We start from the raw sequence: 144,179 nt of genomic DNA, 5'->3' as shown, positions 1-144,179 counted from the left end.
TCTGTTTGTTAGCAATTGTGATTAACTACCCTAGGCCAGCTGATAGTAAAGACACATCCCCACGTAGGGACACAGTATCCCTGCTGGTTTTGGAAATCTGTTATGAAAATGAGACCTGATTTTTTCTGATTCACACCTTCAATGCAGAAAGACTGTAGAAAACAGGAAAAAGAAGCAAGTTTGTTTACTACCACAAATTTTAAGGGCAAATTGAGAATGTTTATTTTCTAAACACATTCCACTGTAATCTTGGAACGATGGCTTTTTTCCTTTACAAATAGCAGCCTCAGTATCCTTTGCCTCACAAGTGTTTGATCTCAGCACAGTTGATGTTTAGCCATGGTAACACTGCGGATCTTTTTTTCACGCCTGTTGCTTTTCTGCCCCCCCCCCCCCAAGACTGATTGATTTGGAAACTCTCCAAGCTCTCTCAGCAGTGGTATCAAATTCACTCTGTTCTCTCCACACCTGACCCATTCTGGATTTCTTTAAGTGCTAAAACTAGCAAGGGCCAAGCCGTGGGGAAGGAAAGTCAGGAATGTCACTGCATGCTATCCCTGTGCAGCAAAGGTAGCTAATGGGGAGTGGTGTTTAGATGGATCTTTAACAGACTCTGTTAAAAAGGAAATTACCAGTCAGGTTTCTTTTTGTATCAGATTATGTTTGAGAAAGAAAAAAAGACTTGTAGGCATTTCTAGAGCACATGTACCTACTTAGAAACTACACTTACACACAACAAACACTCTGTGGTTGTGTGCATTGATTTATACCCCTTCACTCATGCAGTGATAAAAACAACCCTTCCCCATATTCTTTAAAACTTTCAAGCACGCAGTGCACTTCAGTGTGATATCTCATGTAATAATCAAACCAATCCCCGCGCTAATAGCTACACACATCTGTGCGTCTGCTCCTCGCATACCTGACCTCTGGGAAATGAGCCCTGGGCTGGAGCAGGAGGTACTCAGGCTGAGCATACAATGAGTTTAAATGGAATAAGCTAATTTGTCACTGTTTTGTTATGATTGAATATATGTGTTTAGAATGAAATTTAATTTAAATCCAATTTGTAACATCTCTGTGGGTGGGACAAAGGAAAAAAACCCAGAGGATGTATTAGCTGGATACTGTACTGTGAATGTAATGGGACTTCTGAGTTTAATGTTCAATTAAAAAGCCCTGCATGTTCTTATTACTGTTTACAGGGGTGGGTTTGGAGGAGATTTATGTTACAAAAAAAAAACTACTCAACCCTTTTTTGTCACTGACTCATGTGCAGTCTTTACCCGGAGCAGTTAAGCCATCTGTTACTCTAGAAGGTAAATTCGGTCTCTGAGGTTTCAGGAGATAAAAAGAGCATTTTTATCTATACAGTTGCTTGAGTGTCATGTGTGGTGGGTTTTTTTTCCTTCAGAAAATGAAGATGAATTAGTATCAGTGACAGTTGTGGTCTGATGTGAACCAGAGGAACAAACCTGCTGGAGCTGGCGGGGCTGCCGTGACCAAACCCAGCCCCTCCGGGTCGTGGTGAACATGGCAGGAAAAGCAGCTTTCTCCCTCTGTGTGCTGTGGTTTGTTGCTGGACGCCAGGCTGCTGGGGTCCGACCTTCTAGTTAGGGTTTCTGCTGGTAGGAGGCACAATTGCTCTGTGGGCTCTTTTCTGTAATAACAGTTCTTGGAGAGGTACATAAATATGTACCTATAATAGGCCGTGCAAAGATGGATGTATTTATTATAGACCCTTCAACTACATACAAATAATTACTTTGCTGCTTAAGCAATATGTTCTTTCATTTGCATGTTATTTAACTAATATTAAGTAAGGACTTATTACAAGCTCTCAAAACAGATACATGCCTTATTGGGTAATTAATACTAATCTTGCAAACACGTTAACAACACAGAGACAGTAACAGCTACCTTAGGAGCTGTTACAGTCCATCTTGTAAATCCTTTCTTAGCGCATGGATTAGTTCACACTTCTGTGGAGATGCAAGAAGCTATGGCGTTGATTCCACTGCCAAGCCCAGGGCAGAGTGTGCAGGGATCCTATCCCCTCCAGGATTTGGATTTTTCTAAATACAGCTCTGACAGTATATTGGAGGAGTGAGAGACACAAAAACCTGCAACTTGGATCTACTTCAGGGCCCTCCATAGCATTTAGTTGGAAACCAAGCCTTCAAATTTCACTTCAAAAAGTGAATAAAACAAAATAAATCAGAAGTCCTTTTAAAAACTTAATTTACTAAAGAAAACAAGAAATGTTGAATGTTGTTCAAGAAGGTTTTTTTTTTTTTTTTTTTGAAGAATAAATAAATAAAAATCTCTAATCCCACATCCATGGTGTTTTCATGAAGATGAAAATGTGCTTACAGATTGTAACCTCCAGAAATGGCTTCCATAACAGCAATGCTATCCGAAACAACTGTAAACATGATTTTAGGTTTTTTAATAACTTCTAGGGTTGAGATAATCTCATATACGTTTACTAAATGGCTCTTAAAATTACTTTTATACCTAGATACCAGGACCTAACTTCTTTATCTTCCTTCTGAATACTTTCCAGTTCCATCCCCAAGAACTAGGACAGCCATCCTCTGAGTAGGAATGAGCAATGTCTCCTACCAGCATTGCCTACACTGGAGCCAGCACACCTCACCGACCACGTGGAGCTGCCCACTGCATATGCCTGTATTAAATTCCAAAGAAATCATGAGGAATTTTGGGTGCCAAGAGGACTGTTTGGGGTACAGACCCTATTGACAGTTGTAAGTCCCAGTGAATAAAAACTGTAATCAAAAAGTAAAGGTAGACTAGAAGAATATTTCAATGAATTGAAATTAAATAGACTTTTAAATGATCTCAAAGGTAACCTAGGTCCACGTTCAAAGATGTAGATGTCCAAGCAATATCAAACTCAGAACCACCATCTGAGATCTAGAAACACAAGGACAGCTGAAGTACTATGAAGATATTTTCAGTCCCACTTGATTGGAAACTCGGCTTACCAAATACTTGCTGGGACAAGAAATAGAATCATACATTGATTGACTATATACAGCATCTTCTAACGTAGTCTGCCTAGAAAATTAACAGTCCTTCAGTTTTCATACTCCATACTCTTTCTTCGCACTGTCAAATTAGCGTTTGTAGTGTTTGTCTTTTTGTTAAAAGGAGATGTGCTATGGATAGTCCAGCTTTCATTATATTGGCACCCAATGATGCAGGGATGGATTTCAGTTCATCATGGAAGAGTTACTGTAATTGTCTCAGAGATTCATTAGCTGTCAGTCCTCTCCTCTGTCTGACATGTCAAAACCCAGAGACAGGCTGCTAATTTCTTGTTTAAAGCAGTTTCAGTCTCTAGTGTTTGAAAAGATACACAAGCACCTTCCTTTCGTGCTAATACACCTGGCAAGAGCCAAGCACTCTCACCTCCCACAGAAGTCTGACATCAATAGGTGTGGGTGCTCAGGGCTCTCAAGTGACCCCGTTAACAACAGAGAGCACAATGCTTCAGCTACGCTGGGGTTCTGGGGTCTTGGTGTCCATCTCTCTGACTCTGCCACCTATATCCTATACCTCGAGCACATTGCTTACTTCCTTGAGGCACAGTCCTGCTGTGCAGTGTGTAGGGACAAAGTCGTCAGGTCATGCGCTGAATCTCCAGGACATGCAACACAGTTTTTCCTCTCCTGAAACTTGTTTTTCTCAAATAGATTGGAGGCACCTTCAAAACTATGTTATTTCAGGCCTTGGCGGGTCCAGAGCAGACCTCGGGGTGACTCTGTGAAGGCTGTGTGGTTTTGCCTATGCAGCTGCTTTTGGCAGCAACATGATAAGCAGCAGCCTGTGGCATCGTCACACCCTCCTACGCTGGGGATGACTAGAATGTGCAGTTGTCTTCCGTGTTTCCTAAACTAGTAAAGGATTTCATAACCCTCGGATCCTGCACAGATAGCAGACAAGCATAGGGATCTCTCACAGTGCTAAAGGGAGGAAATCCCGAGAAATGCTACGTCTGCAACTTGACCAGAGTTGCAAGTGAACCTCAGTTCTCAGGATCGCATTAGCTCTTTCATTAAAATATGATTTATGCAGCCATTTTTCATCTGAAGTGGAGTTCTGATTTTTTTGTGTGGATGGCACTGGCCAAAAATACTGCCTGAGCATGCAGATGTTTATCTAGTCTTGACTATGATTGCTTTTTGCGATTTTGGATCTGTTATTTTTAGCTCTCCCTTTCTACAGCAGGACTTTTTGGCATCTATGTTGAACAGGAGCAGGGTCCTGATTTAGCACAGCTCCATGACACTGACACTGTATAACTGAAGGAAGGAAATAGCTCCCTTGGTATGTACTTTCCCCGTAAGCAGCACGGTGATGTTATTGTGATTCATTGAGGAGTAGAAGCTGTAAGAAGTTGCAAAGTACTGTAGCTTTCCAACAGAGGACAAAGGTACAGAGGCTCCAAGGGAAACAGGCAACCTTTTTAATTCTCGTAATGCTTACTCTTCTTTGCTTCCAAGATGAGCAAAGCAGTAAATAACAAGCAAAGGATGTTGATTTGTATGCACAGCAATTGTTGGAATAAAAATCAGTTCAGACCCCAGTGACTCTTGCCAGCCCTTGTTATGGCTGTAGAGATGTGAATGCAGAGAAAGTAAATAATACTTGCAATCCAACTTCAGATTCAGGCTACCCATCAGATTGAAAATCCAGACAGACATTCTCCTTTCCAGAAGGCACTCTGGAGGGTGGGAAGTTTCCACAGGAGGGGTGAGGAAGCAGGGGAGCAAGACCTGCTCATGGGGGGAGCCATACCCACAGCCTCGAGATGCTGCTGGCATCCTGTTTGTTCCAAGGTAACAAAAAGTTATTGCAGAGCACAACAAAATGAGAACCATGTGTCAGGGCATAGATACCAGTCTGTCCATTAATAAAACAATAAATGAAATTAATAATTTATCAGTGGATGTTTTTACTTTTTGAGGTTTTGTTGTTGTTTTTTTTACAACACTGGTAGAAGGTTATTTCCACTCGATCTGAACTGGAGAGAAATTACTTCTACCGCAGATAAAACATATTCAGGCGAGTGGTACACTTTCCCCACAAAGCTAACTGCAATCCCAATTAACACTTCTCAAAACTGAATTTATTTTTTTCCCCTTACTTCCTAATGAGGTTTTTTCCTCCCTGCTGTCTTGATACAAAGCTTTATGCCGTATGAGTGTGTTCATATGGTGCTTGAGTGCGTTATCTGACCTTGATTGGTGTTTTGGGAGCCAGTTAAATAGATTACATAGAGGTTACCTTGACAACTGTCTTTGCTGATTTAGCAATGCAGTTCATTCTTGGGCACAAGACTCTCAGCAACTGTGGAATTCCACTGACTTCATATTAATCATTAACACAATGTTCTGGGGAGGCTCTGTCGAGCTAGCAATAAGGACCATATTGAAATTATTTTTTTTACTGGGTAAATGTTATAGACCAGGATATGTTTACAGTATGAAATGTTGTTCACAGTCATAAAATGAAAATATATGTTCCTGTTTATTTTTTCTCTCTCTTCTAGTTTCAACAATAATATTGGAATAATAAATCTCCTATCATGTCTGATGGGAAAAGATGGTCTTTTAAATGAAACTCTTTCCTTAATGCTGGTCTTACACTGTACGTTCTTTCAGTTCTGTGCTGTAACCTCGCAGGCATGACAGATAGTTAAATTCAGTGTGCAAAAGCTTAGGAGCTCAAAATGTGATCTCTATTAACTTCAGGGAATTGCTTCTGATTTACATTAGCAATTCATATCGATCAGAATCTGGCCCTCCTCAAAATGTGTTTGAAGCAGAAGACACTAGTTTGCTTTTCCAAATCTGTTGTTTAAAATGTTAAACTTGTTTACAATGGACTTGAACATTAAAGACATTATATAGACAGGGTTTTGGGCTTTGTCTTTAAGATAAGGCTTTTTACTTCTAAGTGTCAAGCTCGACCAGAATTTTGTAGGAAAATGTCAGGATTCTGGAGCTGCACTTCGCAAGAGGATGGAAAACCTTGTGGAAATTAGAAGTTTGTATGAATTAAATATGAAAATGAATAATGTAGTCAGACAGAGGCCACCATGTTATTTCTTCCGATAGGAAACTCTGTGCATCTTCTGAGTTCTTGTGTGTGCTCCCTATTTTCCATCTGATGTGCAAGTCCAGCTGCTTTGAGGGTTGAAAATGTCCACGTGTCATACAAAATGCCATGTGTTAGGTCAACCAAGAACATGGCTGGGTTTATTTCACGTGGGGATGACGACTATAAGGAGTTTGTGAGGTAAATATTTTTGGTAACACTGTTGTATAATGAAATACCAAACTTTTTGTTTAAATGCAGTCATTAAGCTTAAGAGTCAGTTCATTACCAACAGGACAATCCCAGAGAAAACTCAGGAAGAGAGAATTATTCACGGTGTCTTCAAGTCCTGTTCTTGAAATTAGCATTTGCCCATTATGAGAAATATTTTCTTTTGACTGAAATTATACTGAAGATTAATTTCCCCCAGATTCATTCTTTTTACAGATCTTTCAGTGTCACAGCTGGATGCTGGGCCAGCACCATGGGCAGGAGCTGTGTCTGCTGCCCACATTGCTGTGCTGGGCATGGCTTTGGGTGACCGTGCAGCTTGTGATCACTGCAGTGACTGAGGACAGTTCTTAGGGGCTTTCTGATTATAAACAGCTGGAGCAACTCTTTCTAGCAGTGTCTGCGAATGGGCACAGGCAGGGTGTTCTCACAAGCTGTCTTGGGAGGGAGGGAATTTTCACTCATTTCAAAACAGAGGACTCCTCTTTCCTACATTAAGAGGCATCTCTGTCTAACCCAACTTCAGCTTTCTTGGAGGCACAGAGCCACTATCATTCTGTAAATGGCTCAGTGAGACATTTGTTGTATTCCTGATGCAGTGTCCCTACTGCCTTGGCACGCTGATAACATTCAAGACCAACACAGAATACATCAGTGGAAGAATCAATTGAAATTGTTGTGTGGCTGAGCTACTGTACCTTGGTACCAGCCTTCTTTGTGCACACCAGCAGCGCTGTTCTGCATGCCAAACTTAGGATTTCAGAGCACAGAAATATCCAGGTCTGCGGCTGGAGCCTAATTTTGGATAAGCACCAAAGTATCTCTAAGGCAGTATAGTTGCATTTATTTTTTGCTGGTACAAGCAATATCAGCCTGAGTCTGACGTAGGTTGGTGGGGTTTGCAGGAAGATTTTCAGAATACTCATATTCTTCCCTGCAATTGCAAGTGGAATTGCTTAAGAATTGCTTAAGGAAAGTAGCAAAACTGTTACTAGAGATTTTAATCCACCACTTTAAAATGTTGCCAGTATGTGCTCTAGGGTGTTTCACAATTGGCAGAGCTGATTTATTTTGGAGGCCTATTACCTTGCAAGAATTCAGAAGTAACACACTTGGGGCCTCTGATCTTAAGTTGCAGAGTACTCTTGATGGAGATTTCCTTGGCACGGTTTCTCTTTTTCACTTCTAATATCTGGGTTTGAATACTGAGCACATGGGTGCCCAGATGCCAGCCACCAGACTGTGCAGTGTTGCAATACTGTTTCTCCTGGAGAAGGACAAGGATGAGCCAAAGCATAAACTGGAGAGGGTGTTTTGTTAATTGCAACTAAGACAAAACACAGGTTTTATCTAAGGAACATAGAAGCTCTTAGTGTCTCATTTCCAAATTCTGTAGAAATAGTGGTTCCAACTGCCTCTGACTCCTTTGAACACCAAGGGCTCAACAAAAGTCTTTTTAGAACAAGATGTTTTAGCACTATGTCTTTTTTGAACCCATGTGCTAATTTCTGCAAGCTGTGACCTCGTGTAATCATCAAGATCAAACCCTTCATTCTCATCTGTCGTTGTTCTACAGAAAAGTAACTCCTCACCATTCTGGCTCTGCAGGAAAAGCAGGGAGATGTCTTGAGGAGTCATAAGGACATATCTCCTGCACTTGCTTATATGTGAATACTGTGTGTAGACATGATAGCCCCATTTATTGATAATTACCACATTTCTTATAAAAATAAGAAAAAAGGCTTTTTTTTGAATATCAGATTTCCACTGGTATCAATTGTAATAAAATGCCAAGGTACCTGTGCCTATCAAAGCACAACATCAGCTCAAGGCAAACACTGGTAGTAACATCTGGGCTACATCAATCTTTTAGCCACTTAACAATCTTGGAAGTTTCAAAGGGTACAAGAAAACTTTTCCAAGATCTCTGGATGCTGTTTGAAGTCTAGAGACCACCTCCAGAGATTAATGGATGCTTATTGCTTTCACATTTCTGCCAAGGAACATAAAAAAGCAGAAACTTTTGCAGGCTTGCGTATCATAAGAAGCACTCATTGATAATTTGGATAGGAAGAAATTTTAACTAAACATTATAGCAGCATGGTTAAATTACGAAGAACTGAGCAGTGCAGAAGGTTCTCACATACAAGTGGTCAAAATACCAATACTGAAGTTATGCAAAGAGTTAAATAAGTCATTCTCCAGGTTGATGAAGCAAGTGGCTCTGGAACCTATTAATTCTTTTCCAGCCAATCCTCCTGTGGTATAGGGGCATGGTTCCTAATGGGCTTTGGATGGCAACAAAAGGCATGTTTAGATGTGGCTGCTGAAGGCTGTGCTAAGTTATGTTTGGGGACTGTCAAGCAATTAGCTTGGGATCAGGGGATTTCAGAAGTCACCTCTGCACCTTTCATTTTAAGCTGTGTCGTGCATTTTTCATCATATTCCAGCCCATACAGGAGCAGGTAACTGCAGCACTACTTTTCCCTATGCACCAATGAATAGAAACCATCTTGTATCTTTTAGAGATTTGTTCTTTTGAAATAATTCCATAATTTAGGATTGGTACAGTATTTGTCTTGGAGGAGACACGCAGCAAGCTTTCACTGTTATATATATACTTTCCTAAAGATCTTTGATGTAAAAAGATAATTCACTGTAAGATTAAAGTTGTCAACAGACTGTGCAGGGAGATGAGTGATCCAGTTCCTTCACACTGAAGTGAGATATACATGTGCCTGATTCCTTACATGTCACCTGGAAGAATTCCCCTGAGTATTACCAAGTCATACAATTAACACTGCTGAATTCCCCCCAGGAGTCTGCACTTCTATCTTCTAATTATTCAAAGGCCACCATTTCAAACCCACTCTGGCCTCAGTGTTGACAAACAAGAATAGGAAACAAAAAAACTTGGATATGAGTCTGTATGGCAAAGGTTTTGCTGAAGTGAAAATAGAGCTTAGAATAAAGAATGATTTTTCTGTCTTCTCACTGTTTTGTTTTGTTTTTAATTTTTTTTCTTTTTTACTTGAGGGCTGTGGATAAAGTAGAAAGAATTGTCCTCTTAGGTCAAGGTTGAAGACTTTTGTAGTGCAGAACAACAAAGCTTGACTGTGATCATCTACAGAGCACCTGCCCTGAGGATAAACAAACAGATCACTTTTTAGTGCTTTCAAGTATGCTGTGTTGACTTTTATGAACAAAATATTCTTTTGAACCTTTTAGAAAAGAAAAAAAAAGGAAATCTTAAGAAAAAAACAGAATTATATTTTATTTCCTGTGATAGATTTTCTGTTTAACAGAAACTGCAGCAGGCATATCAAATCGGTCAGAATCAAGCATGTCATTAACCATATGGCTGGATACGAGACAAAGCTGCTTTCCCAGTTTCTTCCCACCTCCCTCTTGTACTTTATTTTGCCTTCTATGTGATTTTGGGCCTGCCCTGCAATTTGCTCACCACAGGAAATACACCTGAGATTAGGCCTTCACCATCATTTCCCCCCTTAAGGACTCCAGGTTTTAGCACAACCATTATCTCTCTGCTGTCATTTTCTGTCCAGAGTATTCCTGTTACTGCCTAAAATTCATTCACTGATCCTTTGGCACTGACAACTTTTACAAACTGTATCTGTAGTATGGCTTTATTTTTTCTGAGTTGACTAAAAACGTCAGCTATCTGATTCTCTCATAGTTGATTTCCTTGTCACAGGGTGATATTCTGAAAGCTTTGCTAATCACTACTACTCTGTAATATCCTCTCCATGTACTCAAGAACTTCTCAGCAGTTCCTGTTCTTTGCAGCCTAGATGATCCCATTTTTATCTTCTGCTCTTCTATCACTTTCTCTGAGCTATAGATACCTTCCTACCAAGCACACAACACACATCTCACAAGCCGCATGCTGACCATCCCACTCACATGCATGCAGGTCTTTGGACCCCACTTTTCGGTTCAGTCTGTTGTTGAAAGATTGTGTTGGTGAGACTCCAGAAGTCCGACATGATCTGTGCTTTGTGCATGGCATGATCTCCAGCCTCAGTGAAAATGTTTGTGGGAATTGTCCTTCAAGGAAAGAGTTTTTAGTCTGAACTTCGGTCTCTTTGCACAAACACTGAGCAAGTGCCCTTCTGGTAATAATTTTATTTCAGATGATGTTCTGATAGCTATCAAAATTCAGAGGAACTGAGAGGAGAGAATGCATTGTCAAACTGTGCAGGAGATAATTAACTGAGTTCATATAATGTTAAGCACATACACTAAATCATGCATTGTTGACATACAGGCAAAAAGAAAGGGAATGTAAATCTCACAGGTTCCCATCAGGCTGTACAGCAACAACTGAGTCCAACAAGTGTATCCTGTGGGTTCTTACCAGCGATAGCCAGGTTCTGTCTTCGTACCCCTGGAAATCCCTTGCAAAACGACCATTACTTTTCACTGCCGCACAGATTGTATCACATGATTATTTCAAGACTTATTTTAGAATTCTCATTGAAACATCTATATGCAAAGAAAATGTGTGTTTATGATTCTCCTCTGGGTTCTGTTTTCTCTAGATTCAAAGCCCCATTTCCCACTTCATGATGAATCCAAGTCTTTAGTTCAGCTTTGCTTCTGTTAGCACCACGGAGAAATCTCAGACAAGACAGATGCCTGCAGCCAAAAGAAGCCTTAAATTGAACATCTAAAAATAGAAACCTACTGAATTTATAAATATTTTTGCAAATCAACCTTTTATAACTACCCTCCTTTTGTAGCTGTGTTAGTTAGCATTGAAATCCAAGTATATTTCAGCAAAAGAGAAAGCTGACCAAGCAGCCCAAGAAATTCTGCAGAGTTCTACAAATCGAAGGAGGCCCAGGGAAGGAAATCACTGCATGCCAATTTCTTCCTACTGATTTCTATTGTCTCTACTTATCATACATTGCATTAGCAATTCGTTGCGGAGCACTGTATCTTCCCCTCAATTCTTACCTAGCTAATAGCCTGATTATATTTTATGACTTTGTATTCTCATTCAACATAATTTACTCTTGAGTTAGAAAATATGACTGTCCCCAGAGAAACATCCAGTCCTTTGTTCTCTTTGTGCAGAAATTAGTTTAAAGAAGGATCAACTAGATGTGTAGAAAGCATCTATTAGATCTGCTAGGATCTCTTCCTATTCAGAATTGATTTCTGTTGCTGGAGGATATTCTTGATATTTATGTGGAATGAAATATCTCCTTAACAAAGAGATAGTTGGTTCCATTCAGTACTTTCATAAACCTCAGACAGTGTTAACACAATACATATTCAAAACATGCTAACTCTTTTTTACCACTGTGTAGTCATTCTGGACATGGGTTGGGCTCCTTTTTTGTCAGAGTAGTTATGTTTACCTGAAATCTGTTTTGTATCTTTCTCTGTGCAATTGTTTCCCAAATTTCCTGATTAAATATGATTACAAAAAGGAAGAAGTGGAGGAAGAGTTGCAAAATTCCCCTGAAATAATTTCCTTCAGCTCTTCTTCCAAAGATGTGCTCATCTCTCCCTTTCTTATACCTCAGGTTTGGAGACCGCCGTGTAACTTCTTCCGAAGTGCAGGGTGCCCTTCTCTACTTCCTGATGCCAGTGTGTGGACGTCACTGTGAAGGCCATGACCATGTCCCAGTGGATGATTTCCATTTATATCTGATGACAGAGAAAGTCTGGGGAGTTCTCTCTTGCATATCAGCTAAACCATTTCTTCTGGTTTCACATCACTACAAAAGTATTCTGGCACAGACAGACGGTGACTCTTTTAAGCAGAAAGTTGCTCCCTGCATAGTAGTTCTGCTCCCATGGGAGGTCTTCACTGTTGAATCTGTCTCCTAAGGTTAGTGTGCGCTGCCATAGAGATCTGCTAGGGAGCCCAAATTAGCAGTCATCTTGACAAGGATGACATTTTCCTTATCACTATCATTGTCTGAGAGATATAGGACAAGGAGGAGCTGTTTTAAACTAAAGGAGGGGAGATTTACATTAGATGTTAGCAAAACAACTTTTACTCAGGGAGTGGCGAGGTTCTGGCTAAGGCTGCCTAGGGAGTTGCGGATGCCCCCATCTCTGGAGGCACCCTAGGCTGAGCTGGATGGAATCCTGGGCAGCCCGACCTGGTGGGTGACAACCCTTGCCTATGGCACAGGGCTGAAACTAGATGATCTTTGAAGTCCCTTCCAACCTGAGACATTCTGTGATTCTATGACTCTATGGAAGTTCTGCGTCAAAAATCTACTCTATGGCCTGTATCAGTGCTAAGACTTCTCTAATTACATGAGCCATCCAGCAAAGCATTTCTTTTGCTGCTAGAACTTGTGGCAGCCCAGAAAATTTCCTTTCTAAGCTACTTCGTCAAAATGCTGCCTTTGTACTTCTTTGTAGGCTACTACGGTGTTTTGTTCGGTTTTTTTTTTTGTTGTTTGTTTGGTTGGGTTTTTTTGTTTGTTTTGTTATGTTTTTTGGGGGGACCAGGTGAATACTTTCTATTGGCCCGCTCTGAATTTCAATGGCAATGTAACTTTGGTCATAGGAAAGATGAGAGGAGGAAGGCAAGAGGCATCGTTCCTGTACTTAAATCCTAGTGAGGGCAGACAAAAAGCCCTAGCAGATCTCAGTGGACATTTAAGTAGCTCAGATAAACAGATCAACCGTTGCCAGGGAGTATGGGCACTGACAGTATGTAACTCCATATTGTAGTACATTAAAATCATCACGGACAAGACATATTAGGTATTTTCTTATGTTTTTGTTTTCCTTTGGAAACGTAGAACCAGATGCACAGCTGGTTCAGATTAATGCCGGTGCACCTATCTATAGCAGCTGACAACCTAGTCAGTGAACCTAGCAGTTCACCAAGTGCTATTTATTAATATTTTATTTTATTTAAACATTGCCATAGAAATGACATTGATACACAGGTCAATTCAATCCTGCTGACATAGCCTCAAGGATTTTTTGTTTATTTTTTGTTGTGGGTTTTTTTCTGTCTCCCTGGAGCATCTCGTTTACAGCTCTATTTTTTGTTAATGTTTATTTAATAAGATCAGCACATTGGCAGTCTCATAAGCTTGTTACTTTATGTATCTCTCAATTTCTTTAGCTTTATTAATCATCATGGTACTTCAAGTTGCTAGCATGAAAAATGCACTGTAAGAATAAATAATCATTATTATCAAAGTGCTTTCATAAAAATGATCTGTAGGATTAGATCCCTATTAGAGTAGCATTATTAGTCATTGTTTATTATTATTATTACATATTAATTAGCAGCGCCAAGATAGTGCAGCTTAACATTCACTTTCAGAATTATCTTTACCAAAGTCAGTTAAACATGAAGGTTTCAAATTTCAATACATTTGGTAGGTCAGGACAAGGGAGTGGGATTACAGTTAACATTATTTATTCAGCTCAGTACTTGCAAAGAGCTGACAGTGTACTCAGTGCTGTGCACAGCAAAAACTTGCTGTCTGAAACTCATGCTTTAAGATAAGGAAATAGTTGCATTAGAGCGGGTCTTCATTCCTTAATTCTGGAATCCAGGAGGTCCATGATGTTTACGGCTCTGCTGCTTCCTGTGTTGATTAAATTTTGTGTTTTGTCATTTGTTTAATCTTTCCCTGACTGTACTGATGTGCATAAACTATGTTACATTAATTAACCTTCATAAAGCATTTTGTGTTACAGCTGCCATATAAGAATGAAGCTCCAAGAAGAAAATCTAGAAGATTCCTATCTGGGAAGAAGCTCTACTTTACATGGGTTGCCACATTATATGGCGGTGTGTGTTGCCTGTTTGGTTAGTGTAACTGTGAGGTGGGATGATGGGCAGATTATGTACAGCACACTCCTCTTTTCTATCTGCTGTGATATTACTGCTCCTTTCCTTCGATGCTACAACCCAGTCAAGTTTCGAGAGACATAGGGATGAGAAAAGACAGACAAATAAAATATTGTGATGGCAGGTTGTGAGATGGAGCTGTTACATAAAGTCTTCCAAGTTCTTTTTGTTGTTTTTTTTTACCTTAATACGCAAGCAAGTGTTCAGCCTTGGGAAGACACATTGTGTTTGTAAATTTTAATTTTCAAGGTCCTGGATAGAGAAAGTCAAATAAACAATATTCTTTGTAACCTCAGCCTCTGAATGAAGTTATTTAATATCCCCAGTAGATAGGCATTAGTACTTCACTAGAATGCCTGAACAAACCATTGCCCCATTATTGCCTTCTCTACCCCAGTCTAATTTTTGCTCACCACCTTTCCTGTTTATGCCACACCTCAAATTTAGTGTCCCAAGATTTTAGGAACCAGGAGCTCAAGATACAGAAATCTGACGTAGGAATGGGCTCTGCATGCACAGCATGATGCAGGCTGGGTGCTTAAAAAAGAGAGTCCCAGCAGCCAGCACACTGAAAGGGAAAATTTTGAGCAAGCCAGGAGGAGATGCTCTGGAGAAGGACAAGTTTCCTTCGAGTGCATAGATGTCCCCTGGGATTCTGAACTTGCTGTTGAAAGTAGTAGCCAAAATAAGTCCAACCCTTCTTACCAGAACAGCGAGGGTGAGATCATTTCTTTCTTTCTGGCAATTGGTCATCTTCTGGGAAATGGGAAGTTCCCATCTGGATCTGGCACATTGAGTTAAAGTCAGGTCTGTCATATCTTACAAAGGCCTCTGCCCACTGGGCTTTTTGAGGGCAGCAGGCTTTCTTGCGTCTTTCAGTGACACTGCTCCAATTTGCAAAATACTGGCAGTTCCAAGAATCTGGAACCAATGGCACAAAGGTGCCATCCGTGACACAAGCATGTAGCTGCTGTTTTTGAGAACTCCCTTGCTGAATCTTTCTTTCTTGAGAACAGCCTGGCTCTCATAAAGAGACAGCAGGAATCTGGGCTGGGGTTTGAATCCATGTGAGTCAGAACAGGGTTTAAATGCAGTCACCCATATCACAGGCACATACTGTAGCTCCTTCTACATAGGTCCAGGTATGTACTGTAAAGGTATCCACCAAGCTGATCCCCATTGGTCACAGAATCACAGAACCACAGGATCTGGAAGGGACATCTGGAGATCCCCAGTCCTACCCCCTACTAAAGCAGGTTCCCTACTGCAGGTTGCAGAGAAAAACTTGCAGGCAGATCTGAATATCTCCAGTAAAGGAAACTCCCCTACACTTCTGGACAGCCTGTGCCAGGGCTCTGTCACCTTCACAGGAAACAAGTTCTTTCTCATGTTTGTATGGAACTCCCCATGTTCCAGTTTGTGCCCATTGTCCCTTGTCCTGTCACTGGGCACCACTGGAAAGAGCTCGGCCCCTTCTGCTTGACTCCCACCCATTAGGTATTTATAGGTGTCTGCAATGTCACTTCTCAATCTTCTCCAGGCTGAACAGTGTCAGGTCTCTCAGCCTCTCCCCTTAAGAGAGATGCTCCAGGCCCACACCATCACTGTGACCCCATCGCTGGGCCCTCTCCAGCAGTTCTCTGCCTGCCTTGAACTGAGGAGCCCAGAACTAGACACAGTGCTCCAGATGTAGCTTCCCCAGGGAAGAGCAGAGGGGGGGACCACTACCCACAGCTGCTGGCCATCCTCTTTGTAATGCACGCTGGGTCCCATTGGCTTCCTTGGCCGCCAGGGCACAGTAAAAAACATTAGGGACATAATGACTCTTCCTCTAAAAGCACCAGACCCTTCCTGAGCTTGGTGGCCTTTCAGAGTATGCAAGGCATGCAACAGCCTTAAATGGGTGCCAGCAGAGTGATAGATTGGCATCTGATGTTAGTTAGATAAAAACTCTGCACTTAAGTGATAGAGTAGCAAAGCGATTTTTGTAAATCTCTGGAATTAATAACTACAGCTATTTGAGAAGAGAAACAGTATCATTCATACTGAAAAATATTCTCTTCCCTCCCACAGGGGAAGCCTGTGTAGGTGTGGAGCTGTAGTCTGGGAAATTAAAAAATGCAAATTAAAAAATGCAAATGTAAAAGAGAGGCATTGCTCGCTGCAGTGCTCTAAGGGTTTTCTTGAATAGCAGCAAATTAAAGAAATGCTATGTAATCAAAGTTTATATCAAGCCTATGAAAGAAAATCACCATTATCTCTAAATATAGTGATAGTACTCTCTACTCTTGATCTTTTACATTGTGTACACATTACCAGTAAATTACAAAGATACTGTATTAGATTTTCAATACGTTCTTGAAGCAAATGCACGTTACCTTTTATATACATCATTTTATTCTGTTGTACTAAAATATTATAATTAGGACAAAGGGTAGTTAGGCTCTTTTTCTTTCAAGCCAGCTCATTCAAATTTCTTCGTTCTGTTTCCCTTTTCCTCCCAGTACCAATGAGGGCTTCCCAACCACAGCTGCTCAACACTGATGTTACTGTGGTTCAATCACAAGCTGCATTGATCATGTGTGAGTTCAGATGGTAGATGCATTCAGCCTTTCACATCTTCTCTCAGTGTATCCCTGCATAACGCTATGGGGGGGCTTGTCTCAGCTTTTCATCAAAAGATTTGTGGTCCATCAATGACATTTTACACGCAGTGCAAACATGGGCCATTGAAAGGAAATAACTGCGTGTGCATATGTGCTCTGTTCAGCATTTCAAGATAAGCACAATGCATTTTGAAAAGAAATGTGTGTAAGGTATATGGTACGGTACTGTAGTATCCCTATCCATAGGAAATGAACATAGAATAGAATAATATGCTAAAAATGTCTTCCGAATTATATGTGAGTAATCAGAAACAGAAACTGATGTTCCTTACGATCTTCATCCCATTGTGCTAAACAGTCTTTCCAGATAGAAAGTAGGAGCACCCTGGGCAATGCCCACATGGCTTAGCAGCTCAGGGAGCAGGCAAAGTGGCTGAGAAAAAGGAAGATCAGCTGAATGGTACATCCTAGCAACACTCAGGTAATCTGTGGGTCTCCAAGGCAATATGTAACCGGGTTAGAGAGAGATGAGTTCGCTGACAACTAAAATGGAAAATAAACTATGACGGAAACTCATTCATTTGATTGGTAATTACAAGAAGCCTTACTTCCTCCAGCAGAACCCAGGATCTGTTGGGCACAGCTAAGAGCAGAGATACAGCCATAAACCACATAGCTGGGAATTTCACAAAAGGTAAGCTCATGCCATTGAAGTCTCAGTTCCCCTACTGGAAGGGAACTTGTATGGCTGTATGCTGTGATGATTTTGTGAGTTCCACTAATTTTTCTGATCCTCGGTCATTTCTCTGCCAGAAAATGTGGTGGGGATGAGATTTGTACATGACTGTCTCTGACTTCCTTCAGAGATTAGCTTCCTCAAATGCCTCAGTGGGAGCTTGTGACCACAGCGAGATGCAGTCTGGAGGTAGAGCAGAAGTAGAAAAAGCAGATGTGTGTAAAAGCTATACAGCCCCTTCACAAATGCCTGTGACTGCTGAATCCAGTTTCTTTCAGCTGAAGATGTGTCTGCAGGCTGTGCACTACAAGAAAATAAGAAGCAGGTTTGTGGATTTGGAGCACTGAGCAAATGAAGACTTCAGCAGAATCTCTAGGTACCTGAAGAAAGTAGGCCAAGGTAGATAGCCAATGAATAAAATATTTTTTAGACCCTGATTTTAATTAAAGTAAAACATAACTACCCCATTGTGACACCAGTAGAGTTACAATTCTTTCTTCATTTATTTAATCAGTCCAAGTAGATAAATCAGCAAACAGTGCTTACAAAGTCTCCTACATTAAGAGATGAAACCCAGATAGTCTTAACCAAATATAAAGTTAATAAAACCAGAATTAATAAGTTTCCCCAAAAACCTCTATGTATAAAAAATACTAAAGGGTTTTGAAAGTAGCTCTTAACAATAATTGTAATGAGTATATATTTCTAATCTAATAACATAATATAGGATAGGATTCTTACTCATTAGTCAGTGGATATTCAAATGAAATCCAGCTCAGATTGAGATATCCTGCAGTGGATAAAAGTTGATGTTTCCAGCAGCTGTTATCACCATGTTGTGGTGAGATGAGAAAAGATTCCTCCAGGGCATCAAGTCGAGCTACATCTTACATTTCAGGGTATGTTCCTTCCTCTTAGGTTGTCTGGCAGTGGGACAAATACAGAACTGCATTTGGGGTGCAAAATACTCACTGCTAGGACAATGAAAGTCACTTATTCTGTGACCTTTACTACCTCGGAGTGGCAGAGAGATTAACCTCTCCAGTTCCAAGTCAAATACTGCAAGCAACAGAGGGTCATCATCACTGTTTTATGTAACTCACATATTTATCTCACCACACTTTTCTAACTGGCCTAGCTTTGCTTCCTGAACAGTGTGCTGTTAGGAAGGAACTTAAGATTAAGTTTCCATGATCAACATTCCAAGTACCTCATGGTACAACACCTGAAACGCAGGTCTGCCTCTCCTGTGACAATGTAATACTAAACTGAGTTGGCTGCTAGGATTTAAAGATCATCAGTGTCTCTCTGGGTTGCCCATTTAACAGGCTTGAAAATCTCCCAAATTGTCTGCCTTCAGCTGCTTAGAAGATTCCATTGCTCTTCAATGCAAACACCATCATACATGCTGCCACAGCACTAGAAGTGCTCAAAGGGTCTTTGTCCAGTTCACCCAACATTATCAGAGCACTTGAGAAGGGGCATTTGTGTTCTATTCCTGATTTAATATACTTTTAATGTAACTGGCATTGGGAAAAGATGTATTTTTTAAGGTCTTAAAAAAATCAAATATATCTTTTCTACCAGATACTCCCAGTCTCTTGCTCCAAACTGCTGGAGTCAATATGGGCTGCTTTGTATTCTATAAAGCTGATAAAAGAAAAGTTACTGATATCATTTTCATCTTGACAGGGCAACCTAGGCAAAACTAGGTGCTAGTCTAGTCATTTTCAGACCACCTAAATCCTACCTTCCTGCCCTGACGTCACTGGAATTACCCATCTGTTTCCTGTATTTTAGTGCCCTGTTGATTTGAGGACCACCTGGCTCATGTTTCTTACTAAAAGTGATGTGCTCAAGCACATATCAGACGTTGAAGAAAGCTTGGAGCACTTATTTGGTGTTAAGACTGAAGGACTTGTACCTCTAAAGCTGTTAATCTTGTAACTTCCAAGCACAGAAATCAATAATGTTTCGCAAAGTCAAATTGTTCACAAAGGAACTGTGGGTAGTGTCAGTGCAGATGAAAACATATTTACTGGATAATACAGAGAAATGTGTGTATTTATTTGACACAGGATAGCGTGTCTCAAAAATGTGACGAACATCACTAGCAAGAAATAAACAAGGAAATGCTATGAAAGTGGCCAAGGAAAGGGGAAGATGTATCTAAACCCAGAAGATGCAGGACCATAAGAATAATGAAATAATCAAATGCAAATAGTGGCTAGAGCTGGACTACTGTCCGTAACCTTTTCCTTCAAATGTGGATTGAAATCTTTCCAAATATCAATTAATCTCTAATCTACCATGCATTTCTTAGTTGCTTCCTGTGCATTATTAATGGACTGGTCACCCTGAGATGAAGGTAGGAAGTAAAAGCAATTAAATTCCTCTCCCACCCCTGCAGATACAATTGACCTAGAGGATTCAGCTACAAGTAAAAATTAAAAATTTCCAAGAAAGAATAAACATGCCCTTCTTGCTCGAGTCAGACTGTATTGTTTTAGAGCCAGCATGGGAGAGCAACAGCGAGCTCCTATTATATAAAACATCAGATTCTAAGATCCAGGACTGATCAAGGAAAAGAGCAGGTGCCCACTCTCTGCTGATTTTTCCTGGTATTCTGTAGCTGAATGAATACTTTGAGCCAGAACTCCAGACACTGATTCTTTTTTCAGTGTAGAAAAGAAAACCCCATCTGTCTCCTGAGAGGTATTGATCCCATTTGAATTTGAAGAAACAATTTTAACCTCATGTTTTTGTGCAGGCTGATGGCCACAGAATTCAGTGAGTGTATAATGCGGTTACCACCGGCCTGAGTGGGATACAGTCATCCCAGGCTGCAATTATCATACAGACCCATCAGTGAGCATAACAAGGAGAGCTCTGTGCCTGCTGTTTACACTTTAACAAGATTCATGTTTGTTTCCACGATCCTGTAATGCCGAGGTGAAATTCTGTCCCTTTTGACCTGATCAGCATCATTTGTGATAACACATTACGATAAAACTGGCATCTATTCAAGTGATCCCAATTATCCCTCCGCTAAGGAAATGTCTCCCACTCAGGAAGAGTCTTAAGAAAAGCAAAAGCTTAGAGAAGATTATGTTACCAAACTCAGGGTGTATGAAGAACTACCTGGTAGGAGAAGAAGGGAAGCACAGACAGGGCCTCGGTAATGCAGGGAAGAATGGGGAAAGGAGAATAATGTTGTTTTACTGATGAAGATGGTCTGTTCTGAGGGTCCCTGAGGCCCTTGGTTATACTCGTCCTGTATGGGATGGGAAGGGTTTTCTCAGTGTTTCTTCTCTCACTATTCCTTCTTTGGTCTTTGAGGGCCAGAAAGTCCTTAGAAAGATACCAGCCTGCTCGTAGGGAGAAGAAGGGGGTGACAGCAGGGACAGAGTCCGTCTGAAACAGAACTGGTGGCACTGCAGAGAACCAGAGCATAGTTTTGTCGGTGACAATAAAGGTTTTAACAATATCAGTATATGCTTCCCTGAATCTGTGCTGGTCTCAAGTGAGTCTGCCACATGCAGTCCTTGCCCTTCTTTGGCTGGGTTTAGAAATGAGCACCCAGCAGCTTTGCACAGTGGTGAATATTGTGCAGGAGCCCAAGGTCTGCATGGAAAGGAATGGCTCAAATATGATTGCTGTGGTATTTAAGAGAGACAGGCCTAGAAATTTAAAGGCTAAGATGACCAAGGCCTTGGGGTGGTCTCCCACATAGAAACTGTCACAGGGAGTAGGGGAGCAAGATCTAAAACAAAAGTTCGGGGGAGGAGAGCTGTGGAGGAGCTGGGTGAAGGAGTGGAGACAATTGCATCATGTAAGGCTTCATTGAGCTACTGGCCACCCACTCTGTCACATTTATGTCTCTCTTAACAGTTCGTACATACTGGAAAATTAAATTTTGAGTGACCAACTTCAGCATATCTTTTCCATTTTCTCGTTTTATATACATGCAGGTATTCTGAATACTTTGTGATATTAAGGGCAAGCTTTCATTAACAAATTAGTTTCCGCTTAAAGACATCAATTACTCAGCCTCATTTTGTGGTTCTTCATCAGCATATTCGGAAAGCTCTTTGGGGATACCCAGTGGACATTGCGATCAGCGAGGCAGCCTGGGCTCTCCTTCACATGGAATCCTGATGCAGGCGGGAGAGCTCCAGGAACAGACATGAGAGCTGACTCGTGGCTCAGCCAGCGAGCTGGGCCCGCACTGGAGCACAGCTTAGTATGACTGGAATGGGAAACAGGAGGTGTTTGTTTTGCATTGTAATTAAGAATGGCATTGGAAACGTGGAGTGCAGAAAGCTGGGCTAATAGCTAAGGATGAAGTAACCGTCAAACCACAGGCAGGATGCAAATTGGCATTGTCATAAAAGGCTCAAACAAAATGATATCAAGTACCAAAAAACTATGCTTACATGGCAACAAGACTAAAGTAAGAATGAAGAAAAGCCACAGAACATGAGCCTGGGTTGTTTCTGTGCCTTTTAATGAGACCATTGTGCCTGTTCTTTACAACAACATAAATTAAGGAGACATCATCAACTTTAACTTTCCATATGTTTGTCAGACTGAGTTTCTAAAGAAATTTTTTTTGGTTTACTTATTTTAAAAGAATGAAAAAGACAGAGATTATATTCTAGTCATTTGTCCAAATTCCTTTAATTCCTTTTTATGGTTTTTTTTTTTTTTTAACAAATCAAAGCTGTTTAATGTTCAAGAATCCTTTTTATGAGTATAAAGTACTGTATTTTACTCTTCGATAATTTAAAACTGATTTTATTAATCTTAGCAAAAACGTCCTCGCAGACAGATTGAACTCTTATGCTGTAACTCAAAGCCCAGCTAATTATGGCTCAGCTATAAACTTATAAACTCCTGAAAAACAAGGTTTGTAAAAGAAGTACTAACACAGTCTTAACTATGGCCATGTGAATGGAGCCACTGTAATATTGTTTGGAAATAGTGTTCTAAAAAGGAATCTCTTATGAAAAGAGATGCCAGCTGTTCACTTTGGAAACATTTATTTCATTGGCTCATGACAAAATTGGCTGTGGAAGATATTATTCTGAAACAGCAACTTCTTAATTTCATTATAACCTGAAATCACCAAGGAAGACATGACAGCTCCCAGGAGCTGTGAGAAAGAATTGTCATTGTTCCTTTTGCTTATTTTGCTTCCAAAGTAATATACAAATTTCTTTAGAACAGTTCAGGCTGGACAAGCCCTCAGAAAGTGCTCTGGTGCCTCCCACTCAAAGCAGGAGATAAGACATGATATGCCATTTTTATTACATTTTTGGAACAAAGAGCTTCTTTTTATTAAGAAAAAAGAGAGAGAGAGAAAGAAAGAGAGAGGGAGTGAGAAAGACAAAGAAAGAGGCTTCAGAAAGCTTGCTTTTTAAATACAGCTTTTGCTTTTTCTGATAGTTTACCAGGCAAGAGCGACTTGGGCTACAGGGCAGAATTCTGCAAGCATGGCAAGAACCACCTGCCTACCCTGCCATGCTGTACAGTCCAGGATCACACCCAAATACATGTTTTTAACTGCATGAAGCCAAAGACTAAAAAGATAAATGAAGGTGGAAAAGGTGTGTGTTGTGCTGATTGCCTTGAAGAGTCTCAGTTCTGAGTCAGAACTGTTGCCAAGTGCAGAAATGAAGTCCTGAATCTGAGTGCCGGAGGGGAATGTGCCACAGCTGAAAATGCTGCTCGCTGGAGCACTGGATCACTAGATATTTTTACCTTATGGGAGTAGAAATCTGCCCTCAAAAATAAGATCTGGCTTGAGTGCCCTGTGTGCCAAATGCAGCTTTTTCACCTCACAACATCCCCCTGCCCCAGTATTAACAACGAGGCATGGAGTGGTATAACTCTGCATGCGTCTAGATGCACCTGGCTAGGATGATCTGAAGCTGTATCTGATACATTATCTTATACTCCATATACCCTATATCCTGTACAGATCGCATTTTAATAGTGCAGTGTTCGTGGTTATGCAGAGGAAGAAAGTACTTCTGCTTACCTGGGTTGTTTTACTCTAACATACAGTGCAGTGCTAAGACATGGATGACTGCTTGCTCATTCCTTGATGCTGCATCTCTTTGTCCTTGAGTAGTGCAGGATGAACTTCCTGTACTGGCCAGTGCTGCTATTATTGACTACAATCTCTATCCTTTGCCATGTCATTGAACTTCCATCACCATTGGCTTCATTAGCAATTATTGTTTTGGTTAAAAAAAAAAACCTTACATCACATATTATGGGATGATCTGAGGCCATTATGGAACTGAGTGTTCCCATAAGGATAATCCAGCCACAATATATCAAAGCACTGAGAAAATATCCTTTGTCTCAGGTCATGTAACCAATGTGGCTGTTAAATGTTTTAAAAGCAGTTATATAACTGGCATTTAAAATGTTTTATTGAAAACCCTTAATGCTACTGTAACTAAAGTGACCTTTAACAGAGTAAAACACGTTGCACCTTAAAATGGGGTTTGATTAAAAATATCAAATGTCATAACGTGCTCATGGCTGTACGTGCACCACGCTGTCATACCTACCACAGAAACATACGCACTAGCTTTGACTTTTGAATGTTATTTTCAGCCTAAACCTACAGTCAGGTTACTTTACTAGGAACAATTGTTACCAACTTTTAAACATTCCACGACAGCGTTTGATGTATGAACACTTCATTATTGGCATTTTCTTGAACAGGTGATATTTTCAGAGCAGATATTCACAGAGAGCACCTGATCTAAGGAGACTTGGTTGATCAGGGGATTCTCATTGGCTTCTCTTCCCAGGCCATGATTATACCTTCCCAAGAAATAAAAAAAACCAAACACATAACTTGCTACACAGCTAGAGAGTTGCAGGGAAGCAGAGAGGTGTTCTTACATGCTAACATGGCAAGATGACCATGGAACTTCTCTGAAAAAGATTGCTCTCACTAGAAGCAATTTAGAAAGTTCCACAGAGCAAATGTATATGTAAAAATATGTTAAATGTCCCAATACAGGTTACATAGCACTGATTTGTGAAATTCTTAAACAAAAATACCTGAATAGAAAATCTTTGAACTTAGGATAGCAAAGAAAAAGGAAGAGGAAGAGGAGGAGGGAGAGAAGAGGAGGAAAAGGGAAAGGGAAAGAAGAAAAAGAAAAAGAAAAAGAAAAAGAAAAAGAAAAAGAAAAAGAAAAAGAAAAAGAAAAAGAAAAAGAAAAAGAAAAAGAAAAAGAAAAAGAAAAAGAAAAAGAAAAAGAAAAAGAAAAAGAAAAAAAAGAAGAAAAAGAAAAAGAAAAAAGAAAGAAAAAATGCCCTGAACTACAATTGCACTGAAAGAGAATGTAAAAAGGTACTGAAGAATCAGTCTCTGTGATGATCTGACCTACTGAGAAAGCAGAATCTCTCTCTCACGTTCAGTCTCTGAAGAGAAGTAGGTGGGGAAAAAGTTCCAACGTGCAAGAACAAAAATCTCTTCATCATTCTGCTTATTTACCCATATGTGTGTACCCCGGTGATTCTAAATGGGTTATAATGCTCATTATTTTACAGTTAGGAAGTTGAGTCAGATAGGAATAAAGTGGGGTGTCCAAGATCACCAAGAGAGTCTGAGACAGCAGCAGAAGATGAATAGAGTCCTGAGCAAATGTTCAGATTTTCAAACACTCTCCCTAGCCCAAATTCCACCCCCAGTGCATGTGAAAATAGCTCACCCATATTGAACAAGCAGGACAGACAAGATATCTGTTGGGTACTAAATTGCCTGGAGCAGGATTTGGGATCCCAGGGGTAAATTTGTTATCAGAGAAAATGTTAATTTGTTGATAAAGTGAATATATTCATAAATGAACTGAACATACAGTTTTGAAAAATCCATCCAGAAACACAGGAAGAAAGGTGTCTTACTGCAGGTGTCAAGAAACAGTGGATAGCTAATAAAGCTTCATGCTAAAGAAATGGGTTTGATAACCTCACTGTTTCTATTTATGCTTTCAGAATACTTGCTGAACTCACCTCTATCCACCACAAACTTACAAGATACAGCCACAAGCTTGTAAATACCCTGCGTGTTTGCTAGTTGAAATTCAATTGATTAATTTAGCAACAGCTGCAGCAAAAAAAAAGAAAGATCTTGCAGAAAGGGAAAGGTCTTGAAGTTGACTGTGCGCTGTTGTTCTGGAAAGAGGCTGCAGATCTCTACTACTGGGAGAACAACGGGGCAAGAGAGGGATCTTGCAATGGAAGTGGTCCAGAGCACTGAAGGAACCTGATAGAGGAAAGATGGAGAATATGAAGTAAGAAACCGTGGCAAAACAAGTATTGTACTGGAAGCTGTTTGATAAGGGAGATGATGCTTTGTGTATGTCACTGTTCATGTGAGGGCTGGCATCTGGCTGTGACTACCCCCAGAGGTTGGCTGGTTGAGAGCAATCTGTTGGTGGTGCTACTGAAAAGCTGGTATGCTCTGATAGGGGCTGATCTTTGGAGCTACAAGGGGCCTTATGAAACACTTGCAGATTGCAGGACGTTAAGAGTTCTACTAAACACACAATCGTGGTGCTACTGAGATCAGAGAAGGCTCAAGAGAGGGGTGACGGCTCTGGAAGCCACGACCAGCCTGGTGCTGTGAAGAGGAAAGTTTTGGGAAGATGAAAATAAGTCTGACAACTCTGATTGTGAGGATAATACTGAACAGTCAGAACTGATCAGCATTTGTCCTCAGACAAACCAGGGTTTGTCTGAAAAATAGTTTGATTTTCCTGAAGTGAGAACAATGGGATCACAGATCCAAAAAAATGTTTTTTAGAGGGAAATATTGTAGTCTGACCAAAAGGAAAATGTGGATGGACAAAACACATGCTTGGAACTGATGTCTGTGAGCAGGAAGACATAGGGAGAACTGGAGAAATGGAACAAGTGGAAGAAAAAATATCCTGAATAAAGAGCTGCTGGATAAAATAGCAGGCATAAAGATGGTGGCCTCTATATGCTGCTGAGGCACTGAGCCACAATGGATGTATCAGTCAGCTGGTAGTGCATTACTTGTTGCAGTGCCTTTTTGATCACAAATGGTAGTGACAACAAAACAGGAGCAAAAGAGATCTAAGAAAAGTCACCATGGAGCTGGGGAACCAGTAGACTTCCCATGAAACTTATTCTAAAAGAAAAACATGAAATCACCCAGGGAACGGTAAATCCTTGTAACTGTTTGTACACTGAACTTCACTCTCTGATGTGCAGTTCAATCCCCCTCCACTACAGGGCCCTGGGGTGGAGCTGGCAATTAATCTACAATTGCCTGGGAGGGAGCAGGTCACAGCTGAAGGGGCTCTGTGGATTATAAATTTAGCAAGCAAAATGGGAAGTCAGAGCCCTGGTAATAAAGGAAGTGCCAATAGTTAAAGCTATAATCATCAGGACTCTAGGGCAGATAATCAACACCTATATGGCAATTTTCAATTCGATAAATAAAGCTAACCGAGTTGCCTAACAACGCCATTGAGCTGCAGTTTCAACTGGCAGCATTATGTAACTGTGACAACCAGGCGGAGCGGAAAAAAAGTGAAAGAGAAATACATATATATTTCCAGTCTTAGTTACGGAAGTAGTCAGGGAATGGGGCTCCGTATTTGAAAGCTGCAGAGAAAGCAAACTACAGTCCATTTCAGGTATTCCTCATCAACACCCTCGGGAACCGCACACACACGCAGTAAATGAGGATTAGAAAAAGGCACTCCCTTTCCCGCCTGTGAATGTGGCACCACAACTGTATTCTCTCCATCCTTGAGCTAATGCAGTCCAAGTACATTTAAAGAACCTGGAGGCATGGCTAGCCTAGGCTCCAGTCACCAGTGTGGAATTTTGCTCTGCAACGTTTACATGCTCAAATTTACCATAGCAACATCCACATCACATTTAATACACAGAGACATCCCTCCTCTTGCCTGTTTAAAGAGCCCCTGTTAAGTGGTTTTGCTGTATTTTAGATGCCAAGATGTCGGTAAGATTGATGGAAGGGTGCACAATCAAACCTGCAAGGAGAGCCTAGCATCTAGCTCATTATGTAAAAGAATTAGCAAGGCAGTTCTTTTGACATGACAGTCCATTATGGCAGCTGTCAATCATACCTTAGCATATGCTTTTTTTGTCTGCTTTGGTGATTTTTTTCTTTAAGAAAAAAGGTTGTTTCATTCCTGTTTGTCATTAAGGCAGAGTGTAAAGCTTTGTGTGCACGCATGGTAGCTGTTGCAGATCTAGATGGGTTGTGCTCTCCCTACAGTAATCACTGGGTGAACAAATTATTGTGCATACATGTGTAATTCTGACTAGGGCAGCTCTTTGTCCCAACTATACACGCACAGGAGCTTGAATCTGCTATTTCTTCTCATCCACCTAATGCATTTGGTCCTTTTGTATGAGGTAGCGATGTTTTGATGCGGACAGTCTAGGTTTGCTCCCTGTGGAAATCCCACCCAGAAGGATAGTTATATGTATTTGTTCCCTCTTCTGGAGGGGAAAGAAGTATCTTATGCTGTATTATCCTATAGTGGCAGTAATATCAAAATGATACTTGTACCTCTGCCACTCTTTAGTAAAAGGACTTCCATGTACTGAACAGAGTTGAACGAACAAGGACTGGAAAATGACTTGATGTCTTATTGTCAGATAAGTGGGGAAATAAAGGCACAGTGGAACTGGAAGGACAGAGTGCATCTGAAAAATAAAGAAGCTCCTTTGCAAATCCATGCCCTGACTGGTGGGCTCATTTGAGAGATGGTAACCGCACAAGTAGACGACACAGTGTAGCTGAGACTAGGCACACAGTTTTCTAAATGCATTTTCAGTTCAACACACAGATAAGCTTTAAAGAGAAGTTTCATCACTGCACATCCATCTTTCTGCTGATTTGTTGGGCTTTTTGTTTGTTTCTTTCCTTCAGTATCTCTCTTCTCACCATGCTCAATGAGATTCTTTGAGGTAATGTAAAAAAAAAAAAATTAAAAACAACTACTGCTAAAAAGCTATACCAGTGGGAAGGAGGTAGCTCATCTATCCTATGGAACAGATATAGGAGAAGGCTCCTTGGGAAGAGCAGGTTTCAACACAGTGGATTGTTTGGTTATTGCTCTTATTAGCATTAGTAGAAAGTGGGGTGGCACTTGAAGCTGGAAGATTTTGGTAAGAAGTAAATGAAAGTAAATGTTTTCTGAGAAGTTCTTTAAAATGTTCTCCAGTTTCTTTCCTCTTAGTTTATCTCCAAAGGTTTTGACGTGTTACTATTTAAATAATCCACTATCACCTCCAGTCCCAGCCAGGAATGGAGCCTCCTTATATGTGCACTACATAAATACCAGATATATGACAGTCTCTGCCCCAGTGATCATGCAGATTAAGGTTTCTGTCCTGGAAATTGCTGACTGAGGTGAATACTCTTTCTCAATATGTTGGCAGGGATTTTAAGAGGGTCTTCCAAAGCCAAGGCTCAAGACACCTTCCAGAGCAAGTTTTGGGACAAAAGGCATCACAACCATTGTCCTTGGTCCTATGCTTGTGGGTTGAACACTGTTGGCTTTGTTAGTATGGCTCAGATGTGCAGTACTGTGCAGGTGTTTGCTTCTGACCTTACTAACATTATTTTCCATTAAGGATAAATAAATGATATCCTGAAATATCGAACATGAGCCTATTCACCTTATCCTTGCTTACTGCAGGTTAGATTTTCCCCCTCTGCGCTATCATGTAATGGTTCCTTAAATAAATAATTATTCTTTCTGGGGGAAAAGAAGATACATAAAAACTGTGAAACAACTTCAAGGACACTTCCTTCTACACTTTCATCCTAAGCCAGCCATGTGTTGACTCCTCTCCTGATCTGATCTGCAATGAAATCAGTGGGAAATATTCTATTAAATTCATATAGCTTCAAATCAGATGCTACCACTGAAAATCATAATATAAGCAGCCTGGTCTTTGTGATATCTTCCATAATGGCACAGTGTGGTCCCAGTCCTGTAGTCATATTCTGGGAAAGTCCCTGTTCATTTCAATGAGAGCTCGCTTTAACTGAAGATTACACAATCAGGTAATGGGAAACACTGAGCATACACTGCCCCCCCTATTAGATTCCATAGTCAGACTACTTCTGGAAGGTTTCTATAAAGTGATTTTCTATGGCAGTCCGTGCTTGCAGCAGCACGTGCTCAGCTGGACCCTCAATTCTTCACTTAACAAACCAGCTTGACACTGCAGGTGCAAAATTCTGAAATGTTTTAATTAACTAGCTTGTGCATCATTTTATTTCTATCACCCTACACGTTTCAGAAATCTCGAACTGCTTCATTTTGTCACTGCCATCAAACAAAACTCAAACATGTCCAACAGGCTTCTGCAAGAGGACAGGCACTGAATTTATATTGGAAAGTTTCTGTTGGGTCACTGTAAGCAATTGGTTCATGCAGCTCTTTATAGCTGGGGGATTTGTCTGGCAGCTTCTCACAAGCTGTATAGCTCTAGAAATTATGGAACAGATCTTATAGTTCTGTCTTGGACAACACTCCTATTGATCTCAGTACTTTTAGTTCTGGGCTCATCTTGAATTCTAGAGAATTTAAAAAAAAAAGAAAGAGATTAATGGGAAGAGCAAAAAGCCCACCTGGGGGATTTAAAACTCATCATTTTTCAGGTTATACAAGAACTTGCATTTCAATGGGCTGACATTGCACAGAGGCAATCAGAGCTCTCTCAGTTGTACAGTGAAATAATTACTGAAATGCTCTGACCATACTGGCAGAGCTCAGTTCGATGGGTCAGCGTTGCGTACCTACTACCAAACAAACACTCAGCACAGCAATTTCTGATGCAGAGAGTGAGACACATGCTGCTGCATCCTAGCTCCAGCCCTTCCTTTCCCCAGCAGCAGCTGGAGGAAGGGGGCAGCCATCTGACTGTGAGCAAGCAGCTTCCTCTCAGAGGGCTCCACACTGACTGGTGTTAAGCAGGGGCGAGCTATCAGATTGGAAAAGACTGGTTTATTTGTATGCATTAACCTCAGAATTACTTGTGTGCAGGGTTTGATACCAGGCTTCAGAATAATGGGAAAGGTAGGATGTACATCAGAGAAAGACGTCTATGTATAGTGGAAGACTTTTTCCCCTCTTTTCAATCCAGCCAAAATGGCAATAATATAGCCTTGGTGAAAAGGTAGAAGATAAAGGTCTCCTGTAATAACTTGTCTCCACAATATAAAGTATCATGACCTTTCTAAGGGGATGAAAGTGTAACAGTTTCACCAGTACGGCAGCAAAGCCACAGTGTGCATCTGTGGAATCCAGGATCTGAACATGACTTAGCCTGTAAGGAATGAGTCTTAGATTTCTTACACGTGGTCAGAAATAGTAGTTACTGAGAAATCTTTAATAACTGGCAAAAAACTGCAGAGGGAAAAAGAAGTGTGTCTCTTCCTATAGCATGGGGCTACAAAACAGTTGTCTCCAAAGAATTATGAGTATTATTCTGCAGTCTTAATCTGTTGGTATTTTCCTTTACATTAAGCCCAATAAGCTCAATGAAGTGTTTTGTGCTCCGTTGTGTCTCTTCATAGTTTCTGAACAGAATCCAATTTAAATAGTTAAAATCCATTTATGGGTAATGTTCCTCACAAACACTGCACACTGGGACTATTTGTCTTTCTGAACCTGTGCGAGTGCTCCTTGCATTAGCAGTTTAATCAGATTTGTTAATGAATAATGTTTCACTTGCAAAGTAGAACTTATGTGCATTAAGCTCCTGATTGTGGAGGTGCTACAAGAGCAGGAAGAAAGGCAGTGTGCCCTGAAGAACCACAGCCCGGCTCCCTCTGCCCCTTGCTCCTCCATGCAATACCCACCAGCTGGGCACCAGCTTCAGATGGGTCCACGGCTCGTCTGTTTTCCCCAGTCCTCCGTGGGGCTGAGGGCAGCAGGGGTGAAAAGGATTTTAATTTTTTTATTTTTTCCTTTTGGCAGTGGGCAGAGTACAGGCATGTCAACTCCTGCACACAACAACTTAACCCTGCAGGAGCAGTTCCTATATTTCTGATTGCCAGGATGTTTTCCCTCTGGTGGCTTTGGGGTTAACTTTCACTTTTTAGCTTAATATTGTAAGAAATAAACAAAAAACTGGAAGTTTGGGATAGGTCTTCGGTCAAGCAGGCTTAGCCTGATACTTCTTCAGGTCTAGTTGTTATTTTCATCTTGAAGGTTCATTTCTGTATTTTCTTGAGTGGACTCGTTTCACTAGTGAGAACATACACGGGCTGGCAACCCTGTTCTACTAACTTGGCAGATCTTTTGCTGAAGTACCAGCTAAGTTTTATGCCCTGACTAATGATAACACACAGTACTGCATAGGAAATTAAACATTTAACTGTAACGTACAACAAAGGGACTGAGGTAGGAAGTGAGTTGTGGGTTTTTTTCTATCTGAAATATTGAAAACCCCATTTCTCATTTTCTTATCACATTTCTTGCTTTGGGTGACTTTGAAATGATTATTTAAGACACTGATTTGAACTATGTCATAGAACATTGCATATCACTGGAAGTATGTATGAACTTAACTCCTATCACTTGATTCCTGGATTGGTAGTGGCGTTTGCTGGGTACTTTCCTTGCTGTTTTTTTTAAATGCAAACCAGAAAAATCTAGCATGTTTTTGACCGCTTCAAAGTTAGACACTTTTTTGGGAATTTATCAAGCAACAGGAAATAATATCCTGAATCCAGATGTTAATGATCAATTCCTGCCTCATTTTGGTTGGCAAAGCACTTCTGTCATTATTTTAACAACCTCTGTCACCCTCCACAGTGATCTTCAATGCAGGGAAGGCTAGCACAGCCTCACACTGGGTTACCTGAAGGTGCCTTCTTTATGCCTTTCCTTTTTCATACTGGAGCTTGTAACTCTTGTCAAGCAGCTGGAAATCAGACTGCAGAGAAGCAGGAGACCGGGCTGGGCAGGCTGCATCTGCACAGTGCCCTGCTGTAGTGCCCAGCAGCGTGAGGGGCTACAGTTTCCCCAGGAAGGGGCAGCCACCGCCCATTGGAAGCACCTGTGGCTGCCTCTGTTCCTCCATCCACCACGGTGGCACCTCAGATGGCTCAGCTGTGTTGAAGCAGAGAGCCAGGGCATACCGGGGCCCTCCCTGTAGCCACGTCCCCAGCAGGGGAGGCACTGAGTGGTGGCTGCTGCCTCAGCGTGACCACAAAGCCTCTGCACACCAGCTCCTCATCCTGCCCTGCTGCTGGCAGCAGCCCAGGTGGAGGCGGTGCTGGCAGCCGGGCCCCCTGGCAGCAGCACAAGGTGCTTATTCAGGCTGCCGCTGCTTGAAGTGTTCCCCTCCACCTGCATTAGTAGCCTGCTTGCTCCTGCCCTTTCCCAGCTGATACTGGGCACTGCCCTGCTCGAGTGGTGCTAATTCAGGAGCTGGGTGCTGGCATGCTAACTTGAGTCTCTGAAACAAGCCTGTCTGGTAATTTTGGTTGTTTTGGTTTTGTTTTGTTTTGTTTTGTTTTGTTTTGTTTTTTTTCCCCCTCTTAAAAATAGTAAAAACTCAGGCTTTGTGCTTTCCTGCATTCCCCTCGCAGGTCTGGATCAGCACAGGCAGTGGCTCAGCAGTAACGCGGCCGTGTCCCCGCAGCCCACCCAGCTGGCTGCTGTCCCCACGCAGAGGAGGTGAGGAGTGCTTGCTTGTGCAGGAGGGCTCTGGCCGCAGTGGGTGCCTGGGCTGACTCGATAACAATGTGCACAGTGAGCAGGCCGGGGCAGCGGGCCAGCCCTGCCAGGGTCAAACACACAGTGCAGACGTCACTGCTACTTACTGCTCTTCTGCTATAGCCTTCAGTTCCTTCCTGGTTTGTTGTTTTTTTTTACTCTGTGGTGAATGCAAGCTGAATGCTCCATTTCATCCCTAGCAGGACAGGGCACACCCAGTGAGGAGCAGAAAGTTCATCCTGGCTCCAGCCAAACTCACAGTCTTCACGGGGTTACTGTCAACACTGGCTGGTGTAGCTCGTTTGAGCAGGGAAAAATGACAAGCAAAACTTAGAGAAGGGGCAGAGCCAAATCTGTCTGCTCTGTCCAGAGCGGAGCTAGTTAAAACTGCTGTTTGTTGGGTTGCATCCGCTCCTTCATTCCTTTTTTCCTAGTGGAAAGGCACAAAGAAAACAGATGGTGATGGCAAACCTGATCTTGCACCACTCTGGCACTGCATTTCAGCTGTTAGGTGCTGGGGGAAGGATAGAAATCATTGAAATTAATGTGTATGTGACTATGACTCCTTTGCACACATGGGAGGAACACTCCAGTAGAAGCTAACCTGAGATTTCTGTGCAAGTTTATCTGGCTGCTTTTCCTAATTGCTGAAAGGCTTTTATTTAGCCCCCTCCACAGTGTCAAATTCTTTCTGTCTCCTCCCATCCGAATGCACTATATGCTTTCAAGGCTGCAGAGCACTCCCTGCCCCAAGAAACACCACAGCTTGCCCTTCAGGTGATCCCTTTGGGTTATTCCTCTCCAGCCCCTGGCAGAGATTAATATTTCAGAATGTTGCTAAACCAATACCATTTTTCTGCAAGCTCCCCTCAACAATCCAGCAGGCTTGGAGAAACAGTTGCTCCACCTCTGGATCAAGATAACTTCTGACATCATGTAATGCTTTATAAATACTTCAGGCAGGTTTTTCAGGAGAGAAGGCACACTACCCACTATTAAGTCCACAAGCAGTCAGCTCTGCCTGAGTTTACTCAGGCATTTAGAAACTTCTGAAGTTTTACTTCAGAACTCAGATTTTACCTTTTTAATATATGCAGGACATTCGTAGCAGTTCAGTATGATTATTAGCACAGTTGCATCCACACCAAAATTTCATTAATTCATTTCTTAATTATGTGAGTGCAACTAGATACCCCAACACCATCCCTAACACTCCTGGTATCCTTGTGGGCACAGTCTTGAATCTTTTCTGGACATGGACATACAGCAAGCTGTGGTGCCAAGGTATAAAGTGCATATGAAGAGCAGAGCAGCTCATCAGCATAACTGGTACTACAGCCAAGAGAATGTACAGATCATGTTTCTATGTGGACTGAACTGTGTTGTGTATACACGAGGGAGAAGAGTCCCAAGTCTGTGAGAATACTGTTAAATAAATAAAGTCATATTTACTTCTTTGACTCAAGAAAAAGAAGTGACTAAAATACTGAGGGAGATCAAAGGGGCAACGAAATAAATAAAACAGTAATAATCGGTGAGTCCAGCTTCCCTCCTCCTAAGTGGTCGAATGGGGCAAAGCAAAACAAGTTCTTGAGCTCTATGGTAATCACAATTGAAATAACAAGCTTTGGAGCATGAGAGAGGGAAGGCTATTCTTAGCCATATCCTGGCGAGCTGGCTAGAGAGGGTGCTGCAGCCGAAGCAGCGGTGAGTGGAGTGCTCAGTGCTGGACTTGTTTGAAAGCAAAGCTGGTTCTTTTGTTGAGAAAGCATGGAAACATCTGAGGAGAAGCCAACTGTTTTAAAATACATTAGGAAATGGGCAAATTAGGTCTGACTGAATAGTGATAACTGAAATAATGAATGTAAGACAGAAGCTGCATCAGGGAATTCTCAGACACCTTTCATCATGACAGAACCAAGGGACGTGCAACATATGGAAAGAGATATTTCTTTCAAGATAAGGAAAGATCCTTCTCATTTGGGCAAATTGTTCCCAGTCAGAGGAGCAGGAAGCTCAGCTGCAGAGCTGGTTCTTGCTTGCACAAGACTGAGGAAAGTTGCTCAGACCTCATACTCACAAGTATTTTTTTCAACTTACGTGTAATGAGTGAAAGAAAATATTATTGAGACCTTACCAGTACTCAAGAAAGGACAATTAAATGCTCAGAAACAGGTCATGAGCTTATCTACTGTGATATTAACTAGGATAAAAACCTTAAGAGATTTAAATGCTTATGATTCACATCATATATAAGTACTGACTGATGAGACTGAAGGAACTATTTCCCTTTAGGGCAGGCTTTTCCATAATTAACCATTACAGGCACATTTCTTCTGGTCCAGGATATCAGAGTATGGAGAGAGCTGAGTGATCCAGAATGCATCTTCCTGCAAGGTGACGCCTGTGGCTGGCAATCCCTGCTCTCAGATGCGCCTATTGCTAACACAGAGACCAATTTTGTTTTTCATCACACAGTATGCTTTGTTTTCTTTCATTTATTTCTTTATCCCCATTAAAACTTCTTCCCACATGACCTAGTTGGAAAACTTCCAGTCATTGGGAAGATTGATCTGATGTTACCTGAAATTAGCCAGTAATGTACACAAACACTCCTTGCTTGTATACACGTGTGCTGTTATACTGAAGGACATGCTGTGATGCAGAATATTACTTCAAGAGGGACTCCCATTTAAACTGAAAACAAACAAACAAACAAACAAAAAAGCAAAACAAACAAACAAAAAAAAACCCTGTTTCTGATGTACTGAGAAATTCCTTAGTATAGCCTCTGGCCTGCTTTGGGCAAGGCCTTGCTTTAACTAGTCGGTGACACTTGGAGTAGCTCTGTGCATTCTGACACAGGGAAACCAACATCCACAGCAGTAACATGATTTATAACAAATCTCCTATACCATAAGGCATTAAAAGTTAAAATCAACTCCCTTTTCTGTTGACAGATCTTTATGAGCCTCCCACTGGAAATCCTGAAGTCTGCAGTTAAAACGGAAATGTTGAAGAAGTGTACTTTTGTCAGTAACTTCCTTGACTAGGGGCTAAAAGTGAGTACAGTGTGCAACCATGATGCAATAAAAGAGGCTTCAGGAAAGAAAAGAGCATGAGATGTGTATGTTATAGATGTAAATATCACTGGCAGAGCTGTGCTGCAGAATAAATTGAAAAGCTTATAATGGGTTTCTGTCAAGAGGTTGCATAATAGTTAGAAAGGCAATACACGGTTCAAATTCACAGTTCAAGTCTAGAAATGGCAGCAGATGAAAAAGTATTGATTCATATTAGTGACAGCAGAAAAATAAAGGAAATAATTGTGCTACTTCAGCTAGTTTCTGCTAAAAGAACAGCACTCCTATTATGGGTGCTCCTTGCTACTTGGTGTCAGAGTGACAATTGTAGAGATGCCTGTGTATCAACAACTGATCTGTAACTTCGAGCTCTGAAGGCCAGATAAGTTAATTTTAATACCTATCAATGCTGAGTACAGTGAATCTGCATTCAGCTAGAGCAACTGAAAGCAGAACCATGTTTTAATGGGAATCAAAACAAGCAAACAAACAAACAAAATATTTTTACCGGATTCTCAATGTGGAGAAGGAAAAGATGTCAAAGATGTACCAGTCATCCCTATACCCTGACCAGTCTGTACTGACTAAACCTTGTTGACTTAAACAATCACGAGATCACTTCAGTTTACACTGCTGGGATGAATTTTTCATGAAATGTAGAGTCACTGAAGCAAGCATCCCAAAAACCCCTTCATTCCCTGTAAAAATCCTTAATGAGATTGGAAAGGCACAGAAATCACTGCCACTCAGCTTTATCCTGTCACTGGGTTTTCTTCTGGCCATTTAGAGCAAAATATTTGTTCCTTTGTGTCCCTTGTGCAGGATCTGGCTTTTTAATTTAGGTTTTGTAAGACCCCTCTTTGAGGACTGTGTCTGGAAGAGTTCCCAACAGGTCCTTGTCCACCAGTCACCCAATGCTGTTCACTTTTGCCCAGACAGCCAGGTTCCTCCCTGTGAAGTCAGAAGGGATGATGGGGGGCTGATGGATCTCCCCTTGAGGCTAGCAAGGCGGAAGAAGAAGAGATCAGATGTGGGAATGTTCCCTACATCTCTAGAGCCAATGGCGTGGGCATGGGATACCATCTACGCCAAGAAGCTGCTGGCATAGTGGACCTCTGCTCTCTGGGCTCCTCTTCTTTCATGTCTCACCTATCTTTCCTGAGTAGAAACATCAAGCTGAAGCAGCTAGGTTCCAGTTTAGCTGCATCTCCTGTGTGGTGTTGTGCTGGCTCAGGGAATCTGAGCAGAATTCATCTTGAATACAGCGTCTCCTGCAATTGTAGCTGTCTGGATAGGAGTTCCTGAACACAAAGCCTTATGCAACTTAGCCCTGGACCAGTAAAGGTTTTGTAAATTAGGATTAGGACTTTAAATCTGATTCAGAAATGACTCTGGAGCCAGCTAAGGCTGTAAATCCTGTTACACAGGCCACATATTTTCATCAGACTTTTTGGCACTCTCACCAGTAAGATGTTAACTTCTCCCAATGGATTTATGCTACCATTAAGGTAGCTTTCTGGAAGAAGTAGCTACGTGCCCCACTGGCAGAGCCAGCTCTGAAGGCCTTGCTTGTATTGCTTTGGGAAGATTTGGTGTGCCTGGTACCGGGAGCACTGCCGACAGGCACACAGCTGACGTAGCCCATGACTCCTTCCACTTGTCCATCTGCCCCTGTAAGAGACAATGTGAAACAACAGAAATGACTGGGCTTTCTGGAGGAACCTAGCCTTCTTTGTAAAGGAGCACTAATACTGGCTGCTGCAAGAGCAGATGGGATTTGTAGGACCCCCCAAGCTCCATCTGTTCACAATAGACTTGATGAGCCCAAGATCCAGGGCACAGCTGAATGCAATGGCTAGCCCAGCTCTGTCAGTTGGAGGTGCAGCACAAATGGGTCAGAGTAGCAGGATTAGAAAGCAGAAGGTAAAAGCTTCTTTCTGGAAGATGACATAAAATACTTTTTACTGCTGCTGAAATATACATGTGGTAACAGCAAAAGTCTAGCAAAGCCTCAATCTGACTGGCTGTTCCTGAACAGCCTCCTTTTACCTTCTAAGTTACCTACAGCTGTGGTATGCTGAACAAATCAGCTTGCTGACAGCAGCCTGCAACCTTTTACTTAGTGGGTGGAGCTGGCACAGCAGCATTTGTAACCTCAGAAGCTTGAATAACCCAGTTTCTAAAATCATCGTACTCACCAGCCTGTGCAAAGAACGTATAATTAGAGCAGCTTCGGCTATTCCTATTGAAGCCGCTTTTGCAGCTTCTTGTTAGTTCTGATAACAGGAATGTTGCTGTTTCTGCACTAATTGCTCTAACAATCTTCGGAGGGTTCAGCCCTGCAGTTTGTACGTACAGTTCCTGCTGAGCACACTGCTCTTACAAGTAAAGGACTACCAGCACAGGCAAGAGCAGGGAGCAGTGCTGGCTGATAATCTGTAAGGGGTTTTTTTATTATTAATATTATTAAAACCTAGAAAAGACATTATCACTTGTTACTGATATGCTTTGTGACTGTAATCTGTCCAGGTAAATGACTTTGGTTCCATGAGGATCTCCACAGCTCACCTCTGTCTGTCTCTGTGAGCTCAGCTGTGACCTTCAGGAGCAAGCAGTTGTTCTGTACTGGGGGAGGGAGGAGTGCCCTTGGGTAAAAAAATGATGAGTGCATCTACGATGTCATCCCTTTGCTGATTAACTCACTGTTTCATAAGGGGAGAAGATGCTAAAGCTTCCTTCATGCTGTACTACTCAGACATGTTTATGTTTCCCTGGGATGGGAGCGCTTATGCCTTGGTTAGCTGTATATAATACCCCTGGTATTTTCACCTTTGGAGCAGCATGGCATGGCTTGCCTCTCCATGGCTTAAGACCCTATAACTGCTCAGCCTTGGCTGAGACCATGCTTGTAAGCATGTCTCTTTGCTGAGCTGCGCTGTTGTCATTGTAATCTCATACTACAGCTGTGCATGCATTGAAGACAAATCAACCACACATCCCAAAACACCCTAAGAGATCATCAGAGCTTTCCACACAAAAGGCAAAGCTTCCTCCCTAGAGCTCCAGCTGATGTTGGTGGGGTCAGGTCAATGCATTAGCAAGGCAGGATCTTGCCATGCGACACAGGTTAGAGTGGAGTACTAGAAATACTTCAACAAAAACTTTATCAGTCGCTCTCTCTGAGGAATTTGTCTGATATGTTGCAATCATCTGGATATTTCAACAGTTTCAATAGACTTGCATCAAAATCATTTTGCCATCATCTTGACATAGTAATGCAGTCTCCAGTGATTGCAGTGACATTATTTTGCCATCATCTTGATATCATCTGTTACAGCATTGTGGTCCCCATGCTCTGGCATTGCTGAGTGCTTTGCCTCATTATATTATTTTCATAAGCTTGCCCTGGAATTAGTGCAAAGGAGCTGTGGTTTTCATAACCAGTTACATGAACAGGAAGAGTTCCCTGAAATCAGAAAAGATATTTCAAGTACACTGATCAGTTATTTTAAGAAGACTCCAGATTTTTAACATTTTTTTCTTTAAATGACCAAAATGTTTAATTTACACAAAACTGCCAGAAAAATGTTCACTTAGGAGGTAAATGATGTTTTACTCAGAATTTGGCAAGAATGCTGCAAACTGGTTCCAAGTTATGCTTTTGTTCATCTTTCCATCACTGAAAGCAACCACAACTTGCTTAATCCTTCTGAGGTGTGCGCTGAAAGAAACACTGGCTCACAAAAGTAAGAATATTGTGGCTATTTCAGACTGCAAGAAGCAATGATGCCTACATACATTTGTGGCCGACCTTATTATGAATAAGCCTAATCCTCAGACTGCATCATTTTAAGTCTTAATCACATTCACAAGCGTATCACAGATACTTTCAAAGGCACAGATCATTTCAGAGGTGGATACTCTTGTTAAATTGATCGGTACAGGGAAAAGCTTGAGTTTGGGCTTAGCGTGGCCAAATTTAGCTAGACCCACACTCAATTCATCCTTTCTTTGTGGTTAAGACAAACATAAGTACAGACAAGAGCCAGATGTAAAGATTCGCACTGACTTCAGTGGCTTTAGAATGGCTTCAGTAGACTTAGATAAGGCATAGAGCTTCTACTTGTTAATACTTGTAGAAACAGGTTAAGTCCAGTCAGTGCACAACAGCAAGCCTCTGTCAATCCCTCAGGTATTGGAGTTTGAAACTGAAATATGGAAAGCACTGTGCTGTGTTTCAGCTCTCTGCAAACAGTTGGAAAAGCAACGATGCTGACATCACTGGTTGACATGGGACCTGATGGTGAACAGCAGTTCACATTTTGTGACCTTTCTGTAAATTGCTGGAGGGTCTCTGCTTCTTAAAACCTTGGTTCCACTGGTCTCTTTCTCACCTTTTTAAGTTAATCACATTTTCTAAAGAAAATAGCAGTTAAAAAAAAAGGTATTCGATGAAGCTATTAATCCATTTTTCATGCCTTCATGGGAGGTCAACATGTAGTTGGAGAAGAAAAGAGTGTATTTCTCAATCAGGGGTAAAAATGGCTGTTATATATATATGTGTGTGTGTGTGTGTGTGTGTGTGTATGTGTTTATTTAATTATTTATTTATTTGCAGTGGATGCTACCCTATTCAAAAGCATGCACATAGCAGGAGTTTTAAAGTTTCAGCTTTTAAAGTACGTTGTCTCACACTCCAGCACTGATCCTTGCAGTATTGTCTCTCGGTTGGCTGCCCTTTCAATTCTCTTTAGTTTCAGCTTCCTTCGAAAGCTGTATAGAAAAAGATGCAGGAGAATAACGCAGGGCATTATTCTAGGCTTTCAGCACTGGTAGACTCCACTATAGCAGACATTCAAAAATGACTGAACTATGGCTTCCCTCAGAATCTGTTCTAACACAACACCACCAACAAAACTCGCAGACTCAGTTAACGTGTAATTGTGACAAGTCTTGGGATGATAGGGAATCTCTTTTTGTTCAAAACCAGAATTATCTCCCAGTTCTGTAAGCTATATTGAATATCCATTAGTCCAAAAATGAGACCGAAATCAGGCCATTCATACACAGACATCTGCTGAGCTTGCAGATGAATAAAACTTTGTGTTTCTGTCCTACACTCAGTGGGTTGGCAAACAAATAATTATTTTCTGTTTCTGTTTTGCTCATACAGAGCGAACAGATCTGGGTGCAAATACACGCAGCAGTAAATCTCCCATTGTCTCTAACCGGAGCTGTGTCTGGGTCCATCTATATGCAAGTTGTTAAGTCTGGTGAGAAAAAAAGAGCTGCCCAGTAACCCTGATAGTATGCCAACAGCCATAACTGCGGGCTATTTTATGGTGCGTGCTGAAGAACTGCTTGTGCTAGGGAAAAAGTTCCTGACAGAAGCGGCCGCCGTCCCCAGGATGAGGAACCAGGCACGTCCTTTAGCAGTTTCTCTGTCAGTGGAAGGAGCAGCTTATCTTCCTAAAGCAGCCAAGGGAAGTCTGAGCTGCTATCAGGGGAACGGGCGGGCAGCTGCGACTGCAAGCCGAGTGGGAGGAGAGAGAATGGGACTTTTCTGTAGGGAGTGGGAAGGGAGTCGGGTAAAATGAAAATAGGGTCAGTGTCAAAATGAGAGTGTTTAATTAAGAAGCGCAGCAGTGGAGTGAGCAGGGACAGGAAAACAGCTGGGGCTGTTCAGCCTAGAGAAAGGAAAGCTCCCAGGTGACCTGATAGTGGCCTTTCAGTATCTAAAGGGGAGCTGCAGGAAAGATGGGGACAGACTCTTTAGCAGGGTCTGTGACGACAGAACAAGGGAAAATTGTTTCAACCTTAAAGGTTTTGGCTGGGTATAAGGAAAATGTCTTTTACAGTGAGGGTGGTGAGGCAATGGAACAAGTTGCCCAGAGATGTGGTGGATGCCCCATCCCTGGAGGGCTCCGAGGCAAGGCTGGAGCAGACCCTGGGCAACCTGATGGAGCTGTGGTGTCCATGTGCATTGCAGGAGAGTTGGACTGGATGGCCCTAAGGATTCTCTGAAAAGCGGGACACAGAAAATCACAGCAGAGGAGCACTGGGGAGAAAGTGACCAAGTCAAAAAACTCCAGGCTCTCCTAATTCTGTGGGGGTTTTTTTGTTTGTTTGTTTGTTTTGTTTTTTGTTTGTTTATAATGAGAAACATTAACTCTGGGAAAGAGCCCATGCAGCACTGCTGCAGCCATATGGGCAGGAGCTGTGGGAGGAATGTCCCTGGAGGGTTCATCTGGCCCTTGGCAGAGGTGTGGGGACCCTGGTGGCAAGGACATGGCTCTGGAAGGCACAGAGAGCCTCTGCCCAAGGAACACTTCTTAGACTGTAAAACAGGTGAATAGTTCTTAGTTCTTGGCAGAGGTAGGGCCCCTTTTCCCCAGAGGCAGGGAAAGGCTTTTGTGAGCCCACGTGCTGAAGCTGGTGAAATGAGGTGGGTGAGGAACAGCTCAGCGTGAAGGGGAAGGGGCCCTTGCTCTGGGGCCCAGGGGTTGAAGCGCACTGCAAAACATTTAGAATGCTTCTGCAAGGCTCTGTGTGCATCTCCCATTTTACAACAATGAATGTAGTTGCACTTAATTTATGGTAAGATTCTCAGAGCTGGCAGATCACCAGCGTTGTTTCTTCTCTCCTTGGATTAACCCAGCCAGCGCACTCTGCATTTCCCTGAGCTGCTTCTGCCAGTGTTGTTTTGAATCCTGCAGCTCCAGCTAAGTCAATCAATCACCACAATCAGTGCTGGCACTGAGACACAAAATAGCATGAAAAAAAATACAAAAAAAAAAAAAAACGAGAAAACAAAACGCTGCTCTGTAACACAGCAAAGGGCTGGGTGGCACTGTGAAATCAAGAGCAGACACATCCTGCCAGTGGCTGCATCAGCTGGTGGTTCCCTGCTGTGTGTGTGTGTGCGTGCACATGTGCTGTGGCTTTTTCTTTACTGCTTCAAGTTGGAGAAACTTGGCCTGGTAAACTAGAAAAATAGTCATCTGAAACAACAAAAATTTTAATGCATTCTCTGAGCCTCTTAATTCCAGTCCAGGCTCGAGCAGAATAGGGGAAGGATTTGTGATTAAATAGATGAGTTTGATGTATTTGTAATACATATTTTATCAATGTGCAGCTCAGTGTTATTGAGTGACAAACTTTGTGCACCTCCTTTACAGCAGCCACCCTAGGAACTGTACCTGTGTTTGTGCAAGATAGGAGTGCAAGAAGATTTGCATGGGTTTCTTCTTCATTTACCAGCAAACAAACTACGCCTTCTGATCTCCCCAGATTTTATTAATGTTGCATCAGTGTCAGCTGCACTGCATAAATTCAGATGCATTAACCTCATTTATTGGCAGCCATGGTTCTCTGCTGCACTGCAGCTAAAGTGGACAGAGACAGAGTAAGGGGAGTAAGTCTGGGACTGCAGCATGTGATGGGAACGTCAGTATCTTTGAGATGGTGGATGTGGTGATCAAGATTCTAGGAGCAATTTTTAAGGGAAGGTGCAAGAACTGTCATTCAGTGTGTTCTTGAACACTCCTCTTTGGGCACAGACTCCCTGTGGACCATGTGGATGTTCCAAGCAGGGCAAGAGGCACAGTGGGTAGGATGAGGACTGTGTGAGCCTGTAACCTGGGCTTCAGACTTTCTGGTACTAATGACAGCACTGGGTTCTTTCTGCATCCCTCTGAAACGAATGCTTAGCCAGCACATGGAGCACAGGCTTACCCTTCTTTTGGCATCAGCCTTGTGGAGCTGAGCTTTGCATTGAGCACAGCCACTCGCCACCTGTAGAAGCCCCTCTGGGTTGAGTGTGCTGCTCAGTGCATCAGCAACAGCAGGTAAACCTGTGGGCAGCTGTGCTGCAAGTTAGCAGGACAGAAGGTGGCCAGCTCGAGGCCCCAGCTCAGTAAAGCACTGAAATATATGCACAGGAACATGAATACATGCAGGAAGGATTGCAGCTCAGCTCCAGGTGAAGCCCCTGCTTAGCATGCTGCTGGAATTGCAGCACGTTGCTCTGTGCCATGCTGGCAGCCAGACAGACTTTCAGAGAGGGGTAGAAGAGGGAGAAGTCCTACCGAAGTGACTTGGGTTTTGAGGAGTCACCCATGTCCACCAGCAACTCTAAAGCCTGATTTTGGATAGGTGTACTTGTGGCATGCTCTTGGAAACCTGCACAGAGGTAGGCTCTGCTGCTTCCCCAGGCAATCTGTTCCCATGCTTAACTAGCCATATTACTACCAAGTGTTTCCTAATGTTTAACCCAAACTTCCTGTGCTGCTGTTTAACCCAGTATTTCTTACCCTATCCACGGTGAATAATGAAAACTATTTGTTTGTTTATTACTTTCCTCTTTATGTGCACATGCATTACCCATGCCTTTTCTGCTGAGTGAGAAACTTCTTCCAAGTCTTCCCCAAGCTCATGTTTCTGGGGGTCTGGCTGTCCTCTGCTAGTCCTTTTCTGCTCAGTCCAGGTCTCCTTTCATTTTTCTTTTTCTTTTTAAGCTCTAATGTGTTGCCCCAAACTGAACACACGGCTCCAGCTGTCATAATTGCATTGTGCTCTGAGCAAACATCCTCAGAATAGCCCCCTGTCTCCCGTGCAGCCTTTCTCAGTTTTGCTGTAGCAGAAAGCAACTCAGTGTTGTAGCAAACAAGGCTGTAGTAGAAGCACTTCACAAAAGCAAATCCAGGGCTTACGCCTGCAGAAACGCACTTCACGACATCCGTCCGGTCTGACAGAGAATTTCATAGGCTGAGGAAGGCCACACTCTTCCTAGTTTGCATATGACCGTGCTCACGAGGAGGACAGTACTGGAAAGCTTTAATAAAGTTGTGATTTATCTACTGTTCCTCCCCCCCTCCCCGTTCCCACTGAAGGAAATTAAATTGGTTTAACAAATCTGTGTTTTTGACAAAGCCATGCTAGCTGTTACTCATCTCCTTGTTATTTCCTGAGTGGTTACAAATAATTTGATTGTTTCCGTATTTTTCCAAAAACTGACCTTCACTCACTGTGCTTTAATTCCCCATTACAGTCTTTTCCCTCACTTTAAGGAGAGGCACTATGTGCCACTTTCCTGTTTTCTGGATATTCAACCATGTTCCACAAGCTCTCCAAGCTTGCTTCAAACAGTCTGTAGGATACTCTAGGATGAATTGTATCTGACCGAGGCAATTTGAAAGATCTAATTTATCTAAGTACTATTTAATCTGTTCTTTCCCTGTTTTCACTTGTGTTTCTACCCCCTTTGCCTCTTGTGCTGTTTCCTGCCTGATCTCATTTGACCTTTTTAGTAAAGATTACAGCAAAAAAGCATTAAGCACTCAGCCTTTTCAGCATCACCTGTCAATAACTTTCCCTATCTGCTGAATAGCAGGCCAACGCTTTTTCCTCACCTTGCTCCTGCTATGAAGTATGGTGGCAGGATGAAGTACGGTCCCATTATCCTTCCTGCACCTTGCTAGATGCAGTCCCTACACACTTGACCTCCCTGGTTTGAGCCCTGCATTCTCTCTGCTTTCCTCCTCTTCCTCAGTAATCTGACCTAGGCTCAGCTTTCCACATGTTCCTGGTGTTTGAGGTCTGCAAGGAGTTTGTGATTGAGCTGAGGTGGTTTCTTACAACACTTGTAATGATTTTGCTGCTTTGGGATAATTTGCACTTATGCTTGTAATAGAACTATTTTAAGGAACTGCCAGCTGCTCCAAACTTGTTCCCCATGAGATATTACTTACCAGCATTTATTTAAGCTGGCTTTCTTCAAGTTTGTTGTCTGCATTTTGCCTTCTGGGAGTCGTGAGTTTTCTCATTCCATTATGGCTATTGCCCAAATTGCTTTCCGTTCTCACATTTCCAAGCTTCTATCTTAAAATCTAGAACAAGGATTCTCCAGCCTGCTCCTCTGTCATCAGAGAGATAGCATCCTGTGATACTCTGTGTCCTGGCTGCTATCTCCATTCTCTCATGTCCGTGTCCTTCCACTGTCTTCAAGTCCTGTGTGTTGCATGGATGATTCATCTTGGGTCCTCCATGAGAAGCAGCTCTGTCCATCTGTTCTTTGTGTCTCTGCTCGAGACACCCCCACCCCCACCATGACAGCACCTGTCTTCCTGCCCTCTGTTATTACCAGGGAGGGATTTTCAGTTGGTTCATTTCTTCCCTCATTTCTCAGTGAGGAGTGAAGCTGTTTTACCCCATTTTTCCTGAACCAAGTATGCTACCTATATTAGTATTCTAGTCATTTGAGTTATCCCAACGAGTCTCTCATGCCAATTAATTCATCATTTTGATCACATAGCGGAGCTTCCAAGTCCTCCTATTTATTCCCCATATTTCTTGCACAAGTTCTTGCGATTGCTTTTTGTGGCTGTGCCCAGCGTGTGCCAGGAGTACCTCTGTGAAGTCAGTGGGTCATGTTTTGCTGCCGTTCACATGACAGTCAATCCAACACAATTCTACAGATTGGCGTGGGGTCGTTTCAGATTTACTTGCATGAGGGAGAAGGAAGAATTTGGCCCACACAAATGAATTGTAAGTGAAACAGGTCTCATCCAGGAGGATTAAGCATGTCTGTCTAATTGCTAGATGTGTTATACTGTATGTGATCAGTGTAATGGTCATAAAATGGTTGCCACACCCAGAATATTTCATCACCGAGCTTTCTGAATCCTGTAATTATCCTTCCCTTGTTACTGTGCTCCCATTAATAAGATGTAGGGATTTACATAACTTGAAGAAATAGGGAAAAAAATAGAAGTGAGAAATCTAGCTGAGGTGTGCATGAAAGCAGAACGCACCAAGTAGTCTGTGCTACAGCAAAGCAGCAGAACGTGGGGTAGAAAAAGTCAGCGTTTGAGGTTTTATTACTTTTTGCTTTGTGATGACTGGCTTCGAGCCCACACATTTCTTGAATACACAATAGGGAGTTGGGCAAGACTGCAGAAATAAATTTTATTAACACACAATCACTGCAGCACCAGACAGAATAATCTCCTTTAGTCTCCTCTAGCTGGCAGAGTCCTCTTTGTACCAGGTCAAGTCAATTAGCAGTATAATGTACGACAGGTTTTATTTAAAAAGGGTTTAATTAAAGTTTTGTTACAAAGCTCATACAAACTAACAATCTGTCTTTTAGGGATATGTATTATCTAGAAATTGATTTTAACTTAAATACTAATTTATAGACTGTCCCCTTTAATAAGTATAATTCCTTGGAAGATATTAAGGTCCTCCTGCCCCAAATAAATTCGGGTCCTGATTCAGCAAAACACATAATTACTAAGGACTTCAATGAAGCCACTCATGCACTAAAAGCTAAAGGTGTGCTCGAGCACTTTGATGAACTGGGGCCTTGCTGCATAGCGACTGCATGCATTGTTTGGTTCAGTCACGTCTTTACTGAGAAAGATGTTTTGAAGACATCACTAATTCTTTTAAACGTCTTGTACAGGCCATTAAAGATGGAACATACCCTTCTGCAAGATCTAGATGACTTTTCAATAGTTCTGGCATATTCTTATTTCCTGATTTCTTATTCCTTAATACAATGATTTGTATGTTACCTGTGTATTTATTTACCCCTCAAAACAGGGACACCACGAGTTCTCGTGTTTTCCTGCAATAGAAAGCCGAGGCTTGTTCCTCAGCAGATCTAGCTAAGTGCAGCTGCATTAATTGACACCCAGCCACATCCATTTATGCCAACTGAGGATTACACCCGAAAACTTTATTTAAATAGATTTTCTTACAGAAAACTAGCTTTGTTATTCTGCTGATGGCTGAGGGGCATACCGGGTTGGGCATGCCTGGGTTAGCCACCACGATGGCTGGAGACACCAAGAAGTTTTACGATGCACATCTTCTCTTCACAGCCCATTTGTGAACATTCCTTTTTTGTTGTAATGCTTACTGCCAAAGCAAAGCTCCCTCATTTTTTATTTTTACTTTTTAAATCTTTGAGGCATGTGGAACAGAGGCTAGAATTGGCTTTGATTAATCTTCAGTCTGGTTCTACTCTGTTCTTCCCTGTGGTATAAATCCAGACTGCAGCTGGTAGGGGGCTGTAGGCTTAAAGAAGTCTCAGCACCAAAACATTTGGAGTAGCAAGCTTGTCTTGCCCTCTTTCTTTGTCTCAATATCTGGAAAACCAAAATATAATTCAAATATCTTTTTTTTTTTACTTTATGCTGAGATGAGGCAGACAAGGAAGGTGTGCATTTGAAATTTGCATAAGAAGGGACAGGCAGAGGGAAGGGGAGAGGAGTGAATTCAGAAAACCTAAAGAGAAGCATCTACTGAGCAAAGAGATTCTGTGGGACAAGCCCTGCACTGTCACGGGTGTTAGTGAGGCCTGTGACACTGCAAGCTGCTCAGGCTACTTCACCAAGATGGCCTTGTTTCAGCAGAGCTGTTGGGTGGGGATGCCTGGCCCTAGGAAACATCACAGGCTGCCTCCCAGCTAGAAGAACAGGCTTGCTTCTGTAAAACTGAACCGGGCTTGGTGGTTATGTGTGCAACAGAGGAGCATATGAAAGAGAATGGTCTGCAAAAATCATGGGCGGTCCAAAAGATTCACAAACCCAACTCTTTCTTGCAGGTTAAATGTGTGGTAGCCATGCTTTATTTAAGAAAAATGGAAAGTGCCCATGGTTTGTTGCACAAGCCCTGGCACTGAACAAGCACCCAGCTCTGCAGTGTGCAGCTAGAGCTCCCAGCTGAGGTCACCAGGCCAAGAGATGTCTGGCCCCTGCAATTAACGCCACCCAGTGAAAATATTTGTGCTTCTTGTTGGTCAGTCAGCAAGCGTGTCTGTGGACATTTTATTCTTTGTTTGCTTTTTAACTTGCCATTTCACAAGTGCAAGTCTGTGTCACCCTGTTGTTCACGGATTGAGGGAGTCTCAAGTATTTAAAGACTCAAGTCCTACGTTCCTGGCTCTGTGTGAGCATACACATGTGTGGGTCTGGAGCAGTGGGACAGGTGTGTAAGAACCTTGTGCATGTGAGCACTGATGACCACTGGTTTGAATATGGGTGGAATTTTGGTGGTCATTTGAGGCCAGGAGCTGCACTCAGCATCCCTGTGGGTCCTCTCTGACTTAGGATATTCCATGGGTCCATGGCCCCCGAGGCTGTGGTGTGGCAGTGATGGAAGCCCTGCGCTGGGGCTGGGCTGTGGTGCGAGCCTCTGCCTGGGGCTGATGATGCTGGGTGTGTGGGCACACTGATCACTCTTAGGGCGCTATGGTATGCCCAAAGACACTTGCGGGTTTAAAACTCCCATGTTTTCAAAAGAACGATTGGGTCTGGAGCCAAATAGATCAGCATTGTGAGAGTTCAAGCCCTGTAAAGCAGAACAAACCAGGTTTCCATGCACAGGATCCTGAAGCATTAGTCCACTTTCATCCACCCTTTCCTTCCCTCCCCTCCAGAAACAGTCTCACCCAAATTTACTGTAATGGAAAATAGGAGCCAGAACACGCTTGGACTCCTCTAACAATCCAGATAAAACCAACAGAGCTTCTCACCAATTCTGCTTCACCTGATCTAACTGCCCACGTGGGGTAAAACACAAACAGCACCAATGTTAAAAGGAAAAACACAGCAGAAGAAACAGTTGCAACGAGAACTGAAATATCTGCATTTGAATTTAGCTAGCATCCACTATCCTTTTAACATTTACAGTGATCTTCCTCTGGAAAAAAAAAAAAAATTAAGGTCAACACACAAACTTCCTCTGCTTCCTGGAATTCTTACATATTTTCACTATGATAACATGATTTGTGTGTGTGCAAATGTGAGGGGAGAGGCGGCCGGGAGCTGGCGGAGAGCCCCCTCCCCCCGGTCCTGGGAGAATGCCTGAAGCATGAGCTCAGCTGCTGGGCTCGGTGCATGGTGCCGTGCACTTCCACAAGCAAATCCACAGTGACACGAAGAAAGGAAGATCTGGGGCCCTTGCCTCTGGAGCACTCGGTGTCTGCCAGGCAGCTCCTAAATAAAGGGCTGTTTATTTGTTGAACTGCCAAATTGTAACCCTTGGAGGGGGGTTGCAAAAAGGAGGGAGGTCCTGGGGTTTTCTTTGGTACGTGCACAAAAATGTGTTTTCTTCTGTTTGTTTTCTCTGAGAGAAGCCCAGGTCTCCGGGTTTCTGTTTCTTCCTCCTCCTCCTTCATCTATAAATGCCCTTGAAAAAAAGGTGGCCAACAATTAGCCATTAGTTAAGTCCTTTACAGGTTTAAAACAAGTAGTTGTTGGAAGCGTAGGAAGAGGCTCTTGGCACAAAGCACGTCTGCATGACATGGTGCGCTTCCGAGAAACAGAATTTAAATGATTTGCATATGGCCACCTAAATATTTAATGGTTTTGCAGTTTAGGAAAACAGGCTGAGAGCTGTGCTGTGCAGCAGTCCATGATCCTGTCCGGCTCTGCTGGCGATGCTGAGCCCGACCCAATGTTCTGAGGGCCTGAGCCCGGCATTTCAGCCCCACTGAGCCTGTGGCCACTGTCTGCCATGTGAACTGCATGCAGCTGAGGCTGTGTGTGACTTCCTGGAGCCACCCAGGTTTCATGAGCACCAACCTGGTGCTGCTGTTCCCTCACAAAAAGCCCCATGCTGGGGAGGTCCCCCACCCCACCCCCGGCCATAGCCAGGTCTTTGCACACTCCCAAACTCGGCTTAAGCATTTTGCCAGCGTGCAGGGCTGAGTGCACATTTACAGGAAACAGAACTGTGAGATACTTTCAAACATGCAGATGCACGGAGTGCTTCTGGATGGCTGCAGGCAGGTGCAGGGCTTGCAATCTGGAGGTGTGTCCGCTTATACAGCATGGGACTGAGCGCTCTGACGGGGCTGCTCTTGAACCACAGTAAAATATTAACCAAGCTGAGAAGCTAAATAAAAAAGCAGCAGCTCTTCCCAGTGGAATTGTAGCATTCTCTCCTCTTCACATTCTTTTGAGCTCATTCATTCCTTCGAGCTGCAATAACAAGCCAGCTATTTGTATATGGTGAGGCTTGTAATGGAGAAGAGAAGGAAATTCCCTTGGAAGCAAAATCCTGCCTTGCTGTACTTTTTGCAACACTCACTGTGCTCCTTCTCCAGCCACAGATGGGCTTCTTCCCAAAGCCATGGCAGAGCCCAGCTCTTCGGCCCCGTCCTCTGCTCAGGTCTCCCAAACAATAGCATTTTCAGAGCCCTCACTCCCAGTGCTCTGCCAGCCAAGTGCTGCCTCCAGGGCCGGGGCCCAGGAGGGTGGTAGCCCTGGGATTTCTTAATATCACGTGCAGTCAGGTTTTTCTGGTCCAGCATTGGTCACCCCAAATTCCTGTTGACACCAATGGGAGCTGCAGGTGCTCAAAAACCTCTCACTTCATCATTCAGCTGCAGCCCTGTCTGGACAGGAAGACAGTAACCTTTAAAGAGCAACACATCACAACCATTAAGCGACTAATATTTCATGCATTTGTATCACAGTTGGCTCCAAAGCCAACCCTGGCAAGTGTCTGGGGGTTTCTCTGGAGAGTCATTTTGTCTATTTATACTGCTGATCTGTTTAAGGTGTTTAAGGGCTGTTTCCCTGATCCTTCTTCATTAGAGGTAATTGAAATAGTTTAGAAGCCCGATTGCTGTTTGGCTGAGTCTTCCCACCAACAGGCTGCTGATTGAAGAACTGCTCGCAAGATATGGGGCACAGAAAGAGAAGTTTATTATGATTTTCTAGCACTCAGAACATCTTTGCAGAGGCTTGCAGTCTACTGACCACACTTATAAACAGCGGTGGATTGAGACCTTGCCTAAATGCAGAAAGCCTGCTGTGGCCCATGCTACCCTTCTTTGCTACAGTTTCACAGACTTGGCCACCAGTGTCCTTCGCACAGGACACATTTTTGTGGAAGAAATTCCCTCCTCTGTGTGGCCTCAGGAGCCAACCCTCCCTGCAGGCTCTGAGCAGCTCCACGGCCTTGCTGCACCAAGAAGTTTCCCTTCACCAGCACAACAAGATGGAGCTTACTGTCTGCCTGGGGCAGGCCTGCAGTTCAGCCATGCCCATTAGGAGAGATGCCTCCCAAACGTGTATTCCTGGTTCCCAGAGTGACTCCGGGATGCTAACCACGCCTCTCTTTAGACTGGCAAAAAGCTACAAGGCAATGTGGTCACTGGGTGTCACATACCATCAGGATGAGCATAATGTGAATTGCTAACTAAATGGTCAGGGACACTTGAACTCTCATCTCAGGAAAATCTCTCTCCTTTTTTTTTTCTCCTCAACACTAAAAACGCATGGGTAAATTGCCATTTGGCTCTCCTTGCTTTGCTGGGATGTAATTTGCTTTGCTTCCCTTGTATATACTGTGCCCAAAGTCACAGGTTCCTGTTTCCCCGCCCTGCAGGCTGTGTGGGCAGTCCTGCTGTAGGGCAGTGGATGAGCTGGCCCGGCTGTATGGGCAGAATCGAGAAGGCTGTCAACCAAGGATCAATTATTTTAACACTGAAGATGCTCTGAAGATTTTACAGAAAGAAATGTGATAATTGGAAATTGTACCCACTGTGTTTGTACAACAGCAGAGCTGGCATCATCTCTGTATCACAGATGAGCCCCAACAGAGAAAACTGCTCTTACCTCCGTGCTGCTAGGTTTCATTGTTATTGATTTCAATTCAGCTGTCTTGAAAATACTCTCCCATAGCCCCTGTAGAAACTGTGATAAATGTTCATTCTAGTGCCTTACAAAAAGCCTCCAAAATTCCTGGCAAATTTCGAGCGTGATTGCTTACATCCTAGGACTGGCTCCCCAGAAGCCTCAGTCTCGTTGTGCCACATTATTGCTTATTGTAATAAGCATTCAGAGGGCTGTGTGCCTACAGGAGCAGTATGGCTGCTGCACACAGGAAAGGGAGTACCATCATCTGGCTAGCACACTAGGGTTAGTGCATCCTGTGCTACAGGCATTTCAAATCCACCCAACTCAACTTAGTGGCAGCCCTTTTTTATGTCATAGTTAAAGCTATTCTTCCCTCTCTAATAACGGAAGAATGCCACCCGCTTCTGAAGTGATTCCTAAGAACTGATCAAAGAATATCTGTTCAACTAAGAGAAGAATGAAGCCCTACATATATGTTAATACGTCCCCACTGACACAGTGTGGCTTTTTGTTGTTCTCCTCTGTCTGGAACGTGAGCAATTTATAGTCCGCTGCTGCAGTTAATTAGTGGATCTGATCCTTCAATTGAAGCAGGAGGAGCTCATGATTTCAAATCCTGAATTTCCAGAATAAAAAAGGCTTCAACAAAAGCTCAGGATATGGAAAATTACATTTAAATGCCAACATTGGATAGAGAGAGAAAATAAGGGAGTGATGTGCAGGAGATGCATGTCTGTTGGTTCAGATTCACAGAGCAAAGGTAAACTGCCTTCAACACAGATATGTGGGAAGAACTTGGCCTCATGTAGCTCCCTCTTTGGTTCTAGCCAAGATAAAAATACATCAGGATTACCAGGATCAAGAAAATAGCATATGGTGCTACCACAGAATGTAATACGTTTTAGAAAAGCATTATTTTTCTCTTTTTGTGCAGTTCCTCATTAAACTAGATGCCATTCATTCTCTGCCTGGATTTTTCCCACATTTTTTCCCATGAAAAGAGAGGACACGCTTGAATTAATTGAATTGCCGCATGTTTTGTTCAAACAGCTGTGGCAGAAGTAACTTTCAGTAGCCAGGTGAAGTTGCCCCTTCCCCACAGCAGTGAATGCTGCTGTCAGCCCCTGGCACTAATTCGGGACCACACCAAGTGCCGTGGCCATGGGGAGCTGTGGTGCTTCCCATCCTCTCTCACTCCCTCCTTTCCTTTTCTTGCAGGAGCGAGATAATCTCTGTAACCTGGGAAAAGCAAATCGTTTTCAAATACTTTAAGGAAGAGCTAGTGAGCTCAGAAGGAGTGTGAAGGTTCATTCCTAAGCCCGCTGGAAACTGCTGCTGGGTGCGCAGGCTCAGAGCCGTACCTCTCACCATCCTGACCTGCAAGGTTTGGCACAGCATGCAAGGGCTGCACCGCTTCCCACTGTTCCCATCTTAATCCATGTGGCCTGTGCAAAAATACCATCCTGTTGATTCTGTCATTTCTACCAGTGCTGTTGGCCCTGAAGGTTCTGTAGTTTAGTAAATAGGTAATTCATTTTGACATGGGAGTGATAAGAGAAAAGTGATGGTAAAGCCGAGATTTCTGATTTGAAGAAAAACGCGCAAACAAAAACATGCTGTGAACACTGAGATGGGCTTACGCCAGAAGCAGCACACAGCACAAGTGTCAGTGCCTTTCACCAAATCCCACTGAACTTCCAGAAGCAGCCAATGACAGCCATCAAGGCACCACACGTGGGCTCTCCATCAGTGTCCATCAGTGGACAGGGAGCACGGGATGGCTGCACAGGGCAGCGTGGCACAGCCAGGCAGCAGGCTAGGCAGAGCCATCCCCAACCCAGAGAGCTTCCTTGGGGATCAGAGCTGGGTTTAGACATGCACAACTGAAGGCCTGGGAGAAAGGCTGAGGGGGAAATGCCATGCAGGTGCAGCCAGGAGTGATGGATGGGCAGGGGGACAGCAGGCCTCAGCTGAGAGGGCAATTGTGCCCAGACTCCCAGTGCAGAAAGAGAAGAGCACAGATATTCCAAGTGCTGGCAATTCAGCTGTCACTCTTGGCTATAATATAGGGCAAGTTACTGCCCCCACCAGCCTTTCACCGTCGTACGCTGTATAACATGCCTGTGACGGACCTGCACATCAACAGAGTTAAGGTCCAACTTGCTTCCTCGTGTACAAGAGAAGTCTCAGAAGTCTGAGGCTGAAAGTACCTCACAATTTAAATCTCGAGAGCCTTTTTCTAAAGAATGCATTTTCTCAGGAAAATGCTTATGCATTTTCAAAACAAAATGTAAAATTCTGGATGGGTGCCATAGCTGTGTGAGCTGTGCTGAGATGGTATTGGGCATAGAACCCTAACTTAAAAGCTGATCTGTGTTCCTGCACCGAAGGGGAGGAGAGCTTTATTTTTTTGGCTCAAGAAACCTGACACCAGTTAAGACAACACACTTCTTACACAAGGCTGCAGCCGCTAGCAATGGATGCATATTCATATGACAGGATATGCTCGGTAGCCCTGGGAAACCAAGATTTTAAATCAATAATTTCTAGTAAATCACAAACTGACATTGACAACATCCTAGCCTGGCTGAGTATCTGTGTCATTACAGACACTCTTCTTTAATAAACAGAACATAGGATGTTATATGCATGGGTTTTGCATTTTCTTGGCAACAGCATAAAAGTACAATTTCTGTGCTTGATCCAAGGGATCTCTGACAAAAGGAAAGGGGTAACATTTGCTTCCGTGGGTTTTATGGTTTTAAATCTCAGGGCCAATTCTGCCATCAGGTAGTTCATAAATATTCATGTAGATTGTTTTGAGTTGAAGAATATCTAACTTTGCCATGTATCTGGCATGGAAAGAATAGATGACAGTCATGAAACAGAGAATACTTAAAAATGTAGCACCAGCTCTAGTGAAGAGAGGACCTTTCTGGGAATGAGAAGTAAAATTAAGGAAGAAAGGTGAGCATTTATTTCCTGAGGGAAGGAAAAATTTGTGATCCTCTCTTCTAAAACAATGAATATAGAATAATTGTTGCAGATTTACATATTTAAAGTAATTGGAGTCTTGCATCAAGTATGGACCAGAATCTCCCTTTCTGTTCACTTTATTAGGAGCAGAGTCAGATCTGCATGTCCCTGATCACTGCACACGTGTGTGAGCCGTGTGATCTAGCAGCGAGGCAACAGTGAATCTAGAATTATTCCTACACCCTTTTTACATTACTGCATCTTTTCGGTGATGCCTTACTTTCAGATGGGTGCTGGAGTCAAACAGACGTGCCCCACAGCACAGGCCCATCGCTAACATGGAGATCTGTGAAATGCCACCTGCCCACATTTGCTTGGCAGACCAACACCACCAGGCAGGCACTGTGGGATGTGTGCACAGGTCAGAGCCTGGGAAGTGCCACCAATTAGAAAAAGTTTTCAATCTACTGTTGCTGTCATATTATTTTCACTTGTATCAGCCTCTATGTCTTTAATGGAAGAATTATCTGAGATTTAGATTGAGATGACAGCGAGTCCTGTGCAAAGAATATTTTGGCCTTGAAGAATGCACACGGGGTATCTGACATTCATCTAGTGCTGCTTGCCAGCCTCCGTCCTGGTGGTGATCTGCACTCGGAGAGCTTTGTGTCTTTGTATGGCTTGGCAGCAAGCAGAGATGCAAGGAGTCAGAACTCTGCAGAGCTAAACCTGCAGGCCAGAGTTCACTCCAGTGAAAACAAAAAGCATGGGTGACATCAGCAGACTTGTGTTTAGCCAAGAAGATCATGGGTAGTGGTCTCGAGTTTGAGCTGTCAGTAGGGCTGTGGGATTTTGCCTCGTGAAAGCAAGTCCCAGCAGTGCCGATGTGCAGACATATCTGTGTGCTTACCTAAGCACTCAGGTAATCCCTTCCATTTCCGAGAGTCATACACAACGTTAAGCATGTGCTTAAGTGTATTTTTGAGCTATGCAAATAATTGATTTCTGTATTTAAAATATAAGTCCAAAGCAGATTTTGGTGGAACAAGCATTTGGCAAGCCAGCAGACATTCACAGCCTGGCTTCAACCTATACTTCAGCAGGAGCTGATACCTGATGCTACGCAACTTTTTACAAAAGCACAGGGAAATTACCAACGATGTTTTCAACTCTTAAGTGCTATGCACAGAGATTCTGGTTAGAGCTCTGTCTATTTTCCAAGCAGGAGACAAATTCAGCACTCACTTTGATTTATATAACTTCCTAAACTAGTTCACTGATGTTAGCATGTCAGTCCATCCTTCGGTGATTTCACCCATATGCTTTTCCATGGGCATTCATGTAAAAAAATGACCTACCAAAGGAAAAGTTGCCTTCATCAGCTGCAGTCTTCTTTCATGTCCAAATCAGTGGATGGTTGCAGTGTAACTGCAGTCAGCTGCTCTCAAATGAAAGATTTTTCCTTGAAGCTTCTTATTCCTCTAAAAGTAATGTTTCTTAGAATCCTATTTGTTCTGAAACACCCATCTGTGGTAACGATCTCCCCAGTTTCATAGAATCATCAAATGGTTTGGTTTGGAGGGGACCTTTAACATCACCTGCTTCCAACCTGCTGCTGTAGGCAGGGACTCCTCCCACTGGAGCAGGTTGCCCACAGCCCCATCCAGCCTGGTCCTGAGTGCTTTCAGAGAGGGGGCATCCACAGCCCCTCCGGGCAGATTCAGTAAGTGCCTTTTGAAAATCATATCCAGCAGAAAATTACTCTTTTAGGTATACCTTTCATCTGATGCAGAATGAGAGTTCTTGTGTTCTCGTTTGTGTGGTACAGACTTAGGATTGTGCCAGCTTGTATTCTTCATTCCTTGAAAGCAAACACAGTTGGCTGTGTGTATTTTTTCTTCCTTATCACCCCACTTATGTTCAGCCTAATAATTATCTTTGCTCTGGGATGGAGCAGATCTAATCTGTACATAGAATCATAGAACCTTGGAATCCCCTGAGTTGGCACAGCATCACTGAGTCCAACTCCTGACTCCACACAGCACCACCCCAACTCTCTCCTTTGAATTTAGCTGTGTATTTGTCTTGCAGTTCATGCAACTTCACTCCCCAGGAGCTTTACTTTGAGTTTTAGCTCCCAGTAAACATACACTCAAAGTGTATTTCAGACAAAGCCATTGATTTTACTCCATTTCAGGTCAAAAACATGCAAGTAGCAAGCATTACATGATTTCCATCCATCTACTTTTAGATCACTGAGAAATTCATGAATCCTTGAGTGGATCTGTGGCCAACCCTTTGCACTGCTCAGCTGCTGTTCCCTTTGGTGTACAAGAGGAGAGTGGGGCAGCCCCTGCCTGCTGGAACTGCATCTCATGGTCTGCCAATTAACAGCTCTCGTTAGGTAGGTTAAAAGACCATTTGTCCAAAAACTGTGGAGTACTGGACAAGGATTGGTCCCATGTGCATGCTTCAGAAAACACCATTCAGCACACTCCTCCCATCAGAGTTTGTCTCCAGGTGTATTTCACAGCTCTCAGGCTCTGGCTTTTGAGTGAGGCATCTCAGCTGGGAAAGAAACGACCCTACTTCTATGAAATGAACAAAGCGAACGATGCGCTTCCATGAGTATTAAAGCAGCAGGCTGAGGAGAGGCCCCATGTCAATTCCATTCCCACGCAAGTGTTCAGGGACTCAAATCACCTCCCACCGTCCCAGGGAGGGCACAGCCACCGTCTGACAAGCAGATCCCCTGGACAACTGAAGTAAGACAGCGACATGGTGCATGAGGCACAGGACAGATTCCTGCAGCTGTGTGACCCCGCTCGTGTCGCTTCCTTCTGGGGAAGCCCTTGGGCCCAGCTTTATGAGGTGAACCATACAAATTACAGTCCTTACGACTTCTGCTGCATGTCAGGAACTTCAGGTGACTGGGAAGAGTCATGAGTGACGTGGTTTTCCAAAGCTTCCAGACAGATGATGAGTGTGGGGACAGGCGTTGCACAGAAGCACGGCACGGACCTGCCACGCATCCGTCCTCTGCACGCAGTGTGCTCGGTGAGCCCAGCCTACCCTGCCTGTGAACAGGGGAATCCTGGCATCCAAGCCTTCCGTACATGAGCTAGAGGTGTGAGCAAAGGTGCAAGCAGATGTATCCCTGCTGCTGAACTGATATTGCTGATCTTTGTTAGCTCAGGGTTGTTACGAAACATGCACGGGTGGGCTTGGTCTATAAGCCAAGTGCAAGTTGAAGATCAGAGTTGTACAGAAATCTTTCAGGAAAGTGTTCTGTCTCCAACATTATGCATTTAGGCATAGTCATCGTGTTTTATTAAAACAAGTTCTTAACTTTGTAGAGCATAATTTGCTGCTATAGTTGGTACAAATCTCCATTTCATTAGCTGGGGTGCGACATCTCCCACCTCTCACCCGCTGCCACTGAACCAGGACAGGGCTTCCAGCACCTCCAGGACAGGGGGGCCGGAGGGGCAGATTTAGGAGGATAATGAAATAATGCCAGTATATGCCATTATTTGGGGACCCAGCTGCCCTCACTGCCCGCAGTTTGCTCTTCCCAGAGAGGTGCAGGTGGGCTCCCAGCTTACAGCTGGTGGTCTGTCAGAGCCAACAGATCAAAGCTGCAGTGGGGACGGGTGTGATTGCAGGCAGAGAGGTGCATGGTTTTATGGCAGCGCTGAGTTCGGATTCGTATCTGTCTTCAGAAATATGCACACAGCACAAAGCGGGGAAATGAAACAACTCTGCTGCTTCCTTCTTGCTAACCTGGGTTCACCTGTGTGCGAGCTGAGCTTAACCCTTCTGTGACTGTTCAGAGTGCAGAATATTGCATAGCCGTGGCATGAAGACAGGAGATGACACTTCTGCTCTTTGTGCCCATGGCATGTTTTTCAGTGATTTGTACGCTTTAATTTTTTATTTATTTGTTTATTTTTTTGGGGGGGGAGGAGAAATTCAATCCACGGCAGTGTTTTCTGGAGCTAGCCCACTTCTGCACGTGATGAAATTGACGCTTTGCAAAGTAGGTTCTGAAGATGCTCAGCGTCATTTTGCGCGTTAAAATGCTGTCCACGGGCTGCCGGATTTTTGCCTTTACGTACAGGAAGAAGAAATTTCCTGGGCTCTTTGAGGTTTCCAGCTCCTGAAGAGAGGAAAGCGCTGCTTCCCCTTTAAGCCCGGAGCGGTGTGTGTGTGAGAGTGTGTGTGAGTGCGCGTGTGTCTCCTCCTCTTTGAGTGACACAGCACTTAGATATGCCTATCAGTAACTTAAACCCCACAAACTCCACCTTCTAAGTGAGGAAGCTGTGGGTTGATGGAAATGTAGCGAGCAGATTGAGACAGACAGTGAATCATTAGCAAACTGCATCGCCAGGATGAACTTGTCTGGAACCTAAAAGGAGAAAACAGTATCCGAGTCCTCCGCGGTGCCGGGCTTTGCTAAATACAGCCAAAGTGGATCTAAAAGCTGGTTGATCCCCACTCCAAGATGCTGCTGGTTTCCCAGCGGGTAGAAGCACCACGTATGGAGCCGCATATTCCGGTAAGCAGCGTCTGAAATCGATACCGCCGGGGAAGTCGGAGTTGCGCTGAAGGAGCCGGGCAGCCCGCGGGCCGAGCCGGGCAGGGAAAGTTTTCGGGGACGCTTCGGGGCAGTTCCCGGCGGCGGAGCGGAGCCCGAGAACTTGGCCGAGGGTACCGCCGCGCTCCGCGGGAGCTGCCGGGCCCGGGGCCGGGACGTGCCGGCGGGTGGGGGGCCGGGGGGGCCGTGTCACCGCCCGCGGGCCGGGGCATTGCTGGGGCCGCATCGCGGCAGCGCTGCGTTGAACGCCGGCGGCTCGCCTTCACGGCCGGCCGGGGGGATTCTCATTTAAAGTCAGAGCGGACAGGGGAGGGTAAAGCCGTCACCGCGCGGGGACTCCTCCGGGAAGGTGTCACGCGAAGGGAGAAGCGCCCGATGCTGGGCTGCGTTTTTGTTGTATTCGTTGTGTTTTTTTTCTTTAAAGAACTCCCGGTATTTGCGTTAGCGGCGGCGTGCCCGGTTCTCTTCGGAGCCCGCAGCGCGTTACACCGGCGGGACTCGGAACAAAAGGCGCAGCGGAGCCCCGCAGCCTCGGGGCTCTCCCGAACGGAGCGCGGCCGCGGGGACAGCCCCAGGCGCGGGACGCGGCGCGTGCTGCTTTCCGTGGGACCGTTCGCGTGGGGAGACCCAACCGCGTGCGGCTGCCCCGCAGCTCCGGCTGCGGCGGGTTCTCATCCCGCGGCCGGGAGCTCCCGCAGGGCGCCCGAGGCGCTGCCCGGCCCGGCCCGGCGGCCGCGACCGCCCTCCGCCCGCCGGCACGGAGCCGGCTGCCGCTCCGCCCCTCGGCGACTCGGGCCTCGGCTCGGCGGGGCCGGGGCACGGCGGCTTTGTTCGGCCGCTGCCGGCAGGGGCTGTCACGGGGTGACGCGCCGGGGCCCCGCGCGGAGCGGCCGTTCGGCGGAGGGCAGCGCTTCGCGTTCCTCGCAGGCTTCCCCCGCCGCCTCCCCGGAACAAAGCACGCCGAGGCCGCTTTTGTTTCCCGGGGGCCGGCGGCGGAGCCCCGCCGTGGGCAGGGAGCGGCGGCGGGGGCGCCGCGGAGCCGCCCGCTCGGTGCTGCCCCGGCGGCCGCGTGATGGCCGCGCCGCGCCCCGTCGGAAGGCGGCGGAGCCCCGGGCGGAGCGCCACGAGGCGGTCCCGAGGGGGCGTGGGGGGGAGGAGGGGGCGGGAATGACCTCCGCTGGCCCTCCCCTGCCCGCCCCGTGCAGCTCCGTTCAGACCCACGAGCGGCCGTCCCTGGGCTCTCCTCCGCTGGGGCGTAGCACCCCCCGTTATGTAACGCGAGTGTTCCCCCGCTCGGCCCTGTAATCCCCGGTAATGCCGAACGGCCGGGGGCTGCCCCTCCCGGTGCGTCCCTTCCCCTCCTCCCCCATCCCACGGGGCGAGCTGCCGGGGAAATAAAGCCGCCGACGTGAGGCTACGCCATATGGTGCCTCCGGTGGGGGTGCAGCCGGGACGGCCTTGGACCTGCCGCCCCCCAGTCCCGCCCCGCTCGCCCCCCCCCGCTCCCCGGCCCCCCATCCGCGTTACCGGGTGCTGCCGGCGGGCGGGAGCAGCGCGAGGAAGTTGCACGCTGACGCCCAAAAAAGCAACGATCTGCTCCTGGCACTGACCATTTTCAGTTCTCGCTCGCTGCCATATGTTTGGAGAGGGGGAAGAAAAGGGAAAAAAAAAAAGCAATTTGGGAAAGATGCTCTCAGCTTGGAGGGAGGAGGTGGGCTGGGGGAGTGCGTTACGAGGAAATTCCATGTTAGGAAAGCATTAGCGAGGGGTGACTTCTAATGTTTTCCTGCCACTGACGTTGACAGTGACACACATGTGTGGGCTGAAATTGGAACGTCACTGAGTTTTTAAACTGAACCAGGAAATAGTCTGTTGCTCAGGGATAGAAAACAAATAGTGTGCATTGTAAGGCAGGTAACAGGCACTCCGCTGCTCCTCTCCAGTGGGTGAAAAGCTGCTTAGTGCGTAGAACCGAGCAGCCCCGATGGAACTTAGCTGCTACTTTTTAGAGATGGCCTTTTTATTTTATTTTATTTTTTTTGAATCGAGGTTTCCTGCCTCTATTTTTAATCCTTTTAACTTAAACTTCACAATCGGAAAAGCAAATATTGACAGGGCTCCGCTTGTAGTCCCTTGTAACTGTGTGGTTTGAACCTGCAAAGACTCCTGGATTTTTTTAAAGCTAGAGTAGTTGTTAAAGGATTTGGGGGGAGATTAGTAGTTACAGGAGGCAGTTGTATGTATTGACTCTCCTGTGTGGCCTCCTTCTCCACAGGTGGAAGTGCTTTGTGAATACGGTGTACCAGTGAACTGAATGTTAATTTTCACACCAGTCTCATTACCATCATTATAACGTGGTATCTTGAGAGGTTTTAAATGGGATTAGGGAGCTGTTGTGCCAGGTGCCTTCAGAACGGATGCGAGATTGACTATGAGGGCTCCCAACCCAGTTGCCAGCCAGCACCGCTGCCCCACTGTGCTGAGCAGAGCAACCCAAGGCTGGGGATAGCAGCAAGGGGGGGTCCCCCAGCCATCCTGCAGGTGGAATGCACTGCAGCTCACTGGTTCCTGGTCATTTTAATCGGTACATGTGCTATTGTGCTTGCTGCTTCCATGAAAGTCACCTTAAAATAACTTTTATGAGCATGTGGCCGTGGGAAGGTGAAGTAAATCTTGCAAAACCCGTAACAAACGGACTTGCCCAAAGTGGGGGTGGAAGAGTAGAAGGTTGTCAGAGCTCTTAACTAGGAGGGAAGGCAGGATCCCCAGCTTTCATTGTTCCCTTGTGCTGGCTGTTTCTGAGTTGTCAGCGTTTTTCAGCGTTTAGGAGAAGGTGATTATAAGTTACGATTCACTGATAATTGGTGTGGTCTCCAAATAAAGATAGCTAAATCAGTTTAAACGATGCTGGCGCCTCTCCAAGGAGCCCTCTTTGTATCTAACACATTTGCCATTCACTTCTTTAAGGAACAATTAATATTGTACACTGCTGTTTTTTCCTCTATGGGGAGAGCACTAGTGTAAGTCACTATGAAAGCTTTCTACCCAGTGTTCCAGTTTGATTTGCTATTAAAAGAAAAAAAAGTATTTCAAAGCAAAGGAAGCTGAAGACACACCAAGGCTTCGCGTTGAACTGTTTTATATCAATATTGATTTTTTAAGGGAGTTTATGTTATAAAGAGGGAGCTTTTATCCCCCTGAGCTCTTTGGCAATTATCTTCCTGCCATAAATGTTGATACGCACATAATGGATGTAACTAAAAAATCTCCTTATCCCAGCAGAAAAGGCTGACTGTTTGTTGGAGCAGAGAGAATGCTGAGAGTGTGAATAGACAAACCCATATGTCGCTGGTGAGAGAGATAAATGATGGACGAACGGGAGTTGGTTACTATGGATCAGCACAATAAACCAATTCCCATCATACACCTCTCTTAATAATATACCAGTTTCAGTGCCATTGACGGGTAACCTAGGTAGCACCAGTCAACTGTAAGTTTTTCAACTGTTCTTTTATACAGCTCAAAGCAGGGTTGGGACTGCTCTGATTCTTTTTCAGATGCGTGTGATACTTCCGTACTCATAATGAGTCGTGTTTTCTTCCATTCGTAAAAGGGGTTGGCTCAGAAAGGTAATTGCTTAAAAATATGTAAATAAAGTGTTTAGGTATTTCATAGCGTCGTCACCAGTGTTGTTTCTGGTTGTATGGGACTTTGGAAGATATGGGAATGTTGTTTTGCTTTAAGTGAAAATAGCAAAAGCATTTTTATTAAGAAGATGAACACACCTGCGGGATAGGCAGTGATCAGTAAGGTGGTTTTGACTTCCCGTGACCCACTTCAGGGCTGCCAGCAGCTCAGGGGAAACTTTGCAGAGCACTCTGTGCCGCCATCGCGGCCTCCTTCCCGCGATCTTTATTATTATTGCCAGCACTTGGCACAGAATTGACGTCTTTGTCAGTTAAAGGTTTCACTTTATGCCCTCCTCTTCTGCTGTCTTTCATTGCAGTTTGCTGTGGCCTGGGCTGCTGGCTCTGTTCTACGTGAAAATACATCTCATTGACAGCGTAAGCGGGGCCCTGTGGCTCCATCACCTCCCTGGCACCAGTTGTGCTACATGGAGTGATGCAATCAGAGAGGGGATAAGTAGCAAATGCAAATGTGCTATGAAGAGTCTTAATTCCTCTTGGGAAGCCTCCTCACTGATAGTAATTTTCTTGTTTTAAATGGAAGAAAATGTGTTGCTAAGTGGTTACTTGCCTTCAAGAGGCAAATACTCATTTTGTGCACGTTTTTACGTGCCGCGTCCCAGAAGCTGCTGGTGGAGGTTGGCTTGGTGCACAGCTTGGATGCTCCAGGAGGTGCAGGGTGCAGTGCTGCTTCTGCCGGGGACCAGCCCAGCACAGTAGAACGTACCATTGGGTGACACTCAGATTTGATCCTGGCATTAAGAACTTAAGCATCGGGCCCTCAAATAGGGAAGTGGGGTTGTTTTGTGCCCCCCACCCTGCTCAGTCTTGCCTATTGAAGGGAATGAGTTAGAAATGGAGCAGGTGAGAGAAGGTGCCAATGCAAGCTGCATTTATAGCGGATCCATGCAATGCCAGGGCCTGCCCTGGTAGCTAGTGGTGTGCCCAGGCAAGGGATGTGGGGTGTGGGCCCATTCCTCCCAGTGCTGCTGCTGCAGGGCCACGGGGCATTCGTGTGTGCTGACCTGATACAGGACCACCACTCCAGCAGGCTGTGAGGTGCCAGGCTGGCTGGAATTGCTCCTTCCGGGTAGGTGGCTCTGCTGGGGAGGGGGAAACCATAATTCATCAGTGTGCCCTGTCCAAGGGCAGGCGTTGCTTTGTGACTTGTTGAAATTCACTTCACTTTCCCCTGAAAGGGACTTGGCAGTGTTATTGATAAAGAAGTGTTACATAAGCACCCCATCAGGCATGTCCTAATTCGTTAATAATTGATGATCTGGGTAGTACAGAAATACCAGCATTGTTAATGCACTCCCACACTGATCTGCAATCTCAGCCAGCCCCACGTTTTGCTTTTCTAAGTGTTTTCTTTATCTTCTTTTGGTGTTTTCTTTTTTTTTTCGGCAGAATTTCCCTGCTGCTGTGGTCATGGTCCCAGCTCAGGCTGGGGCTCAGCCCATTGCAGCCATAGTATGGATTACCTCTGCAGGTTAGCTAAGTTACTGTTTTACCCCACGGCAGCACAGGAGGACTGTCCCCTCGCAGAGGTGCACTGCGTGCCTGCAGGACGGGCTCCCTGGGTGCCCCATTCCCACAACAGGACTCCTCGGTTCTCTCTCCTGAGAGCAGGCTGCTCTCATGTGGGCTTGGAAGCTGGCTGCTCCGATCCTGCCATGGCACAGAGGTTGGAAAAACAGTTACTTCTGTCAGTGCACTCAAACAGAAATACTTAGAGGGTATCGTCAAAGGGAGTGGGCTGCCTCTTTGTCTTGCATAGTTATGCTTTTGCAATTCTGTGGAAGTTCCTTTTTTCTCTAGAATTAAACACCAAGCCGGTTTGGGACTTACAGCTACCCAGGTTGTACCTGGTACTGTTTTCAGAATAACACAGCACAAATACTCTGTTGTGGGCAGTGAAACCCATTGCCTGCATCAAAATCGGAAGAAGCAAGGTAACTTTCCAGCGGTGTTGTGCAATGTAACACCATTGTTCACTTTTATTAACATCCAGAGTGGATTATGCAGCAGTTAGGAGCCTGTTCTGCTGCACAAAAGCCTGTCTTCAACATCAAGTGGTTGATCCTGATCAGGCAGTACGCAGCCCCAGCTGCTCGAAGCCTTCATCACTTCATCACGCTCGCTGCAAGATTTGCGTGTTGGCCTTGGCTACTCGAAGGCTTGCTCTGAATTGCAGTGTTCCCCTTGTGCTCAGGGTGTGCTTGCCAACCTCTCCTGTGCTTTGTGCAGAACGGGGGAAGACTGGCAAGCTTTCTGTCTTCTGCAGAGAGCACAGCTCTGCTAAGCTGCCTGTCTGTCAGGGATTAATTTAACCTCTAATTACTACATTTTCTTCACAGTTTGCTGCACATGAGCATGTTATAACAAAAGCACAAAGAACTATGTCATTTTATTTAGCCACTACTCTGAAATTAATTTAGGGGGTACAGAGTCAGATCTAACACACTTGGTGTTAAAATAATTGTGCTGGCATTAGAATTAAAGTACATAATCTTGTTGTTTCTAATGATACAACAGTACTAGTGTAAATAGCGCTGTTAACTTGTTAGTCTTAGCCACCCTAATAGAAATGATACGTATTTACAGAGAAGTACCCATAAGGATGGCATCACCAAGAGATTTACCCCGGTGTGGCACAGTTTGTGCTCCATTCCCAGCAACCATTTTGGGTTAGGATTCAGGGATATCAGCTGTTTTTCCCAAAAAGGTCTTCAAAATCACAACAAACAAACATTTAAGATGCCCTGGGTTTCTTCCAGCTTGGATAATCTTTTTTTTTTTCCTTTTTTTTTTTTTTCCCAAAACATGCAGCATGTTGGGAACAGCACAAAAGGCCATATGTCCTCTTCTGTCTGCTCATACTGATATCAGAAATACAATATCGCATGCTGTATCGAGAGTCGTGTCTGGTCTGGCTGGAAGGAAGGGAAGAGCCTGGATTTGTTACAAAACATATAAAGAACTTCATCTCTTCAGTGTAATATTTACAAGCAGGTGTTATTTTCATTTGGATCGGGGATTCATTTGGATTGGGAAATGCAGCCTATCTTCAGCTCAAGTACGTTTCCTTAAAAGAGCAGTTGTTACGTGGGCCAGATCCAGCAGCTGCCTCTTCGTTCTGCCCTGTGTCCATCACCTCTGAGCAGACTTGCTGACACGGCTTCAAAAATGCAATTTTTCACACAGGGTTGGGTGTGTGGAGTTGTTGATTATGTACTGGCAACTTATTTCGAGCGAAAACAGAAGACAGGTTGTATATTTTTGTGTCGTGTATTTTATAAAACACAGGCCCAACTCGGTAATTCTCCAGTAAAAGCTTTTAGTGCATTTGATGGGAAATTTTCCCCAAAGATTCCCCAAGGTCAGGTAGGACACAGTTAGAGAGTCAAAGCTTGCAGTCCCTTTCTCAAAAGGAGGATTAATGTGGCATCGTTATCCAGGCTCGCAACAACAGTGACACGGGGTTGCCAAAACAGCAATGGATTGAGGTGGATGATTGATTCTCTCCGCTGCGTTATTTCTCTGAATTCTTTCTTCAGTTCTCCAAATTCCCAAACTGTAACCAGTTGCTGTAATTATTTACTCTAATAACTTCCAATCTACAAATAAACTGAATGGAAATGGAGATCAGCAGGTGTAAGGGCCGTGGTGGTTCGGCAAAGTGAGCGCAGTGTGGGCGGCGGTGTGGGACGGGTTGCAGGTTCCTGCTCTCACTGCTGGTGGATATGAGTCTTGAAATAACAATTTGGAGATTTCCTAGGATAAAAGACAAGCCTGAATAAAACCTTCGCTTGTTTCAGAACTGTTGGATTTTTTTTCTAAGAGGTTGAGAGTCTACAGCCCATCTGCAAAGGTGGAGGCAGTTCTTGGGGGTCATCATCTCCCAGGTTCTTAGATGGCCATTGTAAAATTCAGATAGTGGTGCTTTACCTTAGGGATGTGTAGTGTGAAGGTTAACTAGCCAAATATTTAGCAAAGCATGAATAGTTGTAACTAGCTGAGGTCTTTAGGGACTTTTCATGGAGCTGGAAATTATATTGAAAGTAAAGGAAATGTGTCTTACCCTGAGTCCCTCCTCAGTACGCATGATAGTTTTATTTCTTTGTTTTAGGTAAGGAAGTGGATTTTTTTTTCCCTGAAATCATGTCATAGTATCTTATTTCTTGCTGAAACTTTACAATTTGAGGAAAGAAAAAAAAAAAAGAGAGAGAGAGAAAATATTTAAAGACAAAAATGGCATCTGCTCTCAGGGAGTTATTTTAATGTTTCATTTTCAGTCCCAGATCTTCGTAGGTTAACTTTTGGGCAAAGGTAAACAAATGAATCTTTTATGAAGACATCCATCATGCACAGTTCCACTCACACGCTAGAAGCTTTTTCCCCGTGCAGCTGCATTAGCTTGAGAACAATTACACAACGTGCATTTGATGTGGTTATCAAATGGATACTGACTGTAATTTCATTTTGCTTTGACGAGTTACTTTAAATCGTACTGGGTTCTTCACAATTCCAGGTTTATATATGGAAATGATTTCTGAATTCATCCGGTATTTCAGTAACCCAGTGGGTTATGCTGATTGTTGGACACTTTGAAGGACTTGACTTTTCCTGTTCTTTTAACTTACTTATTTTCTTAATTAACTCTGTTGATTTAAATAAAGTCACACAGACTGAGAAAACCTCAAGTATATAAACGCTGCAGTCAGAAATACAGGCAAAAGGTTTTGATCTCTGACTGCCAAGTGGTGACTCATTAAAAAGGAATTTTTGTTCCTCCCTTTTCAAAGGGTTACTCACTACCAAGTAGTAAATATCTAGTTTTGATGCTACTGCACTGAAATGCCGGACATTGTTGGTGTACTAAGTCCAAACTCTCTAAGATTATTTGATCACAGTCTCCATTAAGTTTTCTTTTGTTGATTTTCTCTATTAAAAAAATCTCTTGGGGGAATTTTTTTATGCTTTACCCTGTCAGTTTGAGTGTATTCAAAAATGAAATATGTTTGGATTATAATAACAGAGGACCTTTTCCATGCTTTAAGCAGTGGGTCATTCAAATTATTTTTAAACACACAGGACTATGCAAGCACTAATTTATTTCTAATTTTGCACTGGGGAACATTAGACAAGGACACTGGAGTTTGCTGAAATCCAAAAATTTCCTTCTGCCTTCTACATTAAGGACGTATACTTTCTGTTTTCTAGTATTTCTATGTGTAAAACTGTGAAAAGAAATCATATTGAAGTCAAAATCCAACTGAATGAATACCCTTTATTTTTTATTTTTTTTCCATCAATTTCCATACTATTCTTGACTTTCTGAGCCAGCTTCTTTGTCTTCCCATTCTTACCTATTCTGCACCTTCAATGAAAGGGCTCAAAGGCATATTTGAATCTTCCAGCTCATCTTTATGGGTGGATTGCTTTGAACTTTACGTAGCACTGGGAGGATGTTTTCTTGGTTGCAGAAACACTTGTGTTTGACTTGAAGCAGAAAGAGAGTGCGTTCAGGCTTTTCCATCTTCATGAGAAGTGAATCGTAGTCCCTGATCCCAGAAGGTAGATCAGCCTTAATTTCAAGTGAAAGTCGTGCGTCTTCAAATAACTTCTTGTGTCAGCTGAAGTTCAATATTCTTGAATTCCAGAGATGTAGACGAGTAGAATCTGAAGTTGAGGGCAAGTGTGAAGGATGTAAGAGAAAATGTAGATGCGTTTCCTGATGCCTCTCTCCCCTCCCCTTCAGGGCTCCCAAAGTCTGTCAGCTGTAATGGAGGGATTTGATTACTTCGTAGCGTTAGGCTAAAAGAGTAAATCTAAGTGCCTTGGGAATGAAGAACTGTTCCAGCAATCAAAACCAACCAAGTTAATAACTGTGAAGTGTTTCTGCACACTGCTGCTGCCGAAATGCTACCCAGAGAAGTGCTTGGGGGGCCCTGGCACGGGACCAGTTGGTGGGAGTGAGGATGCTCCCCGTGTACTCTGACAGTAATCGGGTGCTATGTGCTGCGCTCTGTGTTTTGAAGAAGCATGGGTCTTCTGTCACTAATGAATTATAAAAATGTTAAATTTTGCAGGCTCAACTGTGTGTTGCTTCCCCTTCTCAATCATTCCGATATGCCTGGAAAAGCTTGACTTAGGCAGTCTTAGCTGTCTTTCTTTAAAATACTTTTGGCTATAGGCATCTTCTACAAATTGTTGTTGTTGTTTTTTTTCCTCTTGACAGCTCTTCTCACCCTTCACCCCACCCCCAAAAATCCAGCCAGAAACTGAGCATTTGTCTGTCCACAGAGGGAGTCTGAATTCCAAATCAGCCACTCCAAACAATTGCTGGCACTCGTGCCCAGCTACGTACAGCCCAGAGTCACTTGTCAGGACAGCGTGCAAAGAAATGTGAGCTACAGCAGAAGTGTCAAGTGCTGTGGTGTAAGAAACCCTCTGCTACTTGCCTGCATGGAACTGATTTTGGATGTTGTTGCTTGTGAAGATAAGGCATGAGCTAATTAGTGGAAGTCTTATACAAGCCAGCAGCTTTAATTTTATCATATCTGAGAGTGGCAGCAGTGGCAAACAAGCAGTAAATGGCCGCCTGTGGCTGCCCGCCAGTCCTTTTGGAGCATCTGTATTGAAGACTCCGTGACTGTCAGTTCAGGATGTAAAACGCTCACCCCTTTGCAGCCCTCAGCTCATCCAGAGAACATCCCTCTGCTGCTTGTCCCACCAGGAGCAGCAGCAGGTTCTGGCCTTCATGCTGGGCTCTACCATCTGCTCCCTGAAACACAGCGAGACAAACTGTTACGCTTTGCAAGAAGCGCAGGGCTTGATTAAGTTCAATTACCCCCCTGTGGGGCATGTTTGCAATGCCGAGGGGATTAGGTGGCACGCATTTTCAAGAAATACGTGTTCATTATTAAGAAAGGTTGTGCAATAATATCCAGTGGTCATTTCCTTTTGGAGCGTAGCTCTGTGTCTGCATAGCTGTTTGTTTATGCATACCGTTGGGCCCCAGCACGGAGGAGGACCGGAGGAGGACCGGCTCTGCGGCGCAGGCTGGCCGAGCTGGGGCAGCCAGAGCTGCTGATGGAGAGCCAGGGAGCTCACGGCCGAGCAGCGGAGAGGTCTGGGGCACGAGGAGGCCATGGTAGGGGTGAGAGCCATGGTGGCTGGGACGGGCTGGGCCCAAAGGGAGGGTGAAGCCACGGGCTGGGGAAGATGTTGGGACACAGTGAGGTATGGAGAGACGGGAGGTGGAGCAGAGATGGTCCCTCATGAGCATGTCACCACAGCAAAGTGAGGCCGTCAGCTGTCCTAAGGGAGAGAAGCTTGCTGCTGTGCCTCAGTTTCCCAGTGAGTTATGGAGGGCTCATTGCTGTAAGGGTTTAGCAGCACGGGGGTTGGAAAAGCAGACTCTTAGGGGCAAAACTGTACTCCAAGCCTTGCCCTGTCTGCTCAACGCTCACATGCCAGTGATGTTGGTGTTGCTTCAAAATGCCTTCACCTCCAGGGAGCCCAGGATGGCTGAGACCTGCACCAAGGGGTGGGGGAGAGGTTTATAAGGGCTGTGACCCTACATCCAAGGGCCATTTAGGCTTGGGGCGTGTAGAGCTGGATCCCTGGGGGGCAATGCAAGGGCACCTTAAGCTGCAGGATCCCGCTCATCCCCACAAGGTCCAGCATCTCCACGTACTTCTGCTTGAACAGAAAATGATTCCTATGTGCCAGCTCACTGTGTGCTCCCTCAGCACTGCTTTATCTCCATTATATATATTTTTTTTATTAGTAGTAGTATTGCAAGCGTTATTTCTTCTTGTGCTCTCTCTTTTGTACCTCTGCATTGCTCTGCTAGCGGTGTTGGCCTCCCAGCAGCAGCACAGAGATGGGCCGGGGAGCCAGACTGAGCTAATGTGATAGGACTTTCAGTGACAGGACTTCTGTATGGGCATGCCAAACGCTCAGCAACCCGGCCTGCCATTCACTGTGCCACTGCAGCATGCACCCGCTGAGCCTGAGCAGTGCCAGCCCTGGGCCAGGAGTCATGGTGTGCCTGTGCTGCTACTAATGCTGCCCAACTTTACTGCTCCGTGTTTTCACCTGGCACACCTAATTCCTGTGCAGGGCAGCCATGGGTGCTGAGCTAGGTCTGTAGATCTTGCTTTAAGATGTTAAATAGCCTGGCACTTGTCCCACGTGGAGCAGCAGCAGTGCCCAGAGTAGCGTGTGAGCCTTCCCCAGGGCCGTCTGTGTGCCCGAGGTGCTTCCAGGCAGTGAGGGGTTGAGCTGCTAGTGACTCACCTTCCTAAATCTCCTTCTTCCCCTGAAGTTTGCGATCATAAGCTGGGTTTAGATTCTGCCAGCCTGAAGAGACAGTCATATTCTCCTTTACAGCTTCTCCAAAGGAAGGAGACACAATTGAGTGTTTATGCAGGCAGACAGGAGTGTAAAAGATTCTTGGTTCTCTTCTCACATGCAGAAAAATGAGTCACTGTGCATTTCCTTATTGAAAAGGGTCTGACTTATCAGTGTGTGTGCTCAGAGGTGAATGCCTATGGATGCTATCCTGTAGTTTCTTTCCTCCATGGCCCTACTGCAAGTGGACTTCAGCTAGTGTGATGTTAACTCACTCTGTGGATATATTTTGAAATGGGAACATCACTTTTCTTCTGATGTATGCTGAGTAACAGGGGAATTCTTGATTAGCTTTAATATAGCTATACTACTCCAGGAAACTATAGTTCCTGAATTGCACAAAGGCTCTTTGAACACAAATCCTCATGCGTGTCCTGGAGATCCTCTTGGTAGGTGTGGTGACCAAGATTAATGTTTGCCCGATGCCTTTCATCTCCCAAGCACTTTACACAGGACAAGCATTTCATCTTCCCAAGAGATGCATGAATTGGGTGAAATAAGTTTTACCGTCTGTGCTTTACTTCATTAGGTGGGGAAACTGAGGCAAGGAGATGAAAGTTCCTCGCTCAGAGTTTCAAAGGAGGCCCGAGCTGGAACTGTAATTTCTGGCTTCTCTCCACCTTTCCAGCCTGCTGTCTCTTCTGTCTGGGAGGAAACAGTGGGACCGACTTTTGAGTAACAAAATAAGAGGAATGTTGTGAGGCACCTGAGCAGATGTTGCACTTGTGGCACTCAGCTGGCCCTGCCCAGCTATGAACCCTTCCCCTCCATGGGGTCTGAAAGTGTCACCCAGGGTTTTATTGTTGAGCTGCAGAGCATTGCTGGAGCTCTCCTTAGGCTGATACAATCTCTTACTTAACCACTGGTCCAACCAGCTTGGAAATACAAGTAGCGCTGAGATTTCTGGATGACTTCTTGAGATGCTCCTTGGGAGGTGGACTGGGACACGCCTGAAATACGTTACCGAGTTTTAAACATGGAAAAATGATTTGTGTGATTCGGACAGGGCTCCTCACAGAGCTTAGTGCATGTCTGTGCTGGACAGGCCCCGCGTTGCATGGAGGAGCGATTTCAGGGCTGGCTGGGAGGGGCAGAGCCCCGCTTCCCTGGCACGGCAAACCATTCAAAACGTTTAATTAGTTGTTCTGAAAAGCTAGCTCTCCTCTCTGGAGGGAGGAATGGTGTATCAGCAAAAGCTGACCAAATTGTAGCAAATCAATTCCATGGTAATCCGTTTATTTAAACTTTGGTGCTTAATTTTATAAGCTCTCCTCAAGTGTTCCTGTGCTCCCGTTCATTAGCTGGTATTCTTCTGTGCTGTTGCTTGGAGGTTTGTGCAGCAGATAGCAAAATGGCCAGAACATGCCACTCCAAACTGCCTCTAAACGTAATTCAAGCAGGTCTGCAATAATAGTGCTAAAAGAAGAGCTATTTAGCAGCATTATTAATGGGCAAAGAGTTCAGGCAGGATTATGAAAAAGTAAATTTTTATTAAGAGTGGAGGAGCTAGAAGAATGGACTGATTGCCCTGAGTCTTCTGGGCCCTCAAGCGATCAATTTCCCTTTCTAGTATTCAGTTACTTGCTAATTGTATTGATTTTTATCAAATATGTGTACAAATCAATTTTATATTTTAGTGCTGTTAAAAGCTTCCTTCCTTCCTTGCAGGCAGCGGGGCTCTGATTGTCCTCGCTGCCTTCTTCCTTTCTTTTAATGCTTTTATCTGTGTGCACGTCTTCTTTCGGACTTGCGTATTTCTCTTTGGAACTTGCACCTGACCAGGTGGGGATTTTGCGTGGGTGCTGCGGGCCGGAGCAAATAGGCATCACTCAGACAAGAGCTTCACAGACACAGTACAACTGTCTGCTGAAGCCAGAATTGCAGGAAAGGGATGTGTTGCATCATCGAATGGGTGGGTACGAGTGACCGGAGTGCGTGACCCCCGAAGAGCAGGAAGCACTGCTCACACAGGAGTTCAGCTGTGTTGCAGCAGGGCTGCCACTAGAAACAAAGAGCGATGCTGAACATGACGTGCTCTTATCGAATAAACATGAAAACGAATGTAACCAAAGCACGACTCCTGAAATAACACAGGCTGCTTCGTCAGCCCCGGCTCCGTCATTTCTGAAGAGCAATCCACGCGCTGCGTAAAGCGGCTGCTGGAGACTTGTCTGAGCGAAGTGAATGCATCAACCTCTGAATAAAGTACAGCAACATTCTCCATTGTGTTTGTTTATGCCCATGGCAGTTTAAATTGTTCCTGTCAAGCTTACCTGTTTTCTAGGGTAGCACACACTCGCTCACTCCTTTTAATGCAAGTTACACCGTTTGGAGTTGGAGAGAGTACCTCTGGCTTTTGTGTAAGCCTGAGAAATTGGCTCTCATAATTGAAATGTTTGGGTATGTGCAGGCTGTCAGGTCCCCCCTGAGAGACTCTGAACTTTCAGTGGTGTGAGCAGAACAAGGAGGGCTTGGGCTCGGCTCTCCTGCTCGCCTCTGACTGAATGTCACACTGCGGACTTTATGGCACTACGCCTTCTGCTCTTATTGCCAAGGCATTTCGTTTTAAAGAACTCTTATCTTTTCTTCAGGAGGGAATTACTCTAGGAAGTGTTTGGGTATATTCACATATTCAGTAAAGATACCGGTTTCATTAAAAAAAAAACAACTAATATAATGGAAGGGACACAAAGGGCTTTCTGTTTTATGCTGATCGCTTTTGTCTTTTCGTTTTTGCCCTGGTTCCTGCTTCTGCTGCCCTCTCTTCCTTGCCCAGCAGCCCCAGCTGGGAGCCCCAGTGGGAGCACAGGTCCAGCAGCCTGCAGGATCCGCTCCCAAAGGCTGCAGGGGGTGGCAGGAGGAGAGCCCTCTTCACCCACACACGCTGTATTTGCATGGCACTGCGGAGCTGGGCTTGCTGCACCGAGACCCCCAGCATCAGCTCACTGCAGCCCCACCATGGGATGCCCCATGGCCGCAGTGCTGCGCTGCTTTGCTGGGGAGGCAGCCCGTGCCAGCCACGTTGCCTCTGGCTCTGTGTAGTGTTGTAAACTGGGAGTACGGTTTTGTCATGAGGTTCAACAGCACCTCTTGTATGAGGAATCGCGCGCTGGATGAGCTGTACGAGGGGTCATTACAGCAGAGAGAAGATAAACGTGCTGGTTCTGCTGGAGGCTGTCCTCGGGCTGTTTGTTATGTGTCTCTAACACTGTCACTACATCACACACTTCCTCGATCTCCGTATTACCCTACAAGCCTGTCTAATGGGATCCTCTGTTGCTGATTCCGGCTTACCCTGACCTACTTCTTTCTTGTGTCCCAGCAAGCTGTCAGGAGCTATCAGAGCACTGGGAGCTGAAATAAACACTCACTGAGGGGAAAAGCGAGGCTGTCTCTGGTGAATTTAATTAGCTTTGTTTAACTGGCTTGTTTGCTTTGTAAATCATATCATTTTTAGTCAAATTTAAGGGATAAAAAAAATCTGTAATTAAAATCAAACGATGCACAACCTTAAGAAAAGTCAAGGGTTTTAGAAGCTCAGTACAAAAAGTCATTTAGTTTGCAATGCATTTATGGTGTCCTGAATATTTTAGGGGAAAGAAGGCAGAATTTGAGGTGCATCTTTCATCAGGCAGATAGGACAACATTTATTACTAGCTGATGCCTCCACTTTTCTTTGAATTGGGAAGGGAAAAAAATAGTCACTGTGTTTTGCAATTAAGCCTCAAGTCCTTTCATCCGTACTGCCAGATTAGCGGATACCATTTTTGAATCCAAATAAAGATCCGTAATTGTTTCTTTCTGTCCTGTGGCCAAAGCCTTCATATTGCCCGCATTCTGAAGCAGCGCTGTCTCATGCAGCCCTGGCTGGAAGCACTCCTCTTTGCACTCCTCTTGCATTTCTGAGTGTTAGTACAGGAATCGCTGTGATTTTCGCCCTGGCAGACAAATGAAGCACTGACTCGGCGAGCCATCGCTGGGCTGACTTTGGAAGTGCTTGCGGTGTTTTTATCAGGCTGTACGTTATGTCTTTCAGGTGCTTTACTGTATTTCAGTGTGGCACATTTCTCTTTTAACAATTGATGCTCTTGCTCTTGTCAGCTTAGAGTCTAATCCTCTTGCCGTTGAAAATGATAAAAGCCCCATGAATTCCTAATATTTCTTATCAAAATCTGGCTAAACTGTAAAGCATCTGACCCCAACTTCAGATTCTTCTCCCGCAGAAATATGTTTCTTCCCTGCATCACACATACCCATTGGTAGAGCCTCCCAAGCCCTCAGCTTATAAAAATCCACACATCCTTGTGTTAAGCTGCAACATGAACAGAAAAGGATTAAAGGACCACTGAGAGAGAGATGGGTATGGATGAACTTGCAGCGTGCATAAAGGTGAATTACAGAATAAAATGACTACCCCGGAGTATAAAGGGAATTCAGAATCTGTTCCACAAAGCCGCGGTACTTCTTCCCGTCCTTTGTAACGTTGGTCAAGCTCTAGTACCCCACTGAGACTTACTTTGGTTATGAATTCATTGAGGAGTATAATGAGCAGCTTGATGGCTTCTCAGCAGCTCACCAGCTTACTGATTGCTGCAAGATTTCGAAGGAGAAATGCTCTCTCCTCAGGAGGAATTGTGCAGGTCCCTCGGCCCCATCGGACTGTGTGGGACAGGATGCTCGGCAGTGATGTTAGGAGTGGAAGTAGTGTGGAATTCTCATCAATCATGCTGGTTTTACAAAATCCAATCAAAATAAGAATGTCCAGGTGAGGGGAAAGCCAACAGCTGTCTGCTGAAATCAGGTGAGCTGGGTTTGCTGCCCTGCAGCAGCTGGGAATAAAGCAAGTTGAGCAGAGGCATCCTCGTTAAAGAATTCATGTATCTTAAATGCCGCCCCCGGATGGAGACTGGAAAAGTGTAAGTACTGAAGCTCCAGAAACTTTGCTTATGTTCTGTTATGTCCTGACTCTCCCTTATGGATTGAGATCTGAAGTATTTTTGGCATCTGAGCTGCTGAGCGGGGCTGGGAGCAGAGAATGAGCAAAACGGGACTGCCATGGGATAGTGGGAGCACAGCAGCATCTTTGGCAGCAGCTGTGGGATCCATAGCTGTGCCTTCTGTGTCATCTCCACCGTAGCACCGCAGTCCCCACGTTCACCTCCCTGGGCTCTCCTCGGAGGGAGCACGCTGTCCTCTGTGGGTATGTCTCTTTGTGGGGGAAACCACAAGCAGTCTGCCTCAGTGCTGGGAAACCTCCTGGCGTGTCTGGGGCACTGCTGTGCGCTGAGTAATAACCACTGAATGCCGAGCTCCTCACATTTGGCTGAGGTTGTTTTCTTAAATGATGCTTTGCTCAGAGGACATGGAAAGGGGCAACTGTTCAGTGAGACTGGAGTCGTTCAAGTTAAATCAACCTCCTCCTACCCACTATTGACATATCAAGAGAACCAGTGAGGCGCGTTTCATTACACGTGCACTGAGTTTACAATTAGTCTGCAGATGGTGATTTGTTTCTTTTTTTTCTTTATTTTTTTCTTCTGACCAGCAAGGAAAGGTCTGATCCTGCAAGAGGTCTTATTAGCTGTAATAAGAGCAGGTTTGGGTCAGGGTGTTGTTGTTGTTGTTGATTTTAAATGTAAGTGGAATGTTTATACCTTCTAGGTCAAATGATTCAATCTGGTGCTCTAGTGTTACATGGTTTAGCAATCCTTCTGTTCCCCTTCGGCTTGTAATAAGTGACAAAAGTATGGCTTCTTTCTTGATAAATGGGTTAACAGTATTCACAAGGCGGGTAATAGAAATCCATATTAATAGGTGGAAATTGGCTCTTGATACCAGGCAGGAGAGTCTAATGAAAGTATTATTGTTTTAGCTTCCAGCTCCTTTGGAAGCTGAAAGCTAAATGCCTGCATTACGTTCTTATTACCTATTTATCACGCCATATAGCTGAGTGGATGTTTATTAAATTACGTTCATGTTTAATGCCTGTTTGTATACTTTTCACTGAACGTGTTCTCAAAGGAAATTTTCTGGAAGTGTTTCAGAAATGCACAACTATTTTCCCATTCTCTTTTCATAATGCAAAACCATTGTTGCCAACTGTCAATATACAATTGGCTTGGAAATTAAATTGTTTCCTGCTAAGCTGTAAGAACCAGCTAAACCTACTCTATTTGATTTAGGAAATAAATATTTAAAAAGCTGAAAAACACGCGGCGTTCTTGGGTAGGACTGATTCCATTCTGGTCTTTAACAATATTGGTGATCCCAGGAGTTGGGCTTACCTAGTTTCAGCTTTAATTTAGCATTAAATTGCTTCATTGGGGATTTTACATGTGACCTTCTGTGTGTTTGTGATTCTTTTGAGAGTATTTAAAATAGTACTGAATACCATCAAAGATAAGAAATTAGGATCGTGTTTATTAATCTGCCTACTTACAGCACTTCTTCAGTATTGCATTCATTTTTCCTTTGTAAGCATCACTTTCAATTTATTCCATCTAGGTGAAAAGAAACAGCAAAACCCACAAAACAAACAAACAGAAAAAACCCACAGCTCTGACTGAGGAGGGTCTGAAGGGCTTTCATCATGCAGGTTCTAGGTGGGGAAAAAAAAAAGGAAGTAGGCTTTGGTTATCCTCCACCTGTATGAGCTGCAGCTCATCCCTGCAGAGCCCACGCGGCCTGGTGTGGCTTGGGTCACAGTGTGAGTCAGGTGAGGACTGTGTCTGGAGGCCAAGGGCTCATGGTGGCATCTCTGGCCACAGGACTGCACTGTGCTGGCCAGCACCCTGACTCTGCACCGTCCTGTGCCCAGGCTCCAGCAGAGATGGGTGCTTATCTGCTCTGGAAGCCAAGTTTGCTGCTCCTGAGCTGCAGGAGTGGCTGGACGTCAGTGCCAGTTTGTTTAAGCACTTCCAAACAGGAGGTTTGACTCCCACTCTTGCGTTAAGAAGTGTCTGCAAGGGGTAGAAGTCTGATGGCTTGGCCATAGCTGGGGCTTGGTGCAGGGGCTGCTGCAAGGAAGCAGCCAGCAGCACTGGGCTGCACACCCTGAGCTCACATGGGGAAGACCAAGTCTGCTTCTCAAGGGCTTGGGCAGCTCTTGTCTGCAAAATGTTTAAGTTCAGCTGAATATTGCATTAATCCATCAATGCAGTCTGTGGAGGAATGTGATTTGAATTGATGCTTACTTGCTCATATTTAAAAAATAAAAATCAGAGCTGCCAAACATATTTCAGCTCTGCTGTGCAAATAGTCACACAGCATTCTCACTGCTGTAATGAGCAGGTTCATCACTCAATCACTTTTACTAAGATTTTGCTCTCACTGCTCTTGAAAGAGTTAACCTTCATTGTTAGTGGGCCCTAAAATGTGCAGAAAGTGTGTGTGCTTTCAACTTACAGTGACTGAGCAAAATCTATATAAAGCAGAGTCATGTTCTGCTCTTCTTAATGCTGGTATCTACATCACGCATTTCACAAGCAATTCAAAACACCATTGCCATCATGCTACCAATTTATTTTTGAATGGTGGGTGGGAGAAACAATAAATCAGTCTCTTGGACTACGAGAAGCAGTATTTTGAATACATTTTAGCAGGCTTATTGGGCTTCCACATTTCAGCTGTCTTGCATTAACAAGCTGCTATTAAGATTTTAAGAGCCACTGCAAACATTCCTTGGATTTTATGTGTGTGTATATATATAAGAATATATATATACAATTAAAGATAATAGATACGTTTATGTAGAGAGGAGCTCTACCTCAGTTAAGCATTTTGGGTGTCATGGGATTAGCCTCTTTAAGCTGTTATTCTTTCAGTTTTAATACTTCTAATTTACTTTTCATTACTTGTACTTCTTGTGTTCCCTCAGTTTCTTATGGACTGTGCAGGCTAATTGGTTTCACTGATGCTTAAGACTGGTCTCTAATAGCTTGCATTCTTTTGGCTTCTCATATCTAGACCAGTGCTTCAGCATGTTTGCTTTAAGCACTGCAGGGAATGATTTGTCTTTTCTGTACCCCATTAAAGAACACTGAAGCTCTTGGCTGTACCTGTGTAGTGTAGCACCTTGAAATTAGGGATCCATTTGAGTTCAAAATGCCTCTTCAAAAAAGGCCATACAGTTAGTTTTTGAACCATATAAATGTTCAATGAAATCCTTTTTTATTTTTATTTTTATTTTTATTTTTCATACGTATAGTGTGACAATACAACAGAATTTATAGCACTGTTAGTCAGTTAGAAGGTATCTGTGCCAACAACCATTTTCTGACATGCCTTCATCTCTTTCCTTATACCAGGAGCCTGTGATTGACTGTGTTAATTTTTTCTGTTTAGTGAGGTCCTTTAAGATGAGACCTTGCAAGTCAGTGTTCAGGGAAGTCTTTGCTAAGAGCCTGTCCTTTCTAAAGTCGTTTATCTTACTCTTCAACAGTTTGTGCATACTTGAGTTACGTAGATTTGGATCAAGAGTCAACACGAAATACAGAGTATGTGTTAGAGATCTTGTCAACCCTACACATAACTTGAAAGCAGTGCGTGGGACCATAACCAAAAGCAAAAACCACTCCAGGTTTCATATATCCAGACAGAGGATGCCCAAGAAAACATATTTTTGAAGCCCACGTTGCCTGATAAGCCATGCTGATGCATAGCTCAGGGCCCGAGGAAAAGTTCAGCAACTGCTCTGCCCCACAGCGTGGGGAGAGGGAGGAACGTGTGCGTGGAGCCTTTCTGCTGCAGGGGTTTGTCAGCAGAGTATTGATTGCGCAGGTCAGCAGTGAGGGGTCACAGCTCTGCTGCGTCGGCAGATAGAGACGGAGGAATGGCATGCTGGGGTCACATTGGGGAGGAATTCAGTCACGCCGAAGAAAACATTTTTAAAGCTTTATTTACTCAAACGGGGCTGTGAGGTATTGAGCTTTCACATTTACAAGCCTTCCATGGAAGACTAGGAAACCTTATTCCCAGCTTTCACTGGGGTTTTTCCCCTTTGTTTTTTACAGTGTTTTTAGAGTTGAACAATTTTTAGCTTGTCACTGTGATGCCTAATACCTGCTTTTGTACCTTGCAAAGCATTACAAACATATTTCTTTCTGCGACGAAAAACTGATCATTTCTTCCGAATTACTGGATTTTGAAGAGATTGTGCTCTAATTTGTTCACCTTTTTAATTTGTTTTCTTTCTTTTTATTTTGCTCCAAGTGCCTGTGGAGAGCTGAGCACTGACTTACAGTTTCTGTTGTGCTCTTCCTTTGCCCTATTTTATGGTACTGATTGCATGGGAGAGCAGAGATTTGGCAAATCTGAAAGTGCAGAATTTAAACCCTGCCGAAACCAGGAGGAATCGGGTCTGAACGAGGTAACTGCACAGATTATCAGCTGGTGTGTGCTGTGGTTTAGGCACACTGTTTAAGAACACTCCATTTCATTTACACCGTTAGGAACCAATTAAAGGTAGTGAGCCATTCTTACACTTCAGAATGTTCTCACATGTACAGTTTAAGCTCACATTTTTAACTAACCCAATGCAGATTTTTTTTTGTGTGTGTGTATAAGGCATGAAGTCGCTGGCTAGCTGGTGTCCTAAGCTGGTGCTGAAGCACCTTCCAGTTAGCAGAGTGTTTTCTCTAATGCAGAGTCCTATTCCAGACTTCCTCTGTCACAAATTCTGGTTCAAGCAGGGAAGCGGTGCCCCATTTTTTCAGCGCAGGGAGCCCACCCTGAGACACAGACAGCAAGTGGAAGGGCACCTCTGCAGTCCCATGAGGACAAGGATGGCCAGTAACGTGCTTGTTTGCTTCCTCAGGTTTGGCATAAAGGCAATGAAAGAATAAGATTTGCATTTATAGAAGACATGGGAAAAGATTTGTATGCTGAAGACAGGGTTGCTTTGACTGATGATTTTAATATTGCCACTTTTTCCGAGCTTCTAAACTCCAAAATTACTTCTTTTATTTAAAAAAAAAAAAAAAAAAGTTCATGTCTCTTTCTCCAGTGACTCAAAGCCCCCGAGTTTATGATTAGAGTAGATTTTTTAATATTTTAATATTAAAACCAATAAATTGTGTCTGTTAGATCTTCCAGGACTGTTCAGGTAGTCTGTTCCCTGAACCCCTATCCTTCATGCAAAGCTCTTTGCAAACATCAACCCTTGTGTTCTCATCCAGCTCTGTGCAGACTCTGAAAGCTGCTCTAGAGAAGATGTAGAGCTCATCCAAGCACTGTTCTGTCCGTGCTCCCCTTGTAAATGAGTTGGGAGGAGGAGGATGCTTTTCCCCCTGGCCATGCCTGCAGAGCAGGGTGCAGCCACTGGAGGTGGTGTGTAGTGGGGGGATGGGGGACGGGGCAGGGGGCTGCTTCCAGCTGTGAGGCCACTGCAGTACAGTCTGTGTTTTGGGTGAAACTTTCATCATATGGGGAAGAAGGTTGGAGGGTACAGCAGGTGTGATGCTAAGTGCAGGTGTTACTGATGTGTGGGGTATTGCTCTGATTCCTTATGTGCCTTCTGAGCACTGGAGGAGTGGGGTAAGGGTGTACGTTCGATGATTTCAATAGCAACAGCAGGAAAAAAAAGACTGAAGTGACTGAACTCAGTTTACTATTATTTTTTAAAGGAGTTTGGAGGCCACCAGGGGTAGGTTGCTGCTTGCCTGTAGCTGCAGATACACATCATGAGTCTGAGTCCTCGTAGCTGCCGTTACAAGATATGGAGCAGGCAGCCTCGGTCAGGACACAGCCAGAACACCAGCCGGGAGAGCTCAGGACCGCAGTTCTTAACTTTTTTTCTTACTGCATGATCCCAGAATGTGAAGCGAAGCCCGGGGAGCAAAGTTCTGCAAGTCAGAGCGTGGTGCTTGCCAGCGCCGTGCCCAGAGCACCATGACCATGCTTCCTGGTGTGTGCACTCTGCTGGTGGAGAATCAGCGCTTTGTCTGCACAACTCCTTTCTCCTTTTCGTTCCTTTCTGAAGTTTTCAATTGCAGCTCAGGCAGGCGGGGGCCGGGGGGCAGGCTGGAAGGATGGAGCTGCTCATGAAAAGAAAGCTGCTGAATGGGCAGATTGTGTTGGTTTTTTTTCTGGGTGGGTTTTGTGTTCCTGACCCTGTTCAGCAAGGGAAGGTACAGTAGGAATGCTGCTGGGGATGCAGGGTTTCTGGGCGAGCCAGCAGCTCTCTGCTCCTCCCGCTGCTCCTGGTGCTCACAACCTGCGGGCATGTGCCATTCCCCTCCTCTGAGCCCTGGAGAAAGCTGCTTGTTGCTGTTTCTGGTTGGTAACCACCGTGCTTGGCCATGGCTGCAAACACGAGCCAGCTCTAGCTCTGCTCCCCACTAAGGCCTGCTTGCTGTGCTCTGCATGTCCAGTCCCTGTGCTGCCAAGCTGTAGGGGGGAGGGAGCAGGAAGGTGAGGTGTGCGTGTCCAGGGGAAAATTCTGGTAAGGAAGTCCTGTTGATTTGGGACCCTTGAAATGAGAATTCTTCATCTGTTGTGGCTGCTTTTTTTCCGACTCTGAGCTGCGGCAGTGAGACGCTGAAATGCTCACCAAAAGGGGCACGGGGGGAGAACAGGGCTGCAGTTCTGTGTGTGCTGAAATAATAATTAAAGCAGAAGGGAGGGCCGTAGCACTGCTGCAAGTTTTCTGGCTTTTCATCTGAGCGTGAAGTGCTGCGGCATCCCCCCACCTCCAAGGTAGGAAAAGCAGTTAGCAGGAGCCTCAGCAAACACAATGGCTCTATCTCGCTCTATTATGCCACAAAGGAGTGGCTTGCTTAATCTCCGAAATTAATAGAGCAGAGAGGAAACGGCTCTTAAAGAGATGTGTGTTTGCTTCCTTCCTGTTCATAGAACCAGGAGCCTGGGGCTGTGAGGTAATGTCATTTCACATAACTAGAGGGCTCTTCTGATAAAGGACAATTACAGTAAGTGTAGTGAGTCTGGAATTTTTGACTTTTCAGTGTATTTTTCCTGCCTCAGTGGTGGGGATTTTTGCTTCAAATCTCACGTATTATTTTGGTGAGGCGTGATGCCGTGACAGAGTTTGTCCCACGTTAAATTTTCAGGAGATTCAGTGTGTTTTTTGTCCTGCCTCTTGGTGTGTTGGTGGCATCAGAGAGAAGCCAGCCTGTTGCTCTGTTCCCTGCCACACTTAGTGCAGTAGTCAAAATTCATTTTGAGACGTTGTCCTGGGAGAACGTCAGTTCAGCCAGAATTAACGGAGTGTAGTCTGGTAGAACAGCTCCTTTTTCACACCGAGTTGGCCCTTTATAGCAGTGTGTTACTCTTGGTGTGAAGCCAAATTGACTGATAAGCAGCAGACTAGACTTTCCTGCACATGGTTAAGGCTGCTCACATCCATCGTAACATTTTCAGCTTTAGGAAGAAGACCTAGCACATAGAACAGTTGACCCCACCTCGCCACGATTGCTCCAGAGGGAAAAAAGATTAAAGCGTGGCTTGCAGGGACGCCTTCTGGAATTTTGAATTGTTTTAGAGGAAGGATAGGAAGATGCAAAACATACAGCAGGGAGCAGGGTTTCTGGGTACTGCTGCTTCCATCCCATCTGACTTGGGTGCAGGGGGATGATGCTCAGTGCCCTTCAGGGGCTGTCTGTAGTTAGACAGGTGAAGCTTAGCTCTGCTTTCGTTCCTTAATTCCCTTAATCATTTTTGTGTGCAGTATTACCCAGCAGCAATACCTAACGCTGCATTTTAAACTGCTGTCTGGAGTGGCATAACATAATACAGCCATGTTGTGTACCCTCTTGAGAAGAAAGGATGCAAGAAATGTTTGCTTGAGTCAGAATCAGAGGGAGTCAGCAATACAATGACTATCTGTAACATGCAAGCCAGTTTGTTCCCTGCTAGCAGCATGATGTACTTCGCGTATGAACAATAGTGAGTTGCTTTGCAGAAAATGTGTTTTTGATATAAAGATTATCAGTGCTGCCACCTTTCTTTCCTTGTTTATTATTGGGCTCACCGCAGCAAATTTGCAGAGCTCCAAATGCTTTTTCAGCTTTCATCCAGCTGCGTGATTTGTAATGAGTGTTGCAAGCTGTGGAAGGGAAGAAGTTTAAATCTGGGGCAGTTGTGCATCTATCCACACTTAACAAGGTATCTAATTTCTCTGCAGATTCAATACAGCTTTACCACAGTCTTGGCTGTAGCTTCAATTATGCAGTAGTATTTTTGATTTATTTCTGTACCTTTACTGTTATCTGCATGTGTTAAGCTGCAGCGAGTTCAGATTTTCTTAATCTGGAAGGTGAGATGAAGAACTGGCTTTGTATTGATGCTGCTCAGCACCTGCCAGTACAGCACAGCAGCGTTTGCCCCTGCAGCAGCACTGGGGGTCCTAACTGGGCAGCAGGAATTCAGTGGGGGCAGTACCAGTTCTCAGCGCTCTGGATGCATTTCCAGAAGCGGTGAGCAGCCCTGTCCGTCTGTCAGCAGGGGAGATCAGCACTGTATGTCTGTAATTCATCCCCCAGTCCTGGCAGGACTGCTCTGTGCCATGCGATGCTCCGCAGCCCTGGGCTCCTGCACGCTACCCAGACAGCACCTGCAGCAGCTTCTGCTTTCCAACACAGCTAGAAAACCCCACAAACCATCACATTCACATCCTACACCAGATTGCCCCATGAAGTGCCGATAAAGCTTAACTTGAGAGTTATTGCAAGCTTTTTCAGCAGGAAACATCCATTTTTTCTGGTTTTGGGCAGATATGTAGCACCGTGGAGTTGTGACCCTGTCTGTCTTGCAAGGAGTTTCTGTGATTCATGCAGCACTGAATAAAAGCGAATGGCAGCACAGCACTAGGTGGGATTGCTACAGTTTAAAATAGAAAATGGCATAATGAAGTTCTCAGGCTAAATGCCAATGTAAAATTAGCATTTAACCTCCCCCTTAGTATTTGCCCAATTAACATTGGGTGTCACCATCTCGATCGGCATCATTTATAGGGGCTGTTGCAGCAATTACAATGTGATATAAATGCATTGTGTAAAATTATAATATCCATCAATGTTTTCCCCTAGTGGGGGCTTAGATGTTCCAGCCCACAGCTGGAAATGGTATTATTTTACTTGTTCTATTATAGACATCCAGACGCATACACAGCCCTCAGACTTGAAAGAATGCGTCTGCAAAGTGAAATAATAAGCATATGCTAGACGCAGGATTATAAGTCTATTTAAATGACAAGAAAAATTTGGGAGGATAGGTGAGAATGGAAGGAATTGGAAGGCTTGTGCTGATATCCTCCTCCGCCTTCAGTTAGGACTTCTGGGCTTACTCTTCTTGGGGCCTGGTCCGAGGATCCTGGAGCAGATTGGATAGTGAGGATTTTCTTCACATCCTTTCTTTGGATTTCTTTTGATTAAGCTTCACTGTGGTGCGTTCCATGAATTCTTCTGTCAAGTTTCACTAACTTGTCAGAAGTTTCCCCTCCTGTCTGTTCTCCCAAAACAGACCTGACCCCAAACAGCTCTTTTGATATCCCATGTGGGTCTGAGCTCAGTGTGTGCAGGGCAGCCTGGACCTTGCACACCATTTCCCATTCTATGCTGCTCATGCGTGCCTTTGGGGGCTCTGGCATCACGGGGGCCTGTCTGGCTGTGTGTGAGAGCTCAGCCCTGACCCTAATGCAGCCCCCACCTCGCTGTCTGCTCATGGGCATCACACAGCTCCAGGGTGGCTGCAGTTCACTGTGGGCTCTGGGCTTCTGTCCTGTGCTGCACACCGTGGCAGCACCAGAAGGCAGGAGACATGCATTTTAATAACTCCCTCATTGTGTGTTTGTCTGATCTCGTCAATATTTTGCATGTTTTAAATTCTGCTGACTGCAGTTGTTGTGGGCTATCAAGTCCATCACTAGATCGCCTGATGTTAAGCACCTCTGCTATAAATCAGAACAGCCCATCTCTACAGCCCAGTGCTTCAGCAGCAAAGCAGCAGTCCTATATACAGAAGGCAGAATATTTGAGAAAGCATTACTTGCAGATGTAGTGTTAGGGATTCTTAGATGACATACAGTGGTGTCTGTAGGGGCTGGGGCTGATCCTTCCTCACAGGAGGCAGCATCGTGTTGCCTGTCAGGTGAGCGTGGCTCTTCCAGTACCGAGTTAGGATTGCCACAGACTTCACCTTCAGTTTCTTCCACCTGTCTCATGAGGCTTTTTGTTTCATCTAAAGCTTTGAGCTAATGGCAAACACATTAAATGCAAATGGCACCTTTAAGGCCCTCTGAATCTCCCAGCACAGCTTGCTCTGCAGATGATGCTAGGTTTATCTTAACGCTTCAAGCTTTGGAATTACAAATGTTTGTGTTCGACACTGAGCCTCTTGTTTCTAGTGCAGTTACTTCTGTTGCATGTGGGTTCTGAAACAGGTCAGAGACCACGAATGCAGAAGCAACGTGCTCTGTCTTTACACGGGTATGAAGAAGGTGAGAATAAGCAGTAGTATCATTACAAAGAATGCAGCAATCACTTCATTCTCAGAAGAGTTAAGTGAATAGGAAGGCAGAGAAACACCTGCTGAAACCAGCAGAAAAGTTTACAGGTGTTTCTGCAAACTAAGCTCAAGTATAAAACAGAACAGAGGACATTCTGGATAGAGAATAGTGCAAAGATAGCAGCAAAAATGGATTTCAGTGAGGAAGAAGCCAAGTCCTGCTTTTATTTTTAAAATATCACTGACGAGCACTGAGATACCCAAAGAGAAATGCGTTTGACACAAAGGGCTGTGGAGAGCCTCGACATGAGGTCTGCAACTGGCATCATAAGGAAGCAAAATGGGTCCTGAGTCTGTCTGCACGGAGTAGCAAGTGTGCACAGTGAAAGGCAAGTTTTGCTCCTTTACAGCTGCATCAGGAACCAAATGAAAGTTGCGTGCAGATGTTTTGGAGAGGGAGGCAAAGAAGCATGACTGCTTGCGTTATTTATCTTACTGTAAATAGCTTTTTGTTAAGCATGGAAAGACAGCAGCTCTTCCTGGGATTGTTTGCAGTTCTCATGTGACTGTTTGATGGTTCAGCTTGTTAATGGACCAGGCTTCTATTAAAAGTATTTTGTTGTTTGGCCAAAGAAGCCAGGAGCATGTTACTGCTGCTGAGGGCTGTCACTTTCTCATGTGGAGGAAAACCTAACTACATTTTTAATAGGCAACAAAAATTCTTCCTTATTCCTGGATAACCCTTACTGATGACCACACACCACAAGCAAGCAGAGAAGTTAGCTCTTTCCCTCCCTCCTGCTCAATCCAAGAGCTTGAGGAGAATTCAGAAGCAGAAGTTGAAAGGTTTGGCTTTCAAAAATTAAGCTCTCGCCCTACAGTTCAGTTTCGTGTCCCATGTTAGAAATGCCATATCATAAATGAGCACAGTGTATTTTCAGGGAGTTGCTCATACCGACTTAGTGTCTGTCTTATTAGAGAATAGATTTGTCTTGCAGAAACAAGGAAACGCTGTATAGAGGGATGTGCAGCATGCTGCTGGGAAAAGAAACTTCTGTAAATGCCAAGTGCCCCCCGACATAACCCTGTTTCTCCCGTGTGTTGTCTTGGTGCCTATTTAAGCTGTGGCACAGCGCTTTGAAGTGGGTTCAGTGTTGTGACCAAAGCTAGCACAGCCTGGATTCTGCCAAAAGGAGCAGCAGCGTGGCGTGGTGCAGGCGCTGGATGATTGCTTATGGCCTATAAATTCACTGCCAGTATAATAAGGGGTGTTTTCTTGGCAGTATGTAGAAAGCACAAAAAGGTAAGGCAATTACTGTAAAAAGGAAGGAGTTGTCCAGGGAGAGAGAGATTGTTTTCATCGGAGGTCTGATAAATTGTGGTGTGTTTTTCCTTTAAAGCTATTTGGCATTTATCTTCCCTTGTTCTTAGTAATTAATGGGAAAGCAAAACAGGAAAACTGTACTTCAATTTAAGACGTTTAAAAGGAAAACAGTTTTATCAGAGAAATGCATGTGGTATTGGACTTTACCTCCTTACTCAATACACTGTCTTCTGCACCTGGATGAAGTAAACATAAAATGCTTGAAAAGTGCTACTTTCCATCCGCTGTCCTGATGAGTGTGCGAAGAAGCAAGATGAAGGACTTCGCTCTTTCTTCTACCTTGGATTTTTTAGTGGAAGCAAAACTAAGATGACTGTGAGAGAGAAATAGAGCAGCTGAAACCTGGCTGGTGGGGTTAGTCATAGTACGGCTTTTTTGTGCATCATCACCTCTCACGTCTGCACAGAGCTTCAGGAATATCAGTTCTTAGCACAGGTACCAGGAAGAGTACTGGATAGCCTGAGGTTTTTGATTTTCTGTGGATTTTAAAAGATCAGCAGTTGAAAATGTGCATTTTCGTTCAGATGCAAGTACAGATAAGTATGAAACAGGATGCCAGCCTCCTTCATAAGACAAAAAAACAAATAAATTAGGCAATATATTTGTTTTTTACTTGTACTTGGCCCCATATCAGGCTCCAGTGTTTGTGTAAGAAAGACTGCACAAGTGCAAGGTCAGGAGTTGGTGTGCTGCTCAGATGTGGCATGGAGTGAAGGGGAAGAGCTGCTGTGAGATGTAAAGTTGACATTTCCTGCCCGTTTCCTACATCACACCGGGCAGACCCAGTGACTCAGTCGAGGGAACCATGTATGATTTTTCTGCAGTCCCCACAGGCAGTTGGCTCATTTTGAAGAGGTGCAGCCCCCTCCCCAGAGCAGCCACATGGGCTGGACAGGGTGTGCAGGGCCATGCTGTGAGCCGGAGCGTGGCAGCGGTGGCGGGCACCAGGAGTGGCTGCTGAAAAGCTGGGTCAGGCTTCCCGTGTTGCAACTGAGAAGAGAAGTTGGCTCTCCATTAGGAACTCGGGAATGGGAGACTTACGAAATGCATAACAGTGCTTAATGATGCATGCTGGAAATATTGTTGAGGGCGCAAACTAGGCTGGCAGGAGCTTTGCATAGCAATTGGGATGGAGGTGGAGGGTTACAGCATGTAATCAAGTTTAGTCCATTTGAAGAGGCTTCCCCTGATCTGCATTCCCTGCTACAAAGCAGTACCTGACGAGCTCTGTGTCACCACAAAATGGAATGGTTACCTGCAGCTAGTGGCTGACCTCCTTGAATCTCCATTGCCTTTGCAGTCAGGCAGTGCCTCTCAGCTGGAGCTCAGTAGCTTCTGTCTGGGTGTTGTCATCTCTTAGTATCACCTTCTCGTGCCTAATCCATCCACACTCACCATCATGGCCGTGCTGAGGAGACCTCCACGTGGTGCAGCCCAGCCAGAGGTGGCTGGAAAGCCCCCAGACCCAGTGCATGTGGTGTCCCACGGAGGTCCAGCTGTTCCACCTATGGGGAAGCATCTACTCAGTGCTCGGCCACACCAAGAAGTCCAAGAGGAGCTCAGTGCAGCCTTGGCTTTGGGATGGCCAAGCCATCAGCTGAGAGCACAGCCAGAAGTGGTGGAATGATCTTGGGCAGCAATCTGGACATGAAGGGACCCTGGCCTCTTGAGTGGGGTGAGGCTCCAGCAATTCCTGTAAGCCTTTTCAACTTGAAGCTGGACACAGCACTGCTTACTGTGGCTTTAGTGACGGATCAGAGCACTTCCAGTAAATCCAAGCATTTGTTCTCAGTTTGCAAGCCCCTTGGACCTCCCCAGCAGTGCCCAGCACAACTATCCAACATGACAGCCGTTTCCTGGTCGTTGCAGCAGTTATATCCCCACCAGTCTGTGTAACTGTAACTGAAAGAGGAAGTTTCTCCCATTCTTTCAGCAAGAATGAATTGTTACTGGTGCTCTAGCTCAGTATTTGGGAAGATTTTACTGTTCCTCCGGGGTTACAGAGCTTGCTGGGAATGCCTACATGCAGCTTGCCAGGGCTGTGGCTCACAACTGCCGTGTAGGTCAGGTTCTCCCTGCCCATTCCCAAATTGTTCCTGGGGGCATCTCCATGCACACATCTGTGGGTGGCTCAAGCCATTCTGGGAGAAGTAGCTGTGTTCTTGACAAATCAGTGGATTTGGTGACAGCTGGGATAAATGAATGTGGAAAAACAGTACTTGCACTTTACCTTCATCCCTTTCCAGCATTAGCGGAAAAGTATATTATTGGGCTTGAAAACTTTTAGGGGAAGTAGTGTAATTCTTGTGGGCAAACTGAAATGTCATAACTAAAAGACAACAACTTTTTTTTCAGCCTAAACTAGGTATATGCAGTTCAAATGTTGTGACCTTTCAAGAATGTGTTTGCTCATCTCTAGGCATCACATCTCTATTAGAAAATGGAAGAGTATTTTGCTGTTGATATCCAGAAGTATACAGCGAGGTTTCCTGTAGATCTTGCTCTTTTACTGTTCTCTGTAGAGGAGCCAGCACCTTGAGGACTGTAACCTGGGAAGTCAGCCTCACATCCTGGGGTTTAGGGGGAGCCTCCACTCATTCAAAGACTAAGTCCTGTAAAAAGAGCTCAGAAAAGCCAAAGTACTTGCGTTTCTTAGCCTTTCTCTTTGGCTTGGTGGCGGTATTATGTAATGCAAACACTTCAAACAAATAGCTGTGATATTCCTGAAAGAACATGTGCTGTGCTTAAAAGGAAAAAATAATTGGAGAGAAGAAAAAAAAAAAAAAAGAAAAAAAAAGCCACAGTTATGTATTGTAGACCTAATGCACAGTGAGAGCTGCTGCCTGTCAGCTGCTGCCTGCGCATCTGTGGTGCTGCTGGAGAGCCCAGACTTTACACACCACCCATATTCATGGCCCTACACAATATAGGGCAGAGGAATCTAGCACACCACTTATCTGGAACCCCCCCCTGTTAGTGTTTGATAGCCTGTAGTGATGGGAAAGAAGGTAAGGGTGAAGGGAAGGTGGGGAGCCCATTTGAAACAGTCACAAAGTCAAAGGTTTTCTAAGGATTTTTAAGGTTGTCATGTCTCCTTGAAATTAAATTGGAACCAAGCACCTAGGGCCATCTGCAGACCCCAGCTGAGTCTCTTAATGAAAAAATATACATATAGTTTCTTTGCGTAGTTCCCTCCCCTTCACCGTTAGCAGGATACATGGAATTCTGTAAGCACTTCCTCTGTGTACTGGAGGCTGCTGTCTGTATGCAGCTCCAGCTCTGTGTGGAAAGCATTTCAGATCTGAACTTTCAGAGATCAATCATGTGATTAACACAGCTGTTCCCATGATGGGTGCTTTCTCTCCCTGTGGTAAAAGTAGTTTTGAAACACCTCATCCAGTATGACTCTAAAACGTTTCCTCTGCACTCGAACTTGACCCAGCTGCTATGGTTGCACGCTGGAACTACAGTCATTATCAAAAATACCTCTAGAGAATGAAGGAACAAGCTTGGGGCTTCCCAGAGGCTCACACAGGACAGTCATTCTACAGTCAGTAAGTTTCAAGCTCTTTTTTCTTCTCTGCTGTACCTCTTCTTCATAGAGCTTTACAGAGAGACCGCAGCCACGTCAGGCTCCAGAACGGAGCAGCTTCATTCTGTGTGTTCAAAACTACCTCTTCTGTTATGACAGATAACTTCAGGCTGGCTACAGAATCTGTAACAGGGATTGGTAACCCTCCAGGATGATACTTGGCACTCAAGAGCTAACACATGTTTTTGTTTCGTGAGCATGAGTCTAATAAAATGGCTCACTGGTTTAAGATACCTCTGAAAACAAGACACAGTTGGATGTAGAAATCGCAATGATTTGGCAAGTTCAATTATTAACTTCTCTTGCAGGGTTAAACTTTGACCAGAAATTTGCCGTGAACCCACGGGCACATCCTGCTCGGAAACAAGATGCAGAAATCCTCCACTATCCTCCTTGATTTGTCTGTGCAGAATGCAGTCAGAGTATAGAGCTTTATTTTCCCCTGAGGAAGTCATGGCAGCCTCCATCCCCTGTGCAAAGCAGAATGCTCTCACGTTTCATGTTTTAATCCTTTGAGTATGATTCTGTCCTGCTCAGGACAGTACATCTGAGGAAAATGTGACTGGTCCTGGACTGGCCTGTTGTATAGGCTGCTCTCACCACATTTTGGGAGAAAATTGGACATGATGAGAAGCCTGAGCTGTGTTAGCTCTGCAGTGTCCTGTGGGATTGTTTTTGAACACAGCAGCTAAAGATAGAAGTGCACCACAGAGATGCTAAAAATACTGCCCAACTCTACGGTGGTTGTTTAGCATTTGGAGTGCTATAGATGGCCTTACACAGACAAAGGGAAGATGCAGTTTTTCAATTTGAATATGCAAATGAAATCCTGATCTTGCGAATGTGCAGTCAGAGGCGTGAATCTGAAAGGACCACATACATTCCTGAAGTTAAGCACTGCCAAGATTAAGAGTTTAATCAGTTAAATACAGTGTCATCAGACAATCAATACAGTGTGATTGCAGCACAATGTGGAGACATCAGTTCAAAAGACCAAAAAAAAAGTCTTTGCACGATTAAGATCAGATTTTTACACTCCACATGTTGACGGAACCATGTTGTCTGATAAACCATCTCTTATTAACAGCAGGTTGCAAACTGTTTCTTCTTTACAATTTATATGTGTGATATAGTAATCATTGTTTTAATATCAGTGGGAACACACTCTATGCTTCATAGCTTTCAACTGTGTGACCTTTAAAGGCAGGACAAAGGCTTTGAAATTAGAGTTTACGTAAAAACTGAGAAGCACAGGGAGCTTAAAAGGCTGTGTAATTCACTTCTGCAGCAAGAACACCATTTTCTCTAATGCTGTTTGCACAAGTCAACATTTATGTTGTCAATTTGCAGTGATGAATGTGTGATTAACATCACATCCAGGACAGAGGGGAACTGGTATCTGTAACAAGTTGATAGGTTCTGTGGTTAAAATCTGAGCGACTGAAGCATTGCATCTTTTGCTGGAGGCAATTCCTCCAAATCCTGTGTATTTTTAATTTACTCCGTTAGTTAATAAAAGAGCAAAGAACATAGACCCATCCCTGCTGAAGTCAGTGTCCTAATATATTTATTTCACTGAGGCCAGGTTTTCAACAGCTTCATACACCATGAGGGCTTCAGGGGTGGTTGCATTTCTTTAGGAACACTGGTCTGCAAAAGCCCTTTAAATGTCCACAGCTCAGACACCATTCGAGCAGCGTGTGCTGTAGGACCCAGAGCCCCAGGGCCAGAGCCTTCTCACTGCTCCAGGAAGGAAGCCTACAAATAACATCTTGCCAATGAACCATATTCCTATTCCTGATAATGCACGAGGAAGGTGGAGCTGCCGTGCAGAGAAGGATGGAGGTTTTCAAAGGAAGTACTCAGAAACAGATGTTCTCAACCAGACTTTTGCTTTACAAATCATTCCTGCCTCTGGCTCTATCAGTCTTTCTGCACCCAGACTCAGTGGAGATTTGCTAGATTCATTCTAAATGTTTCCTTAACATGCCCATGCTTTTCCATCTTTCTTGAGCTGTTTCTGATGCCAGCTAGGAAAAACTAGAAATTGTTCTTTTAAATGCTTGGTTACTATCAAATCCCAGAAGATCCAAGTAGCGAAACCATCACTTTTTGCTCAGTAGAGAGGATCTCAATTCTCGAGTGTAGCTGTTGCAGTGAGATTAATGTAGTCTACAAAATTACTGCAAAGTGTTCCATAGGACTTTGAAATTAATGGACTATAAAAAAAGATATAAAACAATACTGCTGGTATTAAAATGGAGGTAAGATGAGGTAATACTGACGGAGAGACGCTGAGTCTAAGATTGATCTTGATTTACAGCCAGATATGAAAGAAACACTCTTGTACTACATCTTGAAACCCGAAAGGTAGAGAACTTCTGTCTTCAGCTGTCTCGTTAATAGTGCTTGTCATTACATGGAATGTGGAAACATCAGCCAGACAATATGCATGGCATAGTTGCTGCAGGTCTTCAGATGACTAATTAAGAGGCATCTGCGCCGAGATCTCCTGCCAGCAGTACAACACAAGAGCAAGCAGTAGTCCTGTTCCTCCACATCCATTTGTCAATAGCAATTTTTCCCGTGGAAAAATTTCCATTTCTAATGATGCCATTAATACTGAAGGCAGATGAATTGTTAAGGAAAGACATGGTAGAATGATGCTGAACATTTGTTTTGATAGGGCAGATCTCTGTTGGTGCCTCTGAAATGAGATTGCTTCTGTCTGACCCGAAAAGTACCAAAGCTAACATCTGGTTCTTTTTTCTTTTTCTCTCTTTTTTAGTTTAATTTCTTTCCTTTACAATAAATGTTATTTGGTCTCTTCTGTGCAGCTGGCTTGCATGGGATGAAGAGACAGGTATATTCTTGGCTGTGTGCTTTCTTTTTTTCCCCCTTGGAGCTGATCCTACATGAGTATTTCGATATTAAGGATGATGCCTGTAATTTTAGACAAGGGTAATCAGAAAAGCCATGTTCACAAACTTGCTGCCTGCAAGATGTTCTGACTTACAGCATGTGGATTAGCTGTATTTCTGTCATTATGAGCTTAACTGCATTCACAAAAATCATTATGAGAAAATCGTATTTGTAGCATTTCCTTCCCTTTAATATATATGTTTTTAAGATTTATAAAAAATGAAATACGTAGCACTCTTGGTAATCCAGGTTGAATTTCCTGTTAGTTTCTGTGGTTTAAGCTTATTGTAAGATCGCATCTTTCTGGTTTTGTATAGTCATGATGTTTTGGATGTTTGTGCTTACGAGCCAAATCCTGCAGTTCTAGGTATTTGCAGCCAATATTGCTTCCTATGCTGTGTGGTTGGTTAAGTGGGGAAAGATGCAAAAGATGAAGGAAAGTCACAGATCAGCAGTCATTTAAAAGTTCACGTACATTAAGTGGTAGCAGTTTCTTTCTCTTTGAACACAGTTTTGGGTTCCTTCGAATATGTGCACTGATTTATTGAATAAAATGAGGGATCACAGGGAGTGGTGATGGTCGCAGGGAAGGGGTCACAGCAGGCTTCTGCCGAGTGACCCAGAGCTGGCTGTGCTGGTGGGAGATGTAGTTGTACACATGTGGCAGCATTTGTATAGGCTAAGCAAACTATGTTAATAGAGCTGTTTTAAAGGTGGCAGATTTCATACTGCAGCTGTAAATTACACACTGGAGAGAAGCTCCCGCTCCTGGTAAAAGGAAATAATCCAGGTAACGGATACAAGCTAACCAATAACTGAAGTGCTTTCATGGTTAAATGACTTGCAACCCCGGTTCCTCTTCCTACATCCTCCCCTCTCATTGCCTATTTCCATGAATATTTTGAATGGAAGGAAATCCACCCCTGTGCATTTTCCGTGTTCATAATCCTTTCTCCATTACCACAGCTTGATCGGAATGGATCTGCCACCTTTCCAGCCTCCAAATACCAGGCAGACCTAAAAGCAGACCTTTGTCTTGTACACCTTAACTGAGGAATTGAGATATTACTACTTTTAAGCCTAGTAAAACACTTCTTTGGAAGCTTGAAATCACATTCTGATCTCTTTCTTGACAATGTGAAATGGCAGTTTTAAGTCCATCCATGATCAAATCACCTGAAATCAGAAGGGTCAACCAGCCTAAAGCAGTAGGAAAAATGAGGTTCTAGTTTATGTTTAATCTTAGTGCGGGGAAAGTGAACGCTAGCTTTTTTTATTGCTTGAGCCCCCTTGAGTTCTCCTTGTAGCCTGGGATGTGAAAGCATACTTCTTGTTCCTGGTAGTCATAAACTGCTTCAGCTACTCACTGTGTGCCTCAGCAGGAGGCATTTTTGGATTCAGATATGTAATGCAAGCTTCTGTTATCAAATGGCAGCTAGCTTGCACAAATGAGAATCTACAGATGAGCTAAATGCACTTAATGCAGAGACAGGTTCTGCTGTTGTTAAATGGGATCTTTGCCCACGAGCGTTCGGGTTTTGTTGCTCATCTGCAAGCCAGCCTGCTGAGGAAAACAGCACGTCTGATAGTTCAAGCGGGGCTGCAAGTAACTGCTGCTGTTTAAGAGGTAATGTTATATCAGATACACTTTGCACTTTTCTCACCTTTTTTTTTCACAGTTTGTCCTCAAAAATTAGCAGGTCATTGGAATCTATATAGATTGTGAAGAAGCAAGCAGTATAGAGGGCAAACCTTTCAGATTGGTGTACTTAGGCACAGAAGAAAAAAAAAAAAGTGTCATTTTCTTGTTTTATATGGAAAATTGCCAGTTTCATTTTTTTCATTACATGACTGTTTTTGTCAGAACGGATAGAAACATTTTGGGCTGATGGGCAGATAGCTCTCGCTGAAGCTTGTTGAAGCCACAGAGACTGAAGTCTTGATGGCTGAATGCTGCAAACAGTTTGCCTCTGGCAAATACATGCTTCCAGTTTTGGCAGTGTTGAGTGTTTGAAAGAGACAGAGAGTGAAAGGTTCTCTGGTCAGCTCAGTTGAGCAATGCTCAGATTTTATACTACGAGGAAGGAAAAAACAGTCTGCAACAGATCCTGAAAAACAGGAGAGTTGGGAGACCCAGCATGCAGTGGAGTCTCAAGGGAATGCTAGAATTTGCAGGCTGATGTTCTATAGCAAAGCCCTTCCACTCTTTTCAGGCTGCTGCATTATTCAGCCCTTCTACCAGAAATTAACTGTGTTCTCTCTCACAATACTTCGTCTAGCCTTTGCTGTTGGTGACCTCGATTCCCCAGGTTTCTGAGGCACCAGGGTTTATTCTGAAAGGCTTTGAGATAGGCTACAGGGAAACACTGGCATGTCCTGGTGGATCAGGAAAAACTGAAATATTCCCCACCTGCTCCTTCTCCTCCTACCATCCTTTTTTTTTTAATCAAACCAATAGAAGAGCCAGCTTTCCCGACAGTTACAAGGGTCTTGTGACTCCTGGTGAAAGAAGGTTATCTGACTCCCATTCTGGATGTCCCAGATCAATATATTTCACGCTGTTATGTCAGGAGGGTTGCCAGCGATGACGGCATGTGCAGGTTGAGGGAGCTGGATGAGATGCTGGAGGAGAACGCCTCATGGACTCTACAGAGGTGGTTTCAAAATGGCGGCGTCTCATTGGGCTTGGTTCTCAGAAGAAGATGCGTGTGGGTGTGGGAATCGCTGCTGTAGGTTGGATCACTCAGTGGCATTGAGTGGGGTGAGGTGGTTGCAGATCAATAATGAGCACCCTGTGGTTGCTCTAAATCAAGACTTGAATCTCTGACAGGCTGCAGAAGCCAGACAGAAGCACAGAAATACCTCACCAAACATTTTTCTTCTCTCGTTTCTGCTTTATGCTGTCCTAAATAGAAATCTTCTCTTCCATTTGGCTCATGTTTGGTGGAAGGAGGATGAAAGCCACAGTGCAGATCTTCCCAGCAGGTGTTGGGGGCTCTTTTCTGCCTGCTGGAGTGCAGCAAAGGCCCAAGGGACAGGAGCAGAGCTCTGTGAGCTGGCAGTGGGGCAGGCTGGGTCACCAGACTGATGGGGTGACAGGGAGTTCTTGGGTTAAAGGAAGAACAGAAGCACAGGGATGGCAAGGCAGCGAGCCAGCCTGGACAAGCTCACGCGGTGTGTTATTAAAATCCAATGGCACCGCCACTGTGTGCTTCTGCTGACAGTTTGATCTCTCTGCTTCAGCTCTCGTCACTTGCAGCCATTGCTGAGAAGTGAGTGTTGGGCTCTCTGGAGCCCAGCACCGCTGCCTGTGTTTGGGAAGCAGCAGGAGGAGGGAGCAGTGGTGGGGCACGGCCTGCAGCCCCCAGCCCCACTGCACAGCACAGGGCCCACAGAGCACGCTGCCCACGCGTGGGGACTGCTGCCCTGCGCAGGGCTGCTGTGTGACAAAGGGGATGATTGCAACCACAGCTGTGGAGCTGCCAGGGAAGAAGCAGTGCCAACAGTTATTATTTATTCCTGTTACACTACCATTGGGAACTAGCAGTACGACTCCTTTGGAACTTGGGCCTTTCCCTGCTCACTCAGGAAGCGCAGCAGGGCCAGGATCACGGCGCGCTCACCTCTAAAAGCAAACCAGTCCAACATTCCCCACTTCAGGGGGCTTGCCTTAGTTTCCCAAGTATTCCCCCAAAGAAGTTAACACCTGCGTGCTAATGTACCACACTGGATTTTGACAAGGTCACAAGTGCCTGTTCGTTGCTTATCTGCTCCGTCCTAGTTTGCAGTTGCAAATGGGGTTTTCCCACACGTAGCTGTACCTCTCCCAGCCAGCTTAAGAGTGTGTGTGTTATGTGTTTATATGGTATTTATATTCCCTTACCAGTATTCAGTTTGGAAGGAGGCTGCCCAACATACAGTCAGCAGAGAAAGGGAAAGAGCATATCCTGGTGCTATTTGTCAAATAGCATAAACCTTCTCAAATGGAAGGATGAAGAGTAGGTATAAATCTGCTCCCTTCTGTGGGAATCCAGGGCCGAACAAGGGAAGCGTGCAGTTCAGAGGGAGCTGTGGAGCTGTGCTGGCTCCATCGGAGTCCGCAGCAGCACAGTGTGCAGTGTGGGAGGAGCAGTCACGTGTGTCTGACTGAGGAATATTTCAGCTAGCCTGTCCACCCCGAGGAAACAATTCTGTATGTCCCTAATTCTTCATACTTGAGTGCCTGGTGAAGCACTTTTGTCTTTCTTTCATTTGGGATGTGCTCGAAGCAGAGAGCTGGTGATGCTCCGTCATCCCTTCTGCCCAAAACTACTCTGTGATTTGTTTAGTCCACTTTAAGAATGGTATCTTTCTCAAACTTGCGGCTGTAGCCAAATGTATTTTAAATCAAGATGCAATACTGTGAAATTCTGTGGAGTTGCATTTGCCAAAACTGGGGGAAAATGTCCTTCTGGATTTCATGGTTCTCGTGCAAATATTCACCTGGGCACCAGGAACCTTGCTTCTCAAGAGAACACTCAGCTAACATCACTGCACCTCTTCCAGCCTGGCTTACTTAGAAACCCTGTCCCACTTTTGGAGTAGCTGTGCTTCTGAGCACCATGGCTTTGTTTTACCCATAATTGTAGTCATGGGGAAGTGGGCTTGCACATTACTCCCCAATGCAACTGTTAGACAATACATTTTAAGTGTTTAGAAAGCCCATTTTTCTCCCCAGTAGCTCAGAGCACAGGAATGTCCTGTGGCAGGGATGTACATGCCAGCATGTCAGCTGGCCAAGTGTGGGAGATCCCCAGCACCGCCTGCTGCAGGGTTCCCAGTGTGCAACTTGGGAACGTGCAGTGTTTATTTTGGATGTGTGAAGCCTGTGTAAAGATTCCGTATACATGCCTGGGTTTAAATATATGTAGTTATGCTCTACCAACGTGTTTCAGCCTACACAGGGCAGCATCTGTTGAAACATGTACCCCTGGCTTAGTTTTATCAAAGAAAATGAAGGAAAACAATTTCATCCATCATTAGACCAACACTTGGGAGAAGATTTAGGCCTTGTTCCATTTCCTCAAGCTATGCAAATTTTGGCCTGATCAGCCCAGAGAAATAATCCAGTCCCTGGTGCTTCAGCCTTCTCTGGCAGCGATGTAAAGGCATTTTTTTGCAGTCAGGGTCAAACCATGCATGGCACAGCTGACCGTAGAGGGCTGCCGGGCCACCAGCGTGCAGGACACTGAAAGCAGTGCTCCCCATTCTGTGCTGGCTCCAACTCACGGTTTCTGGGTGCAGCCCAGGGTAGAGCAGTACAACTGGAGGCCACGGAAGGTGGCAGGAGCAGTGATTGCTCTGTAAGGGATAGCTCTTAGAGAGTAGGTGAAAAATGTCTATGTAAAAAGGTCTCTTTTCCGCAATACCATTCAGAACTGCTGTGTGCTAGGTGAATTTCTCCCACAGCCTGATCAGCAGCTCACCGTAGTGTGCAGACCTGCATTTCTATCTGCCAGCTCTCTAAACTTGTGACCTCTCACTCACCTCCAAATACCCATGTAAGTGGGCATTAGCATCTAGGAAAGTATCTGTGTCACCTGATCACATTGGACCAAATTTGCCATCTTCTCTCTGTGCACCAGTTCAGAAACAAACGATGTGAGAGCGCTCGTGTGTGTCCAGCAGCTGCCTCATGTTCCCAGCTCCGTACAACCCCCGTCTGTGGTCAATTACTTGAACCCATGGAGGATGGCCTGAAGTGGCCATTGGCCATTTGTACATTGCAGCAGCAGCTGCACTGTGTGCCCACATTGCATCCTGCAGCTTTGCACACTGTGGTGACCATCCTGTGAGAAAGAATAGCTGTATTGAGCACCGAAGTGGCTGCTTGTGTAGTGATGCCTCAATGCTGGCAAGATGTGTGTAATATTTAGTGCAAAATTCAGAAGTCAGTCATACCCACTGCAGCCTTACAGTGGGCATGACTATGCTGGCAATAGGTGGTGGAGCTTTTCTAATGCCACGGGCTGGTGTTACGAGTAGATAGGATTGTTTTCCTGGTGCGAGGTGACTAGCAGTGCTTCGAATCGTAGTTCAGGGCTGGGAGAGGTTTTACTGTGAGCTGGCTTAGAGGATCAGTGACTCTCAATGGTTTTCCCGTTGCTGACAAGATACTTTTCTAAACGCCACCTCCCTCTACTGTTACACAAGAACAGAAGGCTTTTTCCCTTAACTTGAAGGGGCAATGTTAATGTTTGATTAATCCTATGACATACAGGCATATTTGTAAGAGATTGCTATATTACACTGAATTTGTGTTAGAGACATCATTTTTAATTTCAGTTTCTTTGTAATCATAAGGAAGATGGTTTCTTTTTCCTCCCAAACTTGTGGATTTACTACTGTACCATTTCTTGAAGATATTTCCTTCATGGTGTTTGGAAAATATTTCAGTTTTTACAAATGAGCTGCATCGTAATGTGAATGAAGCCCATACTGCCAGACTTAGAAGAACAAAAGTTAAGATTTTAGCTGTTATTTACTGTTCAGAAAATCTAAACTGTCTATGATAGGAAAGCTTGAAAGCTGAAAGTCTGATTAGACAGGTAATTGAGATCTGTTTGTTTGTTTGTTTTTGTTCATTTGGAAAGCATGCCAATTATTTCAGATGCTCTGTCCACAAAGAAAGTATAACAAGTTAGTTGTCTCAGGTCTGAATTTAATCCGAGTCACTGGCAGAAGGCTGCTAAATTCAGTCCAGGGTTTCATGCAGTTCTGCCATTGCTTCGATTTAAAAAATGGTACCATGAAAATGTTGGCATGTTTGCTATGCAGGGAGTGTAACGTCTTAATTGAAATGATAGCAGAAACGATTTTAAAAACTTGTATTGGAGTTCACGTGACAGACAGTGTTTTATAGCTGTAGCATGTGTCTTAAGGCCAGCGTGTGAGATTGAGCCTTTGTCTGACTGTAACTCTTCTGATTTCACTGAAGTCGCACCCACTTAAATCCTGATTGAATTTGTCTCGCATGATTGGTTTTTTAATTGTGTGATTTAATTTTCAGTATCTCCAACCCAGTGTTACAGTTCAGAGCTTTAGAGCACATTACAGTAAGGTCAGTAACCATTTTTTCTCATTTTTATTTTCCCAGTTACAGGGATCCATTAAAAGAAAACTGGAAGATGATAGCTCTCCTGCCTCCAGTGGTGTGCCTGATGTCATTTTCCCAAATGACAGTAAAAGACTTTGTCTTGATGATGTAACCCTTTCCATGGGCCAAGGTACCAATCCCAATGTGGCGTGTCCGGAAATGCAAAGTTCTCCGTTCTCCACCAGTCACAGCACTTCTTCCATGGGAGTCACAGGTCATTCAGTGCTCCTTGAAAACAATCACATGAATGGCAGTGGCATTGGCTCCCCATTTTCTGTGCCACCCAACACAGAAATAAACCAGAAGGGGTCAATAGGAGGGCAGGGTAACAGCATTGTCCACTATGATGAGAAAGGAAACAGCTTACAGTCTGTGGACCAAGAGCTGCAAGATCTATTGGAAGAGCTGACAAAGATGCCTGATCCTTCTCCCAATGACCTGGATCTGGAGAAGATTCTGGGCAGCAAGGCTGAAGAGCCACTTGGGCTGAGTCATTCTCAGCCAAGCATAAGTACCACTCCCAAGTCCTCCCCGCAGACTTCCCACTTGGAGAACCATGTTGCTAACAAAGATTTTTCCCCAGGCTGCAATCCAACCAGTGGAGGATCTCCTCAGATGAGGCCATCGTCTGCTGGAGCTAACTTCCAAGTTCCTCCCTCAAATAAAACTGCTGCATCACCCATCTCTACGGCAGCTCAGAGCAAGAACCAGCCACCACCCATGCTTCCAGTACCCTTACCCAACATACCTGGCTCCAACTGGCATGCTCAGCAGCTAAAGCAGCTGGCTGCTAGCAAGCAGGTGTCTACTACAAAGCAACAAGTACAGGCTCCTAGCTGGCCAACTATGTCTCCTCCAGGTCTCTCTCCTCCTTATAGGGCAGGATCATCCCCACACCATCAGCCTTTCAGTCCTCAAAATGTTATGGTATCTGGTATGCCTGCTAATAATTTACCGGGAAACAGTATTCAGAGTCCTCAAAACACTCTGCTTTCAAGCATGACTTCCAGCAGCACCCCCTCCAGTGGCCCCTCTCCTCCCTATGGGTCTGAGAAGCTTTCCAGTCCAGCTCTGAACCAGCAGCCCTTCAGCCCACAGAGCTCCATGCTGCCAGCCCTGACAGCAGCCAGCTTACCAGCCAGCAATATTAAAAGTCCACAGAACAATTTGGTTGCCAGCATGGCTTCCACGAGTACTGGACCATCTCCACCATACAGGCCGGAGAAGCTGTCAAGCCCAGCTCTGCATCAGCAGCCCTTCAGTCCTCAAGGTACATTAATCTCTAATATCACTCCCAGCAACAATCCCACAAATATGCAGAACTCGCTTTTTAAGTCGATGACTACAAGCCAGTCCAAAAATATGAACATAATTATGCAACAGTCATCTGCGAGCTTACAGTCGGGACTGGTGAGTGAGAGCCCCGTTAGCCAAGACCAGTTTTCTTTCAACAACACCAAGCCACTGTCTCACTTTGCCTCGGAGTCAGCTACTCAAAAGATGTCGCCCCTGACAGCAGGACAAGGGCAGCAGTCTCTCATTCACTATCTGCAGCAGCAGCAGCAGTCTCCGGCCGCCCAGCAGTCCCAGCAGGCTAGCAACAGCCAGTTCCTCCAGCAGCAGTTCCGGCAGCTGATGCAGCCCCATCGGATGCAGAGACACATGCAGTCTGCCACGCTGCCACCTCAAAACAGACAGGTGAGTGTGCTTCTTCTGTCTTACTGGGCTTACGTGCAAATGGTGAGTGACGTATTTTCTTCTTTTTGCTGCCCTTTGCGTTTCAAATGTGGCACGGTTAAACTTCTGGGGTGTGCACGGTGTCTGCATGGACAGCATCGTGGAGTTAGCAGAAGTAACTCTGTTTAGTTGAAATGTACTTCAGTCCCACCAAGTATTGTCACTTCTAGCCCAAAGTTCTTTGGGCAAAGCACACTTCATATTACTGAACTAACCTGTGTTCTTAGGTACATGGTAAGCTGTGGAGATGTTTCCATAATTGGTTTCCAACTTTTTTTTTTCTTTTTTTTTTTTGGTGGCAGTCTTTTTTTTTCCCCTGTAATCTCTTGACTGGTTTCACCTCCGTGTTATATTTCTGAGGCCAGAAGAGATGGGTGGGGGAGGGGGTGAGAAGCAAAGTTAAAATATGACTCCTTTGTGGACAGCAGGTCAAACAGTACAGCACCTGAATAGCAAAGAGGAAGACTTGAAATACCTGTTGCCAGCATTTGCCAGAAGCAATGCCCTGCTTTGGATGGGGGCCATTCCCCACCCTTCGCTGAGCTATGATACCAACTGAGCTGGTAAATGCAAAAATGTGACTGGCAGGAGTGAGAAGCAGCCTTGGTTTCTCCCCAGCAACTTTCTCCTTGGACCCAAGGAGAGGTGCAAAGTACTGTCTGCTACTACCCCAGAAAAGAGATTTGCTGTGAGCATTTCAGAGCAAGGAAGGGCCTGGGGACTCAGTCTGAGGGCTCGGGCATGAGCAATAAAGGGCTTTCTTTTTGTTAGGAAGAGTGGTAGGACACAAACAGAACCTTGCCACCACAGCCAGCTTCTATTAGGCAGAACCAGCACTTTGGTGGCAGAATCCTTAGCCCAGCTCACACTGACTCCTCATGGCAGACTGAAATGCTTCTGCCCCAGTGATCTGGAGACTGATCTTCAAAGCTCTGCATGGACCTGCTCCAGAGAGCTGTGTTTAGCTGGAGAATGCAGTCCCTGGATTTTTGTGCCTTCCTACCTGCGAGGAGTCCAGCTCTTCTGGAGATGTGTTTCTTCAGTGTGGGTGTAACTTTTTGGGGGGATCGCAGTGAAAAATAAGCAGATAGTTACCAAATATCAGCTTTGTAGTGGTAAATGAACAAAGTACATTTCCGCTGTGCCGCTCTGAGGTGAACCCAAAGTTCATATGAACATATATCTTTTTTCTGGCTGCCCCGCTGGACGCGTGGCATCGCCACGTCCCTGCTGGATTCCTGAGGTTTCCTGGGGCCTCGTTTTTGTCTTAAACCTCTGAACCTCTGCAATGAATCTCTTTAACTGTCCCAAACCAGCACTCTTCCACAACTTTCCCACTGCTCTGCCTGCGCTGCACTTCCAGGTGCTTCTTGCAGTCAGAGAAATAGTATCATCTGGTGCCTATCAGTACCTATCAAGGATGGCTAAGACAGTGATTACAGGTGATGAGCATCTTACATTTTCAGACTAGTTAGGTAAGCTCCTGGTGCCTCCCTCATTTTACAAGTAAGACTTATTACACTAATTACACACCAGATGACAGTGCTTTGGTTTTACAGTGTGCTGAGCCACTTAAGAAGGATGGTGGATGCTCAGGAGCTGAACGTTTTGCTGGGTTTTGATCATTTTACTGCAAATCTAAGGGAGAACATGGAATCTGAGTCCTAAATCAAAAGCAGATGTCAAAAAGTGAAAATTTTTGAGTGAAGGGACTGAAAATTGAGAAGTACTTGAGGTGTGAAACTTTAACATTCTGTAGCTGCTGTTTATTTGAACCTAGTGTGTAGGATTGTTATGTGTCTGCAACAGATCTCTTATCTACAGTGAAACATATGGAAATGTTGGGGCCAGCCTGTACCAGTTTGGGTCCGTAAGGACGCAGTAGCGGCAGTGGCTGTGGGTTCGGTGTCCAGCAGTGCAGCTGAGAGCCCACTCTGAGGTTTTTGGAATCTTGGTGCCAGCTCTCTCCTGAGGCTGGTGCTGAATGGGACTTCTCAATCACAGAGCAGTCGTTTCATTAAAACTCAGAAAGATTCAGAAGACGTGAGACAGCTTCTGCATCTTCCACAATCAGAAGCCGTCCAGTGGAAAATGGCCTTTTTTAGCCTCAGTGACAGTAACCCGCACAAAGAAAACCAGCAGAGTTCCCTGGGATGTTGGTTAGCGTTTTAAAGGTCATCCCCTTACTCAGTGTGCACATTTGGGAATGCAGCTAATATTAATCAAAGGAAGGCCTGGTGCCCTCTTCTTCTGAGCAAGAGGTGCAGAAGACAAGAGCAGCACATGTGCCGCAGTGCAGGGTGAGACTTCTGCAAAGACTCAGAAGCTGGCTTCCTCCTGGTGCCTCACAGCTGGAGCGTCATGGTGTAGTATCTCTTCGATGTAATCAGTCTGTTTCCCAGAGCCTGGGTTGCCTGGACAAGTGGCAAATCTGATAACGTGTGATCTTTTCACGTCTGAAGCGCTGTGTCTTTATCGTCGAGCACTGACAGATATTGATTCAGGCACCGACAGTTTGCGTTGCGTGATGTTGCAAAGCCTGGTGGTACTCACATCGCTCCTGTGGATATGTGCACATTTTCATTACAGCCGTGTACTACTGATGCTCACTGAGTGAAATTACTCAAAGGTCTGGACTCATAAATCCACAACATAAAGGTGGTATTCAGTGCTGGAGAGTCTCCCGAGCTGTCCCCCGCTGCGGTCTGGGCTGCAGCTCAGCCCGCTGACTTTCTGTTGGCTGGCTCCGGGTGTGTGAAGGCAGCATCTGCCTGGGCAGGTTGAATAGTTGGGCATCTCCCTCATTTTATGTCTAAATACAGCTTGTACTTGCAGATCCCCTCTTCTGGCGTGTCAGAAATATTGGGCCCAATTGTGCCTTCAGCTATGCTGGGATGATATATGTGAGTTCAGAAGAGTCATTCTCTTGTTCCGGATGATATAAGAATAGAAACAGGCCCTCGTGAATGGGAAGGGGGGGTTCTCCTGCCTGGAGGAAGAGGAGCTGGGGATCTCTGCATTTAATTCAGTCTGGAATAAAAGAAACCTTCAGGGGGCCGTGAGTTTTCCAAGCCCAAGTCTGTCTGAGTTGGTTTCAGAGCCCTGGGAAGGGGGCTGCGTTGCCCACTGCTCTGTAACACGCTTTCAAACAAGGCTCGAGGTAAGGCTTGTTTTGTTGGGGGGACATGGCTAATAAATAGCTATTGTTTGGGTGTGACGCGTTGTGCATTTCTGAGCTGCACTTGCTCTGCAGGAACCAAATGCACTATTCTTAGAGCCCTCCGCATTCCTGCTGACATCCAGAGAGTTGTGTGCTGGGCTGTCAGTGGAGGGTATCTTTGTTTCGGCTCCGTTGCCAAAAATTATGGAAAAGGGAAAAATTATAGTGGAAGAAGCAGAGAGAAAAATCACACCGCTTGCAATAGGAATAGCTGTATTTTACTGTATACTGACTGGATATGAGATACTGAAGAATGTGATGAAGATTTCTTTTTTAAAGAGCTCTGTAAAGGACTTGGCAGTGTTTCTTTAACTGTGGTAACAAGCAATAGAGTATCTGAGTTGGTAGAGTAAATCATAGGCTGCAGAAACACCAAAACCCCCGAGCTTCATTAGATGCACTAGAGGAAAAAAAGTGAACAAGAAGACTTGTTTCTGAGTGTAAGCTCTCTTAATATAGAAACAAAACTGCGGAAGAAGCACGCTGTTATAAAGAGCAAACTGACCCAGAGCTTAGATGTTAAAGGTTGAATAAATATCATGGAATACAAAGTACAGCTTTTATTAATACAAAAATACAGATGTGCATGCAGTTGTGGTGTAAGTACAGGGAAAACTGTCGCATTTTAGTGGGGATTTCTGAGATGCTGTAAGTTTTCCTAACACACAAAACAAGCGGTGATATCATGTATTATTAATAAGACTGGAATCCCAGATTTCATCTACAGTTTCAGTCCTCCCCCTGCCCAGCTCCCTGCCTGGTCCCTTTTGTCTCTAAGTGTCACACTTATCTTTAAAGCAACTTCAAATGAAGTTCTGCGTGGTCTTTCCTACTCATCTTCCCTTTTTCCATCCTCCTCTCATTCCTTCTCTTTTTGTTTTTCGTCTTCCTTCTCCTTTTCCTTCTCTTTTCACTGGGAAGATTTTAATTAATTTATTTATTTTTTAACTAATGCTGTGGGGAAGAAAAACAGATTTGGTTTCAAAGGGCAGTAGTAGCACAATACCCAAACAAAGCCTTTGAGGGAGTGGAGAGCTTTTGAAGGCAAAGGAGCAAGCCCTTCAGCTAATTAAGTGCCTTTGACTGAACGAATAAAGGAAGCTGGTGATGAATCTGGACTGCAGCAAGCAAGCAGTAAGGCTGAGCCTGGAGTTTGATGTCTCCACAAATGTAAAAACGTCTTGAATGGTCATTTCTGAATTTATATTTAGCAGTGTCGTTGCAACAGTGCTGGTATGTTTTGTTCAAACCCAAAGATTCCCCCTCCCAGAGGAGAGCGACAGAAGCTATTGTACTGCCAACTCCTCCCCACTGCCACCACTAAGTCATGTTGCATAGCTCTTGGAAAGTAAGGTGGGGGCTTTGGAAAGACGTGGGTCATTGGCTGGCCATGCCAGCAGTAGTCCAGGATTTTCAGAACTGCAGAAGTCAAGATAAAAAAAAATCAGGTCTGTTTTTCTTACCCTGTTGCACCTCTGTGTTGCTTTTTTACATTGCGTGCCTCCTCCTCCTCCGTTAGACTGCATTATTTCGGGGCATTTCCCTACTGTAGCTGAGCCTTGCTGTCCATGCCTTAGTCTTCCCGGTTAGGGGTGCAGTCAAGTTGCTTCGGGCACCTCTTCCCAATGCACGGGTCCACTACTGTACATCCAACTGTTGCTTCATCTCTGCTGCAAATTCCCATCAGTGTGAGAACATCTGAGCGCCAATTTCTGCCCCACCTGTGGAAGATCTGGTTGTTCATTGTCTGTATTTTTGCAGTTTGTGGAGCCCACCTGGGCCAGCAGCCTGACGTTGAGGAAATGCGCTCACCTCCCCAAATCCATGCCCTTCTCACCCTCACAAATTTGCTGCCTAAATTAGCATTTGTTTTTAATACTTTTTGCAGGAATATTGTGAGTGCGTGGGCTGTGCCTCTTTTTTGGGGTGGGATGAGAAGAACGTTTCCATCCGCTATTGCCACGCAGCAGTCTAAAATCGCATCTGTACTCATAAGGCAGAAATACTGAGGGCACCAACGGCTAATTAATGATGGGGATGAAAAGCAAGCAGATGAATCAGGAGGCCTTCGGAGGGCCATAAATCAGGTGGTGCCAGCAGGCAGCAGGGCAGGGGGACAGGAGCTGCCCACTTGGTCCTGCTCGGCTCCACTGCCATTCCTGCCTCACTGCAGCGAGAGCTGCACGCAGAATAAAAGCACAGACATGTTTTGTTTCGGATGCAATACCTAGAAATAACTTTCCTGGTAAAGTGAACTCAGTCTCTTTTTCTTTTTCTTTGGGTGTTTTGGAGAAATTTCAGTGTGTGGGTGGGGGAAACAAAGCAGTGGCTGTAAACAGGAACTGATATTGTCTCCGTGTCTGAATGGGGGGAGAAACTGAACTGGCTTCCTCGGTTCCCTCATACATCTGCGAGTCTGGAAACACTGGGATGATTCACAGTTTGCTGATTAATATAGGAGCGAGCAAAATAGGGTGAATTAGCGGCCATTAGAGATCTGCTTTGTGTGGCAAATACCCCCTAGAACAAATGATGTTTCACGAAGATCGCTTAGAGGAAGAGGTAATGGGTCTTAAATACAAATTAGAACCAGTCTCGTCAAAGCTGTTAATGTTAAGGTTTGAAAGCCAAACGCTATTACAAGCTGTCTTCCAAAACTCTGGCCGTTTAGGAAGCGTATCAGTCTGCCGTGCCGGCTTTGCAATGTTTCTGTCTCAAGTACTTGGGACTGTTTCAAGCAGCCTGCACTAATAATCGATAGGAACTCACAGTCAGAACGGAGGGGCTCTTCGTAGGGCTTTGAAGGCTGATCACTCTGTTACTTGTACGTTTTTAGGTTCAATCTTTTACAGCGTATCCACGGGCAAAAATTATCAGTCTTAAAAGCTCTGCTGGCAGTTAACAAAAAGTAATCCCGTATTACAGTTTAACCCTTTGCATATGGGGTTGTGAAAAGAACAAGATAGGAAATAAATAGTGTTCTCTGTACGACCAGCATAATCATTCAACAGTTCTCCTTGTAGTAATGAAAATGAGAGACCTTAAATCAGAGTGAGACAGATGCAGATGTGAATGCAGGTTATGGACAACCTGTGCCGAGCTATTTTCCCCATTAGACAGCTGTTAAGAGACCCACTGGTGGAGCCGTGTGAAGCACGGGGCAGTGCAGTATCACGCTCTGACACGGTGCATGAATGGCTTGATCTTGTAAAGGCTCAAACACACACACCTAAATTTACACAGCGGGAGGTCATCCCAGGGCGACTGCGGGATTATTTCTGAGAGCAAAGTGAATCATGTGTGCACGTCTTTGTATGCTCAGCAAAGATCAGAGGCAGGGGGAGAAGATGCCGCAAAGGGCAGAGTAATGGTTGGCAAAGGCAGGTTAGTTCTGCCACTGAAGAAAGGAGCTGGAAGCTTTGGTGCCCCATGCCTGCCTCGGTCCAAGCTTGCATCTGGGTAATTCTTGGCTCCCTGTCCTTCTGGGGATTGTGCCATCGCCTTGTAAATGTCCCAGCCTTTGAAGAAGTTGAAGTTTCCATCATTCCACTGGTTATTTGCAGCCCTCTGGGCTTCGGTTTTCCAGTTGTGGGCAGCAGGAGGGAGATTTGCCCCTTACAGGAAGACAGTCTGCCCCTCCACTGGACACAGCACAACAGAGGGAAAAGAGGGGAAGAATCCGACCTGGGGCTTGTTTCCCCTCGGTTTCTATGGTGGCTGTGGGCTGTTAAAGGTGAGTGTTTCTTCCCCTTTCAGAAAGATGAGGACATGCTATCCCGGGGTAACAGTAGTACACATCCCTGCCATAAACCGGTTTCTGTCAGTGCTTTGAGACTTGGGGCTTTTGGAAGCTTCTCTCTGCCTAATGAATGTGTTTAACGTTTCCTTTACTCTCTGGCATTATTAAGTATAAACTGTTACTCTACTGGATTGAAGTGTGGTTTACAAGGCACTTGCATTGGGATAGTCTGTTTTCTTTTACAGTAGCTTCAAAGGGCATGCTTAAACAATGAATGAATGGTATGAGTGATACTTATTTCAGACAGCCCGCTTCTCTCCTCCTTTCCTGCAGCAGTACTTCTGCCTTCTGTGTGGAAATGCAGCACAGATGCAGAGTAAGGCTGAGCCACTTTTTCTCCTTTCCCTCTCCTCCCACGAGGTATCCCGTGACTTCCTCTATTAGCCCATTAATCGCTGCAGCTCAAAATCCAGCCTGATCAAAGGAGCAGAACCAGGTTGAAAAGTGCACATTCTGGCAATTGACTCGACTGTTCATAGATTCCCCGCTGAGCTCATTCAGAGCCGGGATGAAGCAGTTCCTCCTGCGGGTCTGCTCCTCGGCTCGGCGGCAGCGCCGGGTGCCACGCCGGGATCCCCGCAGAGCCCACGGGGAGGCTGAGTGCCCTCCTGGCACCGTGCTCAGCTTCGCATTGCACTCCAGCTGCAGGAAGAGCTGAGAGCGCTGCTAGCTGAAGGTGCCCGCGGTTAATAGTGATGATTCGGTGTTTTGCAGTGCACACGTCAGGTTTCTGTCTCTAGCAGCTCTCCTTCCTGGGTCACGAGTGGGAAGGAAAGAATTGAAAAATACACGGAGGAAGTTGGTAAACAAGGTGAAATTTCTTGTAAAAGTTGCCTTTACAATGTGATGACTCACTTGAAGAATACGGTTGTTTTTAAAGCCTATTTATGCAGCTAGAAACTCGCGCTGTTTTCTGTCATTAGCAGTCCTGTTGGTTCTTGTTTGCTGAGAGCAGAAATGCAGGCTGCCCGTACCTGCACTGCTCTCTGCAGATTAACATCTGATTTTGCAATCCTCTCTAAATCCAGTCGATGTCGACGAGAGTTACGGGTTGTCCAGGAATACATTGTTGGGCTCCTGATGCCATCGGCTGCCGTTCCGTGGTCCCCAAAAGTGTGCTCGTATTTCTCAGGGAGAGACTCACTCGATGTGTGGGTCCTTATCTCATTAAAGTGAGTTATCATTGCTGAAATGTGAATGGCATTCTATTATCAGAAAATATTATGTATTTAATGGTTTAAGAGTACTTAAGGTCAGCAGGAACACGGAAATGCTGATAACATCACCATGGGCAGTGTGGTGGCCCTGAAATGGGAGTAAATCTTTCTTTCACTGAAAAAAAAGGCACTGGACAGGGCACCGTTCTCCCATGGTTTTGGACTTTATCTAAAACCTCCAGTGTTTAGTTATGGTGCATTTTCCATTTGTTAAAACAAATAAAACCCAACCATTTAACGAGATATCTTTTTTGTTATCGTTGTTAAGAAAAAAATTAGGACAGTGAGGGGGGAAATGGACAATCCATGTCATGCTCAGTTCAGTCCTTGATTTTTTTCATACTTATATAGATAGTATTTTATTTTATTTTATTTTATTTTATTTTATTTTATTTTATTTTATTTTATTTTATTTTATTCTATTTTATTTTATTCTATTCTATTTTATTTTATTTTCATATTCATATATATATATATATATATATGAGGAAAAGCAAAAGTTAAGAAGGACCATGGCCTTCTTCAGAGACTCTGTATGGAATAAGATAAGGGCACCCAGACTTGAGTGACTCCATGCCAGTTGTGGCAATTAGCACTGCTGGGCTTCAGCTCACAGAGCAGCTTTCCTCCAGTTTTTTGGTATGGTGGGTTAAAATCTTGCTCTCTCTGTGATTTCTTACTTATTTCTTCTTATATTAAGGCTTTTCATAAGATGTAATGGTGCCTGGGTGCAATTGAAATACACATTTCTGACTGTTTCCCTCCTGGTAGAGGCAAGGGCATCTAGCTGCCATCTAGATGTCTGTCAAACTTAATGGTGACTTGAGTTGTACTCCTGTTTTCTCCTTGTCACTGGGTCCTAAAAGGCTCTTACTGTTACACCGATGCTTTCCAAATGAAACAGTTTTGCCATTCTCTGGAGAAATAGCAGAACAAGTAGCACCACAGACACACTGGAGGGAATCCTGCGCCGCAGATTATAAAGGGCAACAGTTGGCCGGAATAAGGAATTAAAGTAATCCCTTTTATTAGGAGCCTGAAAATGAGATGACCTTCTGCATATGCCCTGTGCGTGTTTCTAACCTAGCTGGGATGTTTCTCCCTCCTTTTGCTGTGTAGAAAACAGCAGTGCAACTTTGGGAAACTGACACACAGGCTTGCAAATATTATAGGCTTTAAATGCACTGTGTTTTTAACAGTAGTTCATGATTGGAATGACAGGAAGGAAACCAGCAGAAAACATCCTATTCTATCTCTATATAAAATCTTGCTTGTGAAAGATAGAGTTACCGCAGTAATGATTGGCTGCTGATTGATTCACTGTGCTGTGAGACAACTGCTGTGCGGAGGAACCCAGGGTCATTTTCGCGCTTGAACTCCACTCAAGTTGTTTGCTCAGGAGGGGCAGGACGGGGTTATAAAGCGGCCGCCACCTCCTTCAGCCATGCTTTTCTCAGGAGAAGGAGACACTGCCGGCCAAGATCTCTTTCCTTCGGAAAGTGTGGCCGGGAAGGGCCCCTCGGGCTCGTGAAACAAAGTGCGCAGGCGGACAGGACAGCCCCTTTCCTGCGTCGCGGGCAGCGGGCGGAAGCGAGGCACCAGGCTGTTTGACGACACAGTGCTGCAGTGGGTTCACAGCTCTTGGTTTCTTCCCTTCTCCCTGCCCTGCCCTCCCTCCTCCTGCCCAGCACTAAGGACTCCTGCCCACTTTCGGGAGAGGCACGAGATCTGGCCCCGCTCCCTGCTGCACCCTCTGCCCTTGTCTGAACAGACAGGGAGAGAAAGAAAAGTGTTAAGGAGAAAAAGACTCTTCAGTTTAACCCGGTCATCTGTTGCTTACTTCAGGCTTTGTTGTGACACGTGTTTGTGAACACCGCCTTTCCCTTAGTGCCCTTTCGGGGTAGCGCAGTTGTGAGGCATCCAGTGGGATGGGGAGGAAGGAACCTTCTGGAGTCAGGGACGGCTGTGGGCAGTGCAGAGCTGCGGCCCCTCCGCAGGTTGGCAGTGAGTTCCAGGCAGCCTGCAGGTCTCACTTCGCTGCTGGTCTCACCTGTGAAGCACCTGATGGCAAGGTTTGCTTGGCCTGTACAGAGTACACAGCTTCCCATGTGCTCAGGCTTGCAGATTTGAGTCCATCTCATAACCCAAAACGGCCTGAACCTCTTGTTTGTGAAAGACGCAGATTCTCTTAATTGCTTTTTAAAATTAAGTGTGTCTCAGTGCCTGGGCGAGGAGATGCCCACCAGCTGCAGCTCACCTGCTCTGCAGCACAGGGCCCTGCTTGCTGCTGCTCAGCCAGCCTTCCTGCCGCTCCTCACCTCCAGCAGCAATGTCAAGCTAACCCAATTCCACAGCTGGTATCGAGTGCCAGAGGCAAGCTGTGTAGATGTCTCTTTAATTCCTGCACTTGTAGAATTTCGTGTATATTTTTCCTTCAGTTCCACAGAGTCCTTGGGGCGGAGGCAGAGGAAGAACAAGAAGGCTACAACCCAGCTCTAATTTACTCATCTGTTCAAGCCAGTTGTCAGTGAGCCTTTCCTCTTTCTGTCCACAAAGATATTCCCTCTCAGCAGTCTGTTTGTCCTCCCAGTTATAATTACGGCTGATGCCGTTCTGCTCCTGTGTGTCCCCCGAGGCCAGCTGCCCCTCCTGTGCCGGGCACCGTGCCTCGGGGCGGCCAGCACCGCATGGGACGGCAGCAGCTGCACGGCCCCGCACCACCACGGCACGCTGCGAGCCGGGCTGTCTGCTGCTTGTGTTCCATGACGTCCTTCGTGGCACAAGCCAGAAGCGGAGCGGGCACCGGAGCAGGTTTTTGGCACGTTTCCTTTTGGGTGGAGGGCGTCGCTCCTGGAAGGGGGAGCAGCTAGCAGATGCTGCGGTGGTCGGGGGGTTTGTGTCTGTCCAAAATGGATTTAGAAATAAGGTGCAGTAGCACGTAAGTGACTTTTTGGTTTGTAATCTGTTCAACATGCGGCCTGCAATAGCTCTGCCAGTTAGATTTGAATTCAAACCAGCTCCACAGGCAACAAAGGCTCTCGAGCCTCGTTGCTGAGAGCGGAAATCCATTGTGGCATCCTGACTAGTGCTGGTGAAATCAGAAACCTCTCTCAGTGCCGATAGGAATCTCGCAAATGAGAATCTAACCTGTTAATCCTGAATTGGAGCGGGGATGGTTACGCAACCCCAGGCCAAGTCCAGGATGCGCCGTATCCGCATGCCCCTCCACCAGCAGGAGATGCTGCTGGGGAAGGGTGGGCTCACACCCTGCGGCCCCTCCTGCATGCAGCCCCACTTTGTGCCAGGTCTTCAGGGCCGGAGGAGGGCAGTGCTGAGGGTGCACAGGAGCTGTCCGCATGGGCTGAGGTTGACACTGGAACCACTGTTGCAGTGCTGTGGGACACGGCCACTGGCTCACGGCCCTCTTCATGCTGCTGCCAAAGAAGGGAGGGTCTGGGAGGGCCATCCATGCTGCTGCAGTCCCATAATAGTGCCTTTAATAGTGGGTAACAGGAGGTTCTGATTTGTCCTATGCTAATAATGAATTCCAGGGTATAAATAACTCTGCAATTAAAATGAAACACCTAACGATTTACCATTTGACACCTATGCAGTCTGCTGGAGCCTTGGCTGCGTAGCATGAGAGCTCTGCTCCTGCCTTGAATATTGCATAATTGTTTTACAAGAACACATGAATGCTCCGGTCATTAAGAAATGCCAGCAGGGCTGTGCAGAGGCAGCAGGGAGCAGAGAACAGCTAGAAAATCTTGTGCTGAGGCTGTAGGGAGCTCTCACTTCTGAAGCAGGGCCACAGATTTTTTGACTACTTCTGGAGCCGGGGTTATGTGTACACACAGGGAGATGGGAGCTCTGCAGAGCCAGGTGAGCCTGCAGCACCCAGCATTGCTCCTCAGGCCCAGCACAGGGTGCTAGCTCCAGACCGATGGCAGAAGTGTGGGTTGGCACTGGAGCTGTGAGTCCTGGGCTCTGTGCCGGCCTGGAGTCCAGCTTCCAGCACCCGGCAGCAGGGCCAGGAGCTCTATAGAGGGTTCTTCAGAGGGTGACTTGCCCCAGATGCACACCTGGAAGTGCCGTGGGGAACTGCTCTATCCATGTGCCTGGGCTTGGCACTGCCTGCTGCATGGGCCTTCCCTCTGCATTTCTGGAAGCAGCAGCTGTGGTGATTTGATGCATGAAAATCTATGCTGCTGGAAGTCGTACAGATACCCGAAGTAGCTGACTTCTGCCTTGGAAAACATGTTCACTTCTGTCTTGTTTTTCCAGCACGGTGGCTGGGATGCACTTCCCTTTGATGGTGCTCCTCCACCTCCCCTGCCTTGAGCAGCACCTGCTGGGGGACAGGCTCTTCCAAGAGGAATTCTGGCTGACTCCTGCACCAAGTAATGATATGTTTATCTGCAATAGATGGAACCAGGAGATGTCTCAAGGGGGTAGTTATCTGGAGACTGTTACCAAACAAAAGAATGTAAGGTTGGAACTCAAACTGCGAGAAGGGTTGTTTGGATCTGAAGAAAACCACTGTGAAACCAAATAATAACAGTATTCAAAAAAATCTGCTGTTGTGTGTCTTGTGCCAAAATCTGACTTATTCTTTGAGGGAGCTCTAAGCATCTTTAACCAGGAGGTGAAGAAAGGGAGCTCCTTGTTTGCATACTAGATAGAAATGAACTAGGAATCCTGCTGCAGCTTCCTTTCCCAGAGAAAGGGAATTTATTTCACATTCAGTGGAGGAAAGCTTGCATAGAAGCTGTACCTATATTCTCTGTAAGAAGCACTCTTAAGGCTTCCAAGAGTTCATGCAGGCTCCTCTGTAGCCTGCTTATAACAGAGGAACAGCATCCTGATGCAGTGCTCTCCTATCTCCAAGCAAGCCACTTGTACTTCAGATTCATAGAATTGTTTGATTTGGAAGGGGCCTTTAAAGACCATCTCGTACAACTGTCCTGTAATGAACAGGGTCACCCACAGCTCCACCAGGTGCTCAGAGCCCTGTCCAGCCTGACCTTGGGTGTCTCCAGGAATGAGGCATCACCGCCTCTCTGGGCAACCTGTGCCAGTGCCTCACCACCCTTAATGTAAAAAAAATTCTTTATATCCAGTCTAAATCTCCCCTTCTTTAGTCTGAATCCATTTTCCCTTGTCCTGTTTACACAGATTCTGCTCAAGGGTCCGTCCCTTCCTTCTCACAGCCCCCCTAGATACTGCCAGGCCGCTCCCAGCTCTCCCAGCAGCCTTCCCTCCCCCGTGCTGCACAGCCCCAGCTCTCATCCTGTCCTCACACGGAGCTGTTCCATCCCTCGGACCATTTCTGTGGCCCTCCTCTGGACGTGCTCACACAGCTCCGTGTGTCTCCTGTGCTGAGCACTCCCCATCTGGATGCAGTGCTCCAGGTGAGGTCTCACAGCGCAGAGCAGAGGGGCGGATCCCCTCCCTTTTCCTGCTGGCCACGCTGCTTTGGATGCACCCAGGATCTGGATGGCTTTCTGGGCTGCGGGGGCACGGTGCTGGCTCATGCCCAGCTGCCATCCTCCAGGACCCCCAGGCCTTTTCTGCAGGGCTATGCTCCATCCTTACATCCCCCAGCTTTTCCTGACACTGAGGGTTGCCATGACCCAGGTGCCAGACCTCGCACTTGGTGTTGTAGAACCTCATGAGGTTCTCCTGAGCACTGCTCAGCCTGTCTGGGTCTCTCTGGATGGCATCCCATCCCTGGGGTGCGTTGGCTGCACCGCACAGCTTGGTGTCATCTGCAAGCTGCTGAGGGTGCACTCGATCCCGCTGTCACAGATCTCCATCCAGACATTGAGCCAGTGAGCACCACTCTCTGGGTACATCCACCCATCAAATCCATATATTTCCAGTTTGGAGATAAGGATGTTGTGGGGTACTGTGTCAAAGGCCTTACTGAGGTTCAGATAGGTGACAGTGGCTCATCTCTCGTCTACCAGCACAGTTACACCATCATAAAAAGCAACAAGGTTGGTCAGGCGTGACATGCCATTGGTGAGTTGTGCTGTTTATCCCATATCACCTCCCTCTCCTCTGTGTGCCTTAGCACAGCTTCCAAGAGGATCTGCTCCCTGATCTTCCCTGGGTGTAGCTGATAAGTTGGTGGATCCTTTGGTCGTTTTTTCTACCCTTCTTAAAAGTGGGCGTGATGTTGCCATTTCTCCGGTCACTGGAGACTCCTGCTGACCACCACGACTTTTCAAATGTCAAGAGTGGCTGGGTGATTGTGTCACCCTCAGGACTCTGGGATGCATCTCATTGAGACCCACAGTCTTATGCTCGGGTTCCTTAGATGGTCGTGAACCTGATCTTCATTTTGTGGACACAGAGAAGATTATTTCCATCGGGAAATGAATAGGGATGTCAGCAGTGATAATAAGGATCTTAAAGGTTCAGAATTGGCAAGGCGGCAGCTGTTTTCCAACCTCACTGACTCAGAGTACTGACATGGAACCAGGATTTTAGCAGTCTGCTGACTTGAGTGGGAAGCCTGCTGACAATCCAGGCACTTCTGCTTGGGTGTGGATGTGAGAAGTACCAGGTCAAAAACTGGAGCCTCGGTCTGAGAGTGGAGCTGTTACTTAGGCCTGACAGCGGGGACTTCTTTGTTTCCATAAAGCTGCTTCTGGAGGGCAGCGGGAGGACTGATTTAATGCTGCATGTCTTTTCTCCTTTACACTGGACTCTTAATTATGCCAGCATTTCACTGCAGATTAGCAGTGAGCGCGGTGCCGAGCTCGAGCCCCTGGGGTGCAGCATGCACACGACCCTCGTGGTGCCAGCCCTGCTGCTCGCTTACGGAGCGCGCGCCTCGAGGACACGCGCACGCCATTACGGCATGAGGACGCTCCATTTGCTTTTTATTCCTTTTTTACATCCCCCCCCCCTCTTCTTCTTCTTTTGTATGATCATTGCAGAACAGGAACAAATGAGTGTGTCACTTTAAACCATGAAACCACTTAGGCCGTAAAGACAGATTTGGCGTCTTTGTGCTGGCAGTGAGGGGCCAGCGCGGCACTCCATAGTGATCCCAGTGTTCTTCCCTGCCCCTCACCCCCCACTCCCCACCCCCTCTGCAGCCTCACTCCGTGTTTGCCTGCCTCTGTTTTTGTGGTTGGGAACCAGCAGAAGAATGGAATGGATTTAATGATTTGTTGGCTGCAGTGCCGGCATGATTAAGTCAATAAAGCTGCAAGCTGAAAACAGACAGTGTAGTTACAGTATATGACTTTAACCTTGTTAATGCATGTTTATGTCCTCCTGCCCACTGTACGTTGCATAAAGGAGATCTGACCAATCTTTAACCCATTAAATAATTCATAAAGTGAGAGCAGACATCAGCTACTTGCAGAGCGGATCAGTAACCATGGGGTCAGCAATAACTTTGGCTTCCTGGACCATATCCAGCGTGTTTTAAACTCTGGTGATGTCACCAGGCAAGCTTCAAACCTTAATCATTTGGATGTGAACAAAGGGAAGTTAACTGTTGACATGCAGCATCTCCATGGAGGAAATGCTCACGAGTGCTGCGTGGTGCGGGCATGGGGCAGCCCCAGACTTCTGTCTGCTGCGCGTGTCCCAGTTGCCTCATGGCACAGCCCTGCTGGGCCAGCTGCTGTGTGCACATCTCCTCAACTTGCATTCTCATACGTGACCAAAGCCCACTCGATTACAGGGAGATGGTGGTGGACCTGAGAAGAGAGTGTTTGTAGGTACCTGAGTGTTTTTGTTTGTTTTTTTTTTTTGTCATGGGTAGATTTTGAATTGAAAGCATCACTGTACTGTCAGTGATAGGGAGCAGTGTGTGACAGGGCTGGAGGCAGACAGAAGTAGGAGGTGCAGGAGAGGACATGGCACAAAGTGGGACTGTTCTCACTGAGGTGAAAGCTCTCTCCAGTGTGCCATAGCAAGCAGGACTTCCAGTAAAGCCCGAGGGCTCTCAGCCCCAGCTGCCTCAGCCTCTCCTGCTTGCTGTGGTGCCTCTTAGCACACAGCCCCAGCCAGCAGCCCAGCACCTGCCAGGCATGGCCGTGCCCGTGGCCACTACAACGCTGCTCCCACGGCACGTAAGGGGTGAGGGCTGGAGGTGAGCTGTGGGGCTGTGATCACGCCATGCTCTGCTGAGCTGCTCAGCCAGGTCAGAGGCCCCAGGGGACCATTACGTGTTAGTGTGGTTCAGCGCTGTTCGGAGGTGCAGCTGGCTGTGGCCGTACCTGGGGTGGATGTAGGGAGGACACGACAAAATCTCATTTGTGGAGTGAACCAGAACACGGCCCTCACTGGAAAGAGACAAAGCGCATCTCGGCCTGTAGCATGGAGAGGAACACAGGCCCTGCTGCTGCGGGAGCTGGCCCTGGTCAGGGAGAAACATGCATTCATTTTGGGGGAAGCTGAGATGGAGAGAAATGAAGCGACTGCCTGCAGGCACCTGCAGGAGCTGTGCATGGTGGAACTGGAAACCGAAGCTGGTCGTGCGAGTCCAGCTCCGTAGGGCCAGCTTTTATCCTGTGACTAAGCCATGAAGCAAACTCACCTTTCAAGATCATCTCCTTTGGGGGTGGCTTGGGAGCGCACCTTTAATGATCACATTTTCTGCATCTCCTCCTGACAAATGGCGTGCTCATGGCCTCACTGCTGTCAGTCCAAGGGGAATTTTGCTTGTGCAAGGAAAGTCATCGTTGGCTCACGTGCCTTGCTGCACAGGTGTGCCTACAGGCAGACCTCCAGGATGTGCACATCTGTGCAAGTGGGGCTGCTGGGACTCATAGAGACACACGGGTAAAAGCTCCCACACCATTACCTGGGAGCCAGATGGCTGCATGCTGCAGAGTGTATCTCAGAAGCCGCTCTGTAAGCCCAGCAGTCGATTTTCCAGCTAACCAAAGTGGGCTGGGGGCACTGCTGCTGCTGGGCTGCAGCCAGGGCCAGGCCAAGGCAGACCCCTGACCACCATTGGTTGTTCTCAGCCCCTCGGTTATCCCCTGTCACTTTATGACTGTACTCATGAGAATTCTCGGATTCATTTACCTGGTTATTTTGTGTGGAAGCAGTTTGGTTTGCTACCACCTGGAGCAGTGGTATTCGCTTCGGACAGGGTACTCCAGAATTTCTGGTGCATCAAATCTGATGTGAGTGGAAGTTCTGCGTTCTATTTGTGCTTGTTTTTAGCACGCAACTTGGTGTGATGGGTCTGAAAGTCATTCCTCATCGGCCTCTTGGTTTCGATGAACGAGCCTCCATGCACCTAGTAATGCTTTACAGTCCGCAGGGTGCCCAGCAGCCCTCAGTGCCACGCGCCGACTGCTGGGTTCTTTCTGCTGGATGCAAAGCAGTCTCTCCAAGCGTATGCTAATGCTGAATGGGGGGGGTCCCAACTTCTGACCCATTGCTGCAAGTCACATGAAGCTATCAAGGATCCTTGAGCTGGAGTTCAAAATGCCTGCACTATCAGCAAATAAACACCATTAATTGCCTCTAATATGTCGTGCAATGGTTAAATGACAAGATCCTTATTAATATGCATGCATATCAACCTTCTCAGTGCGTGTGAGGGGGAGTATGAAGTGGTAAAATTATTTAAAATTAGTGGGGAATATTTACAGGAAGGCATAAAGAACTGTCAGTTGAGGAAAGCAGCATTTTATGTTCTTGTCCCGGATGACCTTGCTCCAAGGACAAGTGGGAGCCTGATGAAATGAAGCTGCAGATGGCTAGTGAGCTCAACTCTGTAATAATGAAATGACACGAGAGAAAAAATGAGACATCTACAGTTTGTAAATACAATCTGAACGGAAGGGGAGAAAAGGAATTTTTAAGGGGAGATGGAGCCGACTTGGTTACAGCAGTTCAGCTTCAGGTGTTTTAATAGTAATTTCTATTTTAAAAAATAATGGGATTGCTCCTCATCCCCTGTGCCCAAGGTCACCCCAATGCATTTTCTTCTTTCATGCCGCTTTAAAAATTTGATCACAAGGGCTACTTATTCCTGCCTCATTCGTGCCCATCGCTTCTGCTTGCCATTGCTTCTCAGTGCCTTTTGTTTGCTAAGTTGAAGGGCGACTTTTTGCACCTGATGGGACAGCTGCTCCTACAACCATCCCAGGGCTTTGAATGGTTTCATCCGTCGGGAAGGACCAAGCTCTGAAAAGCGATGTGCCATGTTGTGCAAGTCTGCACGGAGCACTTTGCTGGGCTGATAGGGCACAGGGGCTGCCCCCGCTGCACCAACTGATGCGTGGGGTCCGGGGAAGTGTGGGAACTTCAGCCCAGAGGAATGATGGGACTCGATGTTTTGTGTGACACAGCTCGCAAAAAGATGCTTTGTGTGACGCTTCTCAGAGCGGGCTCGTAAAGGGCTCGTATCATTCGAGATCAGGAGACATCTCAAGTTTTCCCGACTTGGACTTAGATAAGTCTTCATTGCTGCTGGGTGGGATCTTTCTGTTCTCCCTCTAGCCCTTGAATTCCCCACTCGGTCGCTGCTGATCTAACGCGGCTCCTTTTGCATCTCAGCGACACCTCTGCTAGAGAGCGCTCCTTGACAGAGCGCCGCGATGCCTCGAGTCAAACCACTCTGTAGACAAGAAATGCCGTCGTTTGTCATTGCTGCTCGTGCAACCTTGTAGAGACAGGCAGAAGGACTGCCGGCCGAAATTGGGTGAGATAAATACAGTTTTAGATTATCTCATTGAATTTATAGGCAAGCTGCCCTCCATGGGAACGAGAGCAAGGTGTCAAGGGTTGGAGAATCATGATAGCTGTACAAGCCAAATATAAATATTTTCTTCTTTGCAGAGAATTCAATTTTGGGACTTGACTGTATGTTATATAGACACATACAAAGCACCTGTCTCTGCATCTCCAGCTCCATACGCTTCTTTCTTAAGAGGGGAAATGGACTCAGTTTCCATCTTCTGGGTGTGCTTTGACCACCACTTTGGGTACTCTGGTGGGGCTATGTTGGTTTTGTTCTGTGTTTAACAGCATGAAGAAGAGCAGCTATAGGGAAATGAGGATTTATTCTGCGTTGCTGAAGGGAGGAGCTGCTGGTGCAACTGGCAGCCAGGTGTGGCAGTCTTTTCTGTCCCAGCAGTGGAGGAAGGCAGCCTTTCAAGGAAGCCATGCATGCGCATATATGAGCAGAATGAAAAAGTTAAAAACCAGTTCTTTTTAAAACAAAACCTATTACCCGTGGGTCACTTAACGGCCTTTAGACAAAGCCTTTCCCTGACTGACAGCCCCAGGACAGGCTTAGAAACCCACATCTGCCAGTATTTCCTGTGCTCGTGCATCAAGGAAATGGGTGAAAGACAGGTAGAAAAGGATCCACTGAGATGCACAGCTTGTCTTATCTGTGCCCGTACATTGTGTCAAAACAAGCAAAAAATAAAGCTCTGGAGCATTTATGAACTGAAAGGCTCAGTTTTACCTTGAAGAAAATCTCTGAACTGTATAAAGGGGAAAAGAAAGAAAACTTCGGAGAGCAAAGAGAGTGTTTTGTTAAAGGCAGGTGGTGGGGGCAAGAAGCGTACAGAGCGCCGAGCACAGGGGGAAGCAAACAGTGGCATCCCACAGACCTTGTGCTGCTCCATGCGTGACAAGGTTATCCCGTTCAACCTGAACCTTGTTTGCTTTGCTTGTGTGCCTTGGCCAGAGGGATTCATAATGTGAGCATGTAGCTGGGGAGCTGCTGGGGCAGCAGCGTTCTCCTCAGTGCAGGGGGCATCGCAGCTTGCATGGAGCTACACCAGGTCATGAGACACCAAGAGTCTGTTTGTGGCTTCAGTATGGACCAAGACACGACGTTCACAGCCATGCAGTCCTGTGGGTGAGCCAACTTTAACTGCACTGCTGTTTCAACAGTTTACTTGGTACTATTTGTGTAGTGTGTGTGCCTAGCGGTCGTAGCTGTGGCCTTGGGAGAGAAACCCAGCTGTGGGCACGAGCAGGGGAGCCTGAAACTGGTAGTTGCGTTTCCTCAGCACAGTGCAGAACTCTCCATACAGAACAGATGTTCTTAAAATACAGAACAAAACTCAGTTAATGAAACTTCACCCCACCCCTGGAGAGTATCTGCCCCTGCGGTGAGTGCGGATCTCCTGAAAGGGCTATGATTATTTGTTTATAATTATTGTTATTTATTGTTATTTTTATTTTATTTGGCTTTATTTTTTTCCACGTGGTATCTTGGTAAACGCTTCGAGTTTAAGTTATTTTTGGTTACAAAAAACCACAATGGCAAAAAGCAGCTTGTCCATTCCTCTTACTTACAGCCCACATGTACCCTGAGCACCCATTCCCTTTTGTCTTTTCTTCTGCAGTGCTGTGGCACATTTCAATGATCCTTCTGCTTTAAGGTATCTAATTACTGGAGTCAGCTGGATTCCCCATTTAAAGTGGAAGGAATCTTTCTCAAATCAGTAATGTCTTTTGAAACGAAAGAAACTTTTCAAATGCAGCCGCTGTGTGAATCTTCAATTAGATGAATTTCCGTTCCCCCACCACTGGTAACGCTTTCATATGGGAAGTACAGTTCTTCACCTACTCCACAAATATCTCCTGAAATTGGCCAGGCCGGGTCTCTCGGTAACCTTGCAGTGACCTGCTTATCTGTTAGAACCACAAAAATTCCCTCTCTAATTAGTCCATCTGTTAACTATTGAAATTCATGGCTTCGTTTTGTTGTCTGTGTCTGTAACATAATGCTGAGCGGTCTCACCTGGCAGCTGATTTCTTACACAGCACGTGTCTTTCTGAGAGCCATTTTGGGGCCCATCTCTCTCTCCAACATGGGACAAATGAGTCTGTCCAGATGAATGTGTCTAGCAGCCTGCAGTCTCCTTCATGCCCTCGTGGAAATAAATTGTCCATCTCCAATAGCTCAAGTCAGTACAATTTAACGTGTGTGTTTCTTGCTTATGCTCTTCAGAGTTATCCTGCAGTAGCAGATGGGAAACTTTAATAATGATAAATGAGTTTACTGTTCTCACGTAGTCCTAAAAAAGAATGAATGCTCTTAATTAAAGATTGAAGGGACTTTTACATATTTGCTGGAGTGTGATTAGAGCTCTAGCTCAGATCCTCAGAAAGTCTTACTTTTTAAATCCTTTTTGGGCTGTTTGTTAATGGGGATTCAGAGGAATTAGGGACCATAAATTTCTTCATTCTCACTTAAGTGAAGCCACACAAGTGATTACTGGGTGTCTAACTAAGTGGTAAGGACCAGATTGATTAACGATGTTGGCGTGGAACGGCTCATCTTGGTGCTCCTTTACAGCAGCTGAGCTTCTCCTGTGTTGTGGAGCCATGGAGGACGTGGACTCGTAACTGTATGCAGTCTGTCTCAGTGGGAGTGTTTGCACGCTTCTCATTGTGTGCCTGAGTGGTTTTTTGGACCATACCCACACTTACTACAGTTGGGCACAGTCGTTTGCAGCTGCATTGTATGCTGGGCTGCTGTGGCAGGCTGGTCTCGCTGGTGCGTGCCGCTGCTTTCACAGTTACCATTGGTGCCTGAATGCAGACACACACAGTGTAGGTTCCTGCAGACCTGGACCCAGTTCTTTTCTCCTTGCGTGGGATCGGCCTTTTGGGCAGGAGCTGTTGCACTGAGCGTGGTGTGGGAGCTCTGAGCTGCTGTAGCAACAGAAGCACGTGCTCTCAGACGCGTGGCCTCGGCCTCCAGCGCTGGGTGCCTGCTGATCCGATGGGTTGTTGTGAGTTTCTGCAGGGAAAAATGTCCTGTGGACAGATATCTACGCCCGCTGCCAGCCTTTCCCACTTGGGCACCAGAACCCTCCTCTCCTCACTCTCCTCATGGGTTTTAAAATGGGACAGCTCCAAGTATAGAAGAGCTAATTTTTGTGGCATGTTTGGCTTGGCCACTGCGGGAAAGTGATTTTTTGGGGGGAGTGATGAAAAGGAAAAATGCTCCAAGTTCGTTAACCTTTGGTACAGATAGCAGCGTCCTTTAGACTGCACCAGAGCTATTCTTAGTCTTGGTGTTTACTCAGTTATTTGCTGTATAAGGGAATACGGTAGTTCCCACTAGTGGCGAAAAGAGAGAACTTTTTATTTCTTTTTTTTTTTATTAACCCACGTGATCTGTAGATGGAAGGATTTTGAATTCAGCCCCTGTCTTCCTAGCCATGCTATTTTGTCCTAGTTTCCCCAAAAGCAATATTTAGATGTATAGGTTGTTTCTTTACCAGCTAATTAAGTGTTATACAACTTTGCTCCAAAAAACTCAGCAACCCATTCTCTGTATTTGCAAATAAACTTTGCTGATTGTCATTATTGCTATAGGGTGCCTGCAGAAAATCCCATGTAATTAAGTTGTTGTATTGCCACAGCACAAGAGCCGCAATTAGTAATGTGATTTACACTCCTTTGCCATTAATAATATGGAAAAATCAACATTATTTTCTTGAGGATGTTTAGGAAGAATTAGAATGAGGTGGACATGATTAGGAAAAGAGACTTTAATGTTATGACTTGTTAATGCAATAGCCCTGAGCTAGACATCAGAATGATTGTCCCTGCACTAAACTCGTTTGCTTCAGTAAGCACAGACCCTCTGCACGCAACAAGACAAGTTGGGAGGAAATTGGATAGATGGCAGGGATTGTGGTGGTATGAACATTTCGGTGTCTTTCATGTGCAGAGTACACAAACTGAATCCCTGCACTTTCAAATATTCCCCTAGAGGCAATCTGCATTATTCAGAGCTTAACTGTGGCTGCAGAATACTGTCTGACATGAAAGCAGAATGCTAGCTTTACATGAACTCTCATATTTACATCTGCAGTAAATCATATTTACTTTTTTCCCTCCCCTCCCTCTTTTTTTCTGTGGGAGAGAGGGAGTAAAATGGGAAGGAGGGAAGGGGGAGGAGGAGAGATGTCCAGCAGGATTGTAAGCAAAGCGCCAGTAATAAAGTCTAGTCTTATGAGACTGCCCATGAATAGGAATGATAATGAGACCAGTGATGAGCTGCAGGTTTGTGTCTTTTAGTAAATTATCTCACAGGCATTTACATTTCATCAATTGTGCTTTTGCATAATAGGCCGAAGAGCAACAACAAAAGGAGGCACCATAAAAATGAGTAATTTCAGTGACCTTCTCAGTAATTGCTGTTACAAAGAATATCTGGGAAGGTGCTGGGTCATTCCTCATGGTGAAGCTGCTGTGGAAAGACGTCCTGGGCCCAGGGAGCCCGCCTGCTGACAAATGCCTTGCAATGCTTTCTTCTGGCCTCTCAAACACGACTCGTATCCTGTGTTCTCCATCTGAGCATGCCTCTAATTGTCAGATGTCAAAAGGCAACAACCATTTTCTTCTTGCTTATCTCCTGATAACACTGATTCCCAAACAAAGGATATGGGCTTCCATTCTGAAAACAAAGGAAGCGCGGCCTAGTTAAGGATGCTGGATATAACATACATACTTCTCCCTGCCAATAATAACAAAATATCATAAATAATGTAGAAGCTGAATGTGAAAATGGAGGAAGGGGGATGTACTGTTGCTGCTGTGCCGGGGTATGGCACTTAGAGGATCACTTGCTTTCTTGTCCTCAGTGAGGCTTTTGCCCTTGTTGCTCTCTTGTATTTCCCTGAGAACTGGCCAGCTCTTCAGATCATAGAATCACAGAATCATAGGGGTTGGAAGGGACCTCAAGAGATCCTCGAGTCCAACCCCCTGCCAAAGCAGTTCCCTACACCAGGTCGCACAGGTAGGCGTCCAGGCGGGTCCTGAATATCTCCAGAGAAGGAGACTCCACAACCCCCCTGTGCAGCCTGTGCCAGTGCTCCGTCACCCTCACCTTTTGACCTTACTGACCTTTTGTTTTAATTCTTCTGCCCTGTGGAGTTGTGTCTTCATGGTGTTTTTATTGTATTTTTTTTCTCATTCCCTGCAATGTCCTTAGAGGCAAGTCCTCAGCTGGTAGAAGCCAACGCAGCCAGGAATCAAGCTGGCTGATTTGTGCCTGGCTGTGATCCGACCCAATGTTTCTGCATGTTCTCCTCTCACAACTTGCTCTGTCCACTGTCCCTTCGTGGAGCCTGCAAGAAGCATTTCAATTCACGTCCACCTCTTCCTCATCTTTCTGGGTCCCTGATCCTTTTCCATTCTTCAGCCTTTGCTTTTCTGTTGCTGTAGGTTTCTGCTTTGTATCCCCTTGCCAAGTCCTACCTGGTACAACTTTTGTTCCTTATGTCTTTCAGTGTAACAGTTGGGGAACTGGTGGGAAATGTGATGCTTTACTCACTTCCCTTCTGTCAGCTGGGCAGCCCTGTGACTCCAGTAACCATAGTGAATCGGCCCCATAGCCCTGGGCTATGTGAAGAATTTTAGATTCATCTTTTGCTTCCTTCATTTCTTCTTGTGCTGACCCTCAGAAAACAGAGCTGTCACCCGCACCTCACTGCCGCTCCATGAGGGTCCACGTGAACCCACAAGGTGTTTGGCATGGGACAGCCGAAGACTGGAGAGGAGGTCATCAGTAGAGAGGAGAAGGGCTTCTGTTGTTGTCTCCCTGATGGGATTAATTTTCCTTTTTTCATCTTTCTTGGCAGGATCAGAATCCTGGAATTGTTGCCAGACTTCAGGAGCCGGGCTCCGTCCCAAGTGGAGGCTCTGTGCCGGCACCAGCCACAGTGAATGGGTACACAATGAGGAACCATTTACTGAAGCAGCAAATCATAAAACGACAGCTGATGCAGGTATGGTGCTGAGTGCCTCTGTGGGTTCCTGTGCCGTCCACCAAACTGGGAGGCACAGGACTAACTGGAATGGGGAAACACTGAGAAATGGCCTAGGAATTGCTGCTTTGAGTCAGACTAGGGCTGTGGTGCACCCAGGCTGTTGTGCCTAAGAGAGGCCAGGGCCAAGTGCTGCTCAGCGAGCCTGAGTTAAGCTCCACCTACTCCTGTGCAAGGGAAGAAAACGGTCACCTCTGTATCACTGCTGTGGTCCTGGCCAGTCTCAGAGCTGAGAGAAGAGATGCTGGAAAGGGAGGCTTGAAGAATGAGTCAGCCCCAGGAGAGATGTCCTCGCCTTTCTCTTTGATCCTCCGGGGATCTCCCAGAGTAGATGATAAACCCATTTCTCCTGGACTTGGCTGGTCTCTTTGGGGACAGAAATCCCGATGCAAGGCTTGAAACATGCTATGTGAAGGAGCAAGGGTTGGGGAAGCCCACAGGGAGCTGTGTGAGGCAGCACCAAGCTTTCTTGGCTTTCTGAGCAGACTTTGGGGCAAGCAGGCTCATTTCCTTGCATGGGAAATGATACGAGAAGCATTTCTGGTACAACTCTTAACCATAACTGTACTGTTCTTTGATGAAATTCCCTTCCAAAAACAACTGTACCTCTTTGTCATCGGTTGACTCCAATCTTATCTGCGCTGCTGTGGCACAATGGCAGTTCAGCAAGGCCTCAGCTTGCACTGTCCGTGGAAAGTTCCCTGCGTGGCAGCTGCTGCCCACAGCAGGGACACGAGTGTGGTGCCGGGTTCTGGGGTCAAACAGTTGGAGAGATGAATGAGGGCACCTGGGGAAAGCCAGCAGCACTTTGCTCAGGGAGCAGCTCCTGGGGATCCAGGGCTTCCTGTGGTTCACTGCTGTGTTCTGTGAGGAGTGGCAACTGGCAACAGGCAGTACTTGTGGGAGAGCTGTCCCCCAGGCAGGGTTGTGGCCACCAGAAGTTTCCTGTTTGTCACTGTCTCCCTGAAATGGCCGCTGCAGACTCTATTCACTTCTAGATTCTTGGGCACCTTTTGTGCCCAGATCTGGTACTCCCAAGAACACATGCAGTCAGCGTGAGAGGTGCTGGGTAGACACCGGGATTTCTGCAGCACTTCACTCACAAACTGGTAAACATGAGGTTCTGCACATTTGTCCAGCTCCTCCTTGGCCTTGGGCTGCCTGCACAGCATCTGCACTTCCTAACGCTGTGCTGTTGTAAGGACATCTCTACAAGAGTGGGGCGTGTGAGCAATCGAGATCTGCTCTGAAATGAACAGTCTGGGCTGAGTCCCATCGGAGGGGTGTGTGTGCACTCTTAGGTTGTTCGTGATGGCAGTGGCTGCACTTCAAATGTCTGCTGCCATTTCTGTTTGTCAGGAGACTGCAGCTTGACTGTTATTCCCCTTGTTTTCCAGGAAAAGCAGAGACAAAACATGCTGGGAGTAACGTCTGAGCAGAGGAATTTGTTCGCAGCTCAACAGATGAATCAGTTTCAAGGTAAGGGGGGAAGTGGCGTGCTTTGCAAAGCTTCCAGGAGCCAGAGCCTAGGGTCTGATTAAATGCTAAGTGTTTAATTATTCTCTGCATTTCCCATAAAAGCATTTCTCATTTTATCACATATCATGAGGCTTGCCCGCGTCCCCATTGCCTCAGCAATAGCTCTGTTACAAAGCACGCAGAGCCCAGGCAGTAAATGCTAAGTGTGGAGAAGCAGCCTTGGGGGATGTGCCAGGTTTTCGGGGTGAAGGTGTGCTCACCAGCTAATGCCTGTCTCTGTGTGCAGCTGTGCAGCAGCCCATTCCTGCTGACTGCAGCCAGCCGATGTCAGCCCCTCCGCCCAACCACCGCATGCTGCCGTCGAATCCTGCCATGCTCCAGAGCACCTTGGGCGCCAGCATTACCCCGGCCACTGCCAGCCAGAGCAGCGGGACGATGGTGATGATTCCACACAACCCTGGCAAACAGCAGGCGGTTTTTCCACCCAATTCCGAATTTAACATCCCGCTGCGGCCGAGCCAGAACTCACTAGGCATGAACTCAGGGTGCCAGACCGTACACAGCCACGCGGCGGTGCGGCCAGGCATGCCGATGCCCGGCTTTACTTCTGGCTCCTTGGTGAATCACTCAGCAGCTCAGCAGCACTTGAGACAGCCGAGCGTGCCGAGGATCCCCAACGTCTATCCCAACTCATCTGCCCAGATGTGGACGCCGACCGCGGTGCCCAGAATGCCAAATCAAAGCCAGATGGATGCCAGCATGCAGCAGTTCTCAAGTAACGCTCTTTTCTCCAAACAGAACGTGCGACCGAACGCATCGGGTCAGCAGTTTTCCCAGCAGGCTGTAGTGCCGCCGAATCAGATTGCTCCCGGAGTCCAGGTCAGACAGATGCAAAAACTGAGTATGGGACAGTCTGGCCAGGGCTTGAGCTCAATGAGCAGTCAGAACTTGAGACACAATTTAACCAGGGGACCGCTGCCAGCTATGAATGTTATGAAATCAATGCCACAAGGAGTGTCCAGCTTCAGCCAGCTCAATCCCCCTGCAGGCCTCGGCCCCCCCAGCTACCCGTCCGCGGGGCAGCCCCCCGACGCCTTCAGCAGGATGAGCGCCGCGGCCGAGCTGCCGCAGTACGACTTCGTGCCCCAGCACAGCGGCTCCGTCCTGCCCGCTAACTGCAGCGACACTGACTTCCTTGACTCGCTCATGAAGAGCAGCAGCAGCAACGATGAAGAGTGGTTGAACAATCTGACAATGATAGACGACATTTTGGGACAGCACGCTCAGAGCTCCGGACACGTGTAGCTTGGAGGGAAGCAGCTGCGTTGTAAATAGCGTAGGTGTGACTTCAGGTGCGGCGGTGGCCTGTGGAAGCCGCCGCTTCTTTCAGTACAGAATGAACAGACTCAGCCAATTCTTTGCCTGCATCGAAGTTTAATATTGGCAGTTTTTCATATGAGTGTACATACTTGAATATTTTGTAAATTATGTTTTCCTAAACCTTCAATGTAGAAGTATTTATACTTCTTTGCTGGCCTGTTTGTAAATAAACCTGTAGCATAACTTTTTGGTTTTATTATAGGGATTTCATTATACCTTGTTATAAATATGCAAATAATATCGTTAGTTTCAGTAATACTGTGTATTACAGCATAAAATACTTATGTTTTTGACATAACTTAACACATGAACTAGGGGTGTCGTTGCGACCAGACTGAGCAGAAAGCAAGCGTGGCATCTGCTCTCCCACATCAAGAGGAAAGATGGAAAAGTCGCATTAAAAACAAAGCAGTACACGAAAGGAACTGCTGATTGACTCGTAGCTCAGCTCTGCAGCCTGGGAGCGGAGCGTGGCTCAGCCCAGGGCCCCCACACAGCCAGGGACCTGCGGCAGGATCTGCTGGGAGCGGGGCAGTGCTCTGCCAGGTACACTCCAGCACTGTGGCAGCGTCTGCCGCCGTCCTGCAGTGAGGGTGCGCTTGTGGCTGCTGACAGGTGTGTGTGTGTGTGTGTGTGTGTGTGCGTGTGTGTGTGTGCGTGTGCCCAGGGGCAGCACGGTGTGACGCGGGTTAGGCAGCGAGGAGATCTGAGCACTCTGACATCACCAAGGTTCCCTGGTCGCTCGGTTCTGGTTTGCACACCTCTGCCATGTATATTTGTAGTGTACAGGTGATTTGTTCCTGGTTTTAAGGCTTTTCATAATTTCTGTTTTATTGTGAGACTTTTTTTCAGGGGAAAAGTCTATAAACACGAATAGTTAATTTTTGATGTTTTCCTGTCAGCTACTATTGTCCTATGTATATTTAAGAGTCTGTTTATAAAAGATTCGCTGTACTGTAAACTTCTTAAAATGTTCATACTTTGTGTAATCATATTTTAATAGTCACATCATACTTTGCAATACATTTGTAATATAACGTCAGCTTCAAGCACAGAATGTTTTTTTTCTTCATACCATAATAAACTGCCGGGGGAAAATTGTGTATATTTTATGTGCTCATTTCTTAGCTACAGCGTTCGGTACCTGCCAGTATTTGAATTAATTTGATTTGCAAAGGATGCTACGACGTCCTTTGAGCCACGTGCACAAACACGTGTGCTTTGATAACCTCAGAAGAATGTGCAGGTAGCATCCATGGCTGCCTTGTCTAACGGAAGCAGAGGCCTCTCCTGCTTTCCAGGGCTGGTGGGGAAGGTGAGCAGGGCTGCCCTTCATCCCACGCATGCTGGAGGACATCACCTGGAGGATTTCTCTGACACTAATCCGTGCTGCAGGGAGGTGCTGGGTGAGCTCAGCCCCAGCCTGTGCGAGCTCTTCCTTTCCAGAACCTTTTCCTCCAGAGCCAGGGGCAGGAAGGAGTTTCTGAAGGCATGAATGAGAGTGGGCAGCCGGGGCTGGAGGTCGGGGAGCAGCTCTGCTGCCGCTGCCGGGCTTTGCAGGCCTCTCCTGGCTGAGATCCGTGTGGCTTCGTGATGGGCCGGGCGGGAGCACACTGCTCCCAAATGATCCCACACATGTTGTGCGTGTGTGTGAAAGCAGGGCCAGGAGGGGAGACGTCATTTTTTCAAGCTCCCATCAAACAATTGCCCAAATTAGGCTGTAAAGCCAACGAGGCTCTGAATGTGACAGAAAGGCAGACAGCAGTGAGGGGATGAGTGCCTCTGAACGGGTCTGTGATGGGGACAAAGGTGAGTTTGTTTGGCCGTGGAACTTGGCAGCTCTTCAGCTGCTGTTCTGAGCCACGCCCTGCTCTGAGCACAGCGCTGGTGCCGGCATGGCAGGCAGGGGGTGGGAGGAGTGCTGCCCGCAGGCATTTCTTTAGGATAGTAATAAATACAACAAAAACACCCTATTTTCATTCCTCACTTTATTTTTGGCAATGAACCTTTCAGTTGTGCAGAGCTTGGGTAACCGACGCTGGGTGGAAATGTCTTCTGAAGCCAACTCTTTCCCACCGAGTTTATGAACAACTGTTTATTTCGTACCCGAATTTGCACCCACTTGTTTGCACCCTTTTTTGTCTGGTATTGAAGCTAACAGAGCTTCTCTGCTCTCCATCTCAGGCTCTCGTGTCTCAGCAGGGTGCCAAGGGGAGTGCCACGTTCTGCAGGTAAGTGCTGAGCGTGATTGTCTCTGGGGTACAGGATCTCCAGCTGTACAACAGTGTAGTACAGCAGTGCAACAGTGGGGCAGAAAGGCTAAGCACATTGCATGGGGCAGAAAGGCTAAGCACATTGCATGGGGCCCCCATGTGTGCTGCAGCAGCATAGCACAGCCCAGGGCACATCAGCTCAGCCTGCAGCCAAGGCCCACTGCGTTTGCTGCTGTGGAAGTGCAGAATGGATTTAGATTTCTAAAATAGCTACAAGGAGTGAAGCTGGCAGCAGCCAGTGTTGAAAGCTGTCATTTATTTCCCAAACAAGTTACATCACCAGACTGCCCTGGTAATTACGACTATGAAAACAGAGGCAAAGCAGTAAGCTTTTTCCCCTTGGGCTCTAACATAACATCAAATAGCCACAAAGGCCAGAATTTCCACGGTCTTGAGCTCACTAAGAGCTCATTTGTCTGAAAGGTTAGTGGCACAGGTAAGGACTTTAAAATTCTGTGCTTCCTATGGAACAGTTCTCCTTGTGGATTGTATTAACCTAAACCGGCCCATTTTTTACAAAGGCAAAACAGAAAAACACACTCATTCCTATTAAAGAAGCATCCAGAGCTCCTGGGAGCAGATGCCACGGGAGTCTGTCAGGCAGTTTCCCTGGGCAGCCCAGCCCTGACTGATGCAGAACCCAAGCCGTGCTGTGCGGTGGCTCTCCGGGATTGATTACACATCTTGCTTAAGAAGCTTTCAACAAAGGAAGCCGCGCTGATGTTGAAGTGTAAGGTCAAGTTCTCCTCTCGTGTAGGATGTTGTAAATCAGGAGCCACTCTGCTGCCTGCAGCAGGGCAACCCTTGATTTATAGCAGTACGGGAGCCGGGGCGAGCACCTGGCAGGGGCTGGCACTCACTGACAGTGCCACAGATGTGCCCGTGTGCCCTGGGGAGAGGGCCCTGGAGCGCTGCCCGGTGCAGGGCAGGCAGGCACGGGGCGGCACAGCCTGCTATGTGTGCTGCACAGGTGGCACGGCCCCACAGGGACACTTGTCCCTGCCACATCTGCCCAGTCCCCTACATGGACCGAGCTCAGGTTTTGGTGCTTAATAGCAATTTAATGCCTGCTTCAACTTCTGTTCACGGTTACGTATAGATAGCAAATCTGAAAAATAAAGAGTCTGAAAGAGGGCACTATGTTTTAAATACCAATAAGGGTCTCTCTGGGGCAAGGTAAAAACCAAGCAGCAGTTGGCAGGTGCAGGAGTTACGGAGAACTGAAGGCTGTCTGGTCACGAGGCCTCCTGTGTACAATCCTGAGCAGAGCTGTGGAAAGGCACCTGGCTGAAGGCATTCCTAGAACCACGATGGCTGCAGAAATCACAGAAATTTGCTTTGCTCCCGGCCTGCTTGCTCGATGGGCCTTACAGCGCAGCTCAGAACTAATGTGCTGTTTTATGCATGTCTTAATCCATTTCCCATTACGCAGCAGGTCCGGGACTGGATCCCATCCCGGCCCTGCCCGAGGCAGCCGTTGGCCCAGCACAGGCGTGTGCTGCCCGCGTGCTTCTGTGGGGCCAACAGTACATGGCCACGTGTGGTGAGGACATGCAGCTACACTCCTCCGCTTTTCTGTGCTCAAGGAGTAAAATCAATTGGAGTTTTTGCTTATTCTGGAGGTCGGCATGGCGGTGTCTGGGTTGCACCACAAGTGTGCATCACTGAAAATAACCAGAGCTGCAGCAGCAGTGCGTCCCTGTGCTGTGCAGCAGAGCCCTGCCGCCAACCTCACGTGTGCCAGAGCCCAAGAGCAAGGAGGAGCTCCTGAGCTGGGTGCTTCCATGGCCTCTGTCCTTATCAATGTGTATGATGCTGAAATTAAAAGTCTGAGGTTTAATTGATTTGTTAGATTTAAAACAATAGTAATAATAATAATAATAATAATAAACCAGCAGTTCAAAGTTGAATTTGTATCGAAAAAGGGTGCTATGCTTTGGTTGTTCTGACGCTGCTTTAATCCACTTTCAAGGAGCAAAGGGAATGAGGTTCTGTCCCTGCTTGGTTTCACATCCCAGACATGCTGTCTTTGATGGATGGTGGGGACAGACAAGATGGGGCCACGGTAGGGGGGTGAGGCAGCCTATTTTCACTCCCTGAGGGCAAATCAGCCCTAAGCTATGAAGTTGTGAGACCTCTTTTTGCTCTGCTATGATAGTGCTGTGCTTGACTCCAACCAGCTGCAGAAACACGCTTTTTTTCCAGTTCACACACTGCTCCTTGTCAGCCCTGCCTGCTTTGTATGGCAGCGGAGGAAACAGAATTAACTCGTGGACCAGGACCTGTGCTCCCTTCCTCTTCTCAGCCCATAAATCCTTATTCTCTTTCACCTATTAGCTGGCTGTGCTGTTTGTCTAGGCGGCTCCCATTAACCCCCTGTTTAAGCCTATCTTTTATAAATATATATATATTCCCGTGCCCTTTCAGGGAGATTATGATGTCCACTTAGCAGTGGGGGACTGTGAAGCACAAAAGGCTGAGGGCTCAAATCCCAAAGATGTTTAAGTACCTAATGAGGCAGACAGACACCGGCAGGATTTTTCATGTGTAGTTAAGCAGAACCGGTAGCCACATCTCGCGGCCAGTGGTTGTATCACCCTCTGCTGCTGTGTGCACGTCTGGGCTTCGTTTCACAGAGCGGAGAGGATTAGCTGGTTGTGTCAGTACGGCCTGTTGCAGCCAAAATGAGACCATGAGTCAGGTCCCTCGGTGTCTTCGTTTTCCAACCTCAAAGCCAGTCAGCTCATCCTGGCCAGGAAGAGCGTGCAGCCTGACAGGTAGGCAGGGGAGGGTGAGCCACTGCTTTCCCTGACCTTCTGCACAAGTTCTTCTCTTTGCTCATCGCCTGGTTTTCAGCAGCCCAGGGTGCGGCACAGCTCACCCTTCCAGAGGGACATGGCCATAAGCAAAAGCCCGAGTGTTTCTTGCCTCTTGGCCAACATTCCTGCCAACAACCTCTCTGAATGTGCCCCCTCAGTGTTTTGAAGAGAATAAGAGTCTTATTTCTGCTTCAAACCCCCTTTGCTGAAGTTTTTGGTTTATGATTTGCCATGAGATGCCCCTTTGAATGCTTACATTTCCAGCCACTCTACCAAAAGCCAACGTGCTATGCCACATGTAGATCTACCAGTACAGATGCACCCTTTGCCAGCACTGTCTAGTTCAGGGAGATATGTAAATGCTTCACCATTTACCCAGTGCTTCGGCTTGGAGGCATCTCCATGACTGACTGGTTTAGGAGATCAACTGCCTGATACCTCTTGAGCTCCTTATGGATGGCTAATGTTCCCAAGAGTGCAGCAAGACACCGTGTACAATCATGCTTGGCCTTGCATGAAATCAGACAGGGAGGCTCTTTTTGTCTTCTTGCACCTTGAGCTCTGATCTCAGAATAACATTTTCATTTTAATTGTCTTTCAGTTGGTGATTTTATTCCTGGTGTCAGCATCCACGATAAGCTTGAAAGGAGTTTTGCCTCTGGCTGTGGCTGTAGTGATAGCTGCAGTACTTCTTGTCCATATCCTCAAACATAAACTGTAAGCTATTCTGCAGAGCAAATATATTCTCTGTGTGTTTTATGCAGTGCCCGACACAATGAGACCCTAGTCTCTAAATGCAACTGTAGTACTACTAATAAATAATAACTCAACACAAAGATTAAGACTGCCACACAGAGACTTTCTGATTTGGTACATTAATTTCTTATTCTTTTCATGCTGTGAATGTAAGCTGTAGCTGGAGATACAAAGTGCTGGGAAGATTACTCTAAGTACTCTGATCTTCTGAACCCTGAATGGAGGCCGCTGTTGTATAATAAATTGCATTAAAATATAAATGAAAGGAAATCATGTACAATTTTCCTCCAAGAATTATTCACAAGAAGCTTCACAGAAGAAATGACTGCGTTAACTCCAATAAAAGTCATTATTTCCTTCAGGTGGCTGCTTGAAGCTCTGCTAATTGCCTGCAGCAACCTATATCAGAATCTGGTGTGATGCTCAGGCCTTCCAAAGACCACACTTGTCTCAGTGATTTTGCAGAGCTGAGAGGGGTTTTGTTTCACTATTAGAACAAGTGAAGATATTCTGCTTCACAATAAAATTATTTTCTCCTATGCATCAGAGTGTACAGATGAGGCAGCTAAGCTATCCATGGCAGCACAGCTCTTTCAGTATCACAGAAATTATTCTTGTTCCCATGGAAGTTAACAGGAAAACCTTTACTGCCCTAGCACCCATCAAAAGAGATTATCCAAGGCCTAAGGCCACCATCTACAAAAGTAAGTGCCAAACTGGGGGCCCTTCCCATTGCCTAATGGTCTCCAAGTTTACTGAAGTTCCCCACTGTACAGCCTTATCTGCAGGTTAGCACTCCAGCCATAGGTAAGTTACGCTGAGCATTCCTGGGGAGGGGTGATGGTACTTGCCTAAGCCGAATATCTTGAAGAAAATTTTGGTCATTTACATACTTGAGATTAAGTAAAGTACACCAGTTTCTCCATGGTTTCATTCTGCCTTTATCTTCTGCTCATACAGCTGTGAATAAGCACAAGCACATACATGGAACAGCTCAGTCTGTTGGGCTGTAGCTACCACTCACACGAGGATTCCTGCTAACACCTTGAGTGCCAGATTGTTTTTAACCCTGCCAATGAGTGGCAATTTCTTCTAACAATGGGAAAGAAAAGCGCAGCAGAAAACCCATTTCTTCTCACCCACTATGTTGCATTTAGGCAAACTAACTATGGTTGAGGGTTTCCTTTTTTTTTACTATTAAGAACAACACTTAAGAATAACAAGATTAGATCCATCTTCCCTACAAAACATAGCTGGGGAAAATTTGAATTAAACCAATATCAGTCCAGCGTGAGTTTTTGGAGAAGCCAAAAGAAACTGTGATCTCAATTCACTGAGCTCTGCACTGAGAGCCTCTACTGAAACAGGCTTGAATCAAACCCCATGTTCACCAGCACCTGAGAATTCAGGGAGCAATGGGCCAGCTGGGTTTTGGAGACTGACATCAGTAATGCTCCAGTGGGTAGTGGTGCCCAGAACAGCTTGCTGACTCCTTGGTTTCCTAGCCTTGCAAAAGCCACTGTTGATGATGTGATATAAAATGCTTCCATGAAAATCAAGCAAAAATATAGTCTGATCTAAATAAATGCATGTTTCTGAAGAGGAAGAAGGGCTTTCCCACTGCTCATCTTTCCACGGGCTCCCTGCTGAGCCCTGTGACCTGAGAATTCTCTGCTGCCACTGCAGCCTGAAGCTTGACTGAGTTTCAGAGCTAACCCCTATTCTAAGGAGAGTGGCTGCTGAGAGGGGGAGCACTGTGTTTACAAAACACACAAATACGCTGCTGTGAGCAGTGAATGCTTGTGGATTCCTGACCTATCCAGATCATCTGACCCATCTTGTTGCTCTCTATGATGGAATGACAGCATCAGTAGACGAAGAGCAACTGATACCGTCTACCTGGACTTCTTCAAGGCCTCTGATATGGTTCCACTTTACATTCTTAGCTCCAGATTGGAAAGAAACAAATCTAAAGAGTGGACAATTCAGGAATTTGTTGTATGGTCACAGCCAGTGTGTTGTGGAGGATGGCTGTCCAGGTTAGGAGTGGAGTCTCTCAGGGATCCATTTTGGGACTGTTGTTCTTCAACACCTTCATCAACGACCAAGACAGCAGGACTGAGGGCACCTTCAGCAAGTTTGCAGATGACATCCACCTGAATGGTGCAGCTGATATGACAGAAGGAAGGGGTGCAATCCAGAGGGACCTCGACAGGCTTGAAAAGTGTCTGACGAGAATCTAATGAGACTCAACAAGCACAAGTACATGGTATTGCATGTGGGTTGCAGCAATCCCAGATACGTGCTCTGACTGGGAGAACTGCTCTTTGAGAGCAGCCCTGCAGAGATGAACTTGGGGGTCCTGATGGATGAAAAGCCACACATGAGCCAGCAGTGTGCACTTAGCCTGGAATGCCAAAGGTATCCTGGGCTGCATTAATGGGGGGCTGGCAGTGGGCAGAAAGGGGACTGTCCCCATCTGCTCTGTCCTCATGAAGTCTACTACTTCATTGTTAATTGTCATACATAAAATAGTGCTTAAAATAACTCATATATGCTGAATTCTAAGGGATTCCGATGCTACCGTAGTAGAAGTTGTACATGTGTGAACCTTGGCAAGAACAGAAGGGAAGGTGTGAGTCACATAACACACAGGATTTTTTACACTGATAAAACAGTTTGATGCAACTACAAGATACTTTTACAAGGTATTCTAACTTTAACCGCTTTGCTTCTGTTTCAGCTGCCCTGTTGCTTTAATTCTTTTGGGATTTGAATGAAACCTCAGCCCTTTAGAGAAATTCAGTTCTGCACAGACCGAAGCAAAGCACTTAACAGGTATTAGTCTGAAAGGTACTTCTGTTTTATGAGCTATATTTACACATTTAGCAGGTCACTTTCTATTGCAATTTACATTTAAGTGCAATGGAAGCTTATTCCTTTGTGTGCTGTTTAATTTAAGAGGATTTTCTTCTATTTCTCTTAATTTGGGACAGTGTTCTAATGGTACTAAAATTAATTCTACTAATAGTTCTGGTAATTCACTGGATATTACTGACTTCCATTTGTTTGGTTCCCTTCAACCAAATGATTCCAGTGCTTTTAAAACCTTTTACTTACTATGCAAATTAGATATGATATATCTGAGAATGAGTTTGCCTTCCTCTGAAATGCAGCTACTTCTCAAATAAAATATACTAACTACTTCTAATATTTGCATGAAGAAAGTGTGTAATCTTTTTTTAACCTGAATATATAATCAGCAAGAGCCTGATATTACTTTTCTCTGTCTTAGAAGACAAAATATCAGCATCTAATAGGAGATATCTATCTACTTGTCACAGCACGGGTGTGTACATGTATACACATGCATATGTGTGTACATCTTTCAGTTGTCATGTGCCAGTGTTTGGCATCAGCAGTACTGTGCATGTAAAACCTAGGTATCTGAAAACTGGCATCTGCTCAACTACACAATAACAAGTACGTACACCCAGTCAGTGTTTCTGAAAATGCTTCCCAAAATACAATTGCTATTTCCAGCCATGGGACTTGCAGGATCCAGAAATATGACAGGCCTCTTATATAACTCACCTTATTGCTATTGTGAGTCAAGCAGCAAGGGGCAGATGTTTTTTAGGGTGCTTCAGGGTGTTTTATTTGGTAATGTGTTACTTGATAAAGAAATGATTAGGCTAATTGAGGGAAAAGCTAGAAAGAAATAGGTTAAAGAGGTCTTACAGTACAGCTTAAAATAATTAAATCTGGCAGTCTTTATTTAGCTGAGACAAAAATAAACATCAAGTTAGAAAACAAAGGACAGTAAAAGGAAACAAAGAGTATAAATGGTGCAGCAAAAAAATCACTGAATGTACCGTATATTTTCTAATATCTAACTCATGAAAAGGGGGAAAATGTACATGTGTACATACAGGCATACATAATATACACATTTAATACTACATTGTCTTTTCTATTTTGTCACAATTATTACCAAGAAAACTTTTGTTAAGGAGATGAATAGAAATAATCTTTACCTTGACTTACGGGCTTGATTTAAAGATGAAGAATACCCACTTCCACTTATTTTTGTCTCTCTTCTCTCTGGAATGGAAGGAAGAATTATGAATTCTATTATCAGGTATGGTTATGCTCCCAAACTGCACATTGCAGTCATCAGTCTCACGATACCTAGGTTTCCCCTGGCGTATCCATTCTGTATAAGTATTTATTGTATGTATTGTTTGTTATTGTATTTACCTTAGTGCTGCAAAGCCCTGTTATGGATCAGAGTAAACACAAGCAATGTTCTTGCCTTGAGCTTTACAGTCAAACTAAGAAATGAGAGAAGCAAGGAATACAGACAGGAGAGGCAGCACAAGGAATTGTGACACTGTATGATGTCTTGTTGACGTTGGAAGAAAGAGAAGTTTTAAGTAATGCTTTGAAGACGAACTATCAGTAACTTCGTGTTTGTTTAGAGAATCCCTGGAAATAAAAGGCAGCCAAAAGAACACACAGAGGCAGATGTTTAAACACCTTACAAGTGGTCTGTGAAAACTGCTATCATGAGCTGAAGACAGCTGCAGTAAGACCTTAGAAGTGAATGGAAATGGCAAGCAAGGTGAAGAGAGGCTATCAGGCTTTTCAAACTAAAGACATCTTAGTAAGAATCAACATGACAGAGTGGGCTGAGCCAGTGGAGAGAAGAAAAGAGAGAAACAATGCTGTGAAAATGACAGACTAAGAAAAATGGCCCTTGGAGGTACATTCTCAGTGGATATGAGCAAGAGAAGGTTATATTTTCTAAGGCCAAAGGAAATGATATTGCAGAAATTGAGATTTGAGAAGATGGGAATTTTAGCTCTATAGATAGATTTTGACATAGTCTAAATATAAAGGACTACAAAAAGGTCTGAGTCAAAGATGATTATGTACAGGCAGATAATAGTGTTCTTGTGGGAGAAGACAATACTATTTAACTATGCTGAGCTTAAAATGACATTAGAGTTCTTAATTAACCAGTTCTTCTCCAGATGGTCCAGGGATTGGATGGAGGTTGGAGTGTTTCCCTGCTGTCTGGCTGATTATGACCCAGGCACCATATGCTGCAATACAAAAGAATGAGGAACCGGATCAGAAATGTAGAGACAGGCAGAAAAATAAAACAAAAAAACCCCATCCCCATAGTTAAATAACATGTGCTTCCACAGATCCAAATGGCCATCTATTGAATCATTGTTCAGGTGACTCAAAATGGGTTTTGTTCAGTACACACCTTGCAAGCATCTCACCACGCAGGTGTGGGACTCGTGAGGCATTCAGCAGGTGAAATTACCACTTGTAAGATGGTAACAGGAACAAGCCAAGAGTTTAGCTAGGAGAGCACAGCAGTGTGCAGTAAAGAGGCAGAACTGATGGAAATTCTTGTTTGCACTGTAGCTGTGGCTC

General features: G+C 45.3%; 1 protein-coding gene and 1 long non-coding RNA gene across 2 annotated transcripts; both read left to right on the top strand.

The window, feature by feature from the left end:
• Positions 1-60,341: 60,341 nt before the first annotated feature.
• Positions 60,342-133,388, top strand: MAMLD1 (mastermind like domain containing 1). The gene is made up of 5 exons (XM_065729735.1): positions 60,342-60,614; positions 103,256-104,953; positions 129,836-129,982; positions 131,419-131,500; positions 131,787-133,388. The coding sequence occupies exons 1-5, from the start codon at positions 60,561-60,563 to the stop codon at positions 132,803-132,805; spliced, it is 3,000 nt and encodes a 999-aa protein (XP_065585807.1). The 5' UTR covers positions 60,342-60,560; the 3' UTR covers positions 132,806-133,388.
• A 76-nt stretch (positions 133,389-133,464) lies between these two features.
• On the top strand, positions 133,465-133,981 carry LOC136044469 (uncharacterized). The gene is made up of 2 exons (XR_010621819.1): positions 133,465-133,515; positions 133,548-133,981. It is a non-coding gene; the product is annotated as an uncharacterized LOC136044469 (long non-coding RNA).
• Positions 133,982-144,179: the final 10,198 nt, after the last annotated feature.

Source organism: Cyrtonyx montezumae, unplaced genomic scaffold (genome assembly GCF_038088225.1).
Source record: "Cyrtonyx montezumae isolate F1298 unplaced genomic scaffold, pur_monq_1.0 scaffold_11, whole genome shotgun sequence".
NCBI classification, from domain to species: Eukaryota; Metazoa; Chordata; class Aves; order Galliformes; family Odontophoridae; genus Cyrtonyx; species Cyrtonyx montezumae.
This window is presented reverse-complemented; position numbering and strand designations above follow the sequence as displayed.

What these genes read in the sequence shown, in the direction of transcription:
- MAMLD1 (XM_065729735.1), top strand. Translation starts at nt 60,561, where the DNA reads ATGCTGCTGGTTTCCCAGCGGGTAGAAGCACCACGTATGGAGCCGCAT. An exon ending in TGCCACCTCAAAACAGACAG is followed by an intron (nt 104,954 to 129,835) that starts GTGAGTGTGCTT and finishes CTTTCTTGGCAG; the next exon opens with GATCAGAATCCTGGAATTGT. An exon ending in ACAGATGAATCAGTTTCAAG is followed by an intron (nt 131,501 to 131,786) that starts GTAAGGGGGGAA and finishes CTCTGTGTGCAG; the next exon opens with CTGTGCAGCAGCCCATTCCT.